The following is a 144,179-nucleotide window of genomic DNA, read 5'->3' on the forward strand; positions in this document are numbered from 1 at the left end:
GAATGATTTCAGTTTTCTTCGTAAAGGTCGTGGTCTTTAGCAGCGACCTCTGCCTATATATATAATCGCAAGCGGTGTAGCGAGTGACAGAGATTCCGGAGTGAGCAACTCGCCCGCTGACGGCCTGTATGGAGCTGTGGTACTCCGCTCCCTTAAGGGGGAACGACAAGCTGACGGTGGAAAAACTCCAATTTCTTTTATTACGGAATCCGAATGTATATACATTGAAGAATTGTTCCCCAAAATATTATACATGTACTCCAAAGTGTAATGATTTCTGTGATCGTTTGAAGCCGAGCGTGCGCGTTAGAAAACCGATTTGGGTAAACCTGATACGCTGGAACGTTGTTTGGGTGGTTTTACTAAAAATGTGAACCAAAGTTTCAATAGTTTCATTTGGATATACACTGCAAAAATAACATCCAGCCGATGCAAAAGTGCTTCAAATTTGGCCGCATATCTATTCAGCGTAGACCGTACCGCATTAAGGCACGTGGCAAATGGCCTTCAAATCAGAATCGGCGATGAAATGCGTCGATTCTGTGAAGACAGAGACGCCAACTGCTATGCGCCCAGCGATAAAAAGGGCTCTCAGGAAGAAAATGACGGCTTATCAGGTCAAAGGAGCAGAAAGCGGCCATCCACTATCCGGGGAGATAGTCATTATGGACCAGACAACGATGATACTCCGTAAGTTTAAACCTTTGTCGCTTTTTATATGATAAATAATTTTTCTCAAAACATTGTTTTTCAACATCCGATTTTAATGATCTTTGGTCTCCCTTGAAGCAAACTGAATTCTCTTAGGTTCATCGTAACCGATTTTTTGTTGATATTTAGAACTTTTCTGGCCAAAAAAGAGGGTTCCAAAACTATCCACTTTTTCAAATAAGTATAATTTAGCTTTTTTATTGAAAATTCCTACGATGAAATAAAGTTACATCAGGAAGGATGAGAGTGATATGTTAATTTCAGTTTCAGATAACACAACCAGAATTATAGCGACAACCGTCAATCTATTTCCTCTCAGAGCTGCCTCGGGAAAATCCCAATTACACAGTGACAATATTAATACATTTGTCATTTCAAAAATACCAATAAAAACTTCAGTGTATGCGTTATTCAATTCAGTTAACTCCACTTGTCAGTTACATTCTAGTTCGGCGAAGAAAACTCTGAATTTGAGCTATAATTTCGACCGGCACTCTGTCGTTGCCCCTTGAAATCGGTGCACTGGCAGAGTGATGTGTGGTCGGCGAAGAACACCGCCGACGAATTATTAGAGACAAATGGTTGAATTATCACAACGTGAGGTAACACATTACAGCGGAATACTAAGGAAGCAACGAACTGTTACAGACATTAGCAGGTTCTTATGCGCGCATATTTTGCCAATGTAAGCTAGGAGAAAATGAATAAATATGTGCAGCCTGCCATTTGGTGCCCTATAAACCGGATTCATTCTTTGCCAAATAAATTTCCGTTAATTACCGCTTTATGACTGAAGCTACACGACAACAAACAGCTTCCGTTTTCAAATTGTAAATGTTTGGTTGAACAATTGATTTTAATCTGCAAATAAATGCAATTGTTTACGGTATTACGGCCGATATACGTACACACAATACACAGCGTACAGTTTCACTGGATAACTGCGGCTTCGATATTTCAAGTAGCAAAAACTAATGATTTTCTAAAGTAATAATTTAAATTATCTTAGAGTACTCCGGGAGTGTCTAATACATATTCTTATAAAACGGTTGTCTCCCTCAATAGCTCCGCGGACAGCACAGTGGGTTCTTAAGCAAAGAGGCCCACGTTCGATTCTGGGCTTGGACGGAGATTTTTTCCGCTGGGTTAGTGGTTGCTGTGTTGTCCTTACATTCATATCGTCATAAACGACGTTCAATTGTTGTGCTTGCTGCAAGAGCACATTCGAAAGACTATAAATAAAAAATTGTAATAATAAAATAGAACGGTTTCACGTACACGAAAATCCTGCAGCAGGTTGCATACCTAACGACTTCCAGGGGCTCAAAAAAGTTCGTTTTCAGTAGCTGATGTAATTATTGCCGAATTTAAAAATTTAAAATGCCATCATAACGCTCTCATTAAGAGTTATAAACTTATCTTAAAGCTTTGCGCCATATTTGACACTGAATAACAAGTACACTGCTTCTGTTCTACTGATTTTTTTATGTTTCAAACTAGTTTTCGTCTTATTGGGCCTTCTTCAGGAAACAACTAGCGTCTGAAGGGGACACAAGTTCTTAGATAACTAAACATTATAAGCAAAGCTACAATCCTCTTACACAGAGTGTTTCTTAACGTCGAAATTCCAATTGACGCAATAGACATAATTAAACTACACAATATTACAGGTGAAACCGTTACGGTATTAAAGTTTGTGAGGTCTTGACATTGGTTGAGAAACTGTTAAGCTGAGCACTATTTATATGTGTCGTGGAAGAAACAAGTTTTTTAACGTTATAAACTAAACTTTAGGAAGTGGGCAACATTATAAATAATAATTAAAATACACAATCGTACAATACTACGGGTTATATCGTAATGATGCCGTAGTTTGTGTGATCACAACATTGGTTGAGAACTATGTAACTGAGAACTAGTAACTTAAGTGGCGCAACAAACATGTATTGCATTGTAATGGGAAATACTGAACACACTACAAGGTTACAATAGACAAAATAAGGTGTTACAAGTTATATTGTTGAGGTTTATGGAGTAACCAAGGGCAGGAATACGAACTTCTGTTTTGTTTTTAATTTTTTGTAGCAGTATGTACCATTTTGCAAGTTTCTGGATATGTGACTGGCTGCTTACATCATGTGAATCTTTAAAGTTGGGATGTGCTCAGCTGTATTTCATCAGATGGAGATTTTGAGCTAAACGTCTGTTTACATCATGTGCTTCTAAGAGGCTTAGTTCTTGTCCTTTGTTGACTATGTGTAGCACTTCTGTGTGGACTTGGTATCTGTCCTTCCTGCAGCGCATTGTTCGGCAAAGGTGGATTGTGACTTATGTTTTTCTCTTGTAGTTCTTTATCCCACTCTCTTATGACCTTGTCTAAGACCTAATTGACGAGAAACGTTGAGAGCTCATCGCCCTGTTGAACACCTGTGTTAATTCTAAACGGTTCAGAAACTTCTCCTAGAAATTTAATTTCAGAAGTTGTTCCTGTGTGCGTCTTTTCGACTAATTGTCTGGTGGTTTTGTCGTTACCTGCTTCTTCCAGTGTTTGAATACTGTCTGGTTGTCTACAGAATCGTAGGCTTTTTTGAAATCAATGAATGTAACGATTTTGTTAAGGATCCGCATTGCTCTGAATCTGAGAATAGCTTTTGAAGTAAAAAATTTTGCTCTGGGCACGATCTATTTTTTCCGAGCCTCGTTTGGTATTCGCCAGTTCTGTGTTCTGCTTGATGTTCCGTCTTAATCAACAGAGTTTTGGATATGATTTTGTATATGACTGGAAACAAAGATATGCCTCGGTAATCGTAGCTGTCTGCCCTGTTACACTTATTATGAAGCGGTTGGATTATGGTTTATTTCCAGTCGTCCGGTATTCTTCCTTTCACCCAGCAATCTTTAATAAGCTAATAAATGGTTTCAGCTGCCCGCTCCCTTCCCAGTTTCCATATCTTAGCTAATAATCCGTCTTCACATGGTGCCCTGTTTTGTTTCGGCGGGACAATGCATTGTTCTGTTTGATGCAGTGACAGTGGCTCTGAGGTGGACTTTACGTTTGAGGCTGTCTGAATATTAGTCGCTATGTTGATTACCAGCAGTTCTGGAGACTTTTGAAGTATTTTGCTAGTAACCCGCAGTTGTCAGAGTTGCTGGTAGTCAGTATGCCTATTGAATTTACGTAGGCTCATCGGCTTGAGTTCAAAATGACCACCGGCAGCTGCAATACACGCTTCCAGTCTGGTGTGGAACTCCTGCTGCATAAGTTCAAGTATTTTAGCGCAGATGTCCGAGCAGGCTGCAGTAATGCGCCATTACGTATCATGGGTGTAGTCGGTATGTCCTTCAGGAGAGCGTATTTCAGTGTTCCCCATGGCAATAAGTCAACGGGCGTTAAATCCGGGGAACGGGCCAGCCAAGTTACTGGTCCTCTTCATCCATTCCAATGATCTGGAAACAATTTGTAAAGACGTGCTGTAGTACTTGGTGCACCATCTGCCGGACAGCCATCATGTTGGTACCACAGGCTCCTCCTAGTCGGCGGAAGAACGTCTTCTGGTATCCGTCTTCTGGTTCCGCGCAGAATCACCGGAGACAGAAACATTTGGAAAACACTGAAAAGGAAAAGGGACAGAACGACAGCACATGTGTTAAGACACCAGGAAATATTTTCTACTGGGCTTGAAGTATCTGTGAAGGGTAAAATCTGTAGTGGAAGAAAGAGATTGTAATAAAAGAAATATTTGAGAACGTTGGATGTAAGTGATACTCTGTGATGAAAAGATTACCGTAGGACAGGAATAGGCGGAGGCCACCGCAAACCAGTCAGAAGATGTATCACAAAAAAAGACTAACAGCTGTTTGATATTTTCAGATTAAGATAATTATGTGTGCACTGAGGTAAAAGAAAGTCACTAAGGTTTAACTTAATTTGATCCGACGCTGCGTTGGTCCGAAACGTTGATCTAAATGTCATGTGTGCTGAAGCAAAGTTAAGAAAGCATTGCATCAATATATTGTCAGCCTAAACCTGTGACGTGAGTAATTTTCAGACCCCCGTGAACAAACAGCATATTGTTAACTGCTTAATTAAATTGGAGTCATTTTGTTTAAGTGTATTTACAGTCCACATAATTTCCGATAGTGATGGTACTGTCAACTTGATTACTATACATCGTATGTTTCGTGAGTGGAAGGTACATAAAATTGAAAAAGGGGAATTTAATATTCTCCTGGTGGCTGCGTTTCCTTTCATCACTTATGAAAATTACAGCTAACATTCTTCATCAAAATAACGTCGAAATCGCTGTCGTGTCAACTCTAATAAGAATTTGTACGTTACTTCCGAAAACGCCGATGAAATTCATGACAATTTTCCAGATATACTCCTTAATATTTACGTTTTTAACGTATTTGTGCGTATATTTCCATATCTTTGCGTTTCTGTGCGTATTTTTTCCATGTCTTTACGTATTTTTTATGCGACTTTGTTATCCACCTCCTCTCACAGCCATTGAATACCTTCATTTGCCCATTTCCGCTTTCCCTACTCCATCACTACCACAAAGGACCCCTGCTCCATGTTTCTGTACCAGGGTCAGAAACGTATCAATTACCCTGGCAAAAAAAAAAAAAAAAAAAAAAAAAAAAAAAAAAAAAAAAAAAGTCGATCTCATATCCTGCTTCTAAAACGCTGCCTAAACAATGAAATTTCTCACCACCTACCTCCCCCCCCCCCCCCACCCAAAGACCCAACCACAAAAAATCCTTCCTCTGGATCGCACTCCACCTTTCACAATGGCCTTCAACTTTTCAGATTACAGCTGTCTCTGGCCTTCAAAAATCTGGTACTGCAAAAACAAAGGTCCATTGCGCAGCCGCCCAGAGCCATTCTGTACCCTCCGCAAGATACCGTTACTGTGCAATCCCTACTGCATACATCGCATCTCTGAAACTGAATCCTTTGCTCTGCAGGACCTGGAAGAGCATTCCAGACAGCACCTACTTAGCTATCCATCCTGCTGACATTCTACTGCCTTCTCGCAAAACCACTATCCTACTCCTCTCCTACCCATAGTGTTTCTCGTCGTCGACCCCTCATAGCATCTAGACCCTGCCTATCTGGAATTTTCAACTTGGCACACCCTCAAAACTTCCTACCAACACTCCACCAAATCCACAGCAGAAACATTCCCATGATACTGCTGTTGAACATAAAAAAAAAGCATTCCGGTTCGAGCCGCCGGATATGGCTGTCATGTGTGCTTGAGGGCTGCTTGTTTGTGTGAATGAATGTGTGTTTGTGTTTCTTTTTCTAACAAAAGCTTTGACCAAATGCTAATGCGTAAGTGTATCCTAGCTGTGCCTGTCTGCAACTCAGCGTGCCGTGTTTACCATGGGCATAAATCTATCTTTCCCTTATGTTGTTAATTACAGTACTTATTTAGCGGCAAACATAAGCAAATTTCTACAATGACAGAATAAATTATGTCACGCAGTTAACACAGTGGTTTAGGGCGAGGATAATTGAGCATAGGGATAAGTTGGGCATTCGAAATATGTCAGAAACTATTCACTGCACGCTAATGCATCAAACTGCGGAATGAAGCGATCTTGAGAGGGAATCCATCGCGCAGCCGAGAGCGGCGACTTGTCGATTGAATGAAGTACACGCGTGCATTGTTTATTTTGTGATCAAAAAGTAACATAATCATAAACCGGGATATTTCTTCTGTGGTAGTCAAATGTTATCAGTTTCCAACCAGGTAAGTATTGAACTTACACAAATTTAGTACGAGGTGCATTCAAGTTCTAAGGCCTCCGATTGTTTTCCTAATTAACTACTCACCCGAAATCGATGAAACTGGCGTTACTTCTCGGCGTAATCGCCCTGCAGACGTACACATTTTTCACAACGCTGACACCATGATTCCATGGCAGCGGCGAAGGCTTCTTTAGGAGTCTGTTTTGACCAAAATCGCTGAGGCAATAGCAGCACGGCTGGTGAATGTGCGGCCATGGAGAGTGTCTTTCATTGTTGGAAAAAGCCAGAAGTCAATAGGAGCCAGTTCAGGTGAGTAGGGAGCATGGGGAATCACTTCAAAGTTGTTATCACGAAGAAACTGTTGCGTAACGTTAGCTCGATGTGCGGGTGCGTTGTCTTGGTGAAACAGCACACGCGCAGCCCTTCCCAGACGTTTTTGTTGCAGTGCAGAAAGGAATTTGTTCTTCAAAACATTTTCGTAGGATGCACCTGTTACTGTAGTGCGCTTTGGAACGCAATCGGTAAGGACTACGCCCTCGCTGTCCCAGAACATGGACACCATCATTTTTTCAGCACTGGCGGTTACCCGAAATTTTTTTGGTGGCGGTGAGTCTGTGTACTTCAATTGAGCTGACTGGCACTTTCTTTCTGGATTGAAAAATGGCATCCACGTTTCATCCATTGTCACAACCGACGAAAAGAAAGTCCCAATCATGCTGTCGTTGCACGTCAACATTGCTTGGCAACATGCCACACGGGCAGCCATGTGGTCGTCCGTCAGCATTCGTGGCACCCACCTGGATGACACTTTTCGCATTTTCAGGTCGTCATGCAGGATTGTGTGCACAGAACCCACAGAAATGCCAACTTTGGAGGCGATCTGTTCAACAGTCATTCGGCGATCCCCCAAAACAATTCTCTCCACTTTCTCGATCATGTCGTCAGACCAGCTTGTGCATGCCCGAGGTTGTTTCACTTTGCTGTCACATGATGTTCTGCCTTCATTAAACTGTCGTACCCACGAATGCACTTTCGACACATCCATAACTCCATCACCACATGTCTCCTTCAACTGTTGATGAATTTCAATTGGTTTCACACCACGCAAATTCAGAGAACGAATGATTGCACGCTGTTCAAGTAAGGAAAACGTCGCCATTTTAAGTATTTAAAACAGTTATCATTCTCGCCGCTGGCGGTAAAATTCCATCTGCCGTGCGGTGCTGCCATCTCTGGGACGTATTGACAATGAACGCGGCCTCATTTTAATACAATGCGCATGTTTCTATCTCTTTCCAGTCCGGAGAAAAAAAATTGGAAGCCTTAGAACTTGAATGCACCTTATATATATATATATATATATATATATATATATATATATATATATATATATATATATATATAGGGTGTTACAAAAAGGTACGGCCAAACTTTTAGGAAACATTCCTCACACACAAATAAAGAAAAGATGTTATGTGGACATGTGTCCGGAAACGCTTAATTTCCATGTTAGTGCTCATTTTAGTTTCGTCAGTATGTACTGTACTTCCTCGATTCACCGCCAGTTGGCCCAATTGAAGGAAGGTAATGTTAACTTCGGTGCTTGTGTTGACATGCGACTCATTGCTCTACAGTACTAGCATCAAGCACATCAGTACATAGCATCAACAGGTTAGTGTTCATCACGAGCGTGGTTTTGCAGTCAATGCAATGTTTACAAATGCGGAGTTGGCAGATGTCCATTTGATGTATGGATCAGCACGGGGCAATAGCCGTGGCACGGTACGTTTGTATCGAAACAGATTTCCAGAACGAAGGTGTCCCGACAGGAAGACGTTCGAAGCGATTGATCGGCGTCTTAGGGAGCGCGGAACATTCCAGCCTATGACTCGCGACTGGGGAAGACCTAGGACACCTTTCTATGGACGAGGCAATTCTTCGCGCAGGTCACGATAACCCTAATGTCATCGTCAGAGAAGTTCCGGCTGTACAAGGTAACGTTGACCACGTCACTGTATGGAGAGTGCTACGGGAGAACCAGTTGTTTCCATACCATGTACAGCGTGTGCAGGCACTATCAGCAGCTGATTGGCCTCCACGGGTACACTTCTGCGAATGGTTCATCCAACAATGTGTCAATCCTCATTTCAGTGCAAATGTTCTCTTTACGGATGAGGCTTCATGCCAACGTGATCAAATTGTAAATTTTCACAATCAACATGTGTGGGCTGACGAGAATCCGCACGCAATTGTGCAATCACGTCATCAACACAGATTTTCTGTGAACGTTTGGGCAGGCATTGTTGGTGATGTCTTCATTGGGCCCCATGTTCCTCCACCTACTCTCAATGGAGCACGTTATCATGATATAATATGGTATACTCTACATGTGCTGCTAGAACCTGCGCCTTTACATGTACGACACAATATGTGGTTCATGCACGATGGAGCTCCTGCACATTTCAGTCGAAGTGTTCGTACGCTTCTCAGCAACAGTTTCGGTGACTGATGGATTGGTAGAGGCGGACCAATTCCATGGCCTCCACGCTCTCCTGACCTCAACTCTCTTGGCTTTCATTTGTGGGGGCATTTGAAAGCTCTTGTCTATGCAACCCCGGTACGAAATGTAGAGGATCTTCGTGCTCGTATTGTGGACGGCTGTGATACAATACGCCATTCTCCAGGGCTGCATCAGCGCATCAGGGATTCCGTACGACGGAGGGTGGATGCATGTATCCTCGCTAACGGAGGACTTTTGAACATTTCCTGTAACAGAGTGTTTGTAGTCACGCTGGTACGTTCTGTTGCTGTGTGTGTCCATTCCATGATTAATGTGATTTGAAGAGAAGTAATAAAATGAGCTCTAACATGGAAAGCAAGCGTTTCCGGACACATGTCCACATAACATATTTTCTTTCTTTGTGTGTGAGGAATGTTTCCTAAAAGTTTGGCCGTACCTTTTTGTAACACCCTGTATGTATATATACACTCCTGGAAATTGAAATAAGAACACCGTGAATTCATTGTCCCAGGAAGGGGAAACTTTATTGACACATTCCTGGGGTCAGATACATCACATGATCACACTGACAGAACCACAGGCACATAGACACAGGCAACAGAGCATGCACAATGTCGGCACTAGTACAGTGTATATCCACCTTTCGCAGCAATGCAGGCTGCTATTCTCCCATGGAGACGATCGTAGAGATGCTGGATGTAGTCCTGTGGAACGGCTTGCCATGCCATTTCCACCTGGCGCCTCAGTTGGACCAGCGTTCGTGCTGGACGTGCAGACCGCGTGAGACAACGCTTCATCCAGTCCCAAACATGCTCAATGGGGGACAGATCCGGAGATCTTGCTGGCCAGGGTAGTTGACTTACACCTTCTAGAGCACGTTGGGTGGCACGGGATACATGCGGACGTGCATTGTCCTGTTGGAACAGCAAGTTCCCTTGCCGGTCTAGGAATGGTAGAACGATGGGTTCGATGACGGTTTGGATGTACCGTGCACTATTCAGTGTCCCCTCGACAATCACCAGTGGTGTACGGCCAGTGTAGGAGATCGCTCCCCACACCATGATGCCGGGTGTTGGCCCTGTGTGCCTCGGTCGTATGCAGTCCTGATTGTGGCGCTCACCTGCACGGCGCCAAACACGCATACGACCATCATTGGCACCAAGGCAGAAGCGACTCTCATCGCTGAAGACGACACGTCTCCATTCGTCCCTCCATTCACGCCTGTCGCGACACCACTGGAGGCGGGCTGCACGATGTTGGGGCGTGAGCGGAAGACGGCCTAACGGTGTGCGGGACCGTAGCCCAGCTTCATGGAGACGGTTGCGAATGGTCCTCGCCGATACCCCAGGAGCAACAGTGTCCCTAATTTGCTGGGAAGTGGCGGTGCGGTCCCCTACGGCACTGCGTAGGATCCTACGGTCTTGGCGTGCATCCGTGCGTCGCTGCGGTCCGGTCCCAGGTCGACGGGCACGTGCACCTTCCGCCGACCACTGGCGACAACATCGATGTACTGTGGAGACCTCACGCCCCACGTGTTGAGCAATTCGGCGGTACGTCCACCCGGCCTCCCGCATGCCCACTATACGCCCTCGCTCAAAGTCCGTCAACTGCACATACGGTTCACGTCCACGCTGTCGCGGCATGCTACCAGTGTTAAAGACTGCGATGGAGCTCCGTATGCCACGGCAAACTGGCTGACACTGACGGCGGCAGTGCACAAATGCTGCGCAGCTAGCGCCATTCGACGGCCAACACCGCGGTTCCTGGTGTGTCCGCTGTGCCGTGCGTGTGATCATTGCTTGTACAGCCCTCTCGCAGTGTCCGGAGCAAGTATGGTGGGTCTGACACACCGGTGTCAATATGTTCTTTTTTCCATTTCCAGGAGTGTATATATGTCAAATTAAGTCGGGTGATGGTGAGGGAATTAGATTAGGAAATGAGACACTTAAAGTAGTAAAGGAGTTTTGCTATTTGGGGAGCAAAATAACTGATGATGGTCGAAGTAGAGAAGATTTTGAAATGGGGACTGGCAATGGCAAGGAAAGCGTTTCTGAAGAAGAGAAATTTGTTAACATCGAGTATAGATTTGAGTGTCAGGAAGTCGTTTCTGAAACTATTTGTATGGAGTGTAGCCATGTATGGAAGTGAAACATGGACGATAAATAGTTTGGACAAGAAGAGAATAGAAGCTTTCGAAATGTGGTGCTACAGAAGAATGCTGAAGATTAGATGGGTAGATCACATAACTAATGAGCAGGTATTGAACAGAATTGGGGAGAAGAGAAGTTTGTGGCGCAACTTGACGAGAAGAAGGGACCGGTTGGTAGGACATATTCTGAGGCATCAAGGGATCACAAATTTAGCATTGGAGGGCAGCGTGGAGGGTAAAAATCGTAGAAGGAGACCAAGAGATGAATACACTAAGCAGATTGAGAAGGATGTATGTTGCAGTAGGTACTGGGAGATGAAGAAACTTGCACAGGATAGGGTAGCATGGAGAGCTGCATCAAACCAGTCTCAGGACTGAAGACCACAACAACAACATAAAAGTTCTGGATATAATTTTAAGTGTTGTTTCAAAACCTAACTTCCGTTTCAAGTTTTTGGGTTGGGGTTAGTTGAGGAATGATTGCTCAGCTAACCCCATGACTTAGAACGAAAGTAATTCGGTATCCAGGCCTGACGATTTGGCAAGCCCTCTGGAAGGCATGGACTTCGATGACTGCCGCGAGAAGGCACTTGTCAAACCCGCAAGCGCTGCCGTCGCCGCCACAGCGCTGTGAGCGGTGACACGCCCGCCGCTCCAGCGAGCGGCAGCGGCCGACCTTTGTAGGCTGCGGAGCCACAGCACGCTCTTCAGTCATATCGACTGCGCTTTCGTGAACTTCTCTTGCTTGTGGTGATTTTGCTTTAGGATGAGAACTTATAAAAGAGAGACTCCAAGAGGTTCTTACACAACTGAAGACTTAAATGATCTACATCTACATCTGCATACAAACTCCGCAATCCACCATACGGTGCGTGGCGGAGGGTACCTCGTACCACAACTAGCATCTTCTCCCCCTGTCCCACTTCCAAACAGAACGAGGGAAAAATGACTGCCGATATGCCTTTGTACGAATCCTAATCTCTCTTATCTTTGTGGTCTTTCCGCGAAATATAAGTTGGCGGTTGTAAAATTGTACTGCAGTCAGCCTCAAATACTAGTTCTCTAAATTTCCTCAGTAGTGATTTATGAAAAGAACGACTCCTTTCCTCCAGAGACACCCACCAGAGTTCCTAAAGCATTTCCGTAACACTCGCGTGATGATCAAACTTACCAGTAACAAGTCTAGCAGCCCGCCTCTGAATTGCTTCTATGTCCTCGCTCAATCCGACCTGATAGGGATCCCAAATTCTCGATCAGTACTCAAGAACAGGTCGTATTAGTGTTTTATAAGCGGTCTCCTTTACAGATGAACCACATCTTCCCAATATTCTACCAATGAACCGAAGACGACTATCCGCCTTCCCCACAACTGCCATTACATGCTTGTCCCACTTCATATCGCTCTGCAATGTTACGCCCAAATATTTAATCGACGTGACTGTGTCAAGCGCTACACTGCTAATGGAGTATTCAAACATCGCGGGATTCTTTTTCCTATTCGTCTGCATTAATTTACATTTATCTATATTTAGAGTTAGCTGCCATTCTTTACACCAATCACAAATCCTGTCCAAGTCATCTTCTATCCTCTTACAGTCACTCAACGACGACACATTCCCGTACACCACAGCATCATCAGCAAACAGCCGCACATTGCTATCCACCCTATCCAAAAGATAGAAAACAACAGCGGACCTACCACACTTCCGTGGGGCACTCCAGATGATACCCTCACCTCCGATGAACACTCACCATCGAGGGCAACGTACTAGGTTCTATTACTTAAGAAGTCTTCGAGCCACTCACATACATGGGAACCAATCCCATATGCTCGTACCTTAGTTAGGAGTCTGCAGTGGCGCACCGAGTCAAACGCTTTCAGGACGTCAAGGAATATGGCATCCGTCTGATACCCTTCGTCCATGGTTCGCAAGATATCATGTGAAAAAAGGGCGAGTTGCGTTTCGCAGGAGCGATACTTTCTGAAGCCGTGCTGATGCATGGACAGCAACTTCTCTGTCTCAAGGAAATTCATTATATTCGAACTGAGAATATGTTCGAGAATCCTGCAACAAACCGATGTTAAGGATATGATGCTGCAAAGGCTGTCAGTGCTAAGGGAAAAAATGTCAATGCCACCGCCAAAGAATTCAGTGTCAAACGAATGACTCTGACAAGATTTTAGAAGAAATGAATTGAAGGTGGTAACTCATCCACGGGTTATGCAACACCGAGGCAGGCATTTTCTCCCACACTTAATTTGGTATTAAGATTCCATCCTCCTGGACTGCAAATAAAATGGCCGGAAAAGGATGGCTTTCGATGTTTCTAAAACGAAATCCGGAGCTATCCAAACGAAAGCCAGAATCCAGCAGCCTTGGTAGGACAACATCATTTAAGGCTGAGAATGTCAAAGTCTTTTTCTGACAACTTAGCTGAAGTAATGGACCAACATGGATTCAGTGCGTCAGACATATGAAATGTAGGTGAAACAGGAGGGTCTACCGTGCTGAAGCCAAATTAAATTGTAGCTGACAAGCGTAAGCGTAACGTCGACATCATCATTTCTGGGGTGCGAGGGACTAACGCTACAGTAGTAACTGCTGTATCTGCTTATGGAAATACAGTACCTCCAATGTTCGTGTTTCCCAGAAAAAAATGTTAAGAGACACTTTCTTAATGGTGGACCCTCTGATTGTGTAGGTGCAGGCAATGCCAGTGGATGGGTTACAGGCGAAGGATTCCATCAGCTTATGCAACATCTTGTAAAATATGTAAAACCGTCAACGGAGCACCGTGTTTTGTTAGTATTATATAATCGCTCCTCTCATTTGAACGTGATGACACTAAATTTGGCCAAAGAGAACGCAGTTGTAATGTCCATTCCACCGCATCGTAGCCGCAAGCTGCAGCCATTGGATGTCTCAATGTTTGGACCATTCAAAAAGCATAGCGCCGCAGCTCAATATACTTGGCTACGAAATAACCCTGGCAAGACCGTAACTAATTACGATATACCAAAAATTGTCGCTGATTCGTCGCAAATGGCTCAGACAAGTACACTACGTGATCAAAAATATACGGACACTTGGGTCAAAATTACTTACAAGTTCGTGGCGCCCTCCATTGGTGACTTTGGATTTCAGTATGGTGTTGGCCCACCCTTAGCCTTGGTGACAGCTTGTACTCTCACAGGCATACGTTCAGTCGGGTGCTGGAAGGATTCTTGGGGAACGGTAGCCCATTATTCACGGAGTGCTGAACTGAGGAGAGTTATCGATGTCGACCAGTGAGGCCTGACATGAATTCGGTGTTCCAAAACATCTCAAAAGCGTTTTGTGGGACTTCGGCCAGGACTCTGTACAGGCCAGTCGAATACAGGGATGTTTTTGTCATATAACCACTCCGCCAAAGGACTTGCATTATGAACAGGTGCTCGATCGTGTTTAAAGATGCAATCGCGAACCCCGAATAGCACTTCAACAATGGGAAGCAAGAAAGTACTTAAAACATCAATGTAGGCCTGTGTTGTGATAGTGCCACGCAAAAAACAAGGGTGCAAGCCCCCTCCATGAAAAACACGACCACACTATTACACCACCACTTCCGAATTTTACTGTTGGTACTACACATGCTGGCAGATGACGTTCACCGGGAATTCGCCATACCTACACCAGGCCATCGGATCGCCACATTGTGTACCGTTATTCGTCACTCCACACAACGTTTTTCCACTGTTCAATCGTCCAATGTTTACGGTCCTTACACCAGGCGAGGCGGCGTTTGGCATTTACCGGCGTGATGTGTGGCTCATGAGCAGCGGCTCTACCATGAAATAAATGTTTTCTCAGCTCCCGCCTAACGGTCATAGTTCTTGCTGTGGATCGTGATGCAGTTTGGTATTTCTGTGTGATGGTCCGGACAGATGTCTACTTATTAGAAATTACGACCCTCTTCAACTCTCGGCACTCCCTGTCAGTCAACTGACGAGGCCGGCCTGTACGCTTTTGTGATGTACGTGTCCCTGCACGTTTCCACTTCGCTATCAGATTGGAAACAGTGGACCTATGGATGTTTAGGAGTGTGGAAATCTCGCGAACAGACGTATGTATGACACAAGTGACACCCAATCACCTCACCAACTTCGAAGTCTGCGAGTTACACGAAACGCCCCATTCTGCTTACTCACGATGTCTAATGACTACTGAGGTCGCTGGTATGGAGTATGGAGTACCTGGCAGTAGATTGCAGCGCAATGCACATAATATGAAAAAGTTTCCGCGCGGAGTGGCCGAGCAGTTTGAACCGCCATGTCACGGACTGCGTGGCCCCTCCTGTCGGAGGTTTGAGTCCTCCCTCGGGCATGGGTGTGTGTTATTTTTAGCGTAAGTTAGTTTAAGTAGTGTTTAAGTCTAAGGACCGATGACCTCAGCTGTTTGGTCCCTTAGGAATTTACACACATTTTAACATGAAAAACGTATGTTTTTGGGGATGCCCGGATACTTTTGATCACATAGCGTATAAATATTGTCAACTGTTTCCGAAAGACTGTCATCTTCCCGTATAATGTTAACACTTTTCGTGATGATGAGTGATCGTCATCATTTGTTACCGACCGTCCAGAAACTGTCGAGCTGGGAAACGGCCTCCCAGAGAAAGCTATAGGCCTAATATCCAACACTGAACATAATCCCACTCCAACGCCCACCAGGCAAACTGAAGCAGAACCTGGTACAAGCAATAAAGAAAACGAGATGTTCGATCTAACGTATACGTTTTCTCCAGAAATTGTTTGACCATACCCTAAATCAGGCCCAAGAAAAGCAACCAAAACTAGCAGAAGAAAGAGAAAAGCTGCTGTTCTAACAGACACTCCAGAAAAGAACGCATTGCAAAAGGGGAACAAAATAAAACCACTACAAAATTTAAAAAGCCAAGAAAGAACATTGATAAAAAAAGAAAGAAGAGTGTTTCTAAAAGAATACTTCAGTCACGTTGCAAGTAGGCTGTATAGGTTTTTTTGGTAACGCCACGTAGCGCTCTGTACGAAAATCACTGGCTGTGCTGTGTGCAGTCTGTGGCTGGTTTGCATTGTTGTTGGCTATTGTAGTGTTTGGCAGTTGGCTGTTAACAGCGCGTAGCGTTGCGCAGTTGGAGGTGAGCCGCCAGCAGTGTGGATGTGGGGAGAGAGATGGCGGAGTTTTGAAAGCGGATGATCTGGACGTGTGTCCATCAGAGACAGTAAATTTGTAAGACTGTCATGAACTGATATATATATATTATGACTTTTGAACATTATTAAGGTAAATACATTGTTTGTTCTGTAACAAAGACTTTCATTTGCTAACTATGCCTATCAGTAGTTAGTGCCATCAGTAGTTTGAATCTTTTATTTAGCTGGCAGTGGTGGCGCTCACTGTATTGCAGTAGTTCGAGTAACGAAGATTTTTGTGAGGTAAGTGATTTGTGAAAGGTATAGGTTAATGTTAGTCAGGGCCATTTTTTTGTAGGGATTATTGAAAGTTAGATTGTGTTGCGCTAAAAATATTGTGTGTCAGTTTAGTGTTGATCAGAATAAGTAAAGAGAGTAATGTCTGAGTACGTTCAGTTTTGCTCAGCTGTTTGAAAAGCAATAATGTCAGAGGTTTATCAGCACAGTCACTCATAAATTTTTCTAGGGGGACGTTTCATATGTCGACCCTTAGCCGAGGATACCTCACTGGAATCTTCTGATGTTTTCTTGTAGTTTGTGTAATTAGTGTAGCTATTGTTTATTGCTAGCGCGTAATTATAGAGAGAATCTCCTTTGTAGTTGCAGTCTTTCATTGTTGTACAGTAAAACAGTAGTTGCATGCATGTAGATTTACACCAAGTATTTCGCAGCTGCGCTTGCGATTAACTAGATATTATTTTCAGTGCTATGTTAATGTGTTCTCTTACTTTTACTCTTCAAATTGTGCTTTTCTCTGTTATCGTGTGAAATATTGTGACAATAATGGCGTGTGGAAAACGTAACACTAGGCTCCAAAGTAAACTGAGAAATAGTAGTGAGGACGAGCGTAGCTTATCAGCAACACTGTGTAGGTAATTAACAGACGTTCAAACTAGTAGTTTGGTAATTGTGCATAGGAAAATGGGGCGGGCGGCAAATAATGGTGTAGACAGTGAAACAATTACTGAACAGGGAAGCATTATCGATCGATCGGTCGGCAACAGTTCGCCTCAGGAATCCGAAATGACAGGACACAATCTTGCAAATACTGTAGATTCAGGATTTGCGTCCTCATCGTTTTCTCAAATAAGTCAAGACACATTTTCTGCTTTTCAAAATGCGAATATTGGCGGTTCAAATGCACTGCCGAATAGCACTGAGGAACATGTTTCAGACACCAGTGCATTGTTATTACAATTAATGTAACAAATGGGACAAAACGTCAAAAGTTAGACACAATGGAACAAAATCTTCAAAAGTTAGACACCACGCTTGAAGAAACACGTGAAGATTTAACTACTGAGTTACGTAACATCGAATCGAAATGTCAAAAAGTCTGTAATGATGTAAAAAAACAAATTTGTGTGCATTTTCAACCTATTTTTTTGCGGCATGAAAATGCATTACAGAATCACGAAGCAGCCATAAAAGAACTGCAAACTATTGTTCATGAAAATCACGAGACCTTGCTGGCTAAAACTGACTCAGTTGCATCTACTGATTCGGTTACGCTACTTGCAAAAACGCAGGAAAACTTAAAAGACACAGTAGATACTCTGAAAATTGGTTCAGAAAGACACGTGGAGGTAATTACTTCATTATCAAAGAAAGTAGTCGAACTTTCGGATCAGCTAAATAATTTACCTACGAAGGTAGATGATAATCTGAATGACACAAGACCGGTAGTCTTCAATGATACAGAAGGGTACGAACAAATTGGGAAATTCAAACATAATCAGAATCAAATTAATACGCAACACCAAAGAGAAATCCGGGAAGTACAAGATCAGTTGACACAGATAATACAAGAATTACATATTTCAGAGGACACTCGCGCTCCAATACGGGGAGAGGGACATAGAAATACGGAACAGCCACAAAATAATAACACGGGGCACTTCAGAAATTATGAAAGAAATTGGCAAGGTACACCGAATTTTTGAGATGGAACCGCCGAAACGCAGTAACAATGACCGATATGCGACTCGCCGACACGATGATTTTGACTATAAGCTGTTCATTACTACACGTAAACTCAAAACATTTAAGAATTCCGGCAACGACATTCATCCACAAGCGTGGCTTCATCAATTCTCTCATTGTTTGCCTCCCAACTGGTCATAAGAGCACAGATTAGAATTTATGTGTGGTTATTTAGAGAATGAACCAGCTGTAAGAATGCGATCGTTTATTCACGATTGTCACAGTGAAGGAGAATTTTATCATTCCTTCCTCTCAGCACATTGGTCTCAAGCTACACAACACCGAGTAAAACATAGCATCATAATGACGAAACATTTCGAACAATCCGAATTTTCCAGTCTTGTGAAATATTTTGAAGACATGTTGCACCAGTATCAGTACGTGTCAAACCCATACAGCCCCTCAGAACTCATCCGTTAGTGCTTGCACGTGTGGTAATAATTCAGCAAGGGACTGGTTAACAGCACTGCTGGTTCTAAAGAAATTTCAAAAAAAAGTTTTGTGAGTGCACAAGTGGTAGTTCATAGACTTCCTATATTATCTGTAAGATTCTTCGATGGTGATTTTGCACCTGCATAGTCGCAACAGATGGCTGCTGGCTGTCTCTACAAGGGCTACAGTGGGTCTGCACCTTTGATGATGCATCTATACCATTATTTCTACAAGGACTGCAGTGGTTCTGCACCTCTGGTGGCCCACCAATACCGTAATCTCTACCAAGACTACAGTAGGTCTGCTCTGTGATGGCCTAACTACCAATATTCTTCAAAACTTCGACTGACTCTGCGGTGGGTTTGCTCTGTTGTGGCCCATTACCTGTCTGCATGTCAAGAGTCAGCACTGTCTTTCCGTTGGAAGGGCAACACTGCTTCTTCAAGACAGCATGGAAATCCACTACTTCCGTGTGCATTTTTTTTTACTGCTCAGACTTTGTGCATAAAATTGTAATTAATACTGTGATGAATGATAAGGACTGTCTTTATGGACTGTGAGAAAATTTTAGCTTTTGACCAACACTGTATCAACAAGTGTGTGCATTTGATATTTTTGTTACTGTAACTATGAAAATTTTTTTTCAAATCTGTATTGGCCACTGCCCAAGACAATTCGTAAAAATTTTTGTGGGGAGCCTGGGGGTTATGTAAGTAGGCTGTATAGGTCTTTTTATTGGTAACGTCAGGTAGCGCTCTATATGAAAATCACTGGCAGTCTGTGGCTGGTTTGCATTGTTGTTAGCTATTGTAGTGTTGGGCAGTTGGCTGCTAACAGCACGTAGCGTTGCGCAATTGGAGGTGAGCCGCCAGCAGTGGTGGAAGTGGGGAGAGAGATGGCGGAGTTTTGAAAGCGGATGATCTGGACGTGTGTCCATCAGAGACAGTAAATTTGTAAGACTGTCATGAACTCATATATATATATATATATATATATATATATATATATATATATATATATAATGACTTTTGAACATTATTAAGGTAAATACATTGTTTGTTCTGTATCAAAGTCTTTCATTTGCTAACTATGCCTATCAGTAGTTAGTGCCATCAGTAGTTTGAATCTTTTATTTAGCTGGCATTAGTGGCGCTCGCTGTATTGCAGTAGTTCGAGTAACGAAGATTTTTGTGAGGTAGGTGATTTGTGAATGGTATAGCTTAATGTTAGTCAGGGCCATTTTTTTGTAGAGATTATTGAAAGTCAGTTTGCGTTACACTAAATATATTGTGTGTCAGTTTAGAGTTGATCAGAATAAGTAAAAAGAGGAATGTCTGAATACGTTCAGTTTTGCTCAGCTCTTTGAAAAGCAAATAATGTAAGAGGTTTACTAGCACAGTAATTCAATAATTTTTCTAAGGGGACGTTTCAACGTGAAGAAAGCAACGCTTATGCTCTTTGATCCTTTCTGCCATACATTCCCAGAGTGACGGACAGAACCGGCCGTATATTGCGCAAACATGGCGTAAAGACGATTTTCAAACCGACAAGGAAGATCAAAGAGTGTCTTAGATCGGGGAAGGAGAAAAGAGACCTACTTGTAATGTCGGGAGTACACCGTATACCACGCACATGCGGAAAAGTTTATCTCGGAATGACTGGACGATCCATTAACACCAGGATCAAAGAGCATAAGCGACACTGCAGGCTGGGGCAGGTGGAGAAATCGGCCGTGGCAGAGCACGCACTGAATGAGACCGACCACGTAATAAAATTCGCCGACACGGAAGTTCTGGCTGTAGAGAAGCACTATCACACGCGCTTGTTCAGAGAAGCTGTAGAAATACAAAAACACACGAACAGCTTCAACAAGAAAGAGGAAAGCCTTAAGGTAAACGGATCCTGGCTTCCCGTACCGCAGCGAACGACCGTCGCAGGTAGCAAGAGGAGAACCGCACCGGAAATGACCGCGGAGAAGCCCTCGGACGTTGGCGCGCCAGGTACATATAGTCTGCGGCCGCGAGCTCGGCTCCATTTCACCACCGGCAATGGAGGGTAAAGCTTTGACAATGCCAGCCACTCGTGCTGGCGAAACGCCAGAAAAATCATTAGATGAACGTCGGCCGAAGAACCTGAGACAGAAGCCTATAGGCAGTTTGTCATAAGCTATATTGATACTTACATAAATATTCAAGTCTGATTTTGAATAGAAGTTAATCTTAAGATACGTTAATGTTTTGTTGATTCTATTTTCTGTTTATTACTAAAAGAAAATGACTTTTTTTTTTACTTTTGCGCGATTAGAAGACTATAAATAAAAAGTTGATTGTCAAACAAAAATTTTATGTCATGTCTAGCTAACATTGAACCAATGGTTTGGTTAGATTTCTAAGGGCTCAATTTGTCCCACGACTTTGCTCAACGTACCTCACCTATGGGGTACGTTGAGCGTACTTGCCTACTTGCATTTAAACAGCTTAGCTCTTAAATTCGATTTTTTAGAAAGAACTTACTATAGACACTTTTGCAAAGGGATAAATTACTTACCATCAATATGCATAACAAGCCATTAAGATTTATCGTTGAGGAGTTATAACCAATTAACTGAAAAATTGCTCCACTAGCCCCGCCCTAGCTTACTGAAATATAAAATCGTGATGGTACGCTGTAGGCTACATTTTTAAAGTAATGCATGTATTTCACATAGCATTTTCGTAGAGTGCCGTACTTTTCCCATCCATTCTGGCAGTGCTTGGGTCAACGCATTGTCTTTCTGCGCTCAGCATCATCAGAGTAAAAATATGTCCGTAGCAGTCGTAACTAAAGACGAAGTAAGCCGTCATTGAATGGACAAGCACAGGCCATGAAGAGTTTTATGTGCTGCTGTTGGCGGACAGAAGGAAAAAGTGCCATGTTCCAGCTGACGGTAGCTATTCGTGTGTCTACAGTGCGCCATACTCATGCAGAGTACTGTGAGTTATCCATAGATTATGTCATTTTAATCTTTTTACTTTAAATTAATAGAAATCGATTATCGGTGTAATACTAGATTCCTACTCTGTCATGTCACGTGTAAGATGCCCTTCAGAGGCACCTGCTTGACATTTTTGAAGCAGATAACATAAGTTTGGATTCTGTATAGACCTATTAAAACTGACGCTTTTTCAAGGTCACACAGTTACTTACTACATTAAAAATAATTTTAAGCGGTAATTACGAACGGCACATTGTTCTTTGTTTGGTCTGTTGTATCTGAGTATGATACACTCCTGGAAATTGAAATAAGAACACCGTGAATTCATTGTCCCAGGAAGGGGAAACTTTATTGACACATTCCTGGGGTCAGATACATCACATGATCACACTGACAGAACCACAGGCACATAGACACAGGCAACAGAGCATGCACAATGTCGGCACTAGTACAGTGTATATCCACCTTTCGCAGCAATGCAGGCTGCTATTCTCCCATGGAGACGATCATAGAGATGCTGGATGTAGTCCTGTGGAACGGCTTGCCATGCCATTTCCACCTGGCGCCTCAGTTGGACCAGCGTTCGTGCTGGACGTGCAGACCGCGTGAGACGACGCTTCATCCAGTCCAAAACATGCTCAATGGGGGACAGATCCGGAGATCTTGCTGGCCAGGGTAGTTGACTTACACCTTCTAGAGCACGTTGGGTGGCACGGGATACATGCGGACGTGCATTGTCCTGTTGGAACAGCAAGTTCCCTTGCCGGTCTAGGAATGGTAGAACGATGGGTTCGATGACGGTTTGGATGTACCGTGCACTATTCAGTGTCCCCTCGACGATCACCAGTGGTGTACGGCCAGTGTAGGAGATCGCTCCCCACACCATGATGCCGGGTGTTGGCCCTGTGTGCCTCGGTCGTATGCAGTCCTGATTGTGGCGCTCACCTGCACGGCGCCAAACACGCATACGACCATCATTGGCACCAAGGCAGAAGCGACTCTCATCGCTGAAGACGACACGTCTCCATTCGTCCCTCCATTCACGCCTGTCGCGACACCACTGGAGGCGGGCTGCACGATGTTGGGGCGTGAGCGGAAGACGGCCTAACGGTGTGCGGGACCGTAGCCCAGCTTCATGGAGACGGTTGCAAATGGTCCTCGCCGATACCCCAGGAGCAACAGTGTCCCTAATTTGCTGGGAAGTGGCGGTGCGGTCCCCTACGGCACTGCGTAGGATCCTACGGTCTTGGCGTGCATCCGTGCGTCGCTGCGGTCCGGTCCCAGGTCGACGGGCACGTGCACCTTCCGCCGACCACTGGCGACAACATCGATGTACTGTGGAGACCTCACGCCCCACGTGTTGAGCAATTCGGCGGTACGTCCACCCGGCCTCCCGCATGCCCACTATACGCCCTCGCTCAAAGTCCGTCAACTGCACATACGGTTCACGTCCACGCTGTCGCGGAATGCTACCAGTGTTAAAGACTGCGATGGAGCTCCGTATGCCACGGCAAACTGGCTGACACTGACGGCGGCGGTGCACAAATGCTGCGCAGCTAGCGCCATTCGACGGCCAACACCGCGGTTCCTGGTGTGTCCGCTGTGCCGTGCGTGTGATCATTGCTTGTACAGCCCTCTCGCAGTGTCCGGAGCAAGTATGGTGGGTCTGACACACCGGTGTCAATGTGTTCTTTTTTCCATTTCCAGGAGTGTAGATTAAGGAATACATTTAGTATGTTCTGTCGAGAAAACACTTGTTCATTATTGTCAGTTAGAGGGGAACTTTTGCTGTTACGGCCTTCGCCACGGTAAGACCACTAACAAGACACGCAAACATGTAACTGGCTGTTATGATCTGCGTCATTGCTGATTAAAAATAGAGATCTTTACCCATGCCTCTACTATAGCTGCAGTCTGAACGTGACTGTGAAACACGAAACATTCCGCTCTGATATAAATGGAAGATAACGGGTTTTGCTGAAGGTGGGGGATGTACCTTGAAGCCTGAAAAATTTCCCTTAAATTTGTTGCTCTAAAACTGCCATGGAGTACAAGAGCAATACATTTTCTCACTCTTACTAGTTCTAGGTATTATTTGTAATAATGTTAAGTCAATCCACTGCCCCTAGAATCGTTTTAGGGCCCCAGTTTCTACATTCAAAGCTTGCTTATAATAACTTAAGGCAAGAACTTACCCAGGACTGGAGTCGTGTAGGCTTTCCATTGTGTAAATCATAGATTACTTCTAGATAAGCTCAAGTACTATTATATGAATGGGACAGCGCTCAAATGGTTTAAATCATACTTAACTGGAAGAGTGCAGAAAGTTGAAATAAGTAGCTCACATAATATGCAAAAACTGGTGGTTTCTCAAACTGAGGAACAATCAAGGATGGGGTGCCACAAGGTTCAGTCTTGGGTCCTCTGCTGTTCTTAATATATATTAATGACTTGCCATTCTGTATTCATGAAGATGCAAAACTGGTACTTCTTGCCAATGATACAAGTATAGTTATCACACCCAACAGACAAGAATTAACTGATGAAATTGTAAACAATGTTTTTCAGAAAATCATTAAGTGGTTCTCTGCAAATGGGCTCTCATTAAACTTTGACAAAACACAGTACATATAGTTCCACGCAGTAAATGGAATGACACCATTAATAAATATAGACTTCGACCAGAAATCGGTAGCTACGGTAGAATATTCAAAATTGCTAGGTGTATGTGTTGATGAGGGGCTGAAATGGAAAAAACACACTGAAGATCTGCTGAAACGTTCGAGTTCATCTACTTATGCTAGTAGGATCATTGCAAATTTTGGCGACATACATCTCAGTAAATTAGCTTACCACGCCTATTTTCATTCTCTGCTTTCGTATGGCATCATATTCTGGGGTAACTCATCACTGAGTACAAGAGTGTTCATTGCACAAAAGCATGTAATCAGAATAATTGCTGGAGCTCATCCAAGATTATCCTACACACTTATTCAAAGAGCTAGGGATCTTCACAGTACCCTCACTATATATATATATATATATATATATATATATATATATATACACTTACGAAATTTGTTATTAACAATCAGAACGAATTCAAAAGAAATAGCAGTGTACATAGCTACAACACTAGGAGAAAGGATGATCTTCACTACCCAAGGTTAAATCTAACTTTGGCTCAGAAGGGGTAAATTATGCTGCCACAAAAGTCTTAGGTCACTTACCTAATAGTATCAAAAGTCTGACAGATAGCCATATAGCATTTAAAAGGAAATTAAAAGAATTTCTGAATGGCAACTCCTTATACTCATTAGATGAAGTTTTGGATATAGTAAGTGGGTAATATCCCCACCCCCCCACCCAAAAAAAATTAATTGTCATGTAATATTTTGTGTAATGTAATGTCTTGCATAGAAACCTTTTATTAACCTGACACGTTCCACATCATTACGAAGTGTCGTATTCATGATCTATTTCATGATCTATGGAACAAGTACTAATCTAATCTAATCTTTAGGGTCCTAGTTTCTACTTTCGAAGCGTGCTTACAATAATACAAAGGAAGAACCTACCCAGGACTGGAGTCGTGTAGGGAACTCATGTCAGTGTCACGGTGAATGACGAGATTTCACAACAAATGGTTGCAGATACACGTGCCAAAAGCCTGTATCTGTTACATGTTCTGACCTCCTTCAAACTTATTCTGATGCGGTAAGTTGTCTATTTGGCCGTATCGCAGTCGATTTCGGTCTGCAGTTTTTTTTTTTTTTTTTTTTCCTCTGAGGTGGGAGGGGGAGAAAAGCCAGAGTTGAGTATGTCCCTGACTTGACACTAGCAAGACAGAACCGATCACACAGCTTAAATTTTGCGCCATACGTTTACCGTCTTAAAAGATTATGCAACGTTCTCTCGCTCTCAGCTATTTATATTAGTTGACCACTTCTGTGCGTTAAGATTTGGCTGTCGACAATTAGTATGCCGACTGATGATTAATATCAAGGCTAACTGTGGTTGGAAAAGGCGATCTGCAATTTCATCTGTCTACCCTCATCTTGAACATGGTCTATGTGTGGAATACCTTAAACTTTTTAAAGGTGTGTCAAAGTTCGTACATGAATTAACCTTAGAAATACTAACGTATTTTCCATAACGCGTCCTGGAAAAGGGGTGGGGTACTTTAAGCCCCTCACAAAAAAGGCAAAAAATTAAAAATAGATAAATTTCGTTAATTGTTGTTTACTTTAGTCATCAGCATTCATTTTAAATAGGTACTGTATTTTCCGTAATGTGAACTCAGAGAGGAGGGATACCTTCATGACAACCACAAGAAATTTAAAAATTTACTATTTAGTTAATTCTGTCACTGAGTTATTTTACATCACATTTTTACATATATATTGATATATGAGAAGGGTCCTGATCTTGTACAGATGAATATAATATTTCTTGGAAAAAGTCGCATTTACTAATATGACTTAAATATTTGAGAACGTTTTGTAGAAAAATTCAAAATGCTGGATCTGGTGCAAACGTCATCAAAAACAATAAATATTTTTTCTACATTTCCAAATATAGAGTACATGACTAGGTCACAACATTTTCAAACAGCGGGCATAAAGTAGCCAACCCCCATCCCCTTCTTGGTATTGCGATGGTTAACGAGAGCGTGCAAGTGACTAAGCTAACGTTCGTACGATTATCGTTTAGATTTATTCATTGGAATAGTTTGGATTACATAGTTAATAGATTACACCAATGATACATATACTATAGTCTACTATTATCATACAACATATTTCAAATTGTGCCTTCAGAACGCACATATCGACCGAATTCAGTTATTCTTATGCCCTTACACCGCCTTAAAGTCCCAGCTCGAGACTTCGTCTACGGCACCTACAACAGTGGAAATCCTTCAGATCTCTCCTGCTAGCTCCAATATTGTGGCCATGCAGTCCGTGTTGAACTCAGCAGATGGCTCGGAAAGTACGGTAACCTTACATTCTCGGATTTCTAAGCATTCGGAAAATTAGATTACACAGTTATCTAGTGGTAAGTGATGGCAAGCAGCACGTAGCAGCAACATCCGAGTTCAGAGGTATGCTCTTAATAACAGAAAGGGTAAAGTACATGAGAATTTAGGATGCAGAAATGGACGTGCGTGCGTTTCCGTGTTGAAAGTTCCACTGCTAGTCCCGTACCAGTATTTCAGACACCAGCCTTAACAGTACATCCAGACTCGGTCACACACTGAGTAAAGAAACATTTTTCCTAATTGCAAGCCCTGTAAAGAAGTCACTTAGGAAGCTGCAATAAATACAAAATATCCCAGGCTGCCGAATGACCTGACGCGACGCGAAAGTGAAACTAAATAGCTACGCATCAACGCTACCTTCCGCAATTCGGCTTTCAGATTTACGTCATCTGGCTGCTGAAAGTTAACTACACTGAACAATCTTATAGTAAATAATCACGAAAATCTTTACACACATATATAAGATATAAAACGGGAATTTTCCAACATTTAGGTTCAGCTAAATCACTGAAAATCACACAACTATATGTATTCAAGCGAATATAGCATTAATAATATAACAAAGCTGCATAGTTATGATACTATCATGCGGACTATGACGAACCTGTTTGATCAATCCGAAATAAATCTCGGAAAATCTAATTACGAGATTTATTGTATGGAAATTAAAATGAAGTAAATAATACTTATTAGACGGTTTCCCTGCTATCAAACCAGAACTATCCCACTTCACATTTTCATGAAATTAAATTCTCTATATCATGACATATTGAAGACCTAGTGTTCCACGTTTTATGCAAACAATGACTCTGTCAGTGTGGAAAAGGAAATGAGCAACAAAACATCGACAACAGCATAAATGTGTGGCTTCCATTTGAAACACAGCCAGATTGCTTTTGCCAAGTGCCCAGTTTGATTTGTGAGAAACGCGAGCTCAGTTTTGTAATTTCGTTCGGTATGGAAAAGTCAATAAAGGCTTGAACAGTTGTGTTTATCAAAACATTCGAAAAACTGCTACGCATAAATATCAGAGGGAGAATTCAGATGTCAGTTTGCAAGTTGGCATTAATTCTGATGTGAGAGAGAAAGAGATAGAGAGGTAGAAAGGGAAAAGAGAGGGAGGGAGACAGAGAGTAAAAGAGCGTTGAGTGCTTCAGGAACTTGGTGGCCGAATACTGATTTAATTTCCGCCTACGTTCCTGACGATTGTAGGCCATGAAATTTAATATTCAGCATTCAAACGAAAGTCCGCCCCATTTTGCTCTTCATATGTGATATTTTTTCCTTCAAATTTTATTGATAACAACTCGGATTCTGATTTCCAACACTAAAATGTTTCTTATTACCTACGGAACGAGTATCCAATTAACATAAAGCTTAAACGATTTCAGTAATCCATTATTTATTCACTGTGCGCAACAGAATATTTGCCTCATTTCTACGGTGGCAGGGATTGAAAAACGTAGCATTCTCTTCCTTGCATCTGAGTAACATTAAAATTATTTAATGTATATAAATAGCATTTGCTCACTGAACTGCTCACGACCTTAAACAGAAACCTTGCAAATTAACGATAATTAATCGACTGTCATCTCAAATTCTCTATCTCGACGCCTGTACTGTAAATGACTAATCCAATATGTGCACGATGACAAGTTGGTCCCGATACAATCTTCTTTTCTGATACAGTAGGATGTATTTGTTGTGGTATGTGAATTACAAAAAAGAAGTGGGAATTCAGAAAACTCTCCTCACTTACCTCAGTTTACAGAAATAAGAATGTACTGTACTATTAGTGTAACACAAATTTATTCTTTTCATTTATTTTTCCGTTCTGCCTTGTCCGCCTGCATCTTGTATTATTGCGGGTATTTCAGATTCATGTAAACAGAGTACGGCCCACACAACCCACGAAATGTAAGAATGCATGTTGGAGAAATGGTCTGATACGCAATTTGAAATTGAAAGATATAGGAGATTTATTGCTCTGAAAGCTCTTATAAAGTTGGAAACTGAATCTCATCCTAGCAAACTTAAACTATTATGTACATTACTGGCCATTAAAATTGCTACACCACGAAGATGACATGCTACAGACGCAAAATTTAACCGACAGGAAGAAGATGCTGAATTATGCAAATGATTAGCTTTTCAGAGCATTCACAGAAGGTTGGCACCGGTGGCGACACTACAACGCACTGACATGAGGAAAGTTTCCAACCGATTTCTCATACACAAACAGCAGTTGACCGGCGTTGCCTGGTGAAACGTTGTTGTGATGCCTCGTGTAACGAGGAGAAATGCGTACCATCACGTTTCCGACTTTGATAGAGGTCTGATTGTAGCCTGTCGAGTTGCGGTTAATCGTATGGCGACATTGCTGCATTGCTGCTCGCGTTGGTCGAGATCCAATATGGAGTCGGTGGGTTCATGAGGTTAATACGGAACGCCGTGCTGGATCCCAACGGCCTCGTATCACTAGCAGTCGAGATGACAGGCATATTACCTGCTTGGCTGTAACGGATCGTGCTGCCACGTCTCGATCCCTTAGTCAACAGATGGGGACGTTTGTAAGACAACAACCATCTGCACGAAAAGTTCGACGACGTTAGCAGCAGCATGGACTATCAGCTCGGAGACCATGGCTGCGATTACCCTTGAGCTGCATCAGACAGGAGCGCCTGCGATGGTGTACTCAACGACGAACCTGGGTTCACGCATGACAAAACGTCATTTTTTCGGACGAATTCAGGTTCCGTTTACAGCATCATGATGGTCGCATCCGTGTTTGGCGCCATCGCGGTGAATGCACATTGGAAGCGTGGATTCGTCATCGCCATATTGGCGTATCACCCGACGTGATGGTATGGGGTGTCATTGGTTACACGTCTTGGTCACCTCTTGTTCGCATTGATGGCGCTTTGAACAGTGAACGCTACATTTCAGATGTGTTACGACCCGTGGCTCTACCCTTCATTCGATCCCTGCGAAACACTACATTTCAGCAGGATAATGCACGACTGCATGTTGCAGGTCCTGTACGGGCCTTTCTGGATACAGAAAAGTTCGACTGATGCCCTGGCCAGCGCATTCTCCAGATCTCTGACTAATTGAAAACGTCTGGTAAATGGTGGCCGAGCATTTCTTCTTGGTGTAGCAATTTTAATGGCCAGTAGTGTAGATTTTATGTGTTTTCGATACGAAGCGCGTCTATTTTCTTCCACTGCGTGCGTGTGCTAGTCAGGTAACGGCATCAGTTACACACATCAAGCAGTCACAAGCTGAACACTGCAAAATGCCTTTTATAATCACCCACACATAGTTTGTCAGATTGTCGATATCACCGATTCTGTACTTTCATTCAGAAGCTAAAAACATTTGCATGAATGGGATGTGTGAGTGAGTGTGTGTGTGTGTGTGTGTGTGTGTGTGTGTGTGTGTGCGTGTGTGTGTGTGTGTGTGTGTGTATTATTACAGCGCAAACGTCACTGTAAAGGTTGAGTCGTGGGTATGTTGGTGAACCTTCCTGTATCTACGGCAGAGGTGAAAATGTACTGTAAGTGCCCATTGATTATACACTCTCCTGTAAAATTTAAGGACAGGCTGGATAAAGTAACATATTAGCTATTAGGTTTGAAAGTAATGTAAGTGCAGGAGTGTGCTTCAACCCATATCCAGTCGTGCACAGGAAGTTTCAAATCATATGCTACGAACTAAGCCTGACTTTAGCGCCAAATGGGGCTTACCTCGCAACACGATGCAGTAGAAGATACGGGAACAGACAGTGTGTGTCACTCAGTGAGCAGTTACGGTACACTGTGCTGGTGTTCTTCATTCCGACATGACCAGCAAACAACTCATGGATAACTTCACAGTGCGAGAATTCAGTGCGGCGACTTAAATCCCACTGGGTAAGTGTGGGCTGCGTTGGGTAGACGTATTGTCGTACGTCCACATGCACCAACGACCATACAGCAATTGCCAACCGCACTGATGGAGGAATGGAACTCGTTCCCACTCTTGTGACCAACATGTGAGGACTTTGCAGAGGATGCACTGCTGTCCGAGGTGATTACACACGCTGCTAAGGATCATGTTCCACCATTTGTAACGTCCAGGGATACCATCATAAATCGCGGTGACTTCTGTGTAATTATTCTCTCTGAACAAAAAGGCAATTTCCTTTTGTTTCACTGCATATTTTTGTTAGCTACCTTCTCTAGTGCATTATTCTGCAATAGTGATTTCTATTTATGGTGAGCGAGATATGTTACTTGGCAGTGACACATAAAGGGAGATTTACTGTCGTACTTAGTCAGGAAAGGATTAGCAATCTGCGAGTACGGTACCGACATAGCTATAAAATTTACTGGGAACAAGTGAAAATTTGTGCCAGAGTTGTACTTGAACCGGGATTTCCTGCTCTACGTGACCGGTTGCCATTACCACTTTCGCATTCCAAGCACACTTGATGGATAGACCCAAACTTCCATATTTCCCAGAGTCTGCTTCCCACAGGGCTCACACAGTTATGTGACCCTTACACAGAGAGAAACTTATTTAACTATTTCGACAGACTACTTTGACAGTGGCATGAAATACATGAGTGCAGTGTCTGTTAAGATCGATGCAGTGTTCCTTCGAACATTTATTTAAGTCTGAAGGAACAGATACTGCTGACGACTGATATCCATATTTAATCATATGTGTACAGTATCGTCATAGCCTTACAATTTACTGTGAACTGTTTTAATACTTCTGTTTCGACAGTCGGATGGACACATTGACCTTGTGAAAATGTAACATGCGACTCTCAACCCGAGGAAGGTCCATGGGGCTGCCATTTTAGGTGCCAGCAGAGATGGTGGTCATAGCATTGAGACACTATGGCGCTATGATGAGCCATATGGCGGAAAAATTGGCATGCTATACCATTATCCAGTTGTGTACATGTTGTACCATGTGTGCATAGATATTACTGATCATTTCCCATCCTATTTGTACGAAAGTGGATCCCATGCCATTGTAAGAGTCAGGCAAAGATACGTTTGGATTGCAGGCAAGAGGGACCTCTCAGATCTAGCTGTAAGCAATGTCGCATTATTCAACTGCCGTTGGAGGAGGAGAAGAGGTCGCCCGGTCCAACGGTGCTCACACTGATGTGCGTGGGAGTCCCTCAGTCTGTACCATCCACTCATCGATTGTTGCAAGAAGTGTCATCTCCAACTGACCCTGAGCTGCCCCAGAGGTCGAGGTGCATTGCCGAACCCCCCTCCCCGGGCCCAGTCTTGCAACTCTAGGTTGGAATGGCCTTGGAAGAGATACTGGCCACTGCAAACTTGGTGGTGAGAAGGGACGACTATGTCCCTGATGGCAATAACCCACAGTCGTTGTTAAATACTGATACTCATGTCCAAAAAGAATGGGCACCAAAGAGATGGAACAAACACCAACTGGCTTGGCCTGATACCTGCTAATGACGTCTACAGACGCCAAGCATCCCAATGATTGCGATCACTCCCAGTGGCCAGATATGGTCATCTGTTCCCCTGATGGGATTCGATAGAGCCTCACAGCACAATGCTTCTGGATGATTTACCACAGGCGAATTCGGTCTCTGTCCCCATCACTGTCATGCTGCAAGCTTCTGCTGTCCCATTAATGTTGCAGAATGATCACTGGATAAGCCCGGCTGCGTCGCCGATGATGTCGAGGATGTAAAGCTGTTGTAGTTGCGTCACTTCACGACTGTTAAATCCCAGTTGATATTGGAGGGTACCAGGTTTTCAGTAGTGGGCCTTCTTCAGATCTCCTCCTTCACCCCTCACAATAGTTGCCAACGAGATCGCGTCCTTATTCGATGGACATTACGATCATATCGTCCTAGGGGACACTTCAACTGTATCCTGTCGCCACAGGATCACATATCACATTTTAGCATGTACTGGGAATGACAGGTGGAAGACCCTTGTCTCGTTAATACCAGGCGCTGAACAGTGATACGCAAATGTTAGTGGACAGTCGGCGACTCGCCTTGACTGGCTTTATGTCTCCCAGCGACTAATGGTAGAGATGTTGAGATATAGGCGATGATCTTAACCAATCATGATGTCTACCTTTCCACCATCTCCCTACCAAGACAGAAGGTTGACGGTGTACAGTGTCAGCAGTAAACACTGGAGTCCTGGAGGAACTGTGAGAGGTAGCATCCCATGTTTCCTTCCCAAATCTAGTGACTGCCCGAATGCACAAAATCTGCTCTGCAGAGCGCTATGTTGGCAATGAGACACCATGGAATGTCGTTTTATGTGGAAAATATCTGGCCAACTGCTGTCGCCAGGTTAAGCGACTGCAAGCAAAGATCACTACCATTAGTCGACGCTATCTTGAGATAACACTTGGGTGCCTGCGTATTCTGCACATAATCAGGTGTGAAATCCTGGCCTTGCATCACAATATCGATTCACGTTTCAGATGTGGAAGAGAGTTGATCCCCTTGCTGGATATGCTGGATGACCGGTGACTGAGGGCCTGAAGGGATACCACCAATGCCTTCTTGGATCATTACCGACAGTTCTACGCCACAGGAAAACACAATGGTCCGGAGACTACTCAATGGAGGTGTGGCGGTTACCTCTATGGACCACACAGTGGTGGAGGACATCGCCAGCACCCTCCGAAAGGGGCGACCAACAAATCGCCAGGCCCAGATGGTCCACGAATAGAGTTTTATCATATGTTCAAAAATCAAATGGCTCTGAGCACTATGGGACTTAACATCTATGGTCATCAGCCCCCTAGAAATTAGAACTACTTAAACCTAACTAACCTAAGGACATCACACAACACCCAGCCATCACGAGGTAGAGAAAATCCCCGACCCCGCCGGGAATCGAACCCGGGAACCCGGGCGTGGGAAGCGAGAACGCTATCTCACGACCACGAGATGCGGGCTTTATCATATGTCCCTTCATGTTATGATGCCATGATAAGTTACGAAGTACCAAGAGCTGATGACACCTGCAGTGTAGAAGCCACTTGTGTATGTCGACACCATCCCTATATAGGTCCCTAAGCTAAGAAGTGAAGTTGATCATTACTGGCTTCTTATGCCTTCGACAGCAATTTAAAACTCATCACGAGGATTTTAGCTGCCCGCATTTGGAATATCTTGCCCTAAATCGTCTCTATGGACCCGACAAGTGTCAATAGTAACAACGATATTCAGATGGCGCTCAGTGCCGCGCTCCGGACGGTCACGTGGCACTACCAAGAGAGAAGACCATCGTGTTCGGATTATGGATCTGGCGCATCGTACTGCATCTGCAGAAGAAATTTTACCAGCACTTTAACACAGTGACACCGAAATGTTACAAATCCGTTACTTTAAGCACGGTTCAGAACCAGACGCCCTGTCTCTTGCATTCCACCGACCCTAAACCACCGCCATTTTTGACTTCAGTAGTGTCAAGGACGAGCTCATTCGAGGGCAGGGTGGAGAGATAATGTGTTTTCTGATGAAAATTGGTTCTGTCACTACAGTGATGCCATGCGTTGGCCAACCTGTCTCCATGCTAGACGCATTGGACCTACATCTGGGATTAAGGTGTGGGGTGCGATCTCGTATGGAGCAGGAGCATCTCGTGGTTATCTCACACACTTTGACTGCAAATTTGTGGGTCAGCTCGGCGATTCGACTTCTTATGTAGCCAGTCGTGAAGAGCATTCCAGAGGGTGATTTCCAATGGAATAACGCTCGTCCACGTACCGCTATTTCAACCCAACATGCTCTACAGGGTGTCGACATGTTGTTTTGGCTTTCTCGATCACCAGATCTATCTCCAGCCGAGCATGTATGGAACATCATCGGACGTCAAATCAAGCGTCATTCAGAAACAGCTTTAATCTTCTCTTTATTGATCAACTAAATGCATGGAACTCCATTGAAAAAAGTGACATTCGGCACCTGTAAAACACAATGCATATGCGTTTGCATGCTTATATTCAACAATCTGTCCGTTGCACCGATTGCTAGTGTACCAGAATTTTACATTTTCAATAGCTTATGTTGCGCTTACATAAAGATGTGGTTTGTAATGTTAATCACCTGAATATATTACCTAGACAAATAAACTCCCATGATTTCGTTACTGTTCCTTAATTATTTTTTGTGTTGCGATTTAATTCCGTCAGTGCATATGAGTCACCAATTACTCCATTCTATATGTATGGCAGTCTCTCCGCTCAGTAAGAAATAGCAGAGCTGGCATTGCACTGCAGCAACTATAGCCACGACAAACGCAGGAAATGTATTCACAATTGCTAATACAAACATCCGTTGCCTGTATATTGGAGTGACGATCATGAAAATATGCGCCAGACCATGACTCGATCCCGGATTTCCCACTTTACGCGAACGGTCGCCTTAAACTCTTCTGCTATCCACGCACGAATCACTGGAGCGGCGTATTCATGTTGCCTTTGACACTGTTCGGATGCAGCCTGGCCGATGTGAATGTGAGACAGAACACGCTACGGCGCGTACACGCATGCGTTGAGGCACATGCAAACCATTTTCAGCACGTACTGTAACTGTGGCTACTCGGTACAGCACGTATTAGACTGCAGTATCTGTAACGGTGTATGATTGCATAAATAGTCTAGCATGAAAAATCATGCATTTCCGGTCAAGAGTTCATTAGACTGTTTTTGTTTCGTATCCTCTCATCGATCAATCCCTCGAATTGTACATGGTGGAAAAACTCACCCTGTATTTTGCAGCATTGTGGAGTACATACAGCAGAGGAACAGTTAACAGGCGACAATTGATCCTATCTGCATGCCAGCGTACCCTGCCACAAAGCAGCTTCTGTGAGGCAATGGTCTGTGGACTGTAACATTACTGAAATGGGCTGGCCTGACCAGGCGCCCACTATATCAATGGAATACCACTGAGATGAAGTAGAACGTCGAATTCGTTCTAGACCTCAGCTTTCATCATCAGTGTCTTCTCTGGTTTTGGTTGTCGAGGAATTATGGACTGCCATTCATACTCAGACATTCAGACACCTCAACGGAAGTATCTCCAAAAATGGCTCTGAGCACTATGGGACTCAACTGCTGAGGTCATTAGTCCCCTAGAACTTAGAACTAGTTAAACCTAACGACATCACAAACATCCATGCCCGAGGCAGGATTCGAACCTGCGACCGTAGCGGTCTTGCGGTTCCAGACTGCAGCGCCTTTAACCGCACGGCCACTTCGGCCGGCGAAGTATCTCCACCACATCTCTAGACGTCATAACGATGAATCGTGAACCCATCCCACACTACTAGTCGCGGTATGGTAGAAAAAGTTGTGTCCAACAATTCGTGTTACGCTACTTGCGCACAACTTTCTTGTTTTCATGTCATGCATCGGCTGTTAATAGAGCTAATAATAGTTTCCAGAAATCCCACTTCATTAATCATATACAACTGATGTGATTCTTGAGTTTCTCCCGGCGTATTTGATAATCAAAATATCCACGGGTGTACTGCCGGTCTACAGTGTCCAACGGGCACAATATTTCAGCGAACATACATGTCGCCATCATCAGGTGAAGGGACGGACTGAGCTCCTGTGAACGTGCCGGTACGGAGATCCGTACGCTATGGCTGCTCAGGGGGAACTGGCTTCGGTGGCGGCGGCGGCCGATTTAAATACCCTCCGCCCGCGGCGCACTCCCTCCGCCGTCCGCGCCCCGCGCCACGGTCGCGCGGTGGAACAGATTGCGACGGCGTCTGAGATGACGTCGGTGTGATAGCTCTGTCCGCCGTGGTCGTCATAACTATATGTTTGCTCGATTTACTCTTGATTAACCCAATCACTGGTTCCCAAGCCTTGCTAAGATTATAGCCACAGTCACGTTTTATGAGGTCGTCATTGGTGCGAATTTCGATGGCCTCTCTAACAACGCTGTCCAAGTATCTCGACGTCTGTACCAGAATCCTCGTGCGTTCATACTCCATAGCGTGATTTTCCGACAAACAATGTTCAGCGACCGCCGACTTGCTCGGACACACCAGTCGAGTGTGCCTCTGGTGTTCACGGCATCGATCCTCGACGGTACGCATCGTCTGACCAATATACGACTTGCCACAATGATACGGAATCTGGTACACGCCGACCTTCCTCAGGCCGAGGTCATCTTTGGAGCTCCCCACCAGTGCACGAGTTTTATTCGGAGGACAAAACACAGTTCCGACCCGGTGTTTCTTCAAAATGCGGGCGATTTTCCCCGAGAGTGCGACTGTACATGGAATAAACGCATTGCCTACCTCCTCCCTCGTGATTTCATCCATCTCCACAGGTTGTGCTGCAGTGATTGGGCGGAGAGCACGTTGAATCTGCCATTCTGAGTACCCATTTTTTCCGAAATACAGTTCTGAGATGTTCCAATTGCTGGGGTAGACTCTCTGCATCAGAGATAGTGCGCGCCCTATGTACTAGAGTTTTAAGTACCCGATTCGTCTGTGAAGGGTGGTGGCAGCTGTCTGCGTGTAACTACAGACAGCCCTTGACCAAGACGTCAAGGAAAGGTAATTTACCATCCGTTTCAGTCTCCATAGTGAATTTGATGTTGGATATCATGGAGAGTTTTGACGTCGTTTCCTTGTTTACGAGGGTTCCCCTGCGTAAGGCCATTCCATTGAACGGAGATTATATCGAAAAACAGGATTTTGTTACTTAAATAATGGTCGATGATACGGTGTACTGGAGCCTTGAATAAAACCAACCTGCTTTTAGAAAAAAACTGTCGCATTACTTACTGAACACCCTTTGTACGTTTTTGTAGAGCCCTCAAGTCTCATCTTGGTTGCGGTCTCATTTAGAAGTGGCGCTGAAAAGGTGAGGATCGTAAGACAATTCTTAACTACTTTTCAGTAAAGCGTAGACAATTATTGTTCCAAACTTCTATTAAGAGCTATGTTTTTTAATACAGTACGCTCAACGTTATTCGGGATGTGTTGCACCACGTGGCATTTGCATTGATCCGTACAATACACTCGTAAATAATGATGGTATCGAAGCCAGTTTATTGCTAACAACTATCTTTGTACGTGACCGCAATCAGATACGGCTGTGCCTGAGTCAACTTATTGACGCAAATCGCTCTGAACAGTGACATGATCTGTGCGATCCTTTGTGACCACGTCATCTAACTCCTTCTAAGAAACGATTAATTCTATTTCACGAGTACAGTTTAACATATGCGCTGCCCTGAGATCAGACACGTACCTGAATCTTTCTTAAAGTATATTTCGCAACAATCGACCACAGCTATAACTGTCGCCATCCAACTCTTTAATAATGCAATATTTAATACATTTAGCAGTCTTTTGATCGTACATTTGCGACAGTGCTCTGTGACAGCCGATAATCATTTCATTCATAAAGTAATGTTTTCTAACAATCGGATAGAGGCAGAACCGTCACGTCCGCCCACCTTCGCCATCGCCGCGCAGCTTATAGTGGCAAATACGAGGCGCACGCCTGCAATCTCTCTCAAACGATTTTACAGAAACTACATGCCAAAAGAAAATCATGTTTGCGTAACTTGTAGATTTATATGTCAGCTTCATGGTGACACGCCGACCATTTAGTTAAGAAGTCTGTTAGTACGCAAATGTGAGAAATTGGTAGAAGTTTGCAATTACAAAAAGGGATCGCAATTATTTTGTGATTGGTGCGTATTACATTATATGTTGCTGCACATGAAATTTGTGTAATATATTGAATCTTTCTTTACCCTTGAGTGAAGATCTCTAACCGTCTCAGTCTCGAGAAAACTGACTTTATGTGGCACACTCATATGGTATTGTGTATGCCAGAATGAAATATCCGTAACATTCATAATAATTCGTAAACGGTCTGGGATATCTAAACGAAACTTTGGCATATGATACCGCACAATCAGGAGTGTATTTTTCCATGTGATTGCTATGCAAAAATTTACTAACTGCCCTGTTATTACTCTAACTACAGACATTTCCGATGAATGAATCTAGTTTTCAAAGGCGGTCGATAGCTGGTGAAATGAAATGCTGTGGGTTTTGGAACAGCATAAATGGAGACATTACTTTTTTTGGTGCGTCATCATAAGTTATTGATCTTACTTGTCCACAGTTCCTCACCTAGTGAACTTAATAAGTCACTGTTTCAGAGTTCTCTTACAACAGTGTCAGCACAATACGTTAGTCATACGACACTGCGGCAACTCCGCTCGGTTTTGGCAAAAGAAAACATTTTGACGTTGTGGAAGGGAAATATAGGTTTTCCTCAAAATCATCCACTCATGGCACTTCTCGGAAAGTTACAAATGGTTAACAAGTGAGGCGAAAATAAATCGCTGCTTTCGTTGCATTTTCAATGGAATCCTTTTTGTAAACTAACCAAATTAGAGATAACTGTAGATCCTTTTGGATGGTCACTATACAAATGCGGGCACGAAGGGACTCCACTTAATAATAAAAAAAAATGTGAGTGCAGGCTTAAGTTTAGAAAAGCTGTTTCATCATAATAACAGCAATAGTGTTGCTGCTCTTCGCGAGTTTTGACGCATTAAAAGAATAAGGAAAGGTCTACTTTCCACACCTGGGTTGAAGAACATGATTCAGAAGTTTGAATTAACTGGAGATTTTGGAATCGATCCTGGGAGAGGCCATCGCCCACTTGCATCACAGATCGTTGAAGTTACTGTTTCCACGGCTGAGAATGCTGGACCCATTCTGCTGTTTTCAAGCAATGCACGAGCTTTGTGACGACAGTCGAAAAGCGCTACGAAAAATTGTGAAATGGTGTCTAGAGTGGATCCAGGCTGTCGCCAGCGAAGATCGTCGTGACATTGTACAATGTTTGTAACCTGGTATGTAAACATGGTACGCAATTAACAATTGTTACCCCCTCATATGGAAATTAAAAAATGTTTTTTCAATGGTTTATTCATTATTTCTTTTCCACACGTCCTTACAAATGTTTACACGAAGTTTCACTGTCCTACGATCACTCGTCGTTCATGGAGGCCCTCCCATGTAGCAAAAGTTTAAGTATAACTACGCTCTAATAATTGGCATAAGTAGTCACTTAGCTGAATTCTGGGAACGTGCTAAGTCGTCATGAACTGCCATTAGCACATAACTCAGATTGTAGCAAAGTTATGTGCAATGGATAAGCTTGGCATAGTCTTTCTATTTAGAAATCTGAAATGCAAAGGCAAAAAACAAACACGTCGTATATAAAGCGATGAGGCGCCAGTACTCTCTCCAACTGCTGAGGTACCTTTTGGTCTGTAATAACACGTAAAAAAGGTAGACGAAACGTGCCGCTCACGGCCATTTTGAAATGTCTTACCTCATAGATCAACAACCTCGCATGCAGTAAACAAATAACTGCTATTTGAATTACATACATTTAATTCCTTGAAATCCTCGAATCAGCACCAGCAAATTCTTTCTTCGTTTATTTCGGCTGGTTAACCAATTCAGTTCCTATGCCTCTGCATTCTCTAAGATTGATACATTCGTCTATTTGAAACTTCCTGGCAGATTAAAACTGTGTGCCGGACCGAGACTCGAACTCGCGACCTTTGCCTTTCGCGGGCAAGTACTCTACCATCTGAGCTACCCAAGCACGACTCACGCCCCGTCCTCACAGCTTTACTACTGCCAGTACCTCGTCTCCTACCTTCCAAACTTTACAGAAGCTCTCCTGTGAAACTTGAGAACTAGCACTCCTTTCTTTCAGGAGTTACTACTATAGAGTTAGAACGTCTGATCATTTTTTTACAGAGATTTAGTGACGACGTTGAAAAATAGTGTCATGTATGTGCGTCTCTTTGATGTGTAATGCAGAATTCAATAAAAGTTACTTGATCTGCAAAACTAATATGTAATTTATTTTTTGAAGTCCCATCGTATATCTTCTTTAGGCGAGCGTCACAATAATGGTAATTTATCTGAATGTAGCGAATTCTTGTTCGTACCCACGTACCAAGACAACCCACTCGCAGTAATCAAAATTAAGCGATTACTTACATTTCTTATCAATCACACTCTTCCTAAGTATTGAAACAGTCTAACGAGTTGTAGATGCCACGAGTTTCAACGACAAAAGTGTATAAGTTAGAACTGGTGCTCAAGATTGAAAAAATATATCTCTTTGTCCATCTTCTATGGAACCATTTTGTATTTCTGAATTAATGGTTACATGAAGCACGACTATAATGTCTGAAATTAATTTGTAAGCCACTGATAGAACTCATGCTGTGTACACAGATCTCGACGCAAGAAAATTTGTGAATTCGAAAGCACTAAAGGGACGTCATCTGAAACATGTTGGTAGAGGGCATGTATATAAATGCATTACAGACTCCGTGGCTATCTACCGTTCTGGATGTAGAATATCGTGTAGCGGCGAGAGTGGTGTTCCAATGTGTACATGTGAAATCAGATGGCTCGGAGCAGATGTCATCAACATGTATAGACGCCAATGAATATTTCTCTGTTGTATATGGAAATTTATTGGCGAACGAGTGAGGCACCGAGAAAGAGAGAGAGAGAGAGAGAGAGAGAGAGAGAGACAGAGAGAGAGAGAGACAGAGAGAGAGAATGTACTGTTTGTGGGCGTATGTGTCCGATTCTTTTGTGCCCTTATTCAATCTCGCCGTGATACCATATGACAAATAATCAAGAAGAACATTTGATTCTATTGTGAAACGGGAATAGAGATTAGTTGGCACTATAGTCTGCATGGATGTATGACGCTAACAGTGCTGGGAATTTGATAATATTCTATGTGACTGTTGTGATAGTAGAGTATTTTGTGCTTTAATTTCCGTAAGTACATACCGCTTGTTTGAAAACTCAGTATTTCAGCTAACCGAAACCGGCAAATTTGAATTTTTGTGTTTGTGTAAGGTAGCTCATCACCTCTACGTTTTAACATTAAATCCAAAAATGCGGCAGAACAAACTAAAGAACAATGCAAAATAGGAAGTGGGGCACATGAGAGAAATATATATGTCGTACAACATTTTTATCAACGTAAAAAGTGCTTAGTGAAATTACTGGACTGAATAAGAGCAAACTTTCTGCGCGAATGGATGTAGTACTCTTAAGATTTCGTGGAAATTTTCAACAAAATCTGCACTGACAGCTCTTCATTACTAAGAATGATTTCCGTGCTAAATTTACTCAAAATATGAACACGATACTGCAGCTGCCATTAGATTGCATCCAGATTTTCGCAACTCAGTATTAAAAAGGAGCCACACAAGGCAATTTCTTATCACCAGTACTGTTTTAAAGAACAACAGATGACGATTACAGAACTGTAAACTTGCAGAAGTATGAACAAACATACTGAACAAACTTCGTTTTACTAATGACATTATGCAGTCGCAGTTTGGTTCTAGTACTAGTAAGCTTCTTAGGGGAACTTTATAGAGCAAGTTTGAAACTTTAACTGGAAACTATGCGTAATAGGACAAAAATAGTACGTAATGAAAATACTGAAAGGAAAGAAAGTAGAATTAAAGAAGACGTAGAATCAGTTAATCAATTTTGTGCTTAAAGTATATGAAGTTTTGTTGTGTATTTGTGAGACATGGACTTTTATTGTGAAAATCCGTAAAACATTGAGAGTTAATGAACGAGATAGCGAGATGAGGTTTTTGAAAATTAAATAAGGATACAAGAAAAACAATTGTCCTGAGGAACAGAAAGTAGGCGTGGTGATGTGTATAACGAATAAAACGAAGAGAGGGCCTGAAAATGCATCCAACCGAATGCGTGACCCAAGGTAGCTTCTTGATTACACGAAGTAAGAATAGATCGACAGACGTACTAACGGAAGAGGGTAGATCAAATTAGAAAACCCGCTGGTACAGCCCGGTTGCCTTTTCTGAACACTCAGATATATCATCATGACGATGGTAGGGCACTTTAAATATACATTGGGTATGATGTGCCAGAAATTTACAAGCTAGGAGGGAGTGGAGATAACACCTAGTATAATGATTTTGACTACATCATCACATGTAATAGCGTCATATGTGCAATGTAACACAGTTTTGCTGAATTATGAAGCTGTTAATAACCTACAACTATATATATATATATATATATATATATATATATATATATATATCACGACCTATCGATATCCTGTGTCCTGTACTATCTTAAGCCTATCCTTTCTGCATATCATTCTCAATCAAAATTGTAGCACGGAAAGGTCAAAGGCTTGAGGGGCGGAAGATGATGGCCACTGATTTCAAAAGAAGATTTGGCGAATACCAACCGTCATCAAGGCGGATGAACCAACTCACAACAGAGTGGCGTCTGTACTCCAGTGGAGCGGCCACTAAAGGAGTCTATTCCCAGTGGGGCGGCCTGATTACATCCTCTGGGGCTAACCACCTCAGTTGTAACCACACTACTGCAAATGCGGTCGCCAAAGTCGAAACTTCGCCTTGTGAAGCAGTCATGAAGCATGTGATAATCACAAACATACACCAGGGAGCTAATCCCTCGTTGACCGAGACCAACGCAAGCAGGCTATCGGATTCTGTGGAGCCTGTATCATGTGCGAAACAAAACTGCTAACCTAACAGTACCCCAAAATCCAATCTAATTCAAGAACATAAAATCAGGCCGAAACAGACTTTTAAAATGGGAACGATAAACATACAGACAATGATGAAGGTGGGCAAGCTAATGCAAGTTCTTGACAGTGTGTCAGAACGTGGGATTGGCATACTGGCACTACAGAAAACAAGAGACGAAAGCACGATGGCATCGGAGGGATATGTAATTCTGAAAGGGAAGCTGGATGTTGGGGGGCCCAAGCAACCTTTTATGTTTGCATAGTCTTTGTAATAGATCGTAGATACCTGGTTAGTATCACTGCTTGGAAGGACATAAACGAGAGGCTGTCATATCTGTCAATGAAAGTAGGAAACAAAACTTAGTCAATAGTAAATGCACTTGCACCAACAAATGATAAGAACAAAAATACAAAGCAGGAACTGAAAATTTATTTTTCACTTTGGATAAGGTAGTGACAGATTTTAACGCGCAAATAGGCACGGAAAGGAAGTTTAGAGGTCCTGTGGGAGTTTATCCAGCCCACAAAAGAACAAACAAGAATGGTGAGAGATTAGTGGACCTGTGCAAGAGACACAAGATGAGAATAATGACCACCCATTACAAAGCTAAGGCAAGCAAGAAAACAACGTGTGTCAGCCTGGAAACAGGATTGGGGAAAAACAGCTGGACATTGTAGCAATCCGTGACAAGAATCACAAATTATGTACATGAATGTGAGGAAATATAGCCGGACTGAATCAGATTACTACCTTGTCGAAACAAAATGCAGATGGATACCCAACAGAGCAAGGAAACGGAGGACCATAAACACGCACGGAAGCGAACTAGATCTTCTGAAGAAACAGAAGAGTATGAAAAGAGAATGGTTGTTCAGAGTGACTGGAAGAGAGTGAGGGATATGAAGGAAGAACAGGCAGTGAGACTGGCTACGTTGTGCATTATATACAACAGGCTCTAGATACCGGCTCCCTTGTTGATGCCATATTCCTCGGCTTTCGAAAGGCGTTCGAAACAGTTCCGCACTGTCGCTTGCTCCAAAAAGTGCGCGCTTACGGTCTATCCGATGACATATGCTGTTGAACAGAAAGTTTTCTAAGAGACAGAGAGCAGTATGTCGTCCTGAATGGGGAGACTTCAACAGAAACAAGCGTAACATCAGGTGTGCCCCAGGGCAGCGTAATAGGTCCGCTGCTTTTTTACGACTTACGTAGACGATCTGGTTGATGGTATTGACAGTGGCATTAGACTGTTTGCCGATGTTGCTGTAGTCTACAGGAAATTAGTGTCGCATGAAAGTTGTGAACAAATCAATGAGGATTTTGCAGAAAATAAGTGAGTGGTGTAATGGCTGGCAGTTGTTTCTCAACATTCATAAGTGTAACCTACTGCGTATAATAAAGCAAAAATTCCCATTAATGTGCGAGCACAAAATAAATGCCCAGTCTTTGGAAGGGGTAACATCGGTCAAGTTTCTGGGTGAGACTGTTCGAAATGATCTCAAATGGAACAATCAGATTACACAAGTAACGGGTAAGGCGAACTGTAGATTGCGGTTTATTGGTAGAATCCTGAAGCGATGCAGTACTTCAGCAAAGGAAATTGCTTACAATACTTTAGTTCGTGCAGTCTTAGAGTATTGTTCGTCTGTATGGGACCTTTGCCAGTTGGGTCTCGTTCAAGAGATTGAGAAGATCCAAAGAAGAGCGGCAAGATTCGGGACTGGTACATTTGGCCATCGCGAGAGCGTTACAAATCTTATAGAAAGTTTGAAGTGGGGCACTCTTGCAGATAGACGAAGCGCTAAAAGGAAGGGGCTGCTCACTAAGTTCCAATCCGATATTCGCCGAGGATGTAGAGCATATATTATTACCACCTACTTTCAAACCTCGCAATGATCACCATTTAAATGTAAGGGAAATCAGAGCTCGGGGAGTATGACTTTGGAATGAACAGTGCCCTCCGCCACACACCACTTGACGGCTATCGGAGTATATATGTAGATGCAGATGTAACAACAAGACAAGGAAGCATGAGTGGTGGACGGATGAATGTGAGAATGCAGTCGAAACTAGGAGGAAAGCATGGATGAAATGGCAATCATGTAAAATGCAAGGAGACTGGTCGAACTTCCAGAATGCGAGAAAAATTGCTAGCAAAACGATCAGAAATGCCAAGGGAAGCAGATGGAATGAGAAACTTGAAGAAGCAAACATAGCCTTCAAGAAACACACATCACGAGTCCTTTTCAGAGAATTGAAGAGCAGAATTAAAGGCTTCGAGGCAAAAGAACCCTTCGAAATTGGACAAGATGCCACAATAAAAATTGGTGAGAAAGAGGTATGCGAGGAAATGGCTAGGTAGTTTAGGGATTTGCTGAATGTTGAAGCACCAACATTAAAGTGGACGATAGTCAGGATAACCTAGACAATGCACCCACCAGGGCAGAAGTATCAGAGGCAATTAAAAACCTCAAAAACAACAAGGCATCAGGCAATGATGGTATCTGTGGTGAAGAGATCAAATGGGGTGGTCCTGAAATAGAAGTATGTACAATATAACAATAATGAATATTTGGAGAAATATGAAAATACCCATAGACTGGAAACAAGCCATTATAACGCCACTACGCGAGAAAGGGGACAAGAAAGTACTGGATAACTACAGGGACATATCTCTTAAACATAGGTTACAAGGTATTGTCGAGAATCTTGCTGAACAGAGGTGAAGGGCAACTGGGGCCGACAGCAGGGGAGTACCAGTGTGGCTTTAAAAAAGGGAGGAACTGTACAGAACAGATATTAGGAGTCAAAAGGATAATAGAACACAGACACAGGAAAAGAAAAAAATACAATAGTGACATTTGTGGACTTCCAAATGGCCTACGATTCAGTTGACAGAAGTACTCTGCCTGATGTGTTAGAAGATAGAGGAGTGGATGCTACAACACATGCAATAATAAAGGAAACGTTAAGCGACACTACTGCCAGGACCAGGCATGGCAGCACGCTGTCAGGCAACTTCGAAATCAAAACAAGAGTCCGGCAAGGGGATGGACTATCAGCAATTTTATTTAACCTGGTTTTGGACGAAGTAGTGAGACAGTGGAGACAACTTAATAGTGAAATGAAGATCAAAGGTGTGCAAATAGGGTACAAGGTCAAACACAATGAAACAGTGGACTGCCTGGCATTCGCAGAGGTCATGACACACTTAAATGAGACAGGAGAAGAGGCAAAGACAGCATTAAAATATCTAGCCGATACAGCAGAAAAGGTCGGATTGAAGACTGCAAATAATAAATCCACGACATTGAACGCTGTCTCTGACAGGAAGACAGATAGCCAACTGTTTGAGAAAGTCAACAGTTTTCGTTATTTGGGGGAGAAAATAACTGGTGGCATACAGAGAAACAGTAGCGCAGTAGACTTTTGCAGAAGCTTCGGTATGCGGTGAAAACAACATATGGCAAGAAAAATCTGTCACGGAATGCCAGATTGCGACATTACACAGCAACTGTAAGAAATGCTGCTCTGTATGCATCAGAAACTATCACACTCGGCAAGAGAGCTTGTATACAGTTGAAGGAGGAGGAGCGGAAAATTGTGAGAGACATATGGGGCACCAAAAAACCATGGGGATATCTGGATACACAGAACACGACGGGATCTTTATGAAAACATTGAACCTAAATCGAGCTAGAAGTTACGATTTGTTGGGCACATCGTGAAGATGGACGAAAAGAGGTTGATTAAGAGCATATAGAATGCTGCATGCCATACGGGAAATAACTGGGTGTTGGAAGTCAGAGTTGACTTGAAGGCTGTAGGAATAAAAGAAAGGAATTTGCAGGCAATAGTACAGGACGGGGAGAAGTATAAAGGGTTGGTGTATGGTCGCAGGTGGCCGGACACCAAAATTAAAGTTCTCATAACAGAAGAAGAAAGAAATAGTAGAAGTGAGAGGATGAAGAGGTATTGGGAAGAAAGAAGACTTGGAAAACAAGTCACACCTGATCCTGAAGGGCCCTAACGAAGCAGAAGAAGAATTTATATATAATTTGTGTTTATTTGGGTGAGTTAACTAAAATATTTTCTGTTTGACCCTCCTAAGATGATTCAGAGCTATGTATCTTAATGAATTTGAGATATACTTTTTACCTTTTGTCATTGTATAACCTGCCACTGAATAACTTGTAATAGAATTTGACGAACCAGTTGCACGAATATGTTGCACAATATTCATCCATTGCACAATTATTTTTTTTTTTTTTACATTGGTCATAGCGTGGACGTGTGATTTGTTGATATGCTTTTGAATGAAATTTATAGAGTTATTGTTTATTTGCTGCAATAAGGAGACACAAAATGAGCCACTTGACCGTCGACTGGTGATCACCGACGTTAATTTTTTGTACAGAAGTAACGGACAAATACCAGTGCATCAACATGTCAGTTTAAATTCAGCTTTTCAATATATGATGGTCCAGGTATTGGATACGTTTTACCTTAATGTTTTTTTTTTGTTTAATCATATTGCTACTTTACATAGACAGTTGAAGGCTGATGATTACGTGAACGTTTTCCGAAACTAATTACATTGAAGTATACAGTTTTAATGTTTTAACGAGGATAATAACTCTGAATGGAAGAGCCATAATTGATAAAAATACTCTTTTCGAGGCTGACACTCAAATCCTCGCATATTCCAGCGGATCACGCAGCTTGAAAGTTATCTGGTTGGTCGAGTATCACAAAAAAGTGGCGCTGAAATCTTAGTTCGCTGACGGTAATGCATAGTGTATTGCGTAGTTGCCCTTGAAGTGGTCAAGGTCGATAGCTAATAGAGATGCTTCAACGTTAGGAATCCCTTTTTAAAGGATAGTTTTTGAGATTTCACATCAAGCTACACACGCGGGTGTTGATCAAAATAACATGGAACAGACGGCGAAATATTGAGTGCGCTATGCAAAATGCAACATTTACAATCCACCAAACGGAACAAAACTTTATACTATATTTTCAAATGTAGAGAGCTAAAAGCAGCAGAATTTTAGAGCAATAATTGTCGTACATTTAGAGATGCGAGAAAACAACTAATACCGCAGAATTTAAAGCTCACACGATTCAGCAACTTTTTTTCAAGTATACATATACATTGATATGCCAAAACATTTTATCCACTGCCCACCGCGACGTTGGATGCCACCTGGTGGCGTTGTGGACGCGTGACGCGGTAACAAAAGAATGTGAGCGGAGCGGACACGGACGGGGTGTCACCCTAGCGAAGATAGGGGCTGCAAATAGGAAAATTCATTGAGATATGTGGCAGTGACAAAGGCGAGATTATTGTTAAGCAGGGCCTGTGAACTAATGTCTGAAAAACGGTGAAGCTGAGCGAATGTCTACGTGCTACTGTCGTTAGCATCTACGGAAAGAGGTAGAAGGACAATGAAACTACCACTGGGCGCTAAATGCTTGGACGTCCACGGCTCTTCAGAGAACGTGGAGTTCCGAGGCTTGTGTGCTCTGTAAAACAGGATAGGTGGTGATCTGCGGCATCTCTGCCGAAAGAGCACAATGTTGGTGCAGGCACAAGTGTTTCGGAGCACACCGTTCGTCGTACATTGCTGAACATGGAGTTCCGCAGCAGATCACCCCTACGAGTTCACATGTTGGCCCAACGACATCGTGAATTAAGACTGCAGTGGTCAGAGGACTATCGGAATCGACCGTCGGTCAATGGAAAACTGAAGGCTGATCGGGTAAATCATATTTCTGCTACACTAGGTCGATGGTAGACTCCACAAACGCCGTCAATGAGTTGAAAGGCGGCTTGAAACGTGCATCGCGCCACGGACACTGGCTGGGTGGGAGTAGTTCAAATGGATCAAATGGCTCTGAGCACTATGGGACTTAACATCGGAGGTCATCAGTCCCCTAGAAATTAGAACTACTTACACCTAACTAACCGAAGGACATCACACACATCCATGCCAGAGGCAGGATTCGAGCCTGCGACCGTAGCAGTCGCGCGGTTCCGGACTGAAGCGCCTAGAACCGCTCGGCCACCACGGCCGGCGGTGGGAGATATTCTCATGCGCCTTCACGGGAACTGTTGCAGTAATCGAAGACACGCTGCCATCTGTGAACCACCTGCATTCACCTTTCAGTAGTATAACTGTCCGTGTGTCGGAGCCATAACCGTGTTATAGTGGTTTGTGAAGCATTGTAGTGAACTCAAGTTGACGTCTTGGCGACCAGATTCACCTGACGTGAATCCTATGGAACCTATCTGGCTCGCTATCGGGCGCCATCACCGCAAACGCAAATAAGCTGCTCGCTATTTATGGGAATTGTATGACATGTGCATAGACATCTAATGCCACATACGTTCACAAACCACACCAAGAAACTGTCGGATCCCCGATACGCCGAATCAGTGAAGTAGTTTGTTGCACAGACGAACAAACAAGCTATTAAGCAGATGGTAATAATGTTCGGCTCATCTGTGTATCTCAGGTAACAGCTCGTAGAGACGTTTGACGGTATATCTAAATTTTCAGCAAGCGGAAAATCAATTTAATGTAAGACACTTTATTCTTTCGTAATATTTTTCTTTTTTTCTTTCATTGGCATTTTGTTTTAAGCAAAATAACACCTGTTCCATTTATCGTATTACCTGAGTGTGTGAAGGGTATGTGTCTGTGTTCTGTGTGTGACATGTGATTAATTGTAATAATCACATTATAATCACAATTTAATACGTAGGAGCGTGGGAACGTGGATATTTCTCGCAAATGTGAATCAAATACTTCGGGGAAATTTGAGATTTTTAATATTCAAGTTCATGGTATTAAGGAAACGATAAAAGTACTTCAGTAGTTTAATTATTTGTAGAGGGGATTAATTAACTGTTATTGGGTTTTCCAAAACTAGTTACTTAACAAATTGAGATATAGAAATGTTCATTATATTGTTGGTGCAAGAAAGAAAGCGTGGGATATTGAGAGTTAGAGTTGCAAGTTGACTGACTACGATGGGCTCTAGCCTATCAGAAGAGAGCGCCTTCGCACGCATTTTGTATGGCGAGAGAATTTTCATTTTTAGGAAAGAAGATTCGGGGCTCGCGCATGATGTGTTAGTTTTGAGCTCTGAAAACATGTTTTAGTTTCGATCATTTGTGGCATTAAATAGATCGTGGAGTGTTAGAAAGTATTAACGGGCTAACTGTAAAGATGAAAGTGCAAATTCCGGATTTTTATGTGATTTATGAACTTCTTTGAAGATTTTAAATCCCTGTTACGCACTGTAAAAATTGTAACGTAGAAACAATAGTTCAAAGAAATCAATTGGTTGAATAATGACCAAGTGTTCAATTCACAGATAATCTGTGGGTGGTTTTCTGGTAACAGGTTAGCGCGTATACCATGAACTTTATGTTTAGACTGACTGTACTTACCTGTGAACGTCGTAATTTCAATTCTAAATTAGTACAGACGTGGCAGAAGAATATGTATTCAGGGAGGAACAATATATCGAAATTTTCATTCCACGACCTTTTCTCATTTGGTAGTTACTCAGACCTGGAACGATTAGTTCTAACTACAGCCTCTCTATCCGACCCACACTGAAAGTTTTCTTCAGAGAAGGCGTCTGTGGTACGGAAGATATCATCGAAAGGTCGCCGCGCGGGATTAGCCGAGCGGTCTCAGGCGCTGCAGTCATTGACTGTGCGGCTGGTCCCGGCGGAGGTTTGAGTCCTCCTTTGGGCATGAGTGTGTGTGTTTGTCCTTAGGATAATTTAGGTTAAGTAGTGTGTAAGCTTAGGGACTGATGACCTTAGCAGTTAAGTTCCATAAGATTTCACAAACATTTGAACGTTTGAGCGAAAGGTCAGTGAACTTTTTTGTGCAGGCGATAGACAATGCCACTGCAGTATCTTTTAGAGTGTGAACATTTGTCTGATAGTTCATCATGATGCGTCTATTGATTGAAAACGTTGAGTCTGACGGCCAACTGCTCGAGAAGTGAACTTTATGTGGAGATTGAGAGACCATTGTGGAATGTGTGCGGCATGTGTAGATGAGAAAGCGTGCAGCAAGAGAGAGAGAGAGAGAGAGAGAGAGAGAGAGAGAGAGAGAGTGAGAGAGAGAGAGATAGAGAGAAAGAGAAAAGGGGGGGGGGAAGAGGGGGGAGAAGAAAGAAAGCGTCAGCACGGCCACTGCGGGCGTGTGTTTATAAGTCATCTCTCTCAGTCACCAGTAAGACAAAAGCAGCGCCGCATTCCGCGTACATTATTGTAATGGCTTTTATTCGAGTGAATCTGACACCCTGAATGTAAGGAATTAATTATATAAATATTTTCATAAATTTTTTCACTAATTTAAAATAATATAAGATGTTGCTCTTAAGTAATTAGTGTTTCCAGTGCCTAAAATAATACTTCACTTTGTGCAAGTGATTGTAAATATACTAGTGTTTGTTTTATACAAGCTTATTGACAGAACCAGTGTGAGAGCTCTCAAAAAAAGCGACACACAGTAACAAAATAATTTCGCTACTCAGTCTTGTTATTAGGAACTGCGTATCAGCACTTCGACCTTTCTTGGCCAACCATAATCATGGCAACATCTTATGCGCCACACTTACCACCTCTATATCCAGCTCGAGTACCTTCGGATTACGAGATCCAATTTCCTCTGAAAAACGTTTCACGTATTTGCTATATTCAGTTTTATAACTGCGTACCTCACGTGTCTGCCAACAAGCAACGAGTGTAATGAAAATTTTTCGGCAAAAATGTTCTCTTGTGTATTCGTTCCGCTGCAAAAATTTCGACTTACACAATCATACACGAATTTTAACTGTCGCAGTTAACAGAAATGGGTATAATAAAAATTTATGGCAGCAGTAACGTATAGGGACGTAATTTTCATAGAAAATGTATGTAATTTGCTTCAGAGGCTTAATGGCACGTTCAACCGGCTAACCTTTCCCGAGCTGCACAAATGCTGCGGTACCATTCAGGGACTGCGTTACGTCCCAGTACTTTGCTCGCAGGAAATGCGGGCATCCTGTAGTCATTTTTTAATCTCTTTGGTGACAAAAATATATTTGGGAACACCTTTAGAAATCAGAATCATCCTATATAGTAAATTACTTGCTGTTGGCTTACAATGAATTCTTGTTGAAAAGATTTCCAAAAATTCGAAAAGAAATAACCTGTGCTTCAAATAACGACGCCAGTGAAGAGAAGAAGTACCACCAAAAACTGTATGCTTCTCAGTTGTTGCATGAACATGTGAGCCTGGCGCTAGAACGAATCCTCCAAAACAACCGATTCCTAATTAGTTTGCTTTTATTAATTTGAAGGATTCAGCGATAAGGCACATAATACATGTTTGTAATTTCTTAAGCATAGTTCTGTGAATCTCCTCGCTAACTTTCATAGATTCAGTTGTTTATGAGAAACCTCTGAACATTCGATTGCTTGTCCATTAAAAAGAACAATATCAAGGCATCTGTTGGCTGTTTAAAGTGATTTGAGACGCATTTCCGGTACCGATTCGTATTATTACCTACTGATCATCTTCATAATCATCTGTAGGTGCTCGTCTCGGTTTTCTTTCGCACACACGCGACATTCAGGAAAGGATTGGGGAAAGACTGAACACTGTGGAAAGTATAAAATAAGGGTCGACGTAAAATAATGACAGGAAAAAAGCTTATTATTTATTACATTTTCGCTGTTCAAGCAGTAGCACATTTTGTAAACAGTTTCCATATACTTTTGCTGAACGTATCTGCAAAATTCTATCTATGTACGACACATTTCTCAGGAGACATGGCGACATAATCTTTATTACTTTTCTATTTTTTGTTTTGATTTTTTTCATTAGTGTATTGGTGTATAATCCGAAACTACTAAAACCAACCCTTTTAAGGTTTGCTTCTTCGGCTATACAGGTCTTACAAGCGTAACTTCAAATATGTAAGCCATTAAATCAACTGGAAAGTACTAAGGTGTTCGAAGTTGCTGTATGCACGGCAGGTCGATTCTTTAAAGCAGCGATACCAAAAGTGTGTTCTGCAGAGCACTGGGTCTCCGCAAAGGCTCTGCCTAGCGCCGGCAAAATAAAGTCAACGCAAAGAACGAAGCACATCAGTCTTGTCACACAATGAGAAGAACACCTCTTATAAACACAAGCCCGCAGTGGCCGTGCTGACGCTTTCTCCCTTCCTCCCCCCACCACCCCCCTTTCTCTCTCTCTCTCTCTCTCTCTCTCTCGCTCTCGCAGCACGCTTTCTCATCTACACATGCCGTGCACATTCCCTCTCAGCCACAAACATATCGAACTGCCTCGAAGGGTCGCTCTCTGCGGTTCACAGTCCGGAGCTATATAATCCACGCCACACATACAGAGTACAGTTCCTACCCGAGTTTGTGATTTCAACGCCTAGTCCAATTTAGCATGACGAACCTGCATACCGCTCTCTGACCGCTCTTGGATCGCCAAATATTCGATTCCTGTTTGCTTTTGGCTACAGCTGCGAAATTCAGTCTCCTGTGGTGATAATATTCTATGTTTGTCATTTTGTAAAAATAAATAGTCGATTTTAAAAGATAGAATGGAGCGTAGTCTTAAGGGTGTTGCAACGAAACCTTCCATCGTAGATGCAGCAACTACCTCAAAGATTTGGGATCCGGGGTATGATATTCAAGAGGTGATATAACGATTTAAAGTCGCGTAGTTTCAAGCAATACGCTATCTAAAAATCCCTGAAGGTAAAAAAATGAAGTATGGCGTATCTTACAGGAATCTCAGAATTGGTTGATTCTAGCCGCCTGTCCCTCTACATTTTACATAGCAAGCTAGTACTCCCGAATAGCTCCATGGTATCTGCTAAGGATGCACCGACATTTGCAATCTATACACCCCGACTGCAAAGATAAGAATGAAGAATTTTTTGTATGTGAGAAAGGACAGTTATTCAGATGTCAGAAACTGTGAAATTTGTGTCCCTAGCTGTCAATGAAACATCCACAGAGGCATCGCATTTGGTCATCTAATACACAGGAAAAATGGGCGAAGGGCTCACTGTCGCTGAGATTTTAGTATAATACAATGTATTCTCGATGAAATATCTGGAAAGTTTCTTTCTATAGCTCGTTTCGCTTCTAATTAACGACCTGGTGGGCTATATCAGACATGAACTAGATGGTCGCCTTCACCACACAAATTCTTCTCGCAAATGGATGAGTCGATTGATGCTGCTGTACTGGATATCTTGCTGATTAATGTACGATACCCAAATAAATTGACTCGAAGGAGATTCCTTTGTGTGCAAATCACAACCAACCAAAATTACCATTTAACATTATCAATTTTTTAACAAAATAAACCATCTCAATTGGAACGATTGCGTAGACGTTTGTACAGATGAGGCCAAGGAAATGAATGGTAAAACAGCAGGAGTGGTATCACTAATGAAAAGTAAAGCGCCAAAGTGTAGTTACAGCCACTGCATCCTGTATAGAAAAGCATGCGCAGTGAAGAACATGCCACCAAATATGAAACTGGTTGTTGATGAAGCAGTAAAAATAATCATTTCTGTTAAACCACTCCCTCTTCAGTGCCGATTCTTTTCAATATCGCGTGCAGATCATGGGAGTAGACATAAAACACTACTACTTCAAACCAAGGCTAAAGGCTAGATAGCTGTCTCGGTTAAAGGTCTTAATAATATTATTCGAACTAACAGCTGAATTAGAAACTTTTATGACTGACTTTTGTTTTCAATTAAGACACTGTTTGAGCGATGTGACTTAGTTCTCCAGACTAGCTTTTTTTTGCAGATACATTTGGAAAAAATAATGAACTAAATCCAATTTTAAAAGAAATCAGTCAACAGTTTTCAGTACTAATAAAAAAATAAATATATTTTTGGATTGCACTTGTTGACAAGAGAGAAGTAGAAAGCTTCTTAAACACTGAATGTGGTTATTGGTAGGGCATCAGAATTTCCAAATAAAATATTTGAAGAATTTTTTCTGTGTCTCCATGATATACTTGCATCTTTGAGACGTATTTTCCTGAAGAGCAAAATACAAAACTGGGAGGGAGTCCATGGGTTCAGAATCCTCTTGTACCGAATTTTTAGAAGTCAGAAAATATCTCAAATGAAAGCTACGAATATTTTTTTTTTTTTAGAAATGACATCAGATTCAAGCACGGAATCACCATTCAAAATAATATCACTTGATGATTTTTTGTACATGGTTGGTGATGAGCATCCTCGACTTGTGACATGGGCTCTGACTGTTTTCCTCCCGTTCACGGGAAGATACTTATGTGAAACGGGAGTCTCAGCATATGGAGTTGCAAAGACAAAATGCTGCAGCAGACTGGAGACAAAGAATTGCAATAGACTGGATGCTGAACGTGGCATGCGTCTATATTTCTCTTGTATCAGCCTGACATTACAGAAGGAACTATTCATAACTCCCATTAAATGGAAACAACTTATCAATTTATGGTTGATTAGTACCGTGTTATTTTGTGTATCGTATTATTGTGTGTTCTTTAGTATATTGTTGTAGAACTCAGTAATGTATAATGCACTTATTTTTGAGCGATTTTCGTTAAATGATTTTAAGAATGAACACAAAACCAGGTTTTGCTTATTTTATGGTTCTGCAAAGTATTTAGTATTTTAAAAGGGTCCCACAGAAAAAATAAAGACGGGATTCTTTAAGGGATTTTGAATGGTGGTCACTGGTATGAAGACAGTTCAAACTCTCGAAATAGAGCGATAGGGGTAAAAAATGGCTCATCACTGTATATACTGCAAACAACCGTATAAAAGAATGGGGCTATTAACAAATTCCTGATGTATGTGCTGCATTATTAACTTCATCGTTAACAACAGTTCAGCACGCACAATAGTTAACGTACAAGAAAAGAACACGAGGAATGAAAATTATCAGAAGCATTCACCAAGTATATATGTTACACAAATTGCGGAAGACAGAAGTCGAATGTTGGAAACCGATTTTCACTGTCGTGTTTGCTTGTTAGACCTCAGCCTAATCTGCTAATCCTATCTAATATCGGTCTTCCATGTGTCAGCTTTGTACACAAAATGCCGTCTGTAAATTAGCTGTTCCTTTTCCGTCAGTGCGATAAAATAATATTATTAATATCTTTGTAAATATTGAATAGAGCACGATGTCATTTTGGGTCAGTGAACTCACAAGGAGGAAGAGGAGCACGAGATTCCTCATGCATCAATTTGTTTTGGTGGGTCGAACAAGACAACGAGCGTTCTGGGAAGAAGTTCGACATGACGAGAGGTGTAATATTTCATACTAACATTTTTTAGACCTAGAGATCTAATGTTATTTTATTCTAACAAATGCCAGCTGCCAATGCCTATTCCCATTAAAAGAGTAAGCGAAAATTTTGCGACAGCCATTGTATGTGAGAGGTTTTACGACTCAGCGTTGGATTTAAAGGGCTGGCTGTCCCTTGTAATGAACAAGACAGAGTGAAGAAGTCAACTATGAACTTTGAAGGTGTATTACGCTACGCCCACACAGAGCAAATGACGAGAATAACTACAAAAAAAAAGGGTGAAAAAAGCCGTAAAGCGCTTGAGTGGACATCTAAAAGTCGCGGGTTCGAGTCTCGGTCGGACCTTGGACATTTCAGTGCGTATTCTAATCTATCCTTCACCTATCAGCAACGTGGGGAGTCGCCAAAAGCAACGCGTAGTTGGGATTCCATGTTAAGGTGTAGGTCCCCTCAACCCCGGTTGGAAAACTGGGATAGGTTAGGGACCTTCAAGTCGATGAAGTGGCGCCCAGTAGGAAAAGCGAATTGTAACCTCACAACATAAACGAGATTCAAATGCGGAACATTGTTAAACTGAGTCAAAATCTTCTGTGGAATCCAAATCAAACGGAAAAATTCTTATTTCCAAAATCAATTTTGACCAAAGAGTCGGAATTATGCAGTTTTATATGGGAGCTTATGTAGACGTACTGATTGATGACATAGTTTATTCGAAACAATAAAAAGAGAAAATATTGCAGCCATAATAATATTCGTTTCCTAACAGTGAATTAAAGGTTCTGAATGAATTTTAGGATGAATTTTGAAACTGCGAGATATTTGTTTTGCTTAACGCTGCATAAAAGTTGCTGGGCAAGCAATACATGGACTAAGATCAAGATTTGTTTTCAGAACTCTCGCTTCTAGAGTGTCTCCGTTATAGGATAAAGATACTAGCAAAACTGAATCACTGAAGAATGGAATATGAGCTGTTACTACTTAGCTCTGTCACTAACGGCACCGCTCATGAAAGTACTGGCTCCGCACACCTTTGATTAGTTAGAAATTTTACTTGCACGTGGGTGAGAACTACACTCAATAAGTAAACACAATAAATGAAATAGCAGTAACAATGGTTATGATACCGATGGTAGGCAAATTGAACCGAAAAATATGTAAGAAATACAGAAATGAACACACCACCCACACGCACACACACACACACACACACACACACACACACACACACACACAAGTCCTCACCCAACAGAGAACAAGACAGAATACAAACAATGACCACATGCAGGGCTCAACAGAGTAACAACATACACACCAAACGAAATGGCACATACTCACATACAATAACAAAATTGTTCACAGAATAGGCTGCATATTAAAGATTAAAGTGTGTTTTGGTGAAGTGTAAAAGTGCTTTTTGCAACAGAATTTCTGAAAAATGTGTTATCTTTACGTGTGCTTCACAACACCTCATCAGAACGCTGAGAAAAAAGGGCTTGCCACAGAGAAACTTAAGCAAAAACGAATATATGAGCGAAAAATCAATACAAACTAAATTACGTTTAAAGCTAAAAATGATAGGTTAACTCTAAACAAAATTTCTCATCAACATCGTTTGGTTGCAGATGACAAGCTACCAGAACGAAATAACACTCAAGTGGTCGTGCAAAACCATGCAAACCGAATGTAAAAATAACAACAAATAGAAACAAATAGTCGTTTGAACTAAATATTTCCGTAATTTTGTGATCATTTAGTAAAAATGTTCATATTACAGATTAACTAAAACAGAAACCCACTAGTGATAACACAGAGGTACTGAAACATGTTTGGTAACTCTGACAAAACGGTGTTTTACATAACTGGCGGAACCTACATCCAACAATTATATGTTTTTACTATTTTTTTTTTTTTTTTGGCGGATTGACTTCGTGGTTGTCTTAATGAGATAATATCATTGTGCCCTACTCAATTTCCTGATGAATAGTTATGAAAAAAGGAAGGCGTTAGTTTGGAATTTGTTTGACTCGTTATAACATTAGCCAACGTAGTGAACCTAGTTTCTGGCTTGGTTTGCTTCTGGTCCACCTGTAATGATATTGCTTGCTGTGTGCGAGAACTACGTACGGTTGTACTGTAGCTTCTTGTTAGATGTATGTGGATCTTACGAGTGTCAGAGCTTATTGCATAAAGACTCCCCGCTGACAATGTCGTTAAGAATGTGCATAGAAATCCACTCCCATCTTCCTTAAGTAACCGTATCAATAAATTTGTTGTTTTTGGTAAACCATTAGTAAATGGAAAAGTAGAAGGTTAAAGGCTAATAAATGTTTATTTCATGGCAGACTGTTGGCTTCTACTTTATCCCCCATGTACACTTCGCCATTTATGTACACTGTCTTTGATTACTTATAGAAAGCGATCTCTCTGAGAAATGAATCGCAAGCGTTTAATGAAGTTCATTCCCTGCACCATCGTGGCGAAGTCTCAGAATTTGATTCCATTGCACTTTTCAAATAATTTATTGGGCCAAACATAAGCAAATTCTTTTAACAACTTTATACGATCGATGATTTTCACGGGTTTGCAGTTGGGTTCCATCGTCCTGACGACAACACGATATCACGCCGGCGTGATTGGGCACTCAATCTCACCTGAAGATGGCGGCCAGATGGTCCTCCGAAATATCGTGTTGTCAGGACGATGGAACCCGGCTGCAAACCCGTGAAAATCATCAGTATTAGACACGCCGGGAAAATCTACGTTATCACAACTTTACACGACACTGGACACTGTGAAACTGGTATTAAAAAAGCACTGTCGGCTCTTAACAATGAGTACATTAGCTTCCCGAAGGCCATGGCATATGGAAGAAATTACATTCCGAAAAATAATAAATCATACAGGGTGTTCGGAAATTCCGATTAAAAACTATTAGGACTTGTAGAAGTGAGTAAGTAAACAATATTTCGAATAGGAACCCATATCTAGAAATACAGGTTTTTAACTCATCCACTTCTGCTTGAGGAACTGAATTAGTCGTGACGCAGTAGTATTATTATGTAACAATTCGAAAGGACATGTGACGAAGAACTAATTTATCACATCAGTACATTTCTCTGTACTATTACGTGTTTACAATAATATAAATCAAAAAAGAGGCCAGCATACTCTACGTACAGAGCAGTACTGATATATTACAACGTAACGTTGTTACAGACGTTCTACATACAAAGCACGTTCTGGTACACTCTCTCCATCCCACCTGGTGTCTCTTCAGTTTCTAGAGCAGCGGCCAGAACTCGTGCCACCGGTTCTTCTTTTGTCTCTACAGGAATCTCGTAAATTAAACTTTGCAAGGCAGACGTTAAGTGACATCAGGTAATCGCCTGACGTGGTACACGTGATTCTGTCTACCCTATTGCACACCAAGACAAGCAATTCAGACTTCTCTCTTTCCCTCAGCAGACGTGGACGTGTTACACATTTGAATTGAAACCGTCGTAGAATGCAAACGGTACGTTTCTAGACTTTTGTTCCTATACAGTATATTATGTACTCTCTCACTCGCTATCCGCTTTAGTTTGTGACTGGAATTTACGAACAACCCGTATATCAATGATAATCGAGGTTAGTAATAGAAGGGTTTAATACTGTGTTGTGACACCCATCGCAACTGAATCACTACGTGCATCCTGGCCTGAGGAGTTTCAGCGTATACTGCCAAGTTTTCTGTAATCTGATTCGATTTTATAATTATCAAAATAACATCACATACCCATTGAAACCGTGAAGTTTTATTTCGTTTCCAAACTCCTTCTGTGTGTTTCACTGTTATTCGCGGCTACTGTATCCTTCGTGCAACTGGTCGTTTCTGCCAGTACAGTACGGGTTCTTGTTATCTAAGGTTCAACTGTAAACATCAGGTCTGTAGCTAGATCATAGTTCACATAATGTTACTTTGACTGTGCCAGCATAATGTAGGTATAACGTATGTGTACTTGTACGAAAAAGCAGGAAGAACGGCATATTGCTGTGTTTGGCGTTTCCGGACAACATCAACACGTTTGCCTTCTCCATGGCACTACATACTCGAACCAACACAGTGACACAGTGTCCCAAATGGGTAATAAATGTGCCTTGGAAATAGTAATTTCTGTCGATTCAGATAGACGAAAACCGTGATGTTGACACTTTCTATAAACCTGTAGCCAATAAATAATTATTATTCGTTATCTGATGATAGACTCGAGGATATTTTCATCGTCAGGGACCTTTATCTGTGAAGTAATTATTGCTGTGGATATCCTCAGATACGACCTGAGACTATACCTTGCATTTCACGAGTGTATTCTGTTACGGAACTTCTGCAGTTTCGCTTAATGGGTGTTCCCAACGTTTCGTTTTTCCTTCCTTTTATTTAAAACGGCATTTGATAGTACGTATCTTATCGTTGCTTTTCATGTGAGGCTTGATTGTGATTTTATGCCACCACTGAAATTTCACTTTGCCTTCCATGTCATTGCCGTATCGGTGCTCATGCGACAGCTTTCACTATCTAGAACAAGCGAGTTTCAAAACGCTGCGCATAAAAAAGGAATTCTTCCATGCTCCTCCCTCCTTTTCTACCGCTGATAGTAAGGTAGGGTCAAATGTTTTTGATAGTTCTTGGAACACGGAAAATTCGTCTATAGAACTGGTGTGAGGCGAAATGTAAGTTATAAATAACAGCAGCAAATTGCTCAAATTTTAACGTTATGCCTTCTACGCTTTTATCTAGAAGTGCCATCCTTCCGTTTACAAATATCTTTACTTGTTGTCTAGAAACACCCGTAAAACGTGAGTTTTGGTTACCAAACCAAGCCGAAGATTTCGAGACGGCTGTGCATAGCAAACGGATGTGAATGTTTGCGATATGCTCCTATGATTCGCGTCTTGAATATCCTTCAAAAGTTTCTTATTCGCCTTTTTTGTTCCCTGAAAGTACTTTTTCGCTGTTACGTATGTTGACTCTTAACTTTAACAATACGTCGACATTACACGAGCGCGAAGCTACACATAAAGTAAAAAAAGACATAAATTCGATACACTATTACCGTTGTTTCATCTTTAAGATGAAATCCACCAGAACACTATTTGTACGTGACACTGTACACATGACATTCGCAGGTAGTGTTTTTTTGCTCTCGTCAGACACTACAAATCTTTATCTCAGTTTATTGTACGTCGCTTTTTAAGTTCTTTTATTGTATTACCCTGTGTACGAGCGGTGTTGTGAATGCGATTTTTAGATTTGTGATGTTAATTTCGTACAAAGTTTACGCATGTAAAGTCCCTTTTGCGATTCACTGCACTACACACGTTTCGCTCTCTGCTTGAAATTAGGTGATTATGAATAATTTTCGTATGCTGATTTTAGATTTGTTATAGTTTTTCTCAGTCACAGTAGTTACTTCTGGGTATCAGAATTCTCTTTGTTACGGAAATATGCTTTAATTACGAAATAAGTTTCAAATCATATGCATCAGGGAAGCTTTCTTCTCTATGTGTACTTTGATCTCTGTGCTTGTCATCTAGTTTTAGCCATAATAAATAGAAGTCTTCTGTCTTGTGATGCCACCTGCTGAGTTGCCATGCAGTTTCGAAGAAAGGATATTGGTGCTATACTGTAATGGCAGTTACTATTGTATTGTGTGTTGTGCTTATGCGTAGGTCTTGATTTACGAGTATATTCTGTCAGAAACTTCTGTACAAAATATCTAGACAATATGTAAATAACCATAATATGTTTTGTATCAAATGTGGGCAATAGACAATGAAAAGCCAAAGGCATATGCTAACTGGTGCAATTAAGAAGACATACGAGCGGTAGTTTGGCTGCAGAGTTTGGGACCAAGATAAGCCCTTAGCTCCTCGTCTAAGTTGCGGCACATGTACGAGTTTCTTGCACAAGTGGCAGTAGGTTTCTCGAACCTCAGTGCCATTTGTGGTACCAATGGTGTGGCGCCAACAGAAGGATCATACCACTGACGGCCATTTTTGCTTGACCAAGGCCAAAGGATATTGTAAAAATTCAAAACATTGTACTCAGTATCCAAACCTGCTCTCAGCCTTGTGGCCAGTTCATCATCACCTCCTATGCCACGAAGTGATTGGACCACTGATAAACAACGTGTATGGTTGCTATCCGACGGCAGTGGGAACGAAACAGCAGTACCAACTAGCACAGCGTACGTTGCTCTGGATCCAGCGTACGTGCCACCACAAACAACACCACGTCATAGAATTACGCAGGGAGAACTGAAATATATGTGTAGGATCTTTAATCTTTCACAGGCACTGGCTCCGCGTTTCCACGGATGGAATTCGCTCGTTTCGAATGCTAAAGTGACTGCATGTAGGAGGCGCCTTTTTCTCTTTCTCCGACTAGCTTGTGTACTGTACGGAAATCGATTGTTTGTTTTGAACACTGCTTCATGTTCACAACGCTGACGAATGGAGACTTTATTGACTCCTAAAAAAATCAATTTTAAAGGATGACCTCCACCATACTAGTAATATATATCCTTCAGTTTCAGTCGGATACTCGATTAAAAGTAAAGATACTTATGAAGCTATGCGAGATTTGCTCATTTACTTACAATATGGTACGTATAACTGAAAATAAAAGAAATATTGACTGGTATGCAACCAGGTTGCATGAAACACTGCTGCTTTCTTTACGAGAGCGACAGTCACAACGAAAAAGCACATTGCTTATGTAAAGAGTGGCCTAAGCGAAAATCCTACATGACACGTAAAATAAACTCTGAAAATGTTATTTTCCCACCTCTGCATATTAAAATGAGGACAGAGGAAAATGAGAAAAGAGAAGATTTTGCACACATGAAGCCCAAGTGTTCCAATATCAACCGTGCAAAGATGAAAGAAAGAGTTTACTAGCTCCAAGTAAGACAGCATAAGCAACCTACATATTTCACCAATTCGTTAAGTGAGACTGAAAAAAAAAGTGCATGAAATGTCTTCACGTCAGTGGTTACGCATTTTCTTGAAAACCACAATCGTGGTGACTATAAGGAGATCGTAAATTACACGATAAGAGGTTTCCAACGTATGAAGCGTTATATATTACCAAAGTCACATTTCCTTGATTGCCATCTTGACTTTTTCCCTCGGAACTTGAGAGATATAAGTGATGAGCACGAAACTTTTAACCAGGCCATTGTAGCAATGGGAAAGTGGTTTACGAAGCAGGGAAACTGCAGCGTGTTGGCATAATACTGTTGGTCCTTAGTAGAGACACTGCAGAGCATAAATAGAAAATAAAATGACCAAAAATGTTCTTGCAAACGTATCCTTGGGTAAAATGCTTGTGTATTTGAAGTATTAAAATGATATGTTTTTCATAAGTAATGAAACCTCTGTTTCCGTAAAGCGGTATGTTAAAGGAAATTTTTATTTTGAATCTTTATCCAAGTAACCATGACAAGTGAAATGCCATAGTTTTATCTAGAGAGCAAACAGAAATTTTAAATGTGTTTTTTAGTGAACTATTACAGCCATGTTAAAAACATGGCATTCAAGACTACTACACGCCTTTTCCATTTCCCATTCCGTCCCTTACAACGTGAGACTTTATCTTAATGAATTAGGATTCAGCATAAATGATATTAAGATATTCTGACAGCTAATGTTTACTCTGCAACGTATGACCTCCGGCGAGAGTAAAAAATACGACATCGGAATATACTTTCCCTCCAGCTTCCTCACATGTCACAGTGTACATGAACAGTCATTTGGTAGATTTCATGTTAAAAATGTTAGCAACGATAATACTGTATCTAATTTATGGCCTTTCTCACGATGAACGTAGCCTTGCACTCGTTTACTGTGAACGTGTTGTTGCAGTTGAAAGACGCAATACTCAGATACAACGATGATACTATAGTATGTACGAAGATTTTCCGATTTTGTCGTGTGGGTAAACTTAGCATAGTGTAAGAAATGTGTTATTTTTGGCGTTCCTTTTTGTAATGGTAGTGCCGTATGCATATAGGCCTAACACTCTGACCTTTATATCTAGTTTTTCAGCAACGTGTCCTATTTCATAATGGCCATAAGACCGAAATTGTGGTAGTGAAAATAACTAACTTTTACAGTCAATGGTGACTAAGATGTCCTTTATCAGTTATCTGAATTTCGGTTTCCTGATGGTAAAAAAAATAAGAATTTATTCACAAACTCGCAAGGGAATCAAATCGTGTGTGTCGTAGTTTAACTCTGCAGTAATGCGAGTGCGTTTCATTTCTATGCAAATATTTCCAGGAATGGATACAATTAAATGCTAAAGTAGCAGAAATACGTACACAAATTTCAAGAAAGGAAAGGAACAAGAAAGGGACAGAGCATTATGAAACAACGATGAGAGGTGCGCATATCTTAAACTAGGTTCTTTGTGATGAGATTATTGAATTCAGTTCCGAAGCTTATGGAAATGTGGGATGGTCATAACTGTGAAAAGTTGGAGAAAAGATTCCGCCACCCGCATAAAGAATGTATGCCTTGTCTTGCAAAACTGTAAAACGGAGAGAAAGGGAGAAGGCTTAACTGAAAGAGAGAGCGGAAGAAGGGGAGGGTTGATAGCATTTTCTTCAGCTATGTGAGTTTCGTGCAGTGTAATATCCGTTATTAAGTCTATAAATTATTGAATATCCACTTGACTTGGTGGATTCCTCTGAGAATCTCACACAGAAATTTATATCAATCAGTTTAAATTGTAACTACAAGAACACTAGCTACAAATTTTAATGCAATTGCTGCAGTTTCACTAAGTCTTAAAATATACGATGATTTCCTGAATCACCTCGGCGTAAATTATTAATTAACTGTAGTACATCGCGGACCATGGAGTTGAGGTTTGCTTACTAAGAAATACATATTACCACGAAATGCTCGTCACAACGTCTTGCTAAGTAATCCACAACGTGCTCAGCAACTGCAGTGTCTTTTTTCTATATACAGGGGATAGGCAAAATAGTGGTTTTATTAATAAGTGGTAGGCTCCCGTTTGCCCGTAATACGGCTGCGATTCGTCTTGTAATACGGGCATATAGTGATTGTATAGTGGAATGTTAAGTTATGCTACTCTTCGATCAGAACCTCTTCTAACTCCTGTAGTAAAGAGGGAGACGGAAATCTGCTCCAATATCGCCCACGAGGGTTCGATAATTTTCAACTTCGGGAACTGTGCCGGCCAGAGAAGACGCTACAGTTCAGTTGCAAGCTCCTCATACCAAGATTCTACTATCCTGGCTGTGTGAATTGGTACATTATCGTCCTGACTTGTGACGTCATTGTTGGGGAACAACATTTGAATCAAGGGGCGCAACTGATCTCCTAAAATGTTCACTTAATCATTGGCTGTAACACGGCCTTTGAGAGTATTGATTGGACCAGCAGAATACCATGATATGGCTCCCCACACCATCACACTTCGACCTCCGTGCTTAGTCGCCAGGATCACGCAATCAGTATTGTGGGCTTCTTTTGGCGTTCTGCCGACGTAAACCCGGCCCAATGTTGGAAATAACGATACCGTTGACTCGTCGGACCATATGAGATGTTTCCTCTTATCAGCCGTCCGAGATTGATGCTCCTGAAACCATGTTTTACGCTTCTTTGTGTTTGTTGTCGCCGGCTGGGGTGGCCGAGCGGTTCTAGGCGCTTCAGTCTGGAACCGCGCGACCACTACGGTCGCAGGTTCGGATCCTGCCTCGGGCATGGATGTGCGTGATGTCCTTAGGTTAGTTAGGTTTAAGTAGTTCTAAGTTCTAGGGGACTGATGACCTCAGATGTTAAGTCCCATAGTGCTCAGAGCCATTTGAACCATTTTTACCAGCTTTGTTGACCAACAACCACCGCCATAAAATGGTTCAAATGGCTCTGAGCACTATGGGACTTAACATCTGTGGTCATGAGTCCCCTAGAACTTAGAACTACTTAAACCTAACTAACCTAAGGACATCACACACATCCATGCCCAAGGCCGGATTCGAACCTGCGACCGTAGCGGTCACGCGGTTCCACCACCACCATCCCATTAAGCCACTGTTCCCATTATTTTGTCTATCCCCTGTACATAAAATTCATCAACATTTGTAACTGGAGCATGCGTAATACGTACCGCTTAGTAACACTATTGTCGTATCCATTACCAACCAAATGACAAAACCTTTCTTTTTCTTAGACTCCAACAGTCGACTCATATCTACATCTACATTCATACTACAGAAATACCTGTGACCTGGATGGCAGATTGTACTTCCCATTGTACCATATATTAAGGTGCTTCTTATGTAGCTACAATTTCTTTAGTTTCTAACACAGCTACGGTAACTGATGGTAGTCTGGGTAAAAGCGTCAAGTGCAACTGTGGGTGAAACGGTCTATTACAGGTGGGTACATCAGGTAGGTTATACTATACTATCTGTCTGTGCTTGAAGAAGCAGTTCATGACTGTCAGGAAACGTACTTCTGTACAGAAGTGAGAGAAAATGTGGATTTATATGCATGGACTAAATTTGGTTGTGAATCCCTGCAATTTGGGAAGTATCTTGCTCTTGAGGGCATATTTTTACTAACAGAACTTGATACTGCTGATTTCTGCAGATGTTTTCAAACTTGTTCAGCGTAGATTTTGTCCTCCTGATTCACTAAAATGAATATTTACAACCCAGTGACTCATGGTGGACTCAGGAATATTTAACAGACTTCATATACAAAAATTCGACCTGCGCATGTTGCTGTTCGCAAAACTTTATATGTGGTCGGCCGACTGATTTGAAATTTTGACAGAAGTTGCATGTAAATACTCGCGTTTTTCCGTACACCGATGTTTTAAATTTATGTAGTATTTAAATACGTATGTAATATACAGTGGGTAATCTAGACTCTAATGACCATTTGGACGGACGTATATATATATATATATATATATATATATATATATATATATATATATATATGTGTATATATGTGTGTGTGTGTGTGTGTGTGTGTGTGTGTGTGTGTGTGTGTGTGTGTGTAGATACGTGTGTATGTAGAGGTGAAGTAAAATATTGTTACAAAAATGTCGAAACATTCTTGACATACTTAAAATTTTACACGAATACTGCAACCAACAGTCAAACCTACAGGAGGCTATACATTTTATTATGTCTAAATGTATGTGTAATATGCAAAGAGTAAACATAGTTACCAAAAATATGGAAAAGTACTTCAGTTATATACTTCAAAGCTTTACACATTATTTTAACATACGTTTAGACGAATACGTGATACGTATTTCATAATGTACATAAGATGTAAGTGTATATACATACTGTGTAATGGTGAAATGTTGTTAGAAAAACTTTCGTGAAGATCTTGACCGATTTACTTCAAATTTTGGACGGTATTAAACATTGAGACAGACCTAAACCTTATAATTATTAAACAGAAATGTACAGGTTTTCTATTAAAACAGACAGTGAGGAAGAAAATACTTTGCTGTAACAGCGTGAGGTTTTTTTCCTTTGTAGCAGACAGTTTTAACTGCTTAGCAGGGCATTTAAACAATTAGACAAATTATTTATCCCATACATATTCTTTCTCAATATGTAAGTTCTTAAACATAAATTGTATACACAACAGTATGCTGTTTTGCTTTCTTCCTTGCAGACGGTTTTCGCAGAAAACAAAGTTGTATACTAAGAAATCTTAATTAGGGACAATAACAAATAAGACTCGAGGTAAGAGAGGTGGCAGAAGCAAGAGGAAATGTATAGGCGGGTGGGAGGAAATGGCCGTTGAGAGCAAAAAGGAGAAGATGAAGAAAGGGAGGGGAGAGGAGAAGATAGACAGATCGAAGGCGTGATGGGCAGCCAGAGGCGGAAAAAGTAGATGGATAAAGAGAGAGGGAGGAGAGATGGACAGAGGCGGAAGAGGAGATCAGGACTTATATCCAATACACATACATATTAAAAAAGTGTGATTTTTCTTTTCTTTCTTCTCCATTAAACCAGATTGAACCAAGCAAAGCGTGGCCTGGCACTGATAGTGCTGGATAAAAACTTTTACCACTTAGCAGTTAAATGCCTCTCTGCGAACTGTAATTACTCCTATCCAGTCTCTCATGATCCTTCCGGGGGAGATACGAAGAAGACTGTAGCATTTTCCTATATTTCTAATTTTATACTAGTTTTTGGAACTGGAGAAGTAGAGGTTTGCAGAATAATTCGTCAGTTCTGTGACGGTCATCCGTCATCAAGCAGGTAAAAGTGTGCCCTAGGAACGTATAACAGACATGCGTTAGTGATATTATCCTCTAATTCTATGATCCGTCGTTTTTACCCGTATGGTAAACATTGGTACGTTTGCCCTCTCCTAGCCCCGCTGGACTTTTCTCTACACGATAAATATTGGTTAGGAGTGGAGCTAATTTCACTGCCTATCCTTTGTAAATTGTAATTCAGCTTTCATAAGATTTGAAAGAAAGACTAACATTACATATTACATACAAAGAATATGGTATTTTACCGAACGCGTTGGTCATAATAACGAAAGATTAATAAGGCTATTGGAAGTCATCTGAAAAAATAAGTACTGCCATAAGAAATTAGTATCTTGATGGTTTCCGACAGAGTTGGTTATTTTTATCATTGTAACGTTGATCATGCTGTCGTAATGAAAATTGTAAGTCTTTCAAACCATCCGCTTTACTATCCTTTTCTGAAAACAAATATCTTTTAAAAATCGTTATCAAAACGGTGCTCACTGTTCCAACACAAATCATCAACTAGTCTTGTCGTTCAACAGCGATTATGCTTGTTGGAATATCGCTGGATCGTTAAGCACCTTCATCGAATATTGCTGCTGTACAAAGTTCATTTGCAAATACATTTTCAAATGCGGTATTTAATATTTGGACTTTCTGCGTGTTGTCAAATCGGATTCGATGTTTATATCATCATGAGAATTGAACCTCTTGTAAAGCAGCATCTGTGAGGCGATGGTTTATGGACTATAACGTTCCCGAAAGTAACTGGCCTGCCGAAAGTCTCGACCTGAGACCAATGGAACACTTTTTGGATGAGTTAGAACGTCTACTTCGCTCCAGAGCCTAGCGACCAACATGAGTAATTTCTCTGGTATCAGTTCTTGAGGAAGAATTGGATGCCGTTCAATCACAGACATTCAGACATCTCACTGAAAGTATCACCAGCAGCGTTCGAGCTGCCATAAAGGCGAAGAGTGGTCGAACTGTGTGTTAATGCCGCCGAATCAGAAAGCATAATTTCTTCAGTGCCCTTAGAGAAGAATGTGTAGCATGATGGTAATTCAGACATACTTCGTACTACAAGGTCTATACCATGCACTAATTATTCCACTGAATCTGAAACAGTCGTTTGTTTACTGAGCAAATATTTTTCACCCCCCTCTACCCCCCCCCACGCCCTCCCCCTCCTCGCATAGGTGGTTTTGGCTGGAAGCATTCAGTACTTGATACTGACTGTAAATATTAACACCTCATAGCATATGGTCCACTCGAAAATTTGATATTTTTCATTGTTTACACTCCGTAAACTACTTCTGATTATATAGGGTGAGTCATCTGAGACATAAGACGCCTTCTGTTTCGAGGAGTATCGTAGCAGGTTTTTTGGCAAATTATAATGTGCAAAACTTACAATATGCAAACCTACACGTAAGTTTGTAGTGTGGTTAACTGGGTCAACTATTCTATCAAGCGAGCCAATATATACACTTACTAATGTTTACGTTCAAACTTATCGGAAATGGTTAGAAAACTGTGTTCAAATCAACTGCCAAGTCCGCCGGATCACAGTATCTGTATAAATACCGCCACGTGGGACTCCTGTACTAGGTTCATCCGTTTCCACGATGTATTCACTCTGCGTAGACATCCCTGGCCTGGTATCTCAATCTCGCTGAACTCCCTGTGTGGCTTTCGAGAGGCGAAATTTCACTGACAACATCAATTTTATGATGGTGGAGGCAGTCACGCTAGACTCGAAGCACAAGATATATTACTGGGAGGGAGCCGGTATAAAATTTAACGTTTCCACCACGCGAACAGCGTGACACGTGATCGAGATCACACTGGCCTCAACGATTGCTCCACTGGCTCAGATAGCGTGGTGCGTGCGTTTTTGACATGTTATCAAAAATTGGATGCGCGCTCTGCACATTAAGCTGAGACCACTGACGTCGGTAAAATACGCCTGAATAATCAGAGACCGTCATAACAAAATAGAGAACCAGATAGCCACTCGTGGCAGCCGCGCGGTCTACGGCGGCTTGTCTTATGCAAAACAGAGGCTTACTAATAGTCAACGCGAGAAAGAATCAACACTTCTGCTGCTTTGAGAGGTAGAAACTATTGGATGAAGCGTGCTGATAGATTATTAACGAGCCTAAGAATCAGATGTGCTCCTTTCTTTTCTTGGCATAAGGTCGACAAGATTTGGTTGCAATATTATCTGCGTTTACCGTGTGACTCCACGTAATTGCCACGTCTAGTTTTCGTATAGAAACATATTGTCACATTCACGTTTGATATAGTCGGCTTTTAGTCGTCTTAATCCTATGATCATTTCCAGAGAGTACGAGAAATATGTGTATCACGAGTACAGCTCAGTGCCTCGCAGTTATCATCATCATCATCATCATCATCATTATTATCATCATTGTTGTTATTACTATTATTATTATTTCGATTGTAGAACATCTTCCGTCGTTGTCCGATGCCCAGTTTTCATAATTCTCTTTTGTCCCTTTGATCCCTTAAATGTCTTGATCTCAGACCTTTTACAATTACCTCATTCCAAGTTTTCCGTGGCCTTCTGTGGTTCGCTGGTACCCTCAACACTCTCTTCTTCGGGAATCTGGATTCTTCTATCCGTTGGACATGAACGCACCATATTAATTGTCTCTGCTCGACATCGGTTGTTAATGACCCTCATACACGCATTTGTAATCGAATTTCTTTCCACTTATTTTCACTGTTCAGAAAATTCCCAGTGACTGTCTAATAACATCCATTTCGGTGGCCACAAACTTCCTTTTCTTTTTCTCTGTAAATTTCCATTTCTCGCCTCCACATAACAATGAACTTTTAATTAGTGTTTCATAGATAGGTTATTTCCGGTTCTTTCCTGTTTTGATGCTCCAAAGGGTTCCCTTTCGACTGTTTCCTATCCTGAGTTATTCGTTATGAAATTTCTTAATCATCTTTACCGGCGGTAATATTGGATTACAGCGGTAAAGATGATTAATAAATTCAAGAACGAATAATATTACTCGTGCAACTACTGAAACTGCAGCATCCTCTGTACCGAGATGCATACTGAGTAGATCTGTCAGTATTTAACATATATTGTCTTCTGGGTATTGAGTTCGAAACCCCATCATTTACACTCTTCGTTTTAGTGTATGTGCCATTTATCAATTACTTAATCGTTCGTAAATTGCAGTGTAGTATACAAGCCGTTTCACCTGCATCTATACCCATTCCACTGGATTTACTTTTCCGTTGATTTATAGCTATTGCTACATATACTTTAAACAGGGTAGGTGGCACACACAGCCGCCTTGACGCAAACCCTTGTTGAGAGGAAACCTTCGAGATAGTGCATTTCAAAGATTTATTTTTGATGTTGTACCGTTAAACATATTTCGGTGAATTAAAGTGTGACTCATGTTATTGTTCTATAAAGAGCTCTTATATAGGTACAGTATCATACGCCTTACGAAGGCCTACGAACATAACATAGGTTTCTTGGCTAGTGTTTAATCTTTTCTCTAGTACTACTTCAAAATAAAACACATTTTCGGTGCAAGTCATACCAGTTCTGAATCCTAGCTGCTCCTCTTTCTCGTCTTAGTTGTTACTGAAACGCGTCTGTAATTTCTAAAGTCCCTCTTTTGGAAATGGGCTATGCCTAGTTATCATTTCACGGATTTAGTACGGAAGCGACATTTAAGAATTACCTCGCTCCGCAATGGGCTTCTTCTGAACTTGCAGCTCGATAATTTTTTAATCTATATACGGAAAAACTATGAAAACCGTAATGGAAAAAAATCATTCACGTTGTTTTCGAGCTCTTAGAACCAATTAACTGTCCACAGACGACTTATATCAGATAATGGTCGTGTTCTGGTATTATATGTGGTGAGCGAATATTTTGAGTGACTGTTTACTCACAAGATGGCGTTAGAACTTAATGTGGAAATAATACTATATGCGAGTTTCCACTTGAACGAACGTAACTGGTTTTGTCAATTGTATCTTGTTAGTGTAACTTAAAACTAAACAATACACGAAAAATATATATTTTAATTACATGTGAAACTGTGAGGGCGGATATATAAGAGCTCACCTGACTCAACTCCATCAGAATACGGCTGACAATAATTTGTTATGTTAAGACTGCCACGAATTACTACAAACATTTGCAGTACCGATTCCGTCACATTAACTACCGCCTTCAGGTATGACGTAAATCCACAAATGTACTTTATACATAAAAACAATATGGCTGGCTGCTGTACGTCGGAAAGTGGGTATTTTTACTAGATGTATGTGACCTTATTTTGGCTCTTCAGAGATGGAGAAAGGTTCATTACTTGAATTGTGCAATTCATATTATTACTGTTTTTATAACATTTTCTCTAGCGCAGCAACGTTTTGAGGTACCCATGGACTACTTTCTTTTATTGAAGGCTACCTGAAGCCGACCATAAAGTGAAAACAGTTAATAAATAAATAAATTATATGGCATCATGATTGTGAAGGCGGTTTGCCATGCTAATATGACATTTCTGTAGATGGTCACCGCTTTATTAATCAGATTTGTCCATAGAGTGTTGCTGGAATCACATCTCGCTATCGTGGACATCATAACCCGCACCCGAACTCTAGCTTACAATGTTATCTCATACCTGGCTATAGGGTGACAGCATGACACAGCTTGCTGAGAACGATACTAGGTTTGTAGTGGTCATAGCAGCAACGTCCCATAAGTAGTATGATTTGTCAGCGAAGAATGGTGAGCTGCTGGAACACGCTATAATAAAATTTGCGACTATGATGAGATTATGCTTTGCAATGCGTAGAAGCTACTGGAAATGGAATATAAAAATAAAAAATAGGATTAATAATGAAACGACAAGTTGTGTGGGGAATGGATGATGATGGTGGTTTTACTGGACAAATTTCAATTCATTTATTAATGGGAGACCAAATCTTATCATTAGACATAATTATAAGAGAGACTTGAGCGTGGGTGATCACAACAGTTTGATCTCAAAGGACACCATCACATTTGTCTATAAAACAAGGAGTTTTACGGCTTCAAGAATAAATTTTTACCCTTATAACTGGTAGTAAAATGTGAGTGGCTGTAATGCTTCGACCACGCTCTATAGAATCTAATGAAACTGAAGTGTGCACACTATTCAGCAACAATGACTCACTAAAGGTGGCGAAAAACTGAATGCAAATTATTATCAATATCAAAATAAAGCATGTCCTGATAAATCTTAAATTTACAGTTACTGCAAATTCGCAACCACTGGTACTGTCTGCTTGTGAATCGCGAAAGGCATTTACAAGTTTACAAATACTTTAAAACCAATGCTCACGTAAAAACTGAACAGAATAAAAGCATATATAACTCATATCTATCGCGGATTTATCTTGGCGCAACTGGCGCTATAAACTGTACAGAATCAAGTGGAGATACAATTGCAAGAAGACACGTAATTCTTTAAAATAAACGTTCAACACAAAACTCTGTAAATAAAGGACACACATGACGTGGACACCGATTAGTTTAAGACACATCTTAGTATTCATATAGCCTTGGCGCCAAAGGTGCACTAAACCTCACAAAATATAACGGCAGCAACCTCACACCAATAGCTTCACATACGAGTATTTGGAATCGTCTGATAGACAAACTCAGCATTACCAGTGCAATAAATATTTAACGGTATTGGAAGCTTCACAATTTAACTTCTCAATAAAACATTAGTGCCTTTTGCAGTACTTAATAACACCCGCAGATACAGACACAGGTAGACAAACGACTAGCCAAGCTAAACACTAAATACTACCAACAGCAGCAATCAAGAAATGAAAGTCCACGTTTGAAAACAGGCCATTCACTTGTATGAAAGCCACATGCACTGTGATACACAATTCAACAATACTAGTTGATGCACAGCAACCAACACTAACACAGCTCAATGAACCAGACAAACGTGACGCCAAATACATCACGAAACAAAACAACGTCATACGAAACACAGTGGCTGACAAAACAAAATCGCTCACACACGTGATTGACCTCTTGTAGCCATAGCTGAGCACCATGCTAATCTGATCACTTGAACACCTACACCAACCGACACGGTCGCGATCACAGCTCCAATACACTATCTGACTGCTACCTAAGACGGTCCAGTTGACCACCTGTTTCCTTCTTCTGTAGGCTATCTCCAAACTGACTTCGCACCAGCTAACACTTAAGTCTCACACTGCACTTGCTGCATGGCAAGCGACATGTTGGCTTAAGTAACTCAATGATCAATATTAGTAAATATTAACGAGCAATAATATTGTCACTCGCAACGGAAATAGGCGAAATATGCAAAGTACAATAAAAAAATTGGTCTTGTTGTCGGCCTTCGGAACAATGGAAGTGAGCGGAGAAGCGAATTGCGTATACTAGCCCCAACTTGAATCAAGTGGAGTAACTCACAGCTAGTGTGCAGGGCGCTTCTATGAAGTGGTGTTCAGACTATCAAAAAAATTCAAGTGACAAAATCGAAATCATTTACTGTAAAACAACATAATTCTCTGTATCCCAAAAGGCTTAAGTAGGGCTAATATATTCAGACAAAAATGGAACAAGGTAAAACAGAGTAATTTCAGCCTGGCCCTGAAACAGGCGTCTAGGTAAAAATATAACAATGTAAAACATTAACACTGCCCTTATTACACAAGGTAGCTGAAAGCTGACCGAGCCAGACTACTTATGGTGAAGGCTGTAACGTTTACCTGCACCTTGTTTTGGTGTAACTACCAACACCAACAACCAGGATACCATTTACCAACAAGAGTAGCAAGGTACCCATGCTCGTGTCTAAATAGTTATCGAATTACGCAATTACATACACAGCATTTCATTCATATAGCATAAAACAAATAAAATCTTGTGTACAATTATGAATCAAGGATTTACACACGAGTCCAGTGTGCCAACCACTGCACCACCTCGCTCGCTGACATATAAGAACGACTTGTCTTTGTACAGCAGCATATATATACCTTAGTGACCTCTTACCGCAATGTTCCTTGGTATGTAGTGGCACGGTTTGGTCAAATTAAGGTATTTCATTTAGGCATGGGTTTACCTATGTAATCTCAATGTTGTGCTGGCTGTGTGCCCGGTGGCAGCCTTTCATGTTGGATTAATGGGCTTGTGCGAGGTTCGAGCCGCATTACTTCTGCCTGGGGCGAGTGTAATGCGCAGTCACTGGACGTCATACGTCAGCAGCAGTTTAGAGGGCCGCGCAAATACAGATCCAGACGAGCCAGCGCTGCAGTGCGATGGACCTGGTAGTAGGAGCGACACTACACCAACGCCAGCCAGAGCCAAGTTAGGAGGCGGCAGTGTATTACAGACAGAAAGAGTAGCAGCACAGAGGAATGAACGTTGACTACCAGAAGACAGTCCGCCAGGCTATCCGCGCGGTCTAACGCGCTGCTTCCCGAGTGGGAAGGCGTTCCGGTCGCCGGCACGAATCCGCCCGGCGAATTAGTGTCGAGATCCGGTGCGCCGGCCAGCCTGTGGATGGTTTTTAAGGCGATTTTCCATCTGCCTCGGCGAATGCGGGCTGGTTCCCCTAATTCCCCCTCAGTTACACTATGTCGGCGATTTCTGAGCAAACATTGTCTCCACGCACGCGTACACCATAATTACTCTACTACTCAAACATCTGGGGTTACACTTGTCTGGTATGAGACGTTCCTTGGGGGGGGGGGGGGGGGGGGTTGTCCACTGGGGGCCGCACAGAGGGGTGGAGGTGGGGAGGGGGTTGTCCACTGGGGGCCGCACAGAGGGGTGGAGGTGGGGTGGGTGGGTTGATGTGGCCTGTTGGGGTGTTGTGAACCACTGAGGGCTACGGCCGGACGAAGCCTCTCCGTCATTTCTAGGTTCCCGGTGTAATACGCGATATACACCAGAACACAGAGCACAACGGTCAAACAGAATGCATACATAGATGCTCTTGGGTAGCCGTTGGCTGGTAGAAACATATGGAAAGAAGAACGTGTTGTAGTTCCCTCCAGGATCCAGCGCATTTTGGAAGTCTGCCTGTGGTATAGACATTCTCGAATTTACACGAAACGGAAGACGGAACAGGGTATAGCGCATATTATGCAGTTGCTCAGTGTTGAATTTCATTATAATAATTTTCATTGCTGTTAAGAGTTTGTAGGATTGCTTTTGAGCCGAAGCCATAAGAGTAGGACTGAAGGTCTTCGTGGCGGCATTAGAGGGTCAGTGTTCGTTCCGGAGTAGTTTTAATTTATTCAATATGGTGTCTCTCCCTGGAAGGACCCCGCCTCCTCTCTGTGGGGGATCAGAACTGAAAATTACCCTACAGCCTTGCTGCTTCAAATTCAAATAAACGTAACTGCTCAAAATTGGTTGGGCATCAGAAAAATGTTTTCGTGAAAAAAAGGGATCTTATGATACCAAATGGGTAATAAATTTGAGCAATGTATTGTTTATTTATTTAAATATTAATTAAATTGATTGATTAAATTGGTGGGAAAAGTGTTCATTTAATTAGATCTTGGTGTTGGTCATGCAGGAGATTAATATGTGTATTACCTGTAAGCATCCAGAGACAGGAAGGAGGTGATAATGGATGAGCGTGATGGGAATACTTTCCAGCAAACAATAGTGATGCAGCAGGATGGACTGAGGATACATTTCGTAACTCATAGGCAGTGTTGCATGCACTGGCGCTGTTCGTGTCTTTTGAAATGGCCAATTAATCCACAGTGCAGGAGATAACTTTACCCTAACCCAGACTGAATGAACCAGAGGTGCTTGCATGGTGAATGCGACTCGACGGAGGACACTTGAAATGATTTTTTGTCCTTTCTTATCGCATGTGTGCCTATGTTCACCTTCCTGTGTGCCCTGCTTTACAATACGTCTCTAAATTGGTGGGAAACTCTCCTATAGCAGCTGCTGGAAGAATTGCCTCCTACCGATCTACAAGTGTATAGGTGCTGAGGAACTTAGATAGGACAGCAAACGATCACTGAAGTGTAGAAAAGCCTGTATACGCTACCACAATTGATGGAAAATGCTTCACTGCTTTGATTACACACCGAAATATTCTTGAAGGAACCACCACTCAAACAACGGATGATAATACGACACATGTTCTGGGAATCGACAAAAATCATTGTAATAACACAACTACCAAAAAGATCTCGCCAGGTGAGAGTGGCAGCAGCTGCATGTATGTTCACCTCGATGTTTGGATACAGAGTAAGCAGCTTAGAATCAGTCTTACCTCCCCAATGCGAAACAATACAAAGAATTGTTTCCGCATTGATGGAATCAGGTGCGCTCGTTTCTCTTTGTCCAAGGATGTGACACCTGACGATTTTTTTGGAAGAATATCCACAAATTTGGTGTTGGAAGAGCAAAATTGAAATTTTTTTATAGGTCTCAGCTTAGGACTGCACGAGCTTTCTCGGCACCAGTCCAACTTCACGATGCAAAAGACTATCGCCTACAAGAATCCCAAGGCTAAATAGTTAAATCCAACAGTTTCTACCTAAAAAGAGTTACAATAACTCCGACAATAAATTAAATGACGAGAATATCTTCTGAATCGATGTACGTCGACGGTAGCAGCATAGCTATTGTCAGGAATGTTGCCTATACCTTCGTACCTATCTTAACAGATATATGTAATTTTTCTCTCTTGAATGGAATACGTCCCACTCACTCCAAGGAGAAGCATGATCTGATCTATCCATAAAAACAAAAACACACAATCATCTTGTGATTATTGAGCAGCATCTTATTCGCTGTATCCAAAGCCCTTGTATATATAGTTATGAACCAATCGACTGAAAACTTAGGCAAATTCAACTAGTATCATAAAGATCAGAGCAACTTCACCAATTACCGTAGCTCAAACATTGCACTAATTGATGTATATGATGACCTGAAATATGAAATACGGCGTAGACTACTATCAGACAAAATGACTGACATTACTAGACAACGGCAAAGCATGTGACATGGTATCCTACAGAAAATATTCAGATGGTACCCTGAAGTGGTTTGGAAGCTACATGAGAAACAGGTGTACCCCAAGGATATGTCAGAGGTCTGTTATTTTTACAATATATCTAGTAATAGGTGCAGGGAGTGGAAGCTGTTTAAGGCTCTTCGCAGATGATGCGGTTGTCCATAGAAGTGTAGCAACGCCAGATGACAGTAACGGTTTGCAGAAGGACCTACAGAGGATCCATGAATGGTGGAGGCTCTGGCAGCTGATTCTGAACGTAAATAAATGTAACGTATTGCGCATACATAGGAAACGAAATCCACTACAGTACAACTACAACACTGATTTCTGGAAATAGTAACCACAGGCAAAATCCAGAAATATCCATCCGGAGCGACATTTAGGGCAATGATCACACAAAACAAACATCAGGAAAAGAAGATCCGAGACTGACATTCATAGGAAGAATTTTAAGGAATTATATTTAATCAACTGGTGAAGCGTCTTACAAGGCGCATGTCCCATCGATTCCCGAGTATTGTTCACCAATCTTGGACCACAATTGAGAGAGAGAGAGAGAGAGAGAAGATCCAGCAAAGAGCGGCGCGTTTCGTCACGGGGTCATTTAGTCGCTGCGAGAGCGTTACAGAAACTCCATCCAGAGATAGACACTACAAGATAGTCGTCGTGCACCACGGAGCGTTTTACTGTTTAAATTTCTATAGAGTGCTTTCCGGGAACAGTCGGACAACATATTACTTTCTCCAAATACGTCTCGCGAAATGACCACAGCGAGAGGATTCGAGAGATCAGAGCTAATACAAGGATGTAACGACAGTCATTCTTCCCACACACCATTCGCGAATCCAAGAGGGAAAGGGGGGGGGGGATCAGTTAGTGATACGAGAAGTACCCTCAACCACACACTGTCAGATGGCATGCAAAGTACTGATGCAAATGCAGATTGTTTTCGTAACGTATGATTCAGGTTGTATTGTATTGTATTGTATTGTATTGTACTGTATGTTAACCGGGGCCCTAGAGACGACGGAGAGGCTCCGTCCCCGCCGCAGCCGGGCCGGCCGCGGTGGCCGAGTGGTTCTCGGCGCTTCAGTCCGGAACCGCGCGACTGCTACGGTCGCAGGTTCGAATCCTGCCTCGGGCATGGATGTGTGTGATGTCCTTAGGTTAGTTAGGTTTAAGTAGTTTTAAGTTCTAGGGGACTGATGGCCTGTGACGTTAAGTCCCATAGCGCTCAGAGCCATTTGAACCTGCCGCAGCCGCAGTGTTCCACAACCCCATGTCGACTACCGCACCCCTCCGCCGCCCCGCACCGAACCACTCATTCAGAGCTATTGTGCGGTTCGGCCCCGGTGGATCGCCCCCGCCCCCCCCCCCCCCCCCTTCCACACCCCAGGAAACGTCTCACACCAGACGAGTGTTTGCGTGGTGGAGTAATGGCGGTGTACACGTAGGTGGAGAACTTGTTTGCGCAGCTATCGCCGACAAAGTGTAGCTGAGGTGGAATAAGAGGAACCTGCTCGCATTCGCCGAGGCAGATGGAAAACCACCTAAAAACCATCCACAGACTGGCCGGCTCACCGGACCTCGACACAAGTCCGCCCGGGCGGATTCGTGGCGGGGACCAAGCGCTCATTCCCAGTCCGGAAAGCCGTGCGTTAAGTTTTTGTATTATTTACTGACTATTCTCGGACGTGCAATCGTTGTGGTAAGCTTAGTAAATTGTTTATACTTAAATGTGAGACTACTCTTGAGTACATCGTTTTTTCGAATATTTTCTAGAAACATGTCACTAAGAAGCAGCACGATAATGTCACGTTTATCAGCTAATTACCTTGAGTTGAAGGTAGTAATATCGATTGCGTAATGTGCCATTATTTGCTGCCGCCGAGGGTGACCACAGATCTTGAATTGAGACGAAATTTCCCTACGTGGTAGGCTGTCACCGCAACTACCTCTTTTCCGTTACCTTGATTGCTGTCTCATGGACTCAGCTCTCTATCCAGCACGTCAGGTTACTGACATGAATTTTACTATCAACTGCACTTTAAAGTCAAGATATCATTTAAGTTATTTTGACAATTATGTACTTTGTATGTCGATACCCGCATTCAGTGATTAATGTCTTTCTATGTCAGTACGTTGTGGAAAGCCTGCCCTAGGCTGTATGTTAGTAAAATGTCGGAAATATTTTCTTATTATAACTGCTAAGTCTTCCGTGGCCAGAGTCAATTGACACAAAGGTGTTCTGCGCACGGTACTGTATCATATTATAAGAAACTATTACTGGTGAAACCAACGTTTTGGCCACGGTTAGAGTAACCTTCTATTTGGTCTAAAACGGATATAACTCTAATCTAATTAATACAGATTAGGCGGATAGATCGAATAAATAGTAAGCATGTCCTGAACATAAATGGGGAAAAAATAAATTTATGGCATATTGACAGTAAGGGTCAGAAGGGATGGGGTAAAATGACGCATCTTCGAGGCTACTGCAATAGTGGCCGAAGCGTTGGTTCCACGAGCAATAATTTTTTTAATAATATGACGCGATACCATACACAACTTTGACGTCACTATATCCTTCTTGTTAGAGCTGTACGTCCTGTGGACTTTCTTCAGTCTCCTAATTAACTGGAATCGCGTGCAAGTAGAAGCGATGTTAACAGCCTTCCACAGTCGGGACTGAGCTACATTTCCATTAAAACCCCTGGCTGTCTGCAAATCTCCCAGCTATTACGACCTGAGAACTCTGTGGCGAGTCATTTACGCCCATCCGCCCGGCGATTAAGGACGCAGAGTGGGGATTACACACGCTACTCTATCCTCTGCAAATCTCTTTATCTCTGCATAACTACAGCAACCTAGATCCAGCTGCACCTGCTTGTCATAGCCAAGCCTTGGTTCCCCTCACGGCCCCGACACTTCCCTTCACCACCAAACTGACGATTCGTTGATGACACAGGTTGAGCTGTATTAATCGATGTCTTTATTTATTTAGTCAGGTTGCGCTATAAATTTATTTTTCCCCATTTATTTTCGGTGATAGTTCATTATTTATTCGATCTGTCCACATAATCTTCAGGATCATTCTCTAATAACACATTTAAGAAGTTTCTATTCTCTTCTTGCAAACCTGTACTGTAAATTGTCCAAGCTGCTCTTCTGTACGAGACAAATGCCTACAGAACGGCCTTCCTAACATCTAAATTTATATTAGATGCTTGCCACTGTGGGTTTGAATTTCAATACCTCTCTATTTCGGTCAGCGTGAGTTATTTTCTTGCCCAAACAACCAAACTAATCTACTACGTTTACTGTATCATTTACTAACCTAATAAAATTAGTATCTCCTGATTTAATTCGACTGTATCGCATTATCTTTATTTGAAGTTCGTCCTATAACCTCTTTCCAAGACAATATTAATTCCATTCAACTGCTCTTGCAAAACCTTTGTTGCGTGTGGCAGAATTACAACATAAAGATCGAAGTTTTTATTTTACCTCCGCAGTACACATACCAGCTATTTCACAAGAGGTAGATAGCTCTGCGCAAGGGTTGAGAAAAACCTGTGAACCTTAAGAAACAACACGGTGAGTTAAATTTGGTTTTTGTGAGTTTTTTTGGCATTTTTTGAAGTTCACAGTTAAATAGTTCAGTTGAAATTGCTGTGATTAATATATTCAAAACACTAACCCACTTTCACAATTGCTTACTATAAACGTTCAAAAACTGTAACGGAGCACTCTGAAGAAGTCATTGTTAACATCTTCGAAATCATGGACAATATTGTAATTCATAAAGATGCCGCTCATCTTCTCCGACAACTGTCAGAGTTTCTTTATGTATGGAAGGACACACACCACAATTATGAATATAAGCGCCTTGAGGTCAATTAATGATCATTCAGAGCAGATGCAATGTTAGTTCGAATCAGCTTGACGCTGAGAGCAATGAGGTTAATGGACAGGGAACGCTACGCATGGAGTGCGCGACATGTTGGGAATTTGGTGTGGACGTGAAGCCTGCTCCGAAAGCTAAAGCTGTTAAGGCGACTGTTCGCGCGGGAACTGCGGGTCTGAGTCCCAATCCGGCTGCAATTTACACTTGTCGCCAATGAAGTTTCTTCAGTGCCCGATAGATGAACAAAATACTGTACAAACTAACGAACTAGGGATGGATCTTTCAGAAAGTCTTGATATAAAACTCTGTAAGGACTTAACGACAAAAGGAACAAGGACTAGAACATTGTCGCTGTCTTGTTGATACGTTTGGTCCAAGATTCAGAAAAAGAAGATTAACTGCTGAACAACAGGTAAGGGAAGAAAACTGTCTCATAGAGACGCATCCAGTGTGGATCGCCTGTGTTTTGTCTTTTGGGGTTGCTGATGGTACGCAGTACCCGCGTCAAGCTTTCTGTGGTAGGAGAGACGGCTAAAGAGACACTGTATATCATTCCTGTTGTGAAATTTCTCTTTATTTTAAGAGAACACATTGAGTTAGATTTACTAAACACTTACTGGAACAACACCTCCAGTTACACTGACTACTAAGAAATAACAACAATCATAAAACTGTACCAGATTGATTACCAGCAGGCGGATGAAATACAATACTGAAAAGTGTGACAGTGCAATAAAAGTGCTACAAACTCTTTCTCGAAAGAAACTTTTAAATTTGCGATCCAAAATAGAAGTGTACTCCGCGAATAAGCAGTATATAAGAAAATTACTATACTGCCGGACAGCGGAGATGCGCAAGGCATGCAAGAGAAATAACCAGCCATATTTGGTGTTAAATATGGTACAACTGACAGTGAGAAAATTCACGTCATTAATTGATCTTAAATCTCATAGTGTTTAGCCAGTTCAAAAAACAAGAGTGCATTCACGAGTAAGATTAACCCCTTCAATTGTACGAGTCACACTTTTGTAAACACATTGAAGAATATAATCTAGTTATTACTCAAATGCCAAATAAGCCGTTTAGCACATCTACTATACGATCTGAAAAAAAGAGAGAGCTGCATTAGGAGCGCAGTGATTTAGACACAAATGAATACATCCCTATCTTGGCAAGGCGTAGTGGGCTCGGAAAGTTTAAGTGGTGCACACCACCTACATCCCGCTGGCTGGGCGTTCGGTCGAGCGCAGGCTTGGCTCCGCTTTCAGACGCTGCGCCTCCCCTATCAACCAGCCAGATTCACCCATGTACCACCAAAAGAAACACAAATGGTACCCTCATTAACACGGAAATACAGAATTTAATACAGAATGGGCTAGAATTCTATTACAGATAGAACGCTTCCGTAAGACAAAACAAAATTACAGCAATAAGAAAAACAAATAAGTTTTCAGTGACGAAACAGGTCAATAAAACTTGTAAGGCCGTTTCTAAGAGAGTTACCGAGCAGAAAGTTCGACTGCCAACCAAAAATTTTACCAAATTAGGGGTAAAAAAGTAACCGCCACTTGGAGCGGAGCACTGAACCCTAACCTAACGGGTTCGATTGGCTAACGGACCCCTAACAGCAGATACGGCATAACCATTGAATTACATTACAGTCACAAAATAGCTATAACGAACTGAAATAAAGTCCTTACTGAGAGAACCTTAATTATTAAGATTAAGAGGCCCCACCCTTACTAACAAATAAGAAAAACACAGACTTGGTAATATAAACACCCAACAGGACAACAGATGAAACGTACTACAAAACGCTATTGTTTCCTGCACATGTACCCCGACATCAGTATGGTATATGATCACCATGCACACGTACACAGGCCGCACAACGGGTTGGCATACTCTGGATCAGGTGGTCGCGCAGCAGCTGGGGAATAGCCTCCCATTCTTGCACCAGTGCCTGTCAGAGCTCCTGAAGTGTCCTAGGGGTTTGAAGACGTGCAGCGATACGTCGACTGAGAGCATCCCAGACGTGCTCGATGGGGTTTAGGTCTGGGAACACGCATGCCGTACATTATCATCCATCAGAAGGACGGTGGGACCCACTGCACCTCTGAAAAGGCGGACACACTGGTGCAAAATGACGTCCCGATACATCTGACCTGTTACAGTTCCTCGGTCAAAGACATGTAGGGGTGTATATGCACCAATCATAATCCCACCCCATACCATCAAACCACGACCTCCACACAGGTCCTTTTCAAGGACTTTAAGGGGTACGTATCTGATTCCTGGTTCACGCCAGATGCAAACCCAGCGAGAACCACTGTTCAGACTATACCTGGACCCATCCGTGAACATAACCTGGGACCACTGTTCCAGTGACCATGTACTGTGTTCTTGACACCAGGCTTTACGGGCTCTCCTGTGACCAGGGGTCAGTGGAATGCTCCTTGCAGGTCTCCGGGCGAATAAAACATGTCTGGTCAGTCTTCTGTAGACTGTGTGTCTGGAGACAACTGTTCCAGTGGCCGCGATAAGGTCCCGAGCAAGGCCACCTGTAGTACTCCGTGGCAGTCTGTGGGCTCTGATGGTGAGATATCGGATTGTAGTGGTGTTGTACACTGTGGGCGTCACGTACTGTAACGCTTGGACACGTTTCCTGTCTGTTGGAATCGTTGCCATAATTTGGAGATCACACTTTGTCGCACACGGAGGGCCCGTGCTACGACCCACTGTGTGTGACCAGCCTCTAGTCGCCCTAGAATTCTACCCCTCATAACGTCATCAGTATGTGTTCTTTGAGCCATTTTCAACACACAGTCACCATTAGCACGTCTGAAAACGTCTGCACACATAGTCGCTGCACCGTACTCTGACATGCACCAACACACCTCTGCGTATGTGGACTGCTGCCAGAGCCACCATGCTACGACCGCAGGTCAAATGCACCGCATGATCATACCCCGAGGTGATTTAAGCCCGCAAAACGCCCACCAGAGCGTTGTTTCACCGTGTATCAGCATTATCATTAAGTTATGAGCATGAGTGTACACGCAGGACGTGGCTCGTGAAATGAACCCGCGTAATATATAAATGCGAGCCACCACAAATCCGACACCTTACGGTAATTAACACCGATATTAGTGCATTACAAATACATTATTTTAATACGAGTGAACCAACAGCTTTCCTGCCTAGAGACAGAAGCGTTATCAATAATTAGAAGTGTGATATGGAACCGGACGTGAACATCGAAAAAACAACCAGTACACTACCGAGCCAGACAGTCACAATACTGGTACAGGAAATAGTAATTATAGCTACGGTTACTGCCGATGCTCGACTCACTCGCATCCTATAAACGAAATCGAAAGCTCACCAGACACATCTGTACAGCGTTCCAGGAAGGACAGTGTGGAACGGTCGCACAAATGCACCCCGCGGTTGTCCATCGCCCGCCTCCAGGTCCGGTCGGTCGCTGGAGTCCCCAACACTCTCCTTCCCTCGCTGCGGGCTCCACACGTTCAAAGGTTTGCAGCCGACCGCAACACAGGTAACAAGGGTGTGCAGCCCAGGAACCCGCCTGAGTGTCTCTCCCTGGTATCGCTACCCCAGTCGGGACCTCTGACTTAACTCCTGGTATTATACCGTCGACAGCCGGCACATTACTCGCCTCGGCGCCAGGTTCCAACTCTGCCCCCTCACGCAGAGCGCGCTGCTTTCACCTTCACAGTCTCACTGTCACTGCCCTCGCACCTCCTATCTCCTCGCAAACCACGCCTCGGTTCACCTGATTCTACTTTGCAGTCATCATGTTTTCTGATGCAACTGTAACACGGTTCCATGTAAAAAAGGTGGAAGATAATTGAGATGAAAACAGTAAAAGAAGGAAGCTTACCAGCAAAATATATTGCTTTTCTGAAATCCTCATTTCTTGTCCTATCAGCACTGAATCCATCTTCTCACCTCTCACCTGCAGTATTGGTTGCTCAACATTAAGAAATAATTTAGGAAAGAAAAGACCGGAGGAACGAGCGGACGTATACAAACTTATGTGAACTTCCTAAAAGTAAAAAATTGCACTTTACCGTCTACGTTGAAAAACATTTAACTGTGAGAGTTAAAACACAATATCTGTCAAATAAATTCCTATCACAGTAAACAGTTGCCTTTAATAAATATTACGGCTCTTTTTAATTTCCATTAAGCTAAGTAAGTAACATTTTGTACGTTAATTAAATAAATATAGTTGGGTTTTATTGAACTTTTGGTAGGCTGTTTAAATGTCTTTTTTAAACCCTCATGGATATTTGGGTCGGGTTAAATTACAACCATACTCTGCACGCTTAAAACCTTAAAGTAAATTAGCGGTAAGTATAAAAACGTTCAAACGAATTCATCTCTCGTGGATTTTTGTTTTTTTCATAAAGTGCTACGATTTGGATCATTACGCAGTAGAGGTCATGAACTGATCATAGAGCGACAGAAATCAGGGAAGCCTTGAGGATGCAAAAAAATATTTTGATAGCTTGTTCAGCATCTGCTTTTTGATGTCTTTATAAAATACCTGTCGAAACAGATGCTATATCACGGATATTGGAATTATTGAGACTTGATAACTATAGAGATGACAGATGACGTCACGTAATCACAATCACCAGATGTCAAATAATAGTGGTGTGACTACTGTATCTATTCTGGAGAAGTTGGACTGGATGTCACAGGAAGCGCAACTGCCGAAAGAGTGCGTGCATCCTATAAAAAGTACGCGATGCGAAATTATTATATGTTCAGATTGTCCAATTCAGCTAAATAGTATGAGAAATAATACAAGATTTCTATTACTGCATCTAAACCATAAATGAAGAGAAAAAATAAAATTACTTCTGTAGGCTGCAGATGTTATGAAATGGGAGTGACAGTTGCAGTACTTCAGAAATTATTTAGACGCATGGTGGATGCTCATGAATATCTTACTCATGAGTAATTAGAAGAAATCTACACGGGAAACCTTGGCTCATCATTGCACCATCCACCTCATTCACTTGATTTCTCTATCCTTATTCTCGCAGTATAAAATGCTATTCGCTGCCAACAGAGGTGATTCGACTGAGGAGCTGTAGAAGACTCAGGCCAAAAACCCTAAGAATGAAATACAAATAAGAACTATTTGAGTCCATGAAAAGTTTTAAGACTCGTTCTAAGATATGCCAATTTTTTTCTATTTTTCGTACAACTACATTCATATTTTGGGTTTGTTATTGGATTGATTCGTGAATGTAGGGTGTCTCAGGAGGAATTTTAAACATTCAGGGGTATGAAAGGATCTCTTATTTGAAGCAAACATTTCACATATGCCATCTTTCATAGGGTTTCCCGGAAATAACACATTTAATGTCATTTCCGTATGTTTTTCTTCAATAATTGGAAACTGCGGCCTCTAGGGAAAATGTGTCACGTAGCAAAAATAAGCTATATTACATTTCCTACAAAAAAAGTCCTATTCAATTTTTTTTCTACGACTAATAGTTTGTACGAAGAGAGAGAGAGAGAGAGAGAGAGAGAGAGAGAGAGATGAGAGAGGATATTGGAAGTCTCACGCGGCGCGCATACTGTAGCTATGAAGGATTTAAGAAAAGGAAGCTTCCGAATTTTTATGTGAAAACTCTTAAATCTTTTTAAATGAAACAGACGTTATTAACATTCCTAATCTTTATTTTTCGTATCTATGTATTTGCAGCTCACTGCTGATAGAGGTCTCCGAATTGTGCCGTGTAACATGGTCGTTTGTAACGCAAGTATATCGGTGCGTGAGAAATAGCATGCTGTGATCGAGTTTCGAATTCAGTGAGTTCGTCCACCCTCTCCTTCAGCACGGAGGAGAGATCACACACGAGAGCGGCGACGTGTGCAACAATCCAGCATCTTGGGATCATCCTAAATACAGTTATGATTGATTAAGCCCGGTTTGCATCTGTTTCCAAAACTTAAAGACCACCTTCGAGGACTTCACTTTGATAGTGACGAAGTGGTGAAAGCAGAGGTGAGGTTGTGGCTCCGTCAACTAAACCAAACATTGAAAAGTGATAGTATCAAGAAACTGGTCTCTCGCTAGGTGAAATGCTGTTTTCGTATCTCTCTCATTGATTCTACGATTGATTACTTTAACTTGGTATCATATTATGTGTTTGCCTGTTTCAAATTCTGTGGAATAATACGATGGCCAGAGGGAGTATCTGCGTAACCAGCGTTTTATTTTAATTTGTGAGTGACCTTTCTGATCAGCAATTTCCATCTCTGTGCCGGATCACTTTAGTGGCGTGAGGATATATGTTTAGCTGAGTTTTAGGACGGATTTCTGATCTGCTTTGGTGAGGGGCCTATGGAGGTTCCGTTAGCTTTTGTGGCAAAATAGTTGTATGGACACGCTGAAAAAACTGTAGGAGCCTCCAACGACACATTTCTGTGTGGCCTAAGTGATTCTCTCTGTGTAAGCTGATGTAGAAATGGATATTTCCTCCAAATCGTCAGGTGAGGGATTTCATTAGTTCGTTTCCCCGGAGCGGCTTCCAGAAGCTTCTGGTAGCTTTCTCTCGACAGAAAGGCGCCAAATAAGGTCTACTCCTACGCACTGTTCTCGGAGTTGATTGGTCTGTATTGTCGTGTACAAAAGCGGGAGAGGATTGGTCGAAGAGGACTGCGGAAACACGAGGGTAAGGTGCCATCTAGGCCGCTGGAGTGAAGGAGATAGCTTCGGGGAGGCGAGGAAGACAGTCGAGAAAGCTTTGGGGATCCAAAGAGTGTAGTCCAGATAGCTTCGGGGTTGCTGGAAGTGCAGTCGGATATTCAAGTAATTGTATAAATTTCACTCAGATTGCGCTAGGAAGTTGCAGTTACTCTGAGGAACAATTTCGTTGCTTGATATGATCAGGGAGCAACTGGGTGTAATTTCAATGCTGAGGTTCTCAGACCAAGTTTGGACGCAACACAAATCACGGTCTTGTCGGATGCAGTTGATGTATCATAGAAGAACTCTTAGGTTGTTGCCCCACAGTACTGCTCCAGCCTACACGCTGAAATGGTAAGAAACAAGTAAGCAAGGTTAGCGATGAGTTGAGGACCGCTGAGTAATTCGTAGCTTCATCAGTACTTTATCTTTCGTCTGTTGAAGAGTGGTTAAATAATAAGACAATTGAGAATCATTGTTTCAGTTCACGTGTGTCCGATTTGTCCTTTGAAAACGAGTTGGTTCCAAGCTTTAATTAACGAAGCTCTAACTTGCATCTCTTAGTTTGGATCGTACTTGCTCTGTAGTTTTCTATGCTAGAATATCAATGTTCGCTTTCGTTTCCCACATTTTTCTTCAACGGAGCAGGTTTCGTCCTTACACGATTAACGTCCCTTCCAATGTAATATATGTTTCCTCACTGTACAGAGTACGCACCTCGATGATCTTTCTCTCGCTTGGTTCTCACTCAATTCCAAATGAGTATGGGAGAGACAGATGAAGCAAGTTTCCATTCTTTTGGTGCCAGATTCCATGTCAATTTTTCAAGAGAACGTAAGTAAATGTTGCAGTTTACTATTTTTCTTTAAAATTTAACAGTTTGCCCGTCACACGAACTGTACCTGGCAGCAAAATTAAAAAAGGTATCAAATACAAAGGTGTAGTAATCGTCACCCTAAGGCTGTATCGAGTTATTGTTACCTTGCGTGAGGTTAGATTCTCTCATAAATTCAGTACTTAATGATTCATTTTTCTGTGGATAGAAACCGGTACGGCAAATGTACTTGTGGTTGGCGAACGATTCGAAATTATAACAGAAAAGGTTGGTCTGTCTGATGGGAGATGACAATAATATACTCATACAGGCCAGGAACGATCAGCTATAAACTATTTACAAGTTTTGTCACTTATAACCCTCAGTGGTCTTCTACGATTTGTACTACCATAAATCGTAATAAATCGACAAGCACCTTTCAATGTGTTTGTCACCAGCGTGACTATGTGGAGAAATAAATCCGTACACATCAAGAATAAAGACGTATTTCATTTGCAAAGGCTTAAGAGTTTTCACATACGGAAATCGGAGGCGTTACTCTTCAGAATGACCTCGTAGTCTTTGCAGACGAATTTCAGGTTTTTCCCTATCTGATAGACCACGTGTGTCCCGTATCAAATTGTTCGTCAAGAATTCCTCTACACCACTAACGTACGCTCTAAGCAATGACAATGTTCTGAATAATAAAGAAAACAAAATAGTGTACGTTAAAATCTTTCTATCTCTGAAACTATTCGGAAGAGGGCGTATTTCCAATAAAATTATCTTTGCTGTCTTTTTTTATTTTGTTTTGAGTCATCAGTCTTCTGACCGGTTTGATGCGGCCCACCATGAATTCCTCTCCTGTGCCAGTCGATTCATCTCAGAGTAGCTACTGCAATCTACATTCTCACTTATTTGCTCGATTTATTCCAATCTCTGTCTTCCTCTACCATTTTTAGACTTCACACTTCCCCATTGTACCATGGCTTAACGGATGTCCTGTTATCCCATCCCTTCTTCTTGTCAGTGTTTCCCATATGTTCCTTTCCTCGCCGATTCTGTGGAGAAACTCCTCATTGCTTATTAGTCCATCTAATTATAAACATTCTTTGGTAACAACACATCTCAAATGCTTCCAATCTCTTGTGTTCTAGTCCATGCTCACTCACATACAGCGCTGTGCTCCAAAGGTACATTCTCAGAAATGTTTTCCTCACATTAAGACCTGTGTTTGATGTTAGTAAACTTCTCTTGGCTAGGAATGCCACTTTTTTCACTGCTAGTCTGCTATAATGTACTCATTGCTCGTCACGGGTTATTTTGCTGGCTAGGTATAAGAACTCAACTTCACCTACTTTGTGATCTGATGTTAAGTTTATCGCTCTTCTGATTTCTCCTACTTCTCATTACTTTCTTCTTTCTTCAATTTACTCTCAGTTCATATTCTGTACTTATTAGAATGTTCAACACATCCTGTAATTCTTCTTCGCTTTCACCAAGGATAGCAAAGTCATTTGTAAATCTTATCGATATCATTTCTCTCTTAATTTTAATCCCACTCTTGAAACTTTCTATTACTTCCCTTACTGCTTCTTCGATGTATAGATTCAACAGAAGGGGCCAAAGAATACATCCCTACCTTACAACCTTTTTAATCCAGAACACTTCGTTGATGGTCATCCAGTCTCATTGTTCCATATTCATTTTTTTACATATTGAGAGTTGCCCATCTTTCCCTGTTGCTTACCCCTGTTTTCCTCTCCTTTCCCTGACTGCTGACCAAATCTCCCAGCGGACTTTGTATACTGACCTTTGCGTGTATTGATGCACTTATAAAGTTAATGCAAATGTGTCCTAAAATTCCGTTCTCTTAGTCTGCTGGTCTGGCCTCGCAAATTCTTCTCATTTACGAAATCTCGGGCCCGCAGTTTTCGGCGACGCATTCCTTGTCGCCCCGGAATCCCATTACGCCTGGTCGGACGCGCATCTGAGGCGCGAGCTAGCTTCCCGCACCGGCCGCCTGGCGGCTCTGCCAGCAACAGTGCTTGGCGCCTACCGCTGGCTGTTGCGCTCAGTGCGGCCCGCGCACCCGCCACGTACGGAGGGCTGCCTACACTCAGGCGCAGGCGCGCACCAGTCCCTCTCTGGCTGGCCGCGCGAAAACCACGCCGTCTGCGAACAGGTAGGCGGCAGCGGTTGGCTTGTTTTACGGCGGTCTCAGCTCCTCTCCATGAGACCATATGATAGAAGATTTAAACACTAGACAATAAAATTGTTGTCCACTAGTGGTTTTGTTTGGCCTGTTTGTGAGGTATCCGCTGATTAAGCAAAAAGAAAAAATGAGAATGTGTGACAGTTCTGTGTTACTGTTATACGTTGTGGACGATCCAAAGTAATAAGTCTACTTTCTCCATTCTAGTAAGAATGATACTGCATCACAATTATGGATTAACTAACTTCAGAGAAAGTGATACAGGTACTTAAACAAAGCTGCTCAGAACGATATGAGAACGCAGCTTTGTTTGAATTCTCAAGCTTCCAACGACAGCCTCTATTGCTATTGTCACGAGTCAACGGTCATACAAATACGCCGAGAAGTATTTTCGTATGTAGGTGGTCAAATTTGTCTGCAGACGTCACGAAGTCATGGAACCTCTATATGATACCAGTGGTTGTGTCAATGTCTGTGATACCCGAACATTAGCAGTGATGCTTATTATGGTTATTATGGTAGATGATATGCAGGTTGTTTCTCTGTACCCTGACATTATCGATTGGTCTTTTACTATGACGATGAATTCCTGACTATGACGAGTACGCAAAAAATATGACATGGTAAGAAAAGCGAGTTACATTTATCCAGGTACAGATGGTTGTATGGGATTGTATTACACTGTCTTGATCCGCAAACGTCCTTATAACCACGATATTTTTCAGTTCTTTCATATTTAAGAAACATGTTTAAGAAACATTTCAACAAATGAAGAATTTCTGAAATACATTTAGAAAGAAAATCATTTATTGAAGATTAAAATTTAAATAGCACGTGTCAGTGTGACTGCGGGTATCAAAAGAAAGCAGTATATTTCAACGTTGACCAGTTTTATTTATGTCGCACTAAAAGCAGGAATTATCGTGGCTTGGTAAAATAAAGTATCTATAATTGTGACATTTAAGTCATTTAACCAATACGGATATAGTGATATTTCAAGTACTGTATATAAAATATTACATGACTTCCAGTTTAGAGGGGTCTCATTACATTAACAATGGCTGTTTACGACTCCCTTTCCCTTTTCGGGACGTCAAGTATTGTTGTAAGACTGCAGCACGTTAGGCATTCGCCTTGTAAGAAGTTGACGGCGCATAGTACCGCTTCCGAGAGTTGATATGAACGATTTATTTCTTTACGAAAATTTTTGAAATTTCTTGTACAACGTCATTGTTAACTCCAAAAAGACATGAATCGTAGATGAGTAAGATTCTGGCAATTTGCGAAGATTTTTATTTGAATCTTCAATCTGCAGCCAGGAAGGTGGTTTATAATTGTTGTCGTGTACATACGTATACGAGCGTAACATAAAAAATTTCTACAACGTCCGTACTTTGATGCAGACATTGTAATTGTCGTTCATAACACGGCAGCATGTCACGTAGACCACCGCATATATCTGAAAAGATTTTATTTTAGGAACAAAGCGTTCCAGATAACTTTTTTATTACAACTGCGTTGTAACAACGTGCACCAGCTGACGCTGGTGGTAAAAACAGTCCTCCCGCACTGCAATTTAAATCTATAAATATCCTAATTCGGACGAAACGTATAACGAAAATTGATAAAAACGCCAGTTAGACTTTTGTTCATAAAATAAAGCAACATTACGGCCATTTCGTGGGACACAATGCCGCGGATCTGTGAATATATTTTGTTTTCCTAACGTAAATTGGGAATATAATGATAGCCTACTTCCCACTCATTTCACAATGAAGTATCTTTTTTTCATATTTACTAATAAAACAGAAAAACTGAGTTGGAAGAAAGTTTCCTGTCGCTTATGCTATACTTCTTTATTTCTTAACTTTCCGTTCAGTCATTTCATGAGGGAATTTACGTCTGCTCTGTAATTTTCATAGAGTGACTTATTCCTTTTGCTTATTCGGCAAACCGCTAACATATGAGAACTTATACGTCCGTTATTGTCGGTTCTAATTAGATCTACTATAATTCTCTTCTTTAACTTCCTGCCACATTTGTTGTGTTACAAGTTAAAAAATGTGATACATTTTATTTCTTCGGGCATCTTAATGTGCCAATTCAAAAGATTTCTTTTTATTCAGGTTTTGTTAAACCAGTCCTTGTTGTATTAATAATAGGTGTCGAGTACCTATTGTGATCACTTCTCGCATATAGGAACGAGCCTGGCTGCAAAGTGACGGTAAACTCATATAAGGAATGTTGATGTATGGTTGACAATCTTATCGTTTCAGATATTGTGCTCAATTAACGGTAGTTCGGTAAGAAAACTATTAATACCAACAAGCTCTTTGATAAGTATATTATGAAAATACGATTAAGTTTACACAATGAACGCGTGTTATTTGGGATACTATGACTAGATATTAACAAAGACTCTGCGTTACAGGGCAAGTGTATGCACTACGGTATAAAATTATCACTTACAAATGGACATGCTATACTTCTTTATTTTTTAACTTTCCATTCAGTCATTTCAAGAGTGAATTTACGTCTGCTCTGTAATTTTCATAGTGCAACTTATTCCTTTTGCTTATTCGGAAGAATCACAGACGTTTGTTTCAAAGGGGTAGTACGTCGTTACGAGGTTTTTTACGTGCAACGTTAATTTCGGCTGCGGGAAACACGACCTCCCGTACTTCCTCGTTGAATTGATCACTTTTTTCTGCTTTCCATGACGCAACGTATTCAAACGAAACCACGTTCCTGACAACTGAACTCATCAACGCCCGCAACTCCAACAGGTCACCACCACAGTGTCTGGACGTAATATGAACCAGAAAGTAGCTTTCTTTAAGGAAATAGAAGGCAATTGCGAGGTCTTAAATCTGCGTTTATGCCATCGCTCTGACGTGAGTATAACATGCCGATTGTACATCACGCTTAAGTACCCTAAGTATACGATGAGCCCGGAAATCATTATTGCTACCCTGGCCGCAGCCAGCTAGTAATTAGCTATCTTGTCCTGCATGTCACCCACCACACGGAATACCATCGATGACTCCTTGCAATTTCAGCTTCATTTGCCTCGTTCTTGCACTAGGTAAAGTTGTTCTGGCCTATCCTATGGAATTTGGGCGTTTGGATTGTTTGAGTGCAAACAAGGTTGAGGTCCCGTTATGCGGCCGCTCTCTCCCTTGTCTCGGCGGAGCATGGAAGAGGTTGCTTTGGGTTTGGCGGCTTTCGGTCAGCCTGTGGCGTTTCAAAATTCTGCACTTTTACGCGCAACAGCACAGAGTCTGACTCGAATTACGCAACGGTAAGCGCTACGGACATTTACAACGCTCTTGCGACTAGCAGTCCGCAGGCACATTTGCCGGCTCATTCTCAACTCACCATCTTGCCGTCTGCTACATTCATACAACAAGTAGTACCATTTAATTAACGTAATAAACATTCCGTTACAACAAGAAAAATGTTTTTATGGACTGAAGACTTTTTATAGTGTTGATGAACATCATTGGAAAGGTAGATAGAAAATTTATTCTGTTCCACAGTAATCATGTGATTGCCTGTGATCTTTGAACACCAATATTAGAATCGGGTTAAAATGACTTAAGCAAACCACGGAGTGAGTAAATCGTGATAACCGTACTCTATATGAATCATGATATTTCCGTACAGTTTAGCTGTTTGAACAATTTTCTAAAAGCATCTTGCCGAAAAAACAACCAACACAGTTATCGTACAAAACAAACTACTATCTATACCTCCGCATCACTAGTCCACGGAACAGCATCGAGGACGCAATATACTTAGTGATCCTATTCTCTTTTTCTTTCTTTTCTTTTTTTCCTGTCCCAATCGCGGAAATATTAGGGCGGAAAAGGAAGCAATAGGTTTCTTGGTTCGAAGTGATACGTGTCTTCGTAAGATTTATACACCTACATACGTACTCCACAAGCCACAATAGAGTGCATGGTGGAGGGTACGTAATACCGCTACTAGTCATACTCGTTCCTGTTCCACTGGAGAGAAGAAAAGCCTGTGCATATGCCTCTGTACGAGCCCTAATTTATCTTACTTTGTCTTCACTGTCCTTAAGCGAAATTTACGTTTGTGGCGGTGGAATCGTTCCACAGTTGCAAAAGCCAGTTCACGAAACTTTCTGAATATTGTTTCTCGAAAAGATCGTCATCTTTCCTCCAGAAATTCCCTTTTGTGCTCACAGAGCATATTCTGTATAAAGGCGTGTTAATCGAACCTACTGATAACAAATCTAGCAGCACACCACCAAATTTCTTCGATCCTTTCCTTGAATGCGATCCGATCGCGATCCCAGGCACTCGAGCAGTATTGAACAATGGGTCGCAATAGTGTTCTAAACGTGGTCTCGTTTATATATGAGCTATACTTTCCTATAATTCTTCTAGTAAGCCGAAGTCGATGATGTTAGGTGCTTGTTGGAGCTCATATCGGTTTCCAGCGTTATGTGTAGATATTTGATCGGCGTGACTGCGTCAAGTAGCACGCCATTAGTAACGTATTCGAGCATTACACGACTGTTTTCAAAGTTATTTGCTTTAACTTACATTTCTATACATTTATAGCAAACGACCGTTCATGGCACTCAATAGAAATAAGGTCTACATTCTCCTACAGTCAGTCAACCATTAAACTATCCCATACATTGCTGCTCACACTATCCACCGGATCCTTTCACACATCTGTGGGGCACTCCTTGTCTCTAAACAATATTCGCCGTCCAGAACAACGTTCTGAGTTGTATTACTTAAGAAGTCTTCAAGCGACTCACTTAGCTGACAAACATTTCAGTATGAAATTACCTTCGTTAACAGTCTGCAGTGGCGTACTGTGTCGAATGATTATCTGAAACCTAGGATTACGTAGTCTTGGTGTTGTTCTTTATCCGTGGTTCGCGCGAGGCATGTACAAACTGAGATATGCATTAGCGATGCTTTATAAATCCGTGTGGATTTCTGGCCAGATGATTTTCTATCTCAAGGGCAGAGTAAGGCTCTTCACAATGGGTAACTCCTAAATTGAAGGATCTCCCACTTGTCGACTATTTTTTAAATGCTCTGTCGCTCACAAACTGCTTACGAAACGTGCAGCTTTTCTTTCAATCACCTCCGTTGTATTGCTAGTTGGGCGAGGATTTATCAAGGGAACATCTTTGGTGGATTTCAGTTCTGTAAAGAATTTCCTTCGAATTTCATTATGGCATCTATCGCTCAACGTCCACACTTGTGTGGTTTATCCTTAAATCACAATGGACCGAGAGCTACAGATGTCGTGTTGAATTGATATAGGTGTCTGGTATCAATACCCGAGACGAAGCGGTTTCCTCGATCGGTGTTGCTAAATGTGCAACTCTAAAAACTCCGTACAACTACGGCACAATTACAGTCCGTCTGAGCAACTATACATAGATAAAGGATATGTGGCGTCATAATCACAATTTGTGTCTTAAAATAGAGCAAAAATTCTGCGGAGTAGTGATACGCTTTAATGTCAGTTCTGCCGTTTGTAAAGATTGGTTGTCGGACCAGTGGCTGATAGTACTACTGAAGTAACAGGTAATAGTATTTAACGCAATCGATATGCACTGATAAGCACAAACATTATCCACGCCTGGTAGGATTTCCGGTACGTGATGCGGTATGGAAAGTATATACGTAGAAGGTAGGTGAACAAGGAATCATTCTATGGGCGACAAGGGCAGCATATCGGGTAATACAGTGACATAAAATTGTCATGGTCCAGCGACAGGGGAAGAGCTTCCAGACACGGCGGAGCTGCTGGGCTGTTCGCGTTCTGCTGTTGTAAGCATTTACAGATAGCGGTTGAAGTAAGAGATACGGTGATGGGTGTCAATGCGTCATCATGTGACGTGGAGATCGGAGGTTTGTCCGCCCTGTATCGCAGGATAGGTGATTATATATCTGACGTTCTGACGACAGAGGACAATGCTTGTGCCGGCGCAGGTATCTCGTAGCTCACTGTTCAGCGGTTCCCTCTACACCGGCAGACACGAAAATAGGCACCTAACGGTCATCTCACAATCTTACAGCGTTGTCAGTCAGTGAAAATATCAAATGATTGCAAAAAATCCTAAGAAAAATATTGGACATACGTATTTTAAGTCTAGAATATGAAGGAGTAGATTTCAAAAGAAAAATCTTGCCAGCTGCTACGAAAAAAATAAAAACTAACATTACAAGAAATTTTGAAGACAAATAATTTTTTACTTCAACCAGTGGAAAAATGGAAACACTGACACGTTTGAAGTAAAACGATAATATATGAGCTTTCTCAAAAATTATAGAAGCAAGTGATACACATTTTACTGAAAAAATATAAGTGTGTTCGAGATCAAAATTAAGATACTATAAGCTGTGCGAAACTCTTCCTCCAGTGCAACGAAGAATGTCATCGCCGATGAATTTGACTTCTGTTGGATCTCGTGGAAACTTCCAGTTAGAAAATTGTTAAGAAAGCTGTATAATAAATTTTGGTACCATCTCAGACATCATTATTGTATGGTGTCACGCATGAATGCGTTTGATTTACGAGAAACCCCGCGTGCAACGGCGCGCGACGATTTGGATGGCGCCGCCACTAGTTGCGACGGCTTCCCATAGTGCGGCCGAGAATAATTATTACGTCCCGAAAATTTTTTCTTGTTGCTCTTACTGACCCTTCGGCACTGCACCCATCTCCAAAATCGGCGATATACAGTACAGAAAAGTGTGCTGTAGGTATGTTCACGCCAGTATATCTCTTGAATTATAGCAAATTGAATTTGTGCGTATGGTTATGTGAAACTCAAGGTTTATCGAAGTATACTGCAAGACTATTAGCCACAGCACGCAATAATTGCATTGCACAGAGAATTTAGTTTTTGCTGTTGTACTGCCTCTCCCTTGCATTAGAATTTTCATCCGTCATTACACTTTCTGAACCAAAAACCAAGTGAGCCCAGAAGACAAAAAACGAAGTGTCTCTATGCCAGAACAATGAATATTTTCGAGGAGATCTCTCTGTCTAATACTCTACAAATAATATGTAAGTACATTTCCACATAGAAATTTTTTGTTAAAATCGTCAAATTCCTTAGATTTCGATTCTCATTTACATACCTTCCTTGGAGAATCAAAACATGTGCTCACATCTAGAGATTCTGCCGATGTTACTGTCAATAAGGAATAAAGTAGATTCGGAAATACGAGCCTTTTTGCTGTCTTATAAACTTGAGAGAAATTAATATTATTCTTGGCTTTTTCAATGCGAGCCACATCAGTAAAAAACATCAGTACATTCGGTACGACAATTCTAGTTCTCGAATGTTTTTACGCACACCGTACAGAGTAGAGCTGCACGTAGGCCCCTGATTCTGCATTTGTGACGACTGAAGGAAGTGGGTGTGACCTTGAAGTGTCTACATTCATAATGGCCATTCTGCATCTACATGTACATCCATACTCCGCAAGCCACCTGACGATGTGTGGCGGAGGGTACCCTGAGTTCTCCCTTCTATTCCAGTCTCGTATTGTTCGTGGAAAGAAAGATTGTCGGTTATGCCTCTCTGTGGGCTCTAATCTCTCTGATTTTATCCTCATGGGCTCTTCGCGAGATATACGTAGGAGGGAGCAATATATTGCTTGACTCCTCGGTGAAGGTATGTTCTCGAAACTTCAACAAAAGCCCGTACCGAACTACTGAGCGTCTCTCTTGCAGAGTCTTCCACTGGAGTTTATCCTCTCCGTAACGCTTTCGCGAGTACTAAATGATCCTGTAACGATGCGGGCTGCTCTCCGTTGGATCTTCTCTATCTCTCTTATCAACTATCTGGTACGGATCCCACACTCGTGAGCAGTATTCAAGCAGTGGGTGAACAAGTGTACTGTAACTTACTTCCTTTGTTTCCGGACTGCATTTCCTTGGGATTCTTCCGATGAATCTCAGACTGGCATCCGATTTACCGACGATTAATTTTATATGGTCATTCCATTTTAAATCACTCCTGATGCCTACTCCAAGGTAATTTATGGAATTAACTGCTTCCAGTTTATGACCTGCTATATTGTAGCTAAATGATAAAAGATCTTTCTTTCTGTGTATTCGCAGCACATTACTCTTGTCTACATTGAGTTTCAGTTGTCATTCCCTGCACCATGCGTCAATTCGTTGCAGATCCTCCTGCATTTCAGTACAATTTTCCATTGCTACAATCCCTCGATATACTACAGCATCATCCGCAAATAGCCTCAGTGAACTTCCGATCTAATCCACAAGGTCATTTATATATATTGTGAATAGCAACGGTCCTACGACACTCCCCTGCGGTACACCTGAAATCACTCCTACTTTGGAAGACTTATCTCCATTGAGAATGACATGCTGCGTTCTGATATCTAGGAACACTTCAATCCAATCACACAGTTGGTGTAATAGTCCATATGCTCTTACTTTGTTCATTAAACGACTGTGGGGAACTGTATCAAACGCCCTGCGGAAGTCAAGAAACACGGCATCTACTTGGTAACCCATGTGTGCTATTCTAGCACCTTATTTCCTGACGTCTTAACCAGTATCCTAATGTCCTAACCCTTCTTCGCCTTGGTTCAAGATATGTTTTCCTCGCTGACTCTGGACAACTTACCAGAGTTTTTAATTTTCATCATCTGTCTGTGACATCGCATCTCAAACCCTTCAGTTCTCTTCTTTCTCGATTTTCCCTCAGTCCATGCTCCCAAACATATTTCCCAGATACTTCTTCCTCAAGGCTGATGTTTTACACTGACTTCTTCTTGCCTATGCCACCTGGCTTCCTGTTGCCTCCTTATTTCCTCCATCACGTGCTCTTTTGTTTTCCAGATACCAGGATTCCTTTAGTTCGTCTGTCGAAGAGTCCCAAATTTTAAGGCTTAGTTCATAGATATTCACGGTTCTGCTGCTCCTCATTACTGTCGTCTTTCTTTGCTTCACCTTCAGTCAGATATTTTGTACACAGTCTATTTTTCTCCCCTTGAAAAAGTCCCGTCATTCTTCCTCGCAATCACTGTGCACATTAATGTCGGCAGTGGACCTTATGAATGATATCCTCAGACCGATGAGCAGTTTAACGAGTGCGTCATAATATTATTCCCACGACAAGTTACAAGATGGCTATCGGCGACAGCAACATGACACCTCTCATCTTAAGTACTGATCGTTTTCTAGCTTCGGAAGTTTTCTTTCGGGCAGCGCGTTAACAACGTCTTCTTCAATCTGACGTTTCTGGGCCACTTCTAAAAGTAATATACATTCATAAGGTTTTCAGTCATATACAGAATATCGACTTTTTTAAGCTTAGTACTGATAGTTTCCTGCAGTTAACCGCTAAGTTACAAACCGAAAACGCCTGAAAATGGCTGTGAGCACTATGGGACTTAACATCTGAGGTCATCAGTCCTATAGAACTTAGAAATACTTAAACTTAACTAGCCTAAGGACATCACACACATCCATGCTCGAGACAGGATTCGAACCTGCAAGCGTAGCAGTCGCGTGGTTCTGGACTGAAACGCCTAGAACCGTTCGGCTACCACGGCCAGCCAAAAACGTGTTCACTAGAAAAATAAAATGTATGTGAAATGTTAGACACCAGAGCAAGTGTGAGATATTTAGATCACTACACCAATTACAATACTGGCGACAAAAAAATTATCGTATAATTACGTTTGTAGGTCTTGTATCAGAAGTTGGGTCGTAGCTCAAGTTACTCGCTTACTACGCATTATGCAGATCGGTGCCGGGTCCCGGTGTGAGCTTTACCATAGTAACTACCAATAAATTCATCTTGTTTTGATTCTTATAGAAAGAAGGAAGGAATATTGCAGTGTAACGTCACGTCAGCAGCGTGGTCATTAGAGGCAGACCGCTAGCTCAGATTACACAAAGGGTGGGCAAGCAAATCGGGCGTGCCGTTTTCAAAGGAACCATTGCGGCATTTTCGTTGAGCGATTTAAGGAAATCACGGAAAACCGAAATCCGGGTGGCTGGACGTGGATTTGAACCGTCGTCCACCCGAAAGTCACTCCACTCTGCTAACTACTGTGCCGCCTCTGTCCGGCTGATTTTTATAGTACTATCAGATATGAGGTGAGCTTACTGTAGTTCTGTTGCTATTCACTATTTTTCTATAAACTCAAGCCCGCTGCTGACATGTATAGGTACCATTAATGCGAAACACGCGCATTTATGCTCATGGAATATAAATCTGCTACCTGTAGCGGTGGGCAGTTATTGAAGATTTCTTTCACTCAATTCACTGCACGCAAACGAAAGGTCTTAATCTCGCATCATTTATTCTACCCGATTGCCGTGTCCTGCCTTTCCATAAAAAGCGTAGCCCATCGATGTTTGCCTGCTTGGCTCTCCATTGCAAACCTTTTCACGCCCTGCAATGAGTATTCGCGCTCACGTACGGATCTTTGATACATCGCTTGCCTCGCAGCTGAATTCCTGACAATTTTGTCGATGAATGCCCGCGCCTGTCAATTTTCGTGCATTCAGGAAAAATCCGCCCACTCATTTCCACTCTACTTCTCAGTACAAAATTCTGTTCATGTTTGTTGACGTGCGTCGTCGCACTCATTGAGTGAAACAGCCTGTATAATAACATTTCACTTGGTCCGTAAAAAGTGTACCGCCTATTCATTAACTCATGGTTGGTAATAACAAATAATTATAAATATCTGTTGTAAATACGGAAAAGTTAGCTCTACGGAATGACAAAATATATGTAATTCATTCATACGCTCTTTTTGAGTGTATAGCTATTGGTTTACGTGGTGGAATGAAGACTGTACAGAAGATCGTACGAATAAGAGTGTTTTGTCAAAGAATAGTAGGGAAAATAGAATGGTTTGGCGAAGGTTTTTGATCACACTTGGAGATTCTTAGGCACTTTCGTATCAGCTACAGCGATGGAAGGATAATCCATTCTGACTATACGAAACACAGATGATCAAAAGGATGCATTTTGCTGAACAAGTGAAATTGTCGCTTAAAGTGAATGGTGGCTATGCCGATTGCTTAATCAAGACGAACGAGTACGGTCTCATTGCTGTGATGCACACATAAATAAAAAGAATACGGAGATAATGGTGTGTGCCCTAGGTGGTCATGCTGAACGCCTAAAAGATTAGACTCTATTGAACAGCTGCAGAAATTTTGCTGTTTCGAGAGTAGAGCAGATACAGAAGAAATATAAAGGAAGGATGAAATTCAAATAGTGTCAAATAGGAAACACTTTCCTACATTCCTGCACCTGAGGGTGGCTCAAATGGTTCAAATGGCTCTGAGCACTATGGGACTTAACATCTGAGGTCATCAGCCCCCTAGAACTTAGAACTACTTAAACCTAACTAACCTAAGGAAATCACACACATCCATGACCGAGGCAGGATTCGAACCTGCGACCGTAGCGGTCACGCGGTTCCAAACTGAAGCGCCTAGAATCGCTCGGCCACACCGGCCGGCCTGACGGTGGCCTAAGAAACCGAAAGCCGATTCCTGACAAAATAAACATAATTTTGGAGAACATCAGACAAGTTTTCCAATTTAATGTTGTCATGTTTTGACAATCATGAACGGGAAATTCAGTTTACGTTAGAGCAAAAATTGCAAAGGGCTAACTATAAAAGAAATATCTCCTAGCAACTAAAATATTAACGTTGGGACCAAAATAATGACTTTTTATATTTAATAAAGCATAAGATTTCATTCTTAACTTGTTAGTTGATTTGATTTTTGGTATCAAAAACTCTGGTTATGTGATTGTACTCAAACTGCAGTTTTTAATTCATGGAATCAGAGTCTCACACAGGTCCAATGATTGTCAGTTCTTCAGTAGTTCGGTTGTTATCAACTGAGGAAGATGTGATTGGTATCTAACACGCCAGACTGTGCGAGAACGTCACGTTTAACGCATTACACCTACAGCTACATGAATACTCTACAACTCAGACTTAAGTGTTCGGAAGTCCACTCTCGAAAACACGTTGTAAAAATAAACACGATTCCATGTGAGATATCTGTTTTATTACTATGGCCATTTCTCTTTATTTAGAACAGAGTCAGCAACATTTTTTACGTTCTAGGGGAGAAACTTTCTCTTGATGATTGTTACAGCAACGTGCTTACCGTATCCGTGACAGTCTCTCCCCTATTACTCTTGTTTGAAACTTCCAGATTTCCTCTGTCAATCATACCTGTTAACAAATGCATACCGAGCAGCTGTACTTCAGAAGACGACTGACAAACGTAGTTTAGACAATCTCTTCAGTCCAAAGTGTTCTGCCAATAAACGCAGTCCTTGGTTCGTCTTCCTCACTACATTTTTTATGTGATGAATCAAATTTAAATTTATTTTTAAAAATAATCATCGGTCTTCTAACTAAATTCCTATCCTGCGCTAACCTTTACGCCTCAGAGTAGCATTTGCGCACTGCATCCTCAGCTATTTCTGCCTTCCACTACAGTTTTTCCCCTTTGCAGCACCCTCCAATACCACAGAGGTTATTCCCTGATGTCATAGCACACCTATCATCTTCCTGTCCCTTCTTCACCACATTGTTTTCTGTATGTTCGTTTCTTCGCCAATACTACGGAGAAACTCCACATTCTTTGTCTTAGCATCCACTTAATTCTCAGTACTCTTCTGTAGCACCATATCTCTAGCACTTTGATTCTCTTCTGTTTCGGTTTTCCTACTGTCCATGATTCCATAAAATCTGTGCTCAAAACGTACATCTTCTCAAATTTTTTCCTCAGGTTAAGACCTATGTTTTTAGTAGTAGACTTCTCTTGACAAGAAATGCCCAATTTTACTGTGCTAGTCTGCTTTTTATGTGCTCCTTGCTTCGTCCGTCACGGGTAAGTTTACTTATAAGATAGCAGAATTCCTTTACTTTCTCTACTTCGTGATATCCAGTTTAACATTACGTTTCTCGCTGCTCTCATTTTTGCTACTCTCATTACTTTCGTTCTTTTCCTGGTTTACTCTCAAACCATATTCGATACTCCTTAGACGGTTCATTCCATCCAACAGATCATGTAATTGTTTTTCACGTTCACCGACGATAGCAATGTCATCAATGAATCTTATTATTGATATCCTTTCACCTTGAACGTTACTCCCACTCCTAGACCTTTCTTTTATTTCCGTCATTGAATGATAGGTGTAGAGATTGAACACTAGGGGCTTTTAATCCGGGAGCTTCATTCGTGATCTTCCCATTTTATTTTTTCCTTTGGTTTCTGTACTTACTGTATATTACCTGTCTTTTTCTTTCCTTTACTCCTACTGTGGGATGCTGCCCACTCGTTAGTAGGGTGCCTAGGAAACTATTTTCTCGGATGGCTAGACAACAATTCAAGCAAATCTTATTAATGGAGTTTATTGCAGTAAGTTAAATTGGCAATACTTAACTTTACCTTCACACAAAGAGGTGTTGCAAGCAATTGGCGACATGCAAATAATCAGTGTCCTTCGATATATACAACTTCCATGCAAGCAATTAATGTGGATCACAAGTCACTGCTAAATCGTTTGGACCACGGATCGTCTTCTATTGCGGCTCTTGTAGTGCGGGCGAGGCTAGCAGGAGCGGCGTATATATTCTCTTCGTGTAAGTGCCGCTCCTGTCGTGGTGTCGTCCTAGTGAGTGTTCTGTTGGCTGACGTCGTGTTTCAACCTTCTCTGCTGTTTTTCTAGCTCGAGGAATGAGGGTGTCTTTATTTTCCTTTAGTCTTGCTTTCATTGTCAGACGCAATATCAGGTCAGAACGGCCTCTCCGGTGCCTTTGTCTACCCCCAAAGCCAAAATAATCCTCATCCAGCAGATCCTCAACTTTCTTTTCCTTTCTTCTATAGATTACTTTCAGCAGCCTGTATTTACGAGCTGTTAAGCTGATTGTGTGATAGCTCTCACACTTATCGTACCTTACTATCAGCGAGATTGTGTGGATGATATTTTTCCGAAAGTGCGATGGTACCTCGTCAGTCTCATAGACTCCATAAGACAACTTGAATAGTTGTTTAGTTGTCACTTCCACCAATGACTTTAGAAGCTCCTGTGGAATTTTACCTATCCCTTCTGCTAGTTTGATCTCAAGCCTTCCAGAGCTCGTTTAAATTCTCGTTCTATAGAAGATCCCCTATGTCATCCATATCGATTCTAATTCCTTCTGCTATCACGTCATCAGAGAAGTCCTCCCCCTAGTTCAAGCTTTCAATTTACTCTTTCCACCTACCCACTCTCAGTTCTGAGCTTAAAGTGGAATTCCAATTCTACTTTTAAAGTTATCATCCCTCCTTTTAATTTGACTGAAGTTCGTTTTGACATTTCTATATTCTGAAGCCGTCCTTCCTGCTATCTTCTGTTTTTCGATTTCTTCACATATTTCTTGCAGCCATTTCTCCTTGGCTGTCTCTTTCCTACAGCCATTTCGCCTTAACTGCCCTGAATGTGGTGTTTGTCTAATTCCTATGTGATTTATATTTCTGTATTCGGGTCTTTTTTGTTCTTCCTTTTATCGCTGATTAGTTCAGGTATTTCATCTGTTACGCAATGTTTCTTCTCATTTACTTTCCTCGTACCAATATTCATCTGACTCTTATGTGTTATTGCCCTTTCAATTGAACTCACTATTCTGGTGTTCCTTATCTCATCATCCACTCCCTAGGCGAATGCCAAACGCCTCTCGTCATTCTTCACTATTTAAGTTCTACTACTTCCTTCCACACTGATTCTTTCGGACGATTCTCTTACACTGTAGTCTACTGCTCCTCATTATTGAATTGTCATGTGAGTCTATACCTGTAACTGGATACCCCTCACAATCAAATATCTGATTTAGGAATCTCTGACAATGATCGAATCCAGCTGGAATCTTCTTAGTCTCCGGATCTTTTCCAAATATACCTCCACCTCCTCCTCCTCCTCTTCCTCCCCCTCTTGAACAGAGTATCCGCTATCACCATCCAAAATTTATTGTAGATCTCAATTTCTCTTTCTCCTACTACTGTCAAACCCATATCCTTCCACAAACCTATCTTGTGTTCCTTCCCTTACAACCGCGCTTCAATCCCCTACGACTATTAGAATTTCAGCTGCCTGTTCATACTGAATTACCCGTTCAATATCCTCATATACTTTCTCTAACTCTTCATCGCCTGATTTCAACGTCGGAATGTGTACCTGAACTGTCGGCGTTGGTTTGCTGTTGCATCTGATGAGGACAACCGTATTACCGAACCGTCGTACTCCCGTTATTCCATTTACTGCCCCTGTTGATATTACCCTGTATTTTTCTGACCGGAAATCCTTATTTTCTTTCCATTTCACTTCACTGACCCCCAATACCATCTAGATCGGTCTATAATCGTTTCCCTTTTCAGATTTTACTGCTTTCTCTTTACTTTCAGACTTCTGTTATTCCATTCCCCGACTGATAGAATGCTATCGAGTCGTCTGTTTATTTTATCTCTTTTTCATCGTCACCTACCCTTTGGCAGTTCTCTGTCGAAGATCCGAATGGGGAACTAATAAAGTCCTCTTAGAGCTGGTCAGTGGATTCTGATACATCCGGTACTACCACAGATCTCAACGAACAGTCGCAGCACACCTGGAGGTGGACTCTCATGCCTTGAGTACAGCTAGTGAGCAGATCAAATTGAGTGGCGAATAAATCGAATCTTCCGACTAGGATGCTCTCTCCGGCCGTCTAGCACTGTCCACGATATGATGAGAAACGGATGAGACGGGTATTAAACCAAATTTAAATGTGTGTGAAATCTTATGGGACTTAACTGCCGAGGTCATCAGTCCCTACGTTTACACAATACTTAACCTAAATTAACCTAAGGAGAAACACACACACCCATGCCCGAGGGAGGACTCGAACCTCCGCCAGGACCAGCCGCACAATCCATGACTGCAGCGCCTAAGACCACTCGGCTAATCCCTCGCGGCGGGTATTAAACCAACGACAGAACAAGAATACTGACGCTGTGTGGCCCAATATATTACCTATTCCCTACGTACTGCCTGTAGGAACAGTGACCAATACACTTAGAAAAAGGTGTGTGTTTTAGTTTATAGTTGCAGTTTTCGTCTATATTAGCTAATGGACAGTAGTTTCGGTACACCGTACTATCCTCGTGCCAGCCCTGGCAAGCATCCGTCACGATCGCTGGTCTGTCAAAAACACCTACTTTTGACGCACCTGCTTGGAAAGTGAGCGTAACAATTGCACGACAGAAGATGGAATGAGGATGGTGTTTACCGAAACTACTAGCCAACAGGCAAAATACGGGAAAATAGCTGCAATAGACTAAGACAGACACTTTGTTCTAATGTACGCAGTCTCAAAATAAATAAATAAATAAATAAATAACTAAATGAAGCACCAGGAAAGGGAGAAGGAAATGAAATGCAACTTGTCGATTTGAGAGGATATGTAATCCCAAATTTAGTGATTACAAAGTCGAGTCATACATACATACATTCATTAATGCTTGTTCCGTCGATCATGAATACAACGTTTCGTAATGATGTGGAACGTGTCACTTTAACATAAAGTTTCTTTACACTAATTAATAAATTCTTAAATTCTTTTTATTTTACAGTTACTACTTCATATCTAAGAATTCATCTGTTGAATAGAAGGAGTTGTGACTCAGAAATTCTTTTAATTTGCTTTTAAATGTTGGCTGCCTACCTATCAGACTTTTAATACTATTTGGCAAATGACGAAAGAATTTTGTGGCAGCGTAATTCACCCCTTTCTGTGCCAAAGTGAGATTTAATCCAGAATAGTGAATATCATCCTTTCTTCTAGTGTTATGGTTATGCATTTGGCTGTTATTTTTGAAATGGGATGGGTTATTAATGAAAAATTTCGTAAGTGAATATATGTATTGCGAAGGTACTGTGAATATCCCGAATTCCTTAAATAAATGTCTGCAAGGTGATCTTGGGTGGGCTCCAGCTATTATTCTGATTACACGCTTTTTTACAATGAATACTTTCTCTCTTAATGACGAATTGCCACAAAATATGATGCCATATGAAAGCAGTGAATGAAAATAGGTATAGTAGGCTAATTTACTGATATTTTTATCACCAAAATGTGCAACAACCCTAAAATCATAAGCAGCTGAACCTGACAGTTTCAGCAGATTATCGAAATGTTTCTTCCAATTCATTTTCTCATCAATGCACACACCCAGACATTTTGAGTATTGTGCCTTAGAAACAGATTGTCGTTCGTAGTCTATATGTATCGAATTTGTAAGGGGCTTGGCAATATGAGTTCCTTATCAGTATGAAGTTACATCCTCCCTAGCCTGGAGGCATATGCTGTTTCAGTTGAGAAGGACGTTTAAAGCCACTGTATCCTCTCTGGTCCAAATAGGATGCATTGATACCGGGTACCTTCTATACTGGCCGTGGGACAGAGTTGAAATCCGAGCCAGGGCAACACATCCTCTTTCGAAGACGGTTCTGGGGACCTTGCTGCCCATGGGGGTACTTCAGCATCACGAAGACTGTTGATAGAGACACGTGTGACGAATGGACGAGTGTTGTGCTATTGCAAAATGGTATCCCGATACTGTTGCCTAACACCTGACGACGCAGGATGTCTCTCAGTCACTACGAGCCGTCATTTCGGATCATACCCGCTAGCTCCTCACGCCATGACACCAGGAGTAACGTAACAATATCTCTATAAAACGTTAGGACACCGATGCATTCGATAACAATGGTCTCTGGGAGAGTGCAGAACTGCGGTTCATTGCTGAACTCACTGCCACACAGTTCATCAACCGTCCATGATTTCTAGTAACAGCACCACTCTAAACGCACTCATTTGTGTTGTGGTATTAATGGCAGCCTATGCTTGGGTCGGTAGTACCTAAGTCGGGCTGCTGACAATCTCCGACAAAAGTCGTAGGATGACACAGGGTGTCAGAAGAAGTACATTACTTGTTATGTCCGCCTCGATAGGTTAGCGGCCAGTGTGGCAGAATGCCATGCAAAGGGGCCAGGATTCGATTACCGGCTAGATCGAAGATTTTTCTCTGCTCAGGGACTGGGTGTTGTCATCATCATCATCATCATCATCATCATCATCATCATTTCATCCCCTTCGACACGTAAGTCGCCGAGGTGTGTCACCTAAAAAGTCTAGCATCAGGTGACCGGTCTACCTGATGGGACCCCCTGGCCACAATAAATTAATGCACTATATGCCAGACTGGGACTGGAACTCAGACTTGTTGTTTATCGTGAGTGGTAGCCTTACCACTCTTCCTGGACCGACTCAGACTTCCACATGTCACATGCCTATCTATTTCTTCTCATAGATCATTAATCAGTTAGTTTAGATTAACCTAATATGATCATTTACAAAACTCCGATGATGTGTACATGTACGACGTTATGTTGACGTCATCTGGTGCTTCACTTTTTTTGTTAGGTAGTGTACTTTATGTGTCGGACGAGGGAGTGGATACGCTAAAGACTACAGAGATTCGAGAATTACGTGTACGGAAGTGCTTCTCTGAGAATAAAGGTTTGTAAAACGAAAATAATAAAACTGTGGATATGTCAAAACTGAGTGTCGATGTGTGGTGGTTTTTTGAAGGCACCAAGGACAAAATATAAAAGACTTTAGCTAGTGGGGCAGCGTCGTGGACAGAGGTGAAGGAAAATATAAACATTTCACAGTGATTTAAAACGACAACAGGAAGATTACTGTAGAGATGAATGACCAAAAGAAGTTTCGATGTACGAAAAGAAAAGCGTTGAATATGCACCATGTGGAGCTCCCCACTTGTACAGCAGTAAAATGCTTCATCGAGGAAGAAGATACTCGAAGACTATATCGGTCACGTAGTGTGGTTCCAAAGTCTGCATGGATCAGGAGAAATTAGAGCAAATACGGAGACTTACAAGCAGTCGTTCTTCCCACGCACAATTCGTGAATGGAACAGGGAAGGGGGGATCAGATAGTGGTACAATAAGTACCCTCCGCCACACACCGTAAGGTGGCTCGCGGAGTATAGATGTAGATGTAGATGTAGATTTTGGGACGTATTGCGGCGGGGCGGTGTCGGTCGTCTGCGATCCCTCTACCACTTATCGAAAATCCACCTACCTCGATATGCTTAATTTCATTGTCCCTTCACTCTGTAGTATCAGATACGTGTTAGGCAGTGTAAAGCAGCGTTGATGAAACCACCACCTAATACCTACCACACAGAGGCCGCATAACTCGAGTTGAACGTCAGTTGCTGAAAGTTCATATTTAAAAAATCGGGCATTCGGAGGATGCAATCTACTTGCAGAAAGCATTTGAAATGAGATTGAGTGTGCTTTTTATTCATATGGAAACACATGAAATGTCTGTCAAGTCCGTATTTAATATGGTAATGCTCTATCATTCAATGTTGACTGACTGGGCAACATAGTTTCACTCGAAAAGCAGCCAGAATTTTTGCAAGTCCGACCCGACTAATTTTCTCGTTCTACTAGGTACCGACCCACAACTATTCGCGAGTTAAACATTCGGTCGTTTCAGTGGTCTTCTAAAGAAGTGATCTCCAAAGTATTCTATACAGAGCACGAAACATGCCATGCAGAATTGTTACTATGACCAGAAAGTTCACACGTTCATAATTCTCCAACTATTTAATTTAGAAACACCACACTTTCATTAAAACGTTCGTAACTCCAGTCGCTTGAACCACGAGGTATTCGAAGCGCAATTAACTCACTATTTGTACGGAGCTATCTAACATGGTGTTATCCGTAGGCCCGTTAGCAAGCGACTCTCTCGAACTATTCTACACACTACCCACTCCACCATATTGGCGGCGGAACAGCTTAATTCTGATTGGCTGTTGATCTAAACGACAAATCAGAATATTCCTTCCAGATCATTCTCGCGGCAAAACTTGCCTTACCCAATCAATAGTCTGATAGTAATTAACCTCATTAAAACTTAAGTTTCTAATATATCGTTTAATCAAAATAAGCGAAGTACGGATTATTCTCCAAATTGATAAATAAACTTATTCCGTCTCTATCTTCCATTCTGGCTGCTTTTATACAAAAGCAAGCTCATCCGACACACGGCATCTGAGCCATGGTTGCGCCATAACTTTCCCACAATCTATTTGAACAAGGTTTTATGAAAAATGACATATTAAGTTTTAACGCATGTCCCACATACACTCTCTAAATCATTCTTAAGCACTCACAGAACAACATATAATCAAATAATAATTTTACCCGAGTTCTGTTTTATGTAATGCACAGTGACTATAGTTTTGAAAATAAAACTAAAATTAATTGATTTTATGCACTGATAAATTTGGAATGGCTTCAAATGATTATGAAATTCAATCGTATTTATTCCTGACTTGGCTTTAAAAAACAAGCGTCGGTTTAAGAACTTTTAGGTAGTTTTTCTCTATCTCCGGAACTAAAATACATAAAAATCTGAAATTTTAACAGCATCATTCCATTAATAACAAAAGGCTGTGTACCAGAATTGAACAAAATAGGATAATAACTAATATGGATTATTTAGATTCGTAGACGGTATGAATCTTTGGATCGGCTGAATGTTACGCTATGCAGTTCTTACGGCAGGCAGCGTCAGCTGTGCTGTGAGCAAAGCGAAAGAAAAGAAAAAAAAAGAAAATGAAACATAGCCGTCCTGCAGCCACCGTAGCAAACGGCTGCGTGCCTAACTGCAACGAATGTCATCTCGTAATAACTTGCTACGTTACAGTATGTCAAAGTTGATTTAATCTACGTCATTCATGCATTATTTGTGTCGTAGTGCTATTAATTTGTAAAAGTTTTTTCAGGTATACTATGATTTTAGATATGAGAAATTATCTTGCATTTTACTAAGTTGTGTTGTGTGGATAAAGAGCAGCACAGCTAATCCAGAACGTGTGTAAAATAAGACGAGGTAAATACTCCAGGACTACAGTAAAGAACTGCTCTCAGCAAGAGTACTTTGTAACGGAACATCCTCCTGTCGCATTACTTTTCCTCAACAGTAGTTGTCGATACCATTATAATTTTTCGAGTTTTGGACATGTCAAATTTATCTGAAGACTTTCACATAATTTTATACACAATATGTTATATTTCAAGCTAAAATTTCTGAGAAGGAATTACTTTTTTTTGGGTGTTATAATCGATAAGTACAAGTTAAATGTACATTTAAAATTACTCTTTTAGAAACATTTGCAGTTACGAATTATTTGGCACACTTAAAAATTCTGTTATTAATTACGCAATATAGTACTGTTTATTATGTTTATTTCTGGATTCATTTATGAAATAATAATCGAAACTATTAGAAATTCATTTGTCAAGAAAAATTTTGGACCCTCTGCAATATTGTTATTTCCACTCAGACAGTAGTAAGCGAGCCTTTGATGTGATAGGAGTCTTAATAAGGGCATGTCTTCTGGTTCGCCGGCCGGAGTGGCCGAGCGGTTCTAGGCGCTACAGTCTGGAACCGCGCGACCGCTGCCGTCGCAAGTTCGAATCCTGCCTCGGGCATGGATGTGTGTGTTGTCCTTAGGTTAGTGAGGACTAAGTAGTTCTAAGTTCTAGGGGACTGATGACCTCAGAAGTTAAGTCTCATAGTGCTCAGAGCCATTTGAACCATTTGTACCGGTCAAAGTGAAAACAGTTTATCAATATCTTTCCCGAATCAAAACAAGTTGAGAGCGAAATAAACGCCTCACTTTGTGATATGTGGGATTCGAGGGAGTGACACAACCCTGAGACTGAGGAGGGCGGCTGCTTGAAATTCCCTCGATGCCTGTCCAGCCTGAGCGGCTCGCGTGTTCCCACTACAGCGGCGCGAAGGCTCAGCATCTGCAACAGCCTCTCCGTGAGCAGTCCTGCTCCTTATTTTCACCGCATGGCGGCCGCGGCGTGTTTTCTTGTCATTATCGGGAGCCCGATCTTAGGCGCGGCGCTTCCCCTTCCGGCTGCACGGTGTTTGCCCATTCAGCCGGGCGCCTGCTGCCGGAATGATCGATGTAGGAGGCACGCGCCAACTGAATCACAACACAGCAAAATATGTGCGCAGGGAGACCGGCTTTCTACAGTAACATGGAATGAAGTGTGACAGGCAAGTAAATTTTTTTCGCCTCTACTTTACATAGGGGGTCTATATTTTCATGCTGCTTTTCTTTCACAAATTGCCAAATCAATTATGTATGATGTTGAGAGCGGTTCTAGGCGCTTCAGTCGGGAACCGCGCGACTGCTACTGTCGCAGGTTCGAATCCTGCCTCGGGCATGTATGTGTGTTATGTCCATAGGTTAGTTAGGTTTAAGTAGTTCTAAGTTCTAGGGGACTGATGGCCTCAGATGTTAAGTCCCATAGTGCTCAGAGCCATTTGAACCATTTGTGGTGTTGATTCACGAGTCTTCTTTCCTTTTGCGCGATAATTTCACGCTGACCTCGTTAAGCCCCTATTGCACACTGTATATTCACACAGATTTTTAGGATCCTGTTTTAGCTCAGATGAGTTAACTAAGCCATTCACAGCCCGCCCGGCTAGCCGCGCAGTCCAACGCGCTGCTTCCCGAGCGGGAAGGCGTTCCGGTCCCCAGCACGAATCCGCCTTGCGGATTAGTGTCGAGGTCCGGTGTGCCAACCAGCCTGTGGATGGTTTTTAAGGCGGTTTTCCATCTACCTCACCGAATGTGGGCTGGTTCCCCTTATTCCGCCTCAGTTACACTATGTTGGCGATTGCTGCGCAAACCCTGCCTCCACGTATATGTACACCATAATTTCTCTACCACACAAATATTTGGGGTTAGATTCGCCTGTATGATACGTTCCCAGGGATGGTTATCTACTGGGGTCGAACCGCACAATAACCCTGATTTCAGTGTGGGGCGGTGGTGGGGTGGGTGGACTGCTGTGGCCTGCTGTAGGTTGTGGACCACTGAGGGCTATGGCGCGACGAAGCCTTTCCGTCGTTTCTAGGTCCCCGCTTTAATACACAAAGCCATTAACACGCACTGTACACGCCGATACACACTATGTAATAAAAAAAAGTATCTCGACAGCCCTGTGTGATACGGAACTAGACCTTACAAGAGGAGAACCCGGAAGTGTAAAAGGGCTCAGCGAGTTCTGTGTTGTCAGCAGAGAAGCAGTGAGCAAAACGGGTCGGTAAGGGGAGCTCTGTGACTTCGAATGCGTACTAATCATTGCATATCACCTGTGTAACAAATTTATCAGGGACATTTCAACACTTCTAAAGTGGCCCAAGTCGACTGTTGGTGATGTGATTGTAGTGTGGGAACGCAAAGGAATGGTCACAGCTAAACCAAGACCAAGAAGGTCTCACGTACTGACGGACAGGGGCCTTTGAGCACGGCGGAGGGTAGTTGAAAAAATCAGAGGAAGGAATCACTCGCGGGTTCCAAAGTGCTATTAGAAGTCCAGCTAGGCCAATCACTATGCATAGAATGTTAATAAGAATTAGATACAATTGTCGAGTAGATCCTCATAAGCACACTTCTATGTAGTCAGTTATAAGCGATACTTGAGATAGTGCAACGAGGGGAATACTGGGTAGTGGATGACTTTATGACTGAAAATGTGTGAAGTGGAGTGTTGAAACACATTATACCCTACAGCAAAATCTTATGGAAGGGTTTGGGTTTGGCGAACACCTGGAGATCGTTACCTGCCATCATGCGTAATGCCAACAGTGAAATACTAACGAGGCGGTGTTACGGCATGAGGGTCTTTCCGTGATTAGGGTAAGATCGTCTTCTTGTGAGTAAAAACGCGCTGAATGTGGAAAGATCAATACAATTTACAGCACCGTGTACTGCGCACAGTTTAACAGTTCAGAGAGGATTCCGAATGTCAATGCACCATGTCATAAAGCAGCACCTGGGAGGCAATGGTTTGTGGAGAATAATATTCCTGAAATGGACTTAGCCTGTCGAAAGTACCAACCCGAACCCAATGCAACTCCTTTGTGATGAGAAAGTATGTCGACTTCGCGCCAGACCGCTGTGCCCTACATTTGTAACTTCTCTAGTTCCGGCTCTTGGGGAAGAACGAGCTGCAATTCCTCCACAGACTTTCAGATACCTCAGTGGAAGTGTACCGAACAGAGTTCAAGCCGACATAAACGTGAAGGATGGACACACATATGAATATCCGCTAATGTGTGTTAGCATACTTCAGATCAGATAGTGTGCGTCTGTGATTATTTACAATTACGTATATAGTGTGTATGAATGGTTCTGTTAAGTTATCTGAAAAATATAGGGTTTCCAAAATCAATATATGTAAATATTCACAGTGCTGTACAAAGTTACAATCATTGCTTTCGCAGCCAATCTTGACTTATGTTACAGCTGCAGGGTAGACAATTTTAGTATGTAAATCTGTTTACCGACGTTTCGTTCCAGTTTGTCGTCTGTATCATCGCACATAAAACAGGCAAGTGCATCAAAATCTAGAGATGACCCAAATTTAATGACTCAATGAAAGCTGAAAATCCGACACATCATCAGTCACGTAATGACTAATGGATGAAAATCTTTGTTAGGTGACACACTAGTTTATGAAATGTAAATAATCTTTCAAATTACTCTCTCGATCTGTATGTTATTTAATTTTAATGTCTCCTTTTATCTTAAATGTATCACGACATCTATAAGTATATAGCTCGTCTGTATGAAAATACACTAACATAACTGAAATTAAGATACAGTAAAATCTGTTTTTATTCGTTGTGCTCCACAGTTTCTATAAACTGTGGAAATTACATTTGTAACAAGTTAAGCCGCTGTACAAATTATTTTAAATTGTGCGATCAGTCTCGTCAGAGACCATTTTCCAGTACTTGTTGTACACACTTCACGCATGCGGAAAATATTTTGCGCAGTAAGAATGTTGGAAAAATGTAGTAAAATAAGAGCAGTGCTTACAAACTTTTTACCAGCAGGAGTTACAAATATATAATAAGACACCTGTCAAATTATAATGCGTGTAAATAATTCTTTGTCATATATTGGTAGATGCATTGAGTGTCAGTTATACAATATCCGTAAGAAAATACGCAGAATACAACTCCAAAGCATAACCAACTTCGTAACAACATATCACGAAAATGTTCAACTCTTTTCTTCTCTGTTTTACAGTTCGAGTATTTCAATTCGGTCTGAGTTGCTGGCTAATCAGTTCAGAGGCGCTCTTCAGAAAGAAGGGATTAAAAAAGTGTAATTGTTGTTAATTTTATTATTTAAGTCGTTATTCGACATATTACCAGGGGTTCCTCTGTAGTTTACAATCAGCCACATTCAATTGTGCTCTTAATTAGGGAACTCTTGGACTCATAACAATACAACCTTCCTTTTTCCTGTCTGCAAGCAGAAATTAGAGTTGTTAAATGTATTTTTAAATAAGTTGTTATATTTTCCTGCATGTTTTTTTTCTGAGTAATATTATTATCTTGAAAAAATTATGTTTTTCCTTTGTAGTCAGATTTATACATGATGACAGCTGAATGATCTTTGTCAGCTGTAGCTACAATAGTTCCGTGAACGGTTTACTTGCTTTGGCTTTCATTAGCAAATGCTTATGAATTATATTATTTTTGTCTATTTTCTGGTTAACAATTTGCTTATTCCTGGCATTCACAAATTTTTCTCTCATATTGTTTTGCTCAGTACTGTTAATTTTTGATACAGCGAATGCTATTTTAATATGTGATAGCTTAGGTCTCATAGTAGAATAGTTAAGGTTTGTCGAAAAATTGTGGTTTACAAATTTACGCAATAAATTTTCTTCCTGTCCTCAAATGTTGTATCTTTCTGGTTGATTATTTAGTCACAACATTTGTCCCAGATACGATCATTTCATCCTTTTTGCTATTATATAACTACCTGTCAACCAACTACTTTTTTGGCATGTTATTGTCTAGTTCTTGAAGTTTCCTCATATTTCTACACACGTTTCGCTGCTTTTAAGTATTTGTCTTGATATTGGTTTTGGCATACATCACTGATAATTACTATACTTAGTATGTGTGTGTGTGTGTGTGTGTGTGTGTGTGTGTGTGTGTGTGTGTGTGTGCGTGTGTTAGTGAGATTATTAATCGAAATAGAATCCTGCACAGAAAGGTGTTTCAGCATGTACATTATGTGACTTGTATTTATTTACTTTTGTATTTTACTCTTTGGGACACAGAGCACAGTAATGTCACATCGCAGTGTAACACTTTCACATTCATATATTTACATAATTCCTACGATTTATGTCTATGATGACGAAATAATTTCAATGATTAAGATTGGAAAGGGGCCCCAAATGTAGTTACATGCAAAATTAGGAATTTTGATTTGTGGCACTGTATGTGGTAACAGGTTACTAAGTGAGAAATTAGAAGGTAACAATATCAGTTTCCTTAAAAATGTCTCCAATGTTGAAAACTTAATTAATTGAAAAAACTAAGGAAAACCATGATATTTTCCTAGTAATAATGTTATTAAATATGTACCATGACATAAATACACGTGAATATATTGGAAGTCTATGTGTAACTGTAATTCATCTGATGATAGCAGCAAGCCGCCAAAACAGGTCATGGTAATAATATATTAGTAAAAAGTGACTGAAGTAATAGAAATTAATTCATAAATACACTTAGGAATTGTTCGTCGAATCTCGTTTCTTCTTGACAATTTAATGATTTGTATCTTAGTTGTAAGTATCTGAAGATAACATCTTGTGCCTGACATGGCAGATTCCTAAATGGTTCTACTTTATCCTGATATTTGACTGTTATGAACTTCAGGAATGGCGTTTCTAGCATGTGAAGCTGTCAAACGAATTACAAAGCTAATACTAGTCACGATGCCAATTTTGGCCATTTTATTTAGTGTAGTCTTCGGATAACAGCATAACTCACACTAAGCATCTACCTTTCCATGACAAAATATGATTTGCAAATATTATACTTTGTTTTATGATATACATGAAACTCCTGGTACTAACAAACTGTGTAAGTGTTGCTTTTCTTTTACTACATTTCTAAAATTTCCTTGTCAGTCGTAGTATAAAAAATAAATTGTGCAGCAACTTCGTGTGCTACAGATATCATTTCTGTGGTAAGACAAACTGTCGCTTTGGACGAATATATATAGGTATGCTCACAGTGAAGGAAGTATTAGAAAGAGGAGACCATGAAACTGAATTACATATTACTTGCATTGTAGTCAATGCATGGTATGTCAAGTGAATATGGATAGAGAGGCAGCAAAAGGCTCTAAACACTGTAATAAATTTCGTGCTTCTATACATTATGTTCATCTTGGAGACATCTAAATTAATTGGGTTCAATGAAACTTGAATTTATAATATTTGTTACAATGTACCTTCCCATAATCACAGCATAAAACTTGTCCTGTACTTCATATTTTACTTAAAACGCACTCCTTACACAGAGAGCCGCGAATGAACACCATCTACTATTTAATTTAGTGCCAAAGCAGATTCTACGTTGTACAAATTGATATGTCAGACACAGAAACTCTATTGCTTTCAATATAGCTGATATATCACTTACATTTGTTATTCAGATTCCGCTAATTAGAGCGTACATATATCTGTGGAAAGGGGAAACTTGTAATTATAACTTCCAGTAACTGCTTTAATTTCAGTTAATTATCGCCTTCGTGCTAATGACCATTGACCATGTCTGAGGCAAACATACTAGACTGTCAATAAAGCTATTAACATATTAAGTAGAATCAAAACTTTATCGTTATATATTTAATGAGAGCAGTTTCGGTCTGATGTATCTGTCATCAGCTTGGAATGCATGGTAGTATCATTTCCTCTGATAAACTCTCTCTTATTCTTTAGCTAATTTACGTTGTCGTCATATTTATAGACCTTAAATGTAGATTACAATTTTGATAGCTTTCATACAAATTAAAATATGGTCAAAATATTGAAGCACATATCACGCCTGCGTTAAATACACAGGCATGGGAGTGAATGACGTTCATAAAGCAGTTGACGAAAAGTGAATAAAATTGCTGAATATCATTTACTCAGAAGTGGTTGTACATGTAATTGCCCTAAAAAAGAAAAAAGAAATAGAAGGGCGTGTGAGTAGATTTTACAAAACTATTCTGTGTTCGATACAATACTCAAATTGAGACTGGAGACAATTTTGCAATCATACATTATGTTCTACAGTATTCAATTTCACGTACGGTCAGATGCCGATCGTTTCAGGAGATCTGGTGTCGTTTTGGCTTCTTATTATGGCCAACGGCTGTCGCCCAGCTCTAATTTGTATCTGGTGATTTGTGACGCTCAACACTCGCTAAGTGTACCCATACGCTTTCCCCATATCTTCGCCAACATGCGTGAAACAAACAACACAAATACTTTGTAACATATATTGAACAAAATACAGCGTTATATTCATAAACTAAAAATATTTATAATGTAGTGTACCATATATTAAAGTGGATAAATCCTAGGTAATGTTATTTAGGCCCTGCATCACTGCCGCCTGTGTGTTACTTGCGTTCACTGGCTGGACACTATTAACTTAATGTCATCCATCATAAACTATGTTTTAGAAACGAAAATCGAAAGTAGCCTATGACTATATTATCTCCATCAATATTGGCTCTGTTAACGATCTTGTATTTTTTTGTGTTTGCGGCCAAACAGTGAAGTGGATAACACCCAACCGAAATTGGCTTAGTGCGTTTTGTTATGGCGTATTCTCTGTGTTCAGCAAATTCAGCTTTTAAGATAACGAATGCTGTGGTCACGTGTTTATAAAACCTCGCGCCTGTCAGAAGAGGCGGAGCTTATAGTCGGCTCCTAGCAGCCACGTAACAGCAAGGCGCGAAAAACAGTGAACACACGGTGGGCTTTCGGCTATGACGCTCACTGAAATAAAATGTATACTCCAAACGTTTGGATATTTAGTGTTTCACATTCCATTAGCGATACAGCGATTTAGAAGTTACCAAACCGAGCATATTAATGAGCAAGTTCATCGTCACTAGGGCTGTATTTACATGCGAAATCTATGCAAGTTACTACTGTATTAATAACCAACATTTACAGAAATTTCTTAAACAAATTGAGTCTGTGAGGACCTGACGTGCTGCTAGCTTAAATGAGATGGCAAAAGTCATATATGTAATTAAACTATCTGTACGACTTTTGAGCGCCATGCTTCAATATGCTAAATACTCTTCATGCTACAAGCCATAAACAATTTTATAGTTTAAACAAGCGGCGCTAGATACGTAATTCTCCATAGCAGGACGTGTTCTGAAGTCAGTATAGTGTAGGCACGTCCATTACCTGTTTCCGCAGGGTTTCTATACTATTCTGCGTTTATAATAGTAAAACAAAATTTTTTAAATCGGTTACCAATAACTTCTTTTGCCACGTTACTATGGTGAAACTGAGGAACGAGATGAAAGATCGTTGAAACGCAGTTCAGCGTATTTGGTCACTTAATTTTTGTGTTAATTGCCACAGTGTGTAAATCAAAGTTGTAAAAAAATTTAAATATTTATGTTATTAATAACTAGCGGCCCACTCTAGGTCCATATGGGTAACACTAAGCATATACAGAGAGAGACTTGTCCAGCATAGCGGCAAGTTTATTTACGGGCCACTTTGTAGAGTTATAACTAAAATTCATGTCGTAGCTGTGAACGCTTGCAGGATGCATAGCTCCAGTGCCACAGCTATATTTTCTGTGTGACCACTGTTCCAACATAACATTCCTGCAAAACATTTCTGCTGTGCTACATCAGTAGGCTGCACTCTACAGCACGAAACATTGGCACGAAGCATGCTCTGCCACACAACATCATCACAATGCACACTCTGCCACGCAGTGTCTGTACGGAGCACCGTGTGTCACGGTATGGAGCGCGCTCCATCACAGAACATTTGTAAAGAGCACCCTCTACCACACAGCACTGTTGTGAAGCAAACTTTGCCACACAGCATTCGTACAAAACACTTTTTGTCACAGAAAATTAGTGAGAAGAACCCCTGGCTAGAAACATCGCCAGGCCGTGTAACCTACTGCGATTCACCGCTAGATGGCAATGGCATCGTTTTCACAATGCTTCAGTACTTTGATTCATCATAGTTCACCCAGTATTCTGGAAATAATCATAAATTATATGCGCAAACCTTCCTCCTGTATTACATGAAAGTATTCGCAGCTGTGTATACGAACAAACTTCATCTGTATAAGGGAATGATGGCTATGAAAATTTGTGTCGCATTTCCTGCCTTATGCGAGCCTTAACTGCTTTGGCTATCAGTGCGTGAGTCACACTCTGTCCCAGTCTGCCATACGTCCTCATCTCTGCGTCACAACCTGAACTTGTACACACAGTACATAATTCCCGTAGAGGAGGACATTTTAATTGAACATCACGTGCCTGGTATCGGTGAAAAAGTACTAGACTGCAGTGGGTGTGTTGTTAAGAAAAACGATGCAATGTTCCTTCAAGCATGCATGCGTGTTCAAAGTAACTTGCATCATTCTTCTTAACAACACAGCTCTGGAATATTGGATTCCACATGCATAGTCTATCTATTAGCGATAACGGTACCAAAAATATTACAGTAGATCCTGAGATTAGCCGAAACACAGAGACAGAACCATGGTATGGAACTTCAGATGATAAAGGGTGTCCCTCCGAAGAGAGACCAGGCGCTGTTTTCCTGATGTTTCGAGCGCTTTTTAAAATTTTGTCTTTCCGGTGGCTGGAGGCAGTCCGAACGAATACTGGTCAAAAGTCTCATGCGACGCCCTGTGTTGATGGAAAGCGTCGGTTTGTTTCCCGTTAAATACAAAATTATTTTGAAACAGGGATTCTGCTTGACCATTCGTTATCGTGTTACAGTGTTAGTGTAGCGCGATATTTGTTTTATCACAATGTATTAACAGGGAAAGAAAAACGAAGAATAACCAGAACTTCAACGGAGACTGAGCGGATGTATTGAATGACAGTAGCAGTCAACGTGGACCAGAACGGTGGTATCGCTACTTGAGTACAGGTTATTTTTCATTCTCTGTCAATACACACTGGGAAAACAGATATCGCACTACACTGGCAATGGAATGTTGTATCGAATGGGAACGTAACTTAAAGTTTTAAAAATTGTTTTGTTTTCAACTGGAAACAAACGGACGCTTTCCGTCGGCATGAGCCGTCGCATGAAAAGCGTGATGAACAGTATTTGTTAGGATAGACACCAGCGACGCATTTCAAAAAACTAAATAGCAAATATCTTCCGAAACGATAGAGAAATTGCATCTATAAACTCATAAGAATGACGCCCCGTACATGTAAAGATGGGTAGAAGAGGGAAGCGACAGGCGTGAAACGTTATTTGTGAAAAGGAAACTACCTCTAAAATTGCTATCTTTATAGATGATTAACTTAAATGTCTTATTTATGAAATATGAATCGTGACAGTAATAATAAGTTTAGTTGTAACTAACTTCGGTACTATACAACCGAGGCGCTCCAGTGCAGTATCGGCAGAGCATTCGCAGACAGCATAGATTGAGCAGTAGCTTTTGTTAAGAGTTCGGCTGTAGGGAGCACTGGAGATATGAGCGACGTGTCTGCCGCAATGAGTGTGAAAAACTGTAAACTGTCCGCGATGCGCTGAGCCCTGTTTTATTTTATCATTCGTGACCGCTCGTGAGAATTACAGCTTTCTACTGTTATCAGAGTCGTAAGCGTGCTAAAACATTAATTTTGTAGTGTGTTGCATGCTCATCAAGGGAAGAGAGCTTATATTACTTTATCCTAAGCTATTAGTGCTATGTTGTTGTTTTTGTTGTGGTCTTCAGACCTGAGACTGGTTTGATGCAGCTCTCCATGCTACTCTATCCTGTGCAAGCTTCTTCATCTCCCAGTACCTACTACAACCTACATCCTTCTGAATCTCCTTAGTGTATTCATCTCTTGGTCTCCCTCTACGATTTTTACCCTCCACGCTGCCCTCCAATGCTAAATTTGTGATCCCTTGATGCCTCAAAACATGTCCTACCAACCGATCCCTTCTTCTAGTCAAGTTGTGCCACAAACTTCTCTTCTCCCCAATCCTATTCAATACCTCCTCATTAGTTACGTGATCTACCCACCTTATCTTCAGCATTCTTCTGTAGCACCACATTTCGAAAGCTTCTATTCTCTTCTTGTCCAAACTGGTTATCGTCCATGTTTCACTTCCATACATGGCTACACTCCATACAAATACTTTCAGAAACGACTTCCTGACACTTAAATCTATACTCGATGTTAACAAATTTCTCTTCCTCAGAAACTATTTCCTTGCCATTGCCAGTCTACATTTTATATCCTCTCTACTTCGACCATCATCAGTTTTACTCCCTAAATAGCAGAACTCCTTTACTACTTTAAGTGTCTCATATCCTAATCTAATCCCCTCAGCATCACCCGATTTAATTTGACTACATTCCATTATCCTCGTTTTGCTTTTGTTGATGTTCATCTTATATCCTTCTTTCAAGACACTGTCCATTCCGTTCAACTGCTCTTCCAAGTCCTTTGTTGTCTCTGACAGAATTACAATGTCATCGGCAAACCTCAAAGTTTTTATTTCTTCTCCATGGATTTTAATACCTACTCCGAATTTTTCTTTTGTTTCCTTTACTGCTTGCTCAATATACAGATTGAATAACATCGGGGAGAGGCTACAACCCTGTCTCACTCCTTTCCCAACCACTGCTTCCCTTTCACGCCCCTCGACTCTTATAACTGCCATCTGGTTTCTGTACAAATTGTAAATAGCCTTTCGCTCTCTGTATTTTACCCCTGCCACCTTCAGAATTTGAAAGAGAGTATTCCAGTTAACGTTGTCAAAAGCTTTCTCTAAGTCTACAAATGCTAGAAACGTAGGTTTGCCTTTTCTTAATCTTTCTTCTAAGATAAGTCGTAAGGTTAGTATTGCCTCACGTGTTCCAACATGTCTACGGAATCCAAACTGATCTTCCCCGAGGTCCGCTTCTACCAGTTTTTCCATTCGTCTGTAAAGAATTCGCGTTAGTATTTTGCAGCTGTGACTTATTAAACTGATAGTTCGGTAATTTTCACATCTGTCAACACCTGCTTTCTTTGGGATTGGAATTATTATATTCTTCTTGAAGTCTGTGGGTATTTCGCCTGTCTCATACATCTTGCTCACCAGATGGTAGAGTTTTGTCATGACTGGCTCTCCCACGGCCATCAGTAGTTCTGATGGAATGTTGTCTACTCCCGGGGCCTTGTTTCGACTCAGGTCTTTCAGTGCTCTGTCAAACTCTTCACGCAGTACCTTATCTCCCATTTCATCTTCATCTACATCCTCTTCCATTTCCATAATATTGTCCTCAAGGACATCGCCCTTGTATAAACCCTCTATATACTCCTTCCATCTTTCTGCCTTCCCTTCTTTGCTTAGAACTGGGTTTCCATCTGAGCTCTTGGTATTCATACAAGTGGTTCTCTTCTCTCCAAAGGTCTCTTTAATTTTCCTGTAGGCAGTATCTATCTTACCCCTAGTGAGACAAGCCTCTACATCCTTACATTTGTCCTCTAGCCATCCCTGCTTAGCCATTTTGCACTTCCTGTCGATCTCATTTTTGAGACGTTTGTATTCCTTTTTGCCTGCTTCATTTACTGCATTTTTATATTTTCTCCTTTCATCAATTAAATACAATATTTCTTCTGTTACCCAAGGATTTCTATTAGCCCTCGTCTTTTTACCTACTTGATCCTCTGCTGCCTTCACTACTTCATCCCTCAGAGCTACCCATTCTTCTTCTACTGTATTTCTTTCCCCCATTCCTCTCAATTGTTCCCTTATGCTCTCCCTGAAACTCTGTACAACCTCTGGTTTAGTCAGTTTATCCAGGTCCCATCTTCTTAAATTCCCGCCTTTTTGCAGTTTCTTCAGTTTCAATCTGCAGTTCATAACCAATAGATTGTGGTCAGAATCCACACCTGCCCCTGAAAATGTCTTACAATTTTAAACCTGGTTCCTAAATCTCTGTCTTACCATTATGTAATCTATCTGATAACTTTTAGTATCTCCAGGATTCTTCCAGGTATACAACCTTCTTTCATGATTCTTGAACCAAGTGTTAGCTATGATTAAGTTATGCTCTGTGCAAAATTCTACAAGGCGGCTTCCTCTTTCATTTCTTCCCCCCAATCCATATTCACGTACAATGTTTTCTTCTCTCCCTTTTCCTACTGACGAATTCCAGTCACCCATGACTATTAAATTTTCGTCTCCCTTCACTACCTGAATAATTTCTTTTATCTCGTCATACATTTCATCAATTTCTTCATCATCTGCAGAGCTAGTTGGCATATAAACTTGTACTACTATAGTAGGCATGGGTTTTGTGTCTATCTTGGCCACAATAATGCGTTCACTATGCTGTTTGTAGTAGCTTACCCGCACTCCTATTTTTTTATTCATTATGAAACCTACTCCTGCATTACCCCTATTTGATTTTGTATTTATAACCCTGTAATCACCTGACCAAAAGTCTTGTTCCTCCTGCCACCGAACTTCACTAATTAGTGCTAATGACAAACAAAGTAAACGTTATCGCACTGTTATTACTGTTATTTAATGAATGTAATATCATAACGATTTATTTGAAGTTAAGGCGCTTCTGGCTTTGAAATTGAGCGTCTATGGGAGATGTTGGCTTGGTTCGAGATCTGATATACTTCTCGCTTGAGTACAAGTATTTATAAAGACTCTGTATCAAGATACTGCCCGAGTCATTTCTTCCAGTATTGCAGCAGGTTCCCCTCACCCTCGGTGTATCAGAATTTTTCCGAGGCGCCTCAAATCAAAACATTGGTTTTTCTAATGCAGTTGGAGTGTACGAATGAGGCCGTTTGTTCGGCTTACAGATATAAGTCAACCGCGTTTTAAATTCACATCCAGTGTATTGCACATACTCATAGCTAATTTAATTAATGGGATGGACTTTGTGGCCACTACGTAACTTCTCAAATAAACGAATCAAAGTCGATACAGTCACCTCATTTCCTGTTTCACTTTATTTCCTATAATCGTAGTCTCGTTGTACGTACCCTTACAAAGGACAGCAATCTTAAGTCAATGAATTTTTATCCGTCGTCTCCATATCCATTAGGCCGATATAGACTGAGGTGACAAAAGTAGTTGGGGACCTCCTAAGATAGTGTTGGACCTCTTTTTGCCAGGCGGGAGGGCAGCATATCGACGTGGTACGGACTCAACAAGTCGTTGGTAGTCCCCTGCAGTAACATTGAGCCATTCTGCACTCTAGCCGTCCGTAACAGCCAAAATGTTAACGGTTAACACAGCGTACACCATTATGTAGTCACCACCAGTTTGCACAGTGCCTTGTTGACAACTTGGGGCTGCCCGTGGTGGCCGAACGGTTCTAGGCGCTTCAGTCCGGAACCGCGCCACTGCTACGGTTGCAGGTTCGAATCCTGCCTCGTGCATGGATGTGTGTGATGTTCCTACGTTAGTTAGGTTTAAATAGTTCCAAGTTCTAGGAGACTGATGACCTCCGATGTTAAGTCCCATAGTGCTCAGTCACTTGAACCATTTTTGACAACTTGGGTCCACAGCTTCGTGGGGTCTGCGCCAGACTCCGACCCTACCATCAGCTCTTACCAACTGAAATCGCGATTCATCTGACCAGGGCACGGTTTTCCAGTCTGTGATCCAACCGATATGGTCACGAGCCCAAGAGAGGTGCTCAGGGCGATGTAGTGCTTTTAGCAAAGGCACTCGCGCCGGTCGTCTGCTCCCGTAGCAAATTAACACCAAATATCGCTACATTGTCCTAACAGATTCGTTAGTCGTACGTCCCACATTGATTTATGCAGTTATTTGACGCCATATCGCTTGCCTGCTAGCACTGACTACGAAAAAGGCCGCTGGTCTCTGTCATTAATACTCAAAGCATGTGAATGGGTTTAGGATGGGACGTGGTTTGCAATGTAGAAGACCTGCGGATTGTTTAAGATTTCACAAATCAAATTTATTTTCAGCTTCACAAATCAAAATCTATGCGAGGCAATCAGTACTCCGCCAGTTCACCGCCCTTCTCTACCTTGCGTACGCGGTGCTACTGCCATCTGTATGTACGCATATCGCTGTCCTATAACTGTCGTCACCTAAGTAGAAGTTGAGACAGTCAGCTGCGGAACTTGTGATGCCACTAGCCACTGACGAGCAACAGGCTCCATTTACTGCAATGTCCCATTTCAGTTTCGTCACTTGCAGCTTAGTTGGGGTGCTAGCTGCCGTGGACTGATAGGCTCCATTTGGCTTAGTGAGGTGTTCGTATTGAGAAGTGCGCAACACAAGGACAGTCCTATGACTATATGAAGAACAAATACCATATTCATATAGTTAAGGCTAACCGGCCATTGACCTTCTTCTGTGCTGGATGCACACCCATTGCCCGAACTCTTACGTGACTCGGTGAGATTGCCTGTCGCGAGTAATGTGTGTAATGGGCAGGGGCACTACGAATGTAGTGTGTGGACATGTAGGGAATGTGGGTATCATGGGGAGCGTGCAAGGGATAAAACCCTGCAGTCGCACTATCCTCTATGGCCTCGGTGGTTCAGATGGGTAGAGCGTCTGCCCTGTAAGCAGGAGTTCCCGGGTTGGAGTTCCAGTCGGGGCAAACATTTTCAACTGTCCCCGTTGATGTATATCAACGCTTGTCTACAGCTTAGGGTCTTGATTTAATTATCATTACGATACTATGACCGGACGGTTTGCAGGACATTTTGCTCAATTTACAATCTTGATCCCTGCCCCCTGATAAGGCAACAATTGGTTTCTAATTGGTCTCTTACGGAATTATGTTCTGTCTCTCTGTGGGTACTGTGTCACGCCCCGCGTCTCTCCCACCCTCTCCCTCCCCCTATAGCCTAGCGTTTTACGGGGTCCAGTAGCGTTTCAGTATGGACACCTATCGTCTAGTGGGCTCCTGAGGCCGCGGACTCAGCACGAGTCGCATTTCGCACTGCCAAATGCCTGAGCAGCACCAGCGTCAGTCCTTCGACAGCAGTGTCAGGAGCAGCAGCAAGCAGCGATTGAGTACTTCAAAAATAGTAGTATTGTCTAAGTACTGAGAGCCTCAAAATATATTGTATAACTGTTTACATCAGCTATTGTACAGCACTTGTTAGATTGAGAAGCCGCTTGCGCTGAGCAAGGAGTTTGACATGTATATTTGTTGTATACATCAAGCAGAAATGTAATCGCAGCTCTCTTCACCGGGACTGGTGGGAAATGACAGTGGCGAAACGTAAGACTGCAGACAGGTAGAAAATTGTTCTCCAGGTAATGAACACGCAGCACAATGCTAAGAAGCTACATTATGTGAATGACACACAGTGGTGCATATGTTGAAATTGTAGACCCTTCGTAAAGAGGTTATACAGTCTCCTACATCCTTCTTTTTCTTCTTTTTCCTCTTCTTTATCGTCCTGAAACGTTTCTGCTTATGACGTCATTCACAGAGCCTCTTCCAAGCTTCTCTTTTCTCAGTCTATCATTTGGCATTTCCTCCCTTTGTAGTCCACTGCGGTTCACATCATCTTTCACCTGGTCTCTCCATCTTTTCCTGGCCTCCCATTTGGCCGTTGTCCAGATACTGTCCATTCTAAGGATCTTTTTGCAAGTATTTCTGGTTACATCCTTTTGAAATTTAATTATGTCGTTGATAGGTCATGCAGCTTGGTTCAGATTTCACCCATGGCTCAAGATTTGGCAATACCAATTTAGCATGATGGGGCACGGACCAATTTTCAATCTGGTGTAAGAGATATTTCAACATGAAAATTTATCGTATGCCAATCTTGCCCATGTGGATAGATCGAGAACGGCCTTCACCTTGGCCTTCAAGATAATGTAACTTCAGTCTTCTTGTTTTCTTCTGTTTACAGTCATCTTAGAAGTGTAGTGTCCAACTCTCACCTCGATATGGTTGAGGAACTGGAGCAGAAAATTAAACTGAGTTAAAAGAGATCAAGCGAGTGAGGTTCTTTTTAAAAAAATCGCAGCTCACTCCAGAGTCGAATCTAGTATTTCATCCAAATGCGAGAGCACGTGCAATACCTCTTATGTAAGGTACGAGTATACACTAAGTTGTAGCATTTAGCATGCAGGAGCGGTATCATATTTCTTACAAATGTAGGCCACGGGTCAAATTTGAATCCAATTAATCGCAAAGTTTTCCTTTCAAACGCACGCCCTGACGAAAAGAAGTGAAGGACCCAAAAGTCGAGGAGGAAGCGAAATCAGAGTTTGGGAGGATATGTGATTACAAAATCGAGTCAAATTTGAAAACATTCCGCAGAATAAGCTCAACCATCAGTAGGACTTTGGGTGCCCTCTGGCCTGGTTGCGTGCATTGATTTGGCTGTGACAAACTCATAAATCTGGTATTTTATCCATCCTCAGCAACTGTAGTTGTATATGTGATTATTTCGGGATGTCGTAAAGTCGTTGTACTCCCTCCTGAGGCGAGCTGGCCCACAACTGTTTTAACATTTATCAAGGAAGATTACCACACAGTCGTACGTATTGGAGATGTTATTTTATTTTACTTTGCTTACCAGTTTCGGCATTTCAGTGTGCCATCTTCAGACCCCAAACGCCCTTCATTATGTATTTATATGGGGTGTTCATAAAGTCTCTCCGCAGTGCCGTATGATTATTAGCCGTGCGTGCCGTATGCCGCAGTGAATATACTAAAATGAAACTCAGTGAAATAGAACTTATTAATTTATTGAATTTTCATTTTTACTTACAAATTTTCACATTAAATGTTAAAAGTTTCCCAACTGTTGTTGAATACACAATTCAATTTGTCTAATCATGTTTCCAAAGACAAGCTGTAACATTTCTTCTGTAACAGAAGCAGTGAAAGTGGATATTGCAGTTTTCAATTCATCGATGGATTTTGGACTGTTTTTATAGGCAGTTGCTTTCGCTGCGCCCCAGAAGAAAAAGTCGGATGGTGTTATGTCAGGCGATCGTGGAGGACAAAGTCCCTGTGAAATAATGCAATCACCAAAAACATCAGCAGGCAGTGACACTGAAACGCGAGCTGTACAAGCGGTTGCACCATCTTGTTGAAAATAACCGTTCAGTACTTTACTTAACTCAACTTCTCGTATGAAGGGTACAGAATATCACTGCAGTATCGTTGTGTGTTTATTGTTTCCTTGAAAAATATGAGACCCACAATCCGATGTCTTGAAATTGCGATCCAAACTCTTGTTTTTACAGACAGAAGCGGTTCTTCATGAATACACAATGGATTTGCAGTACTTCACATAAGAGAATTTAGCGAGTTCATGTACCCAGATAAATGAAACCACTCCTCATCAGTGAAAAAATTTCATTAAGAATATCCCATCCATTTTGTTGAACGAAATTTTTGAACCTTTGACAATAATGCAGTCTCTTGCCATGATCAGTATTTTCCAGTTCTTGCAGGACTGTCACTTTGTATGAGAAAAGTTCTAATTTTTTCCTTACAGCTGTGTGGGCCGTTCCGACACTGGGCGAGTTTTCTTACTGACTTGTTCCTACTCATGGACATTTTATCGGAAATATCGAGTAATTTATCCCCAGACAAAACGTTAGTACGACCACTTCTCGGTGCATCTGTCACTGAACCCGTACCTAGGAATTTGATAATCAAATCTCACACAGTATCGCGATATGGGAGTGTTGTCTCCGGGAAAACCGAATTAAATGTTTGACGAACTGAAAATGTATTTACCGCAAGCTTTGAACACTTGTTCGATTAAAAACACACGTTCTTCAATGGTTAGCATTTTAACAGTGACAAAAACGATACAAACGAACAAAGGAACTAAACTTAAACGCTCAAGTCAACACTTAATAACACACACCAACGATACTACTGACGCTGGCGGAGATAAAGGAAACAGCGGAATGTTGGGAGAGTCCACTTGAAGGGAAGTAACCCAGGCAGGCGAACAATCACACGGCACGCGCGGCTAACAATCATACACCACTGCGGAGAGACTTTTTGAACACCCCCTATATGAAGAAAATGTGGAGCATGAAGATGGAACTGGTAGTCAAAATAAAATAAAATAACTTCTCAAATACGTACGGCTGTTTGGTGATCTTCTTGATAAGTATTTAACCAGCCGCTGTTCCGGAAGCACAATGGATCAACAGAACCTGTTGTAACTAGTCCTTGATATCCCGGATAATGGCCCTGCAACGGAACTGATGTCTCAGCCGGTCCACGCAAGGGTTCTATCGATTACAGATTTTTGAATCTTGCTGAGCACGGAGTATCTGCAGTCTATAGAGACAGGTGTTTTGTGTGCATGAGGCATTTTCGTCCTGATAAATGGTACCACCGCACTGTCGCATGAGAGATAACATACAAGGACGATGTCCCTGACGCACCTTTCTGCTGTCAGAGTTGCCTCAATTACCAGTCATGATCTGAAGGCGTGATGGCACCAGGAGTAACACTGCTGAGCCTCTCGAAAGCAATGGGGAAATTGTATGTCTCCCCAAGTAGCCGCCATATTTGCCGACGATGGTCATCTGGGATCGTGCAGAACCGCGATTCATGGCTGAACACAGTGCAGAAGGTTTCATCAGCAGTCGATGCTTTTCGGCCTTGACACCGCTCCAAACACAGCTGTTCGTGTCTGGCTGTTCCCGGTAGCCTAAGTATGGGACGGTAATTCCCTATTCAGGCTGCTGTCACACTCCGACCAGTGGTGCAGGATGACACGGGATATTGCAGGGAGACCATTACCTGAAGGCAAGTGCCGTCGTGAAGGGGTTACAAGGCGCTTGGCACACAAAACAGCGATCCGCCGTTGTGGTGGTCAGGCACGGTTAACTGAAATCTTGACGACGAGTGTGGCTACCCTCTCGTTCCACTGTGGCTCGACATCTGGCTGCCGTCACATCCGAATGTCCTAGAGATCTGAACACTGGACAAGTCGACCAGCTGGTCAAATGGTCACCCACAATGTGCCTCTTCTGGACTCAGTCAGGTGCTGGTAGCGCAGTCTCATACCACCATGGCCCCAATCAGCTTCAGACGCTTTTCGTGTCCCTTGCATACTCTGTCCGTCATGGTAACAACCTGAAATACGAACAACGCCAACGCATCGTCTTGGCTGTTCTACGGGCCATAGAGAATTTCAACTCCAATGACTTACACACCCGCCATTGTTGTGTCAGGTTATGAAGTTACATTTACATCTGACCATCTCTTCTGGGTGCTTCGCTTTATTCTTGTCAGGTATTGTACAATCGCACTATCTATGATAACATGTCTTAATCAAGTTCATGCTGGCTCTTAACCACACTTTCGCAACTACCTCGCAAATCGCTAGTGAGACGCCCTGGTAAACCCGCAAGGCAGGACAGGTAGTTTAAATCGTGGAAAGGTTCCAAAATGAGCAGCTGTCAGTTACACTCGAACATAGAACTTTATTTATTTGACCAAACATTACAAGAACCAAGAAAATTTAAAAAAACACAACATTACGTTCTGGAACTTAATAACCGGCTGAATACGCCATACGATCTCATGCCTTATGGCCAAGAGCACTTTAATTTAAAATCGGCTGAAAGCCAATAACTTAAAACTCAAACCAAAATCAGAAATTTAAAAGGCAGAAGGCCTTATCTTAAATCAGTTCTTTAATTAGGCTGAAGGCCCAAACAATCTTACGCCTTAAGGGCAAAACAAGCTTAATTTTAAAAACGACTAGAAGGCGTACAAATACAAACAACAAGAACAAATAAGAAAAGGCAGTACACCCAATGGCGCTAAGAAGTTTCCGAGGGGCAGTCTCGAATTCAAACACTAACGCTCGCTTAGGTGAAACAGACAGCCGGCCCAACCGTTTTCGGTCTGACGACAACCCAACCGACAGACAGTCAACGTGGCCATCGACAAGGTAACTTCCACTCCACCCGATCAGCACACATCAGGGTGTTCAATGGAACAACGTAGAAAGTAATGGCGCCCACAACCAATTATACATTGAGCTGACAAACTACGCACTGAGCTGGAAAGCGACAACACGATGAGGAAAATACACTGCTTGAATTTACGTCAACGGCCAGGGCAGGTAACTGGAACCTTAACGGCTACAAGGCAAAAGATTCCGCTGGTGCACTTCAATTCAAAATAACCAAGTACAATTAAACTCCAACGGAGGGTGCCTAAAATTTGCCAACTTGGAAACACACGTTGTTGCTCGCAGGAATGTCCCAACAGCCGACAACGAAATCCAAACGACACAAAGGGAACAGTCTTGACTTGCAGGTAGATTAAGTCAAAACACAACTTTCTTGTCCAGAACCGGTGACCTACGGACCTCGTAGCAATGGGAACAGCGTCACACAGTCAGACCGCGCGTAGACACCGCCAATAGCCCCGGCCAAACTTTGCGCCGCGGAGATTTGCTCGCTGCTCCACGCCAACCGACCACTAGGTCGCACACAGCACAGCCGTAAACTATAAGAGCCAGGCGAAAGATAGTACAAGGTGCGAATATCGATACACACCGCTGCTGTCGCTCGCGGAGAGGGAGGATAACAGCATAATCGCGATAACCGCGGTAGACGAAACACAGAATAGCCACCAAGGTTTAATCCAACGAATAACATGAGCCAGCCACGGCTCAGCTTGCTTCCAAAGCCAAGACTACTGACACTATCACATGTTGCGGTTTTCGGTATTACTTAGGTCACGCCGCCGGCCGGCGTGGCCGAGCGGTTCTAGGCGCTACAGTCTGGAACCATTTTTGGGTCACACCCGCGTATGTTCGCGGCACCAAAAAAAATGGTTCAAATGGCTCTGAGCACTATGGGACTTAACATCTGAGGTCATCAGTCCCCTAGAACTTAGAACTACATAAACCTAACTAACATAAGACATCAAACACATCCATGCCCGAGGCTGGATTCGAACCTGCGACCGTAGCAGTTGCGCGGTTCCAGACTGTAGTGCCTAGAACCGCTCGGCCACCCCGGCCGGCGCGGCCCAACAAAACTCCACCATTGAATACGTGAATATCTAAGTCATGTTAACAGAATGCACATTCGACGAATCATTTTGTGCATGAACTGGCCTCTCTGCTATGTTCGATGGGCGATCTGGGTGGTCAAACCATTCGCTTGAATAATCCAGAATGTTCTACAAATCATTCGTGAAAAATAATGGCCCAGTGACGTGGCACATTGTCGTCCACAACCATTCCATCGTTTTTAGGGAACATCAAGTCCATGAATAGCTGCGAACGGTCTTCAAGTAGCCGAACGTAACCATTTCTAGTCAATGATCGGTTCAGGTGTACCAGAAGTCCATTTTATGTACATACAGTTCACACCATTATGGAACCGCCATTAGATTGTTCAGTGCCTTGTTGACAACAAGGGTCCATGGCCTCGTGCGGTCTACGCCACACCGTAACACCATCATCAGGTCTTAGCGGCTGATATCGGCGTCTTATCTGACCAGGCAACGTTGCAGTCGTCTAGGGTCCAATCGCCAAGGTCACGAACCCAGGAGAGGCTGCAGCAGGTGATTTCGTGCTCTTAACAAAGCACTTGTAACGCCGGAAATGCATATCCTCCTATTTCCATCTATTGTACAAAACATTTTTTCCTTATTTTGTTACCTTAAGATATGACGTTTCTGTGTCTTTGTATATTGTAATCGTTTTACTATTTGTATATACATGCATTTATGTCGATGTATAATTGGTTTGTTTTGTGAATATTATTTGTATTTATACGCTGGGTGTGGCCTAGGGAAAACTATGCTATCGAACGAATACATCGATAGGTCGTGTGGAGAACCAAAGTGTCTAGGATCTTTGGTAGTGTTAACTCTGTGGCGTGGAGCGAGAGCAGACAGAGAGTCTGGCTGGAGTAGTGCAGTGGAGCAGGTGTGTTGTGTGACGCTCCCGCGAGTTGCCCCGCTTTCGGGGTTTGGCAGGATGTAACTGCGCTCGACTTGCTATGTTAGTTTCTGACATGGTGTCGCGGACGGAAGGCGTTAGCTGGCACACATCAAGAGCCGGTTTCGGCTGGAGACCGTGTCGAGAAGAAGGCGCGCCTACATCCAGCTTCTGCAACAGCGACGGCCGACAATGAGTGACTGTCGCCACCTCCTCGATCGACGACTTCAAACCTTCAATCAACCAACAAGGAAGACTGGAAGCACGTAAAGTTTTAGAACTGTATGGCAGACCACACAGCTTTCCAAATTGTTCCATTTGTCTGGCAAAATTACAGCAACTTAGAATGAACCTTTGTTGCTCATTGTCCCAATTGCATTACCAAGCAGGGTCCCTTCCTTTTCCGGAATGAACCCGAGTGTCGTTGAAATTCAGACGCCAGCATTAAAGTAATATCATTCGATTTCACTGCTTTAATTTCAAAGATCAGTTAAGGTATTCATAGCTGGCTACGATATTTAGATTACACAAGCACAAATTAAGAGTGCGAGTTTTGTTACCATATTTTAGCTTACCTGTGACTGGAGCTCAGCTTGGTACGTACTAAATTTTACTATTGTTAATTGTTCAGAATCATTTAATTCAAGTTCAAAGTTAAATCTCTTACTTCTAAACTGCGTAGATTCAAGTAGCTTTTGAAATGATTGTTGAGGTAGCCCAAGACTAACCGTATTTTACTGAATTTCGATGTGCTTCAAAAACAAAGCTCATTATTAATTTCAGTCACTACATTAACTTGTAATTTTCCGGTTTTATTCATTCTTTTGCTAAATTAAGTCAGAGTGTAGCGAAATTTATTAATTCTGACAAACTTTCAGTTTTCACACTACACGTGTCAACCTTCAGTTGCGACGCTTCTAGTGCTAACTATATGTGTAATAACCTTTCTTTTTCAGTTACTATAGTAATTGTCCATAGGACTGGCGACCGTAATTTCCCCCAAATCACAAATATCTAATTACCGCTAGTTAATTGTTAACGTAACGGCCGCACATTTACTTTCTTTATTAACTTTACCTCTTTTCAAAATTAATTTCCACCAGTTTCATTTGCAATTTTCCTTTCATTTAGATGTAACCCTTTCCTCCCTCTTTACCGACAGATTAACTTCGGTGACAATTGCTTTTCCCAAATTTCCATTAGATACACGCGGTTTAATTTTTCACTGTCATTAAGGTCGATAAGTGAGGGGGAGGTTACACACATCTGTCGTCTGCTGCCATAGCTCATTAACACCAGATTTCACAACACTGCCATAATGGATACATCGGTCGTACGTCGCATATTGATTTCTGCTGTTATTTCCAGCACTGTCAACTCCACGCAAATGATGTTGCGCTCAGTCGTTAAGTGAAGACCGTCGGCCATTGCGTTGTCCGTGGTGAGTGGTAGTGCCTGAAATCTGCTATTCTTGACACTCTTGATACTTTCGATCTCGGAATGTTGAACTCCCTAACGATTTCCGAAATGGAATGGCAGATGCGACTAGTTCCAGAAACCATTCTTTTTTCAAAGTTTTTTAGTTGCTGTCGTGCGGCGATAATTACATCGGAAACCATTTCATTTGAATCACCCGAGTACAAATGACAGCTCCGCAAAATGCACTGCCCTTTTATAAGTTGTGTACTCTGAACTATCGCCATCTGTGTACGTGCATATCAATATCCCATGATTTTAGTTACTTCAGTGTAATGTGTTTGTAAGCTGTAAGAAAATGTTATAATACAAAATTTAACAATATTTAGTGGAATATATGATTATAAGCTATAAGGATATATTCAAGTGTCATTTTAACTAAAGAAAATCTGTAGAGGTTGTTTCAGGAGTTCAAATTAACAAAATGACTTTAGCGTCTGATTTAAGCCTTTACGTAATCTCATGCTACAGAAGCATTATTATTGCCGATGCTCGGCTCTGTCAATAGCTTAACATGCATCCAGCATTTAATTCGCCCCTAAGGTGTTCGCTCCAAGGTTTTACTTTGTGTGTTATATAGCTGTACCTGTCGGTCGATGAGCAGTCGATGGCGACCACTTAGCGTGCCGGCCGCGGTCCAGATTTGGCATTAACGCGTCCGCCGGGCCGTTGATATTCCTAATTAAGCTGTTGATGGTAATTATCCCCCAACAGCGATCAGCCAACGGCCCCACATTTGCCGCTATACGGCAGCAGGCCACAACCAAAGCGGACGTTATTGAGCCTGTTTAAACCTACATCAATTTCGCTATCATTCGCGCTTGGACTATTTACGCCGCAATAGACAAATATGGCACAAAGGAGCATAACGAATCGATATTACCTGCGCTGACTTGAGTGAAGTGTTTAGCTGTACTTCTTATTACCTCAGGATTCTGACACTGTTCGCCGACTTTGATTCAAATAAGTACCAGTTATCGTTTGTTGCCGTTTTTGAACAGTTACTCCTCATTTCCTTTGTTGTAAAGGACAAAAACTGTTTTCGTATTTATTAGTTTTCCACTCCACTGTGCCTCTTGTTTAATTTATTTAAACCGATTTCGATACCTTTTGTGGTACATGACAGCTGTGGTATACCAACATGATACACTTGCATGTGTAATTAATTTCACTAACTAATCATTTCAAATAAAGTAATCAACAAACACAGTGGCGTGGAAAACTTGTACGAAAAATAATCAACAACCAAACCGCACTATGCAGCGTCATAGAAGCAATAAGATAGGACAAATTAATTCTGTGTGAGGGCAGGGGACTTAAAATCGAACTCTCGATTGATACTCGATCGATATATCAGATAAAAGTCTGCTCACAACTCAAAGCAAACTGTTTGAAGATACGTGGGACATGTAAATGATACTATTTGCAACTGTCCCCTCAACTGTATGTCGTTAAGTCTCAAAACGATTTCGCTCTTCATAAAACTGAAATTAAGTAATCCATCCACACCTCCTCCCCCCCCCCCCCCCCCACAACTTAGATTCTGGATATGCTGTTGGTCCTCAGTTTACATGCTACTGCCACTGCAGTTCTTTGGCGATACAAAGATATTGTCAATGAACTTTCGGCTAGAAGAGAGCTACGCGATAGAGAAATCGACACTGGACTCCCCATCGCACCCCCTCAGGTTTAGTGGTAAGTTGGCCCATTGGATAGCTTGTGAAAAACTGAATACAGATCAAGCGTGAGAACAGGAACAATGTGTACTGCACTATGGAAAAGAAGGAGAAAAGCAGAAACAGTGAACTGTTCAGATTAAATCTAAGCAACATTTAGCAACATCAGCCACGGTCATGTAGTAGTGGTGTGGTCACAGTGTTCGCCTGCATAGGGATAGGGGGGGGGGGGAGGGGGATGCGGGTTCAATTCTCGCTCGGTTCAATTTATTTTTTGGCCATAAAGTCACCAACTTCCAGGTCATTGACGTGTCTGTTCGCTGTATTCAAATTTGTATATGGGTAGTGGTGTATTGTCAGTTTTCAACTACGGCATGTAACGAAGGGACCTCCAGATATACGTACCTCCTGTTTGCTCTACACAGATACCACTTGTTATGTCTCTTGCGTACCGTTTTGAAAGTTTAGACACTTTAATTCCTTCCCTGTAACATGGTTTACACCCGTTTATTTGTTGTTTTCATTTCTGTGAGAGGTCTGTGCGGCATCTTGCGTGCTCAGCCTCTGCTGAACATTGCGTTAACAATAACCACAAATATGTAATAGATGTGCAAGTCTTACACACAGAGGAAAAGGGATCTACGCTCAGCCAGTTAGAAATTTTAGAAATTAAAAAAAGGTGTGTACATCCTCACACCGTTTATTAAACGAACAAACCCATTTCAGTTCAACAACTGCTTTGGATGATATCACAACTCCAGGATAGAAATAAGACTTTGGGCCTCAGTCTATCAGTAGACATAAAGTTCTTGGCTGATGCATAACTTTAATCCTAGGTATGTTTAGTCACGCTAATATAATTGTTGAATTGTATAGTTCCATATCTAATTTGTCAAAAAATGGTCACTGAAGTAATTTTACATTAAGTGAAAGACTGATACATTAAGACGTTGAGATTACTATCTCTGCCTTATCATAATGTTTATCTTTGCATTATCATATTTGGGAATCACTAATGTACGTAAAAATTAGCTTATATCCTGAAATCAAGGCTGTGGAGTAACAATAATGAAATTTGTGAAATAAGGCAAAAACAGTGCTTGTTTAATTATTTACAATGTTTCACCAAGAAACTCCAGTTGATTCAATTAAAGTGACTATGTAACTGCAATTGCGTTAAAGTAGATTGGTTAATACGAATGTTGCATAATTGTTTTCTGTATATACAGACCAGTGTAATCTATTATAATGGAGCATAGATCATCATTTGTTATTTGTCATGTAAGGTATGTGACGCGCTGTATAAAGACGCACATGAACAGACTTACTATGAGATGCGACTCGCCGTTGGCTTCAGGCGTGTGTGCACGGATACCAATGGGACATTATAGACATCAGCTCTTTCCTCCTGTCTCCAGCGCCAGTACTTAGTTTAGTTCAGCTGCACTTCATGAATACATCTACACTGCGAAATAGGTCTGACATTCCATGCGACTGTGTATCATTTGTGTAGTACCTATGTGTGAAATGATCGTCGCCTAATGAAGCACTGTTAGGGCAGATATGTTACGGTTCAGTGAAAAACTAAAAAAAAAAAAAAATTACGAACTGTGTTTTTATTTTCCAGATTTAATTTTTAAGCGTTTTTATAAATGATTTACATCCTAGCTATAAGGCCTGGTTTGAAAGTGAAGAAGTCGCCAGCCTAATAAAACGAAACTGTGGCGGAATTACAGTAAAGAAAAATATTGTTGATTCGGAAACTGTTCTGCGGTTTCCTCAATTTACAAATTAACCGCCTTAAGTTGGAAAACCTGCCATCACAGGCTACAAAACTTCCATCCACGAGAAAACACCTTCTTCTGAGTCACTAAAAAGAGACATACAGAATCAAAACACAAGGTTATGATGTTAACAGAATTTTCTGTCGGTTCTTGGTAGAACAACATTATAATAAACGCTTTTCATTTATTACAATGTTATGACACTGGAAAAAGATTGGGTTTACAATAGAATAGATGCAATGATTCGAAGAAGAAAAAGACAAGGCTGTTTTCCTTCCTTGAGGTTCGCTTCCGTCACATACAGGAAGCTAGAGATACCGATAACTCAGAAACAACACTACTAATTCTGATTTGATATAGACAGAACTGCTAAAAACTAGAGGAAGCATTTGATTTAATCACAATAAAGCTGCATCACAATTTATATTTCAGTTCGGGAAATGGAAGGTAGACAGAAGAATCAGTTCCAAGAGTCGTACTTTCTCAGTACCTCAGTCCTTTGGCATAAAATCTGTGGGATAATCTAAAACAACTGGCTGATGCGAAAATCCTTTCTAATGAAGGGAAATTTCAAGTATGGGCCTTGGAAACAATGGAAACTGTTTGACACCGTCCACGTATCTCGTGGTTATAATTAAATACTCACCGATGTCTAATGTGAACTTTAATTAAACGTACTGTAGCGAAACTTGGTGGATATTTTAATACGATAATGAAGAAATTATTTACGCTGAAAAAAAAAAAAAAACACTAGTTTCAGCTGTGGCTACCAGGTGAAAATCTGGCACTCTACAGCGCTTGTATGACATCCACGCTGTCATTTGACAAGCCGCATACTGAGTAAACAGTATGGCTATCGAGATGAGAGAACGTGCGCTGATAGTGAGCTGCTTTGTGTTACCGGCAGCAATTACAGCGCTACATTGATAGAGTATCGTCGACTGAAAGTTCTTTTATTTATTTATGGCTAGGGCTCACTTCGGCGACCTGCAATCGATGAGGATGATAGGATGACGATGAGGACAGCACAACGCCCAGTCCCTGGGCGGAGAAAATTCCCTGACCCAGCCGGGAATCGAATCCAGGCCCAGAGGATTGACAATCCGTTACGCTAACCATTTTTTTTCTTAATAAGAACATATCAGGTGCTTTTTCTTACCATTCAGCTACCAGGTGTGGACACTGAAAGGTCTGAGAGAGGCTCGGTGTCCTGAAATGGTTTAAAGAAGATGATAATGAAATTCGAAAACACAGGTGAGTTTGGCGCGGCACCTGCAAGAGGAAGTCGTCTTATCTCTATGGAAGTTATTGACGAGGTTGTGCCCCTGGCAGCGCTGGTGCTCGTGCAATGCCATGAGAATTGTGCATTGTATGGTTAACAGCTCATGCATCGAAGCTGCTTACAAGAATAATATACAGAAGAATGGAAAAGAAAATTGAGAATGCGCTAGGTGACGATCAGTTTGGCTTTAGGAAAAGTAAAGGGACGAGAGAGGCAATTCTGACGTTACGGCTAATAATGGAAGCAAGGCTAAAGAAAAATCAAGACTCTTTCATAGGATTTGTCGACCTGGAAAAAGCGTTCGACAATATAAAATGGTGCAAGCTGTTCCAGATTCTGAAAAAAAGTAGGGGTAAGCTATAGGGAGAGACGGGTCATATACAATATGTACAACAACCAAGAGGGAATAATAAGAGTGGACGATCAAGAAAGAAGTGCTCGTATTTAGAAGGGTGTAAGACAAGGCTGTAGCCTTTCGCCCCTACTCTTCAATCTGTACATCGCGGAAGCAATGATGGAAATAAAAGAAAGGTTGAGGAGTGGAATTAAAATACAAGGTGAAAGGATATCAATGATACGATTCGCTGATGACATTGCTATCCTGAGTGAAAATGAAGAAGAATTAAATGATCTGCTGAACGGAATGAACAGTCTTATGAGTACACAGTATGGTTTGAGAGTAAATCGGAGAAAGACGAAGGTAATGAGAAGTAGTAGAAATGAGAACAGCGAGAAACTTAACATCAGGATTGATGGTCACGACGTCAATGAAGTTAAGGAATTCTGCTACCTAGGCAGTAAAATAACCAATGACGGACGGAGCAACGAGGACATCAAAAGCAGACTCGCTATGACAAAAAAGGCATTTCTGGCCAAGAGAAGTCTACTAATATCAAATACCGGCCTTAATTTGAGGA

Source organism: Schistocerca americana, chromosome 8, assembly GCF_021461395.2.
Source record: "Schistocerca americana isolate TAMUIC-IGC-003095 chromosome 8, iqSchAmer2.1, whole genome shotgun sequence".
Lineage (NCBI taxonomy): Eukaryota > Metazoa > Arthropoda > Insecta > Orthoptera > Acrididae > Schistocerca > Schistocerca americana.